This window comes from Gavia stellata, chromosome 6 (genome assembly GCF_030936135.1).
Source record: "Gavia stellata isolate bGavSte3 chromosome 6, bGavSte3.hap2, whole genome shotgun sequence".
NCBI classification, from domain to species: domain Eukaryota; kingdom Metazoa; phylum Chordata; class Aves; order Gaviiformes; family Gaviidae; genus Gavia; species Gavia stellata.
In genome coordinates this window covers 17,829,678-17,951,573 of record NC_082599.1, presented here as the reverse complement: position 1 = coordinate 17,951,573, position 121,896 = coordinate 17,829,678, and the positions used below count along the sequence as shown (strand labels likewise).

Sequence of the window (121,896 nt, the reverse complement as noted above, 5' to 3'; positions counted from 1 at the left end):
TGCCACAGAAGGCCTCAATGGAATACCTTATTAAAAAACCAAAAAAACCAAAAAGCCAAAAAGTACATTCCAAATTGAACAAGCAACACTTGTTGCAAATCATCTAAACTACTAAGGGGAGCCACAAAACTTGCAATTTGACTAAAGCATTAAGACAACATTTGACCAGGAACTTGGTGTACTACACAGTGAATACAAACCACTTACAGCCTTGCGGGCTTCAGTGGAACTTGGGCATGTGTTTTTCCCCTTGGCCACAGGTTTTTGAACAACTTGAATCTAAAGCAAGAATGCTTTAGGCTTCAGAGAAAAGCCCCTAAAGGGAACAGGACTTTAAACAAATATCCTTCTCACAGAGTCATATCTAAGGTTGCACGTCAATAAAGACAGTTAGAATTCCCTGAGTTTCAAGAACAGAAACAGGTTACACTTTTCTAGCAAGTCCATTGACAGGAGTGCACAAGATTTTCTAAGCCTGTCTGCATGGTCAATTGCTTTTTGGCAGGGCAAATTAACCCTTGCTGAGGCCAGTACTGCAGCAGCTACACTGCTTCCAGCTGTACCTGAGCTCCTGCATTTAAAGCTAACATGATTGCTATCAGGTATCACATTCCTTGTGACTGACAGCATGGACTGGGTTTTACTCTTTTTCAGCTTGCAAAAGTAAACTATGACCATTACAACCACTTGGTTTGAATTGTCTCACAACCCTTTACCATGACCCACACTGACTCTCCTCTTTTCCACAGGTGGGTGGTCTCTACTGAAAACGCAGCTCCTCTTTTGCTCCATGCTCCCCCCGGATGAAGTATCCATTCTTTTCATGCTAGCAACAATTCTTGAGGAGGACCCTTATTTAATGAAAAGTACCTTGGGTTTGTCAATTACAGCAAGTAATCCCACTTCCTATAGCACAGTGAGGAGCACAAATCTCTAGCAGGATTTCTGTTATTGAACAACTGCATAAGCATATGAAGAATTATTGCTAGGTTTTTTGTTTTCAAACACCTGACAGAATATGATTTAGCCCTGAATACTAACTATATTTAAAAAATGCGTCACAGGAATCTGTCATGCTGATTTTCAATTCAAAGTGTTCTTACTGCATAAGGAAAAAGAGGCTTTAAAAAAAATAAATCTTGCAGAATATGAAAAGGATTTTGTCTCTAGAACTGAGAGACATGCCCAATCAGAATGGGTCTCTAAGTTGTATCAACTTGTTAATAACCTTATAACAACAAAAAGAGAATACTACAAATAATAATTTGATCTAATTCTGAATACAGATAGGGAGATTTGAAAGCATTTAGGAAAGAAATTTGCTATTTTTTTACTACGTTCAACTAAATCAACTATATGAAGTGGTTTAAAAAAACGTAAGTTACAGATCTGTCATAGACTATGATGGAAATAGTTTTTTAAAAGTGTTCCCATATACTACATACCAATGGAAAACCTCAAGCTCATTACAAGAGCTCTTACTGGAGCATGAGAACCTATGCGCAAGCAGCTCAAAAAATAACACCTATGAAGACTTAACTTTAAAATGCTTCATGACCAGTCTATTCAGTATCATACTTTGAAAAATGTTTAAGTGTTAAAAATTGTTCCGCTGCAGGAAGCTGTGTGTCTGCCTCTAAAAAGATAATAAATGAGAACACTCAACACCATTATAAATCCTTCAGAGCCAAGTACATATATCCTATAAAACACAAGTGGTGGTAAGCAGAGAGGAGTCATCATGTGGGGGATGACTCCTATGACTTCATATGCCCTGAAGTGAGGTGTGAGTAAAATGGAAACATCACAGTCCGTGGAATCATGATCAATCCCACCTCCAGAGAGAGACTGATACGACTTTTCTCAAACGCCTTTTCTTGAATGTGATCTGCCTACAGGTGCCCGTTTTCCTCCAATACAGACAAATCCTATTCCAAGAGTAACATTTTCCCATTTATGACGCTCAAATCAGGCATACTTACAAATATAAACAGCTTTGAATGATGTAGCAAGCAATAGGCTTGCTACAATTAAAATGCAAAGATTTTACACCATTATTTTCAATGCTGCTAACACGTTTTGTGTTCAAAAAACGTGTAGATGTGGCACTGCGGGACATGGTTTAGTGGGCATGGTGGTGTTGGGTTAATGGTTGGACTTGACCTTATACGTCTTTTCCAACCTCAATGATTCCGTGCTTCTGTGTAGATAAGATATCCAAGTTTGTACCAAAATTTGCTAATTTACTGTAGTGGTTACTACAGCATATCTATAGTCTAGTCTTGCACAAATAGACAAAAAAAAAAAGCAGATTGTTCCACCCCACAAGATCTTGTGAAACTACTTTTGAAACCACTACAAAATAAAAGTGTCTTATGAGCCCCACTTCGTCTAACATATTTTCGTAAAATCCAACTACAACAGTGAACTACTTTTCACACAAATCCCATAAGCTAAAGCTATGAATAACCAAATAATATATAGCTCACTTTTCTGCAAGCCTGAATCTCTCCATCATGTTTTATTAACAGCTGCCATGCAAGTAAGTTGTGTCACCTGCACACATCTGGTTTTTTACAGCTAGATACTGAACGAAATTTCATCCGAAAACCAATTGAGGAAGACAATAGTAAAGGACTACCCTGGGCAACTAAAATTAAAGACAGATTTATAAAGGAGTAAGGGGCAAAGAACAAAAAAACCCATTCCCAGCTTAAAACAAGGCATAGAACACTCCACAGTGCCTGACTCCTCCAGCTCCCCTGCCCACAGTAACGCAACAGCAACTGACAAAGCAATTGGTGCACAAACTAAACCCAAGGCTAATCTGTCCTTCCAACAGAGAAAAAAAAATGTTTGTATCTATAGCTAAAAACACACACACACATTAAAAACAAAGCTAAATGAGCGCTCTGATTTTAGGAAGGCTTGTCTATCCATCCATTAAAAAAGACCCAACACACACAAACAAATCAGTATTAAAGCATCTATTGATACTTTTTCACTTACTACTAAAAAGAAGGAAAAAAAAAGCTTCATAAAAAAAATGAACTGTTTTATCTACTTCTTACATAAAACCTCAAGAGCTCAGGATCTACTCAAAGTTAAGGATAATTTCAGCAACTGCCACGAGCTACATCTTCTAACCCAAATTGCTCCTAACAAGCAAAATCATCCAAGAAGTAATAGATACTGGTCTTCTGCACAGGACTCATCTACACGACAAATTAACTGTAGACATTTGATCCTTTTGCTAACTATCTTCTGAATATTTTTGTTCCAGAATTAGAGTACCTTGTTCCAATTTAGCTTAGTCCACTTAATCCATTTGGAGTGAGACACACTTGTACCACAAGAGCTAGATGGAATTGAGATACTTAATTCTGAAATTGCAGTCCAAGACCCAGTCATCTGGTTTTAGATTATAGCTTGCTTCGTTGTATGAATGGACAACTCTTTGGGTGTTTGAAGATGCCTGGTCTTCCTAGTCTGAAGACTTCCTAGTCTGAGGCAACAAATCTCTTGCATTCATCAAGTTAAGAGTCAAAAAATTGCCATCCCTCTTCCTTAATTATCCAAAGTCAATCTGACACAAATGCAGAGTGCATCTATTACACTGACAGTTCTTTATAAAACCCAAGTAGTTCACTGATTACTGTTCACAGGAGAGCTACCAGGGTAGGAAACAACAGCAACGCATCCTGCACAAGCCTGGCAGTACCCTTACCCAGCAAATGGGAGGCTCGGATTCCACAGCCTCCTGCTGGAACTGGCCACTGTGTAGCCGAGCATGCCAGTTTGTGTGGCCAGAAAGAGGAAGCAAAACCGTAGGTTGCCTTTGTAGCTTACTTGCCAGTGGACTAAAAGGAGGCGGGGCGAAAGTCCAGACTTCTGGTGAACCTCAGATGATTCCTAAAATTTGATTTATTGGGTAGCAGGAACTGTAAGCAGTAGCTCAGTACAAGCACACTTAAAGCAGACAGAAATTAAGAGGTAGTCCACCTCTCTTTCTATCACACCCCCTCATGCTCCAGTCTTCCCAAACCACACCCGTATTTTCTCTTTTCTTCACCCCAAAAATTAGGACCCATCCCAATCCACTCACCTCCGTTCCTGTAAGGTGATTAGCAGAAACTGCATGTGGGAAGGTACCTGAACTGAAGGGTAAGCATCTCTGCAGAGACAGATATGGATTGTGAGTGACTGCTTGTATACGGGACTTTACCCAGCGGTTCGTATAACCACCTCCACACAGAAAACTACTTTCAACATACCACCCACAAGCAGTTTCTTTGATAACCACCAAACTGTCATACATAATAAACTTAGTTTACTTGGCAGAGTCAACACTCAAATGTTTTGAAAAACCTGTTGATCACTAGAGGTGTATGTGCTAGGTACGTATTTAAGAAGTATTGCTGTAAAAGCTGGGAATCATCATCTCTCTTCCAGTTATGTACTGTTATTTGGAAAACAGATGGAGGTGCCACTACATAAATTCAGGAAATTAAACCAGTGCTCTAGATGCATTTCACTGGAGCTTTGAATCATGCACAGGTAGGAATTTCAAAAACTGTGTCACCTCACATACCAAATAAGCTACCACACACCCAACACAGCACTTTAGATTAGGCACTACAATTCGGTAACCCAAACTTTTGTCATTAAGGCTCCTAGATTGTAAGCACTCAAGTAAATTACTGGATCAAACCCAGAGAGTCATATAAAATCAATATGAAAATTAAGTCAGGAATAAGTATGATGCGTTTAAGTTTATAACCTGTCTTATTGCAGGCAAATTTTCCGCTGCAGGCTAGCCCTCTAGAGCTGCTGTAATCTGCAAATTATAATTTCTGTTCTGGCAATACTGTGTATTAATTTAGCTTGTATGTCTTCTATTCTAAACAAACTGAAGCTGTTTAAGAAAAGCTATTTATGTCAAGATATATACTCCCTGAAAAAGCAGTGAAAAAGGTTTACCACTTCAATAAAAGAACACAGTAAGTTCATTTGGGTCAATACAGAATATAATGGTAAGAGCTATTTTTGAGTAACAACTCTGCAGGTGCACTTATTTCACAATGACTGCCACACCTGGGAGTTATTCTACAAATAGGCAAGACCTAGAGATATGATATTTTTGTTTGCCATCTGCAAATCTGAATTTAAACAGATTGGGATCACTGAATGGAAATCTAACATTTCAACTTTTTATTAGAAAGTTGAGAGGCCCCAGTGCGTGTAAATAGTGGCCAACAGTTAAATTTTCCCTTAGTTTTGTAACTTAAAAAAATTAAACATCTTCAGTATTTTAGTTTTGACACTGTAATAGCTACACTTAGATGTAATAATGGTTGCAAAGTAGGCTTCTTTAGTTTTACAAGGCATCTTTTAAAATTTTAGTTTTAGCAGCCTAAGTAGAGCAAGAAAAGGCATTATTTATAATATATGATTATTCTAAGGCAAAAAACCTGTAATTATTGTCTGAGACAGATAATACAAAAAATTAACTGTACTGTTCTCTATGAATGAGCTTTCCATGATATATTTTTTTTCCACGCAATTTCAAGTTCCTTTTCAGATAATAAGAAGCAGCAGTTTACATATGCAACTCTAAAAAGTCCTTGCTCTTTAGCTAATACCTTTTCCTGAGTCTTCCTATTTTGATGTTATTAGTTACTACTACCAGACTAAGGGAAGAGTGAATGCCAAGAAACATCCAGTCAAATAAATCACTTTTTTGCTACTAAAAAAAAAGCAACATTTTCGTGCTTCACTTCACATAAATAAGGTGGTCCCGAATACTGCGGTACAACAGCAGTACCCCTGAGATTATCTAATTTTATCGCCTCAGCATTACTCAGGGAAGTCAATGGAAATGCTATACAAGTAAATTGTTGACTAGCTCAGTCACACAAATCCCTGATGTAGCATGGCAACCAGAAGAACGTAAAATTTCCTTCCTATTATTGGTGAAGAGCTATTACTGAAACCATTCACATCTACCTACCCTTTATACTTGCACCTGAGAGACACACAGTTATCAAGGAGATTACAATTGCACTTCTTTCAATGTAGTTAATTGGTATAGAATGAAGATTTGACTACAAGATACAGCTTAAAAATAAAGTTACTGGTGTAACACATTAATGAGCAAGACAAAATGCATGCATATGTACACACACACAGAGGTTTAGTAACTAATAGAGAGAGAAAACAGGATTAAATTGAGATTTCTGCCATGCTGCTACCTCCTCCCTGATCTCTGAACTATGTTCCATTTTAACCTCATCTGTAAGAATGCCTGACAGCTGCAAACTACTTCTAATATTCTTTACAATCTTATTACAATTATTTAATAGATTAGTATGGAGCTAAAGCGCACTAAAAATAAGCTTTCCTGAAGTTCTATTACTGGCTTTTAGCTAAGATTATCTTCTTTGGCCTTGTATTTAACTCTTAGTATTTTTGATGCAACCCCGATAGTTTTTTCAGGACTTCAGACACTATTGAAATACAGTCATCTTTTCCTTATCCTTAAGTGAATTAGTTGGTCCGAGCTTACATGGTGCAGCTGCCTGCAGCACTATGCCCTGCATGTGGGAGGCATGCACTTGCACCAAAACCTGTCTTTCACTATACTGTGCTCCTTTCTAAACAAGGCTTTTGAGTATAGCTTCAGAAGATGCATGAACCAGATATATTCTTACAGTTTAAGCCTACATGCCCTTCATTAGTCATGTTTTCTCACCTTATCCCTCCATTATTCCAGGTAAGTAAAAGATGATTGTAAACAGAGTCTTTGTGCATGCATCAGACAGAACTCCAAACTCCTAGAGGAAGCTAAATAGTTGGTTTCTATTTGGTCCCTAACAGTAAAGCCTAAGCATTTGTAAAGTCAAAAGAAGTAGTATCTGATCTACTTGCATCCACTAGTTTTCAGTCAAACAGGAATTCACTGGTAGCCATCCGAAGCTGACCAATAAAACATTAATTTTTTTCCTGTCTTCAGAATAGCCTTGAAGCATCACCACTTCAAAACTGACAGCCTCACGGTGTTTAAGTAATTAGATTTTTCTTAAAACAGCAACTTTATTTCATCTATTTTCTAGTGCATTTTAAAATAATAATAAAACATACAGAAAGGTTGGAAGAAAATCCCTCTCTGCGTATACTGCCGTTGTAAGGTTCTGTAGCTAACCACATTTCTCACCTAGTGGAATTTTAGCACTGTGGAGTCCAAACATTTGACTGTTTCACGTTACATTGGTTTTCAGCTCTGGCATATGCTTTAGGCTTCCCACTTCCTTCTTCAGGACATTAAGCAAAGTTCTAGAACTATCCAAAATCTTCATGTAAGCAGCTTCAGTTTCGGCAAGAATTTTATCAAGCTCATTCCGTGACGCTACCTTTTGGGCCAGGTTTTCACATACACACTCCAGTTGTTCACTCAGAACTTGGATTTCATGCTGGAGTTTATTTTTTTCCTCTTCTGCTTGCTGGATTTGTTTGTTCAGCTCTTCTTTTTGCATACACAAGTCTTCAATGCATTTCACGAGCTCGTTATTGTAACCCTGAAGAACAGCTCCCTGCTGAGTCATCCTTCACTCCCCTTCCTGAGCTCTGCCACTGCTCCCTGAAGTCTCCTCTCAGCAGCAGCCTTCTGCACTCTAAAAAAAAAAGACAACAAAAACCAGAAAGAATTCTGTAAGAGAGTTATCATGAATAATGCTACGCTAGCACAGACGGAGCCACAGGGAAAGATGCTCTGTTTAAGGTTAACATGCTAGTTCCAAGTTGTGCCACATCTCTTCCCTTTTCAGGAAGGGGGCAGGACAAAATTCCACATATACACTACACCTTTACTGAAAACTGGTCTCTCCTACGATACCCTCATAGCAATTCTTAACTCTGGTATCAAAAAACTTCTATTATATTTTATAATACCTTAATATTACTCTGAATATATGCTTTGTACCTCAGACTTCGAGGGTTTGGTCACAAATAACCAAATGACCCTCTCCCAGGAGAAAGCTCAGCAGTCACCACCAGCAGCGGCGGCGGCGGCATCCACTCGGCCTCTGATGAAGGAGACCGTCCTCGCAAACTGAGCGCCTGGCATCCACTTCAGAGAGCCTGGGGCCACCTGAAGCAAACCGATCTGGTGCTGTTGGCTACTCACGTGCGCCGCGTGACAATTTTACGCGTGTGCCGAGACGTGGATGAACCGCTTGCTCGACGGGTGCGGCCGTTAGCGCCCCTCACCCGCCGCCCCCGCCGCAAACCCCCCCTCCCGGGCCGTTCTGCCGCCAGCACCTGGCTCCCTCAGCGGCCGGGGCTGCGGCAGCCTGGCGGCGTTTCTTCAGGGGCCGGGAACAGAGCCCCACCACCGCGGGTCGGGAGAAAACCGGCGCCGCCGCAGGAGCCGGGCGGCAGGACAGGGCAGGCCCCAACCCGCGCGGCTGCCGCCACCGCCTCCCCAGGGACATTTTAACAACCTCTTCACCGCTGAGCGCTTCCTCGCAGAAGACCAGCCGTACACAAAATGGCTCCTGCCTGTACATCGAGTCCCCGGGCGGAAGGGGAGGAGGGGGTAGGTAAGAGGAGACCTTCCCTTTCCTATCTCGCGGCCGGGCGCCGCTCCCCCCACCCCACCGCTTCTCTCGCAATTGTCCCTATTGCCCCCACCTGCCTGGCGTTCCCGCCCTGCCGGCTCCCAGCGAGAAAGCCGGCTGCCCTGCCGCGGCTCGGCTCCTTCTCGGCCCGGCCCGGCCCACCCCACCCGCGCGGGGAAGCGAGACGCGGCGCTGCCGCCAGCGCGGCCCCCCGAGCGGCGGGGGCTCCCCTCGGCCAATCAGCCGGGCGCGCCCGGCCAACGGCTGCTCTGACAGGCAGTGCCTCGGAGCCGTCGGGTGAGGGGTCACGGAAATACCCGAGCGGTTCCGAACGCGGCGCCACCCTGACGGTAGCGTAAAAACATCTCTACGGAAATAACCGATGTTTTCCGAAGACAGGTAGCGTTCGGGAGAGGAGGACGAGGCGGGCCGGCCGGTGGGAGGAGGAGGGAGGAAGAGGGAGGGAGGAGAGTTACGGAACGAGCCGATGTTTGCCGAAGGGAGAGATTGAAGGGCGTTGGGCTCGGCGAAGGCAGCCGATGTTTCCCGAAGGCAGAGTCGCCCGAGAGCAAAGGGGACAGAGGGGACGGAGCGTGTCGGAAAGAGCCGAAAAGAGCCGACGTTAACCGAGCGCGGCGTCGCCCGAGTTTCCCGGATGTAGTTGGAGGAGCGGCGGCGGCGGCGGAGGGCGCAGCGGGGGGAGGAGGCGGCCGCGGCGGCAGCAGCGGCGGTGGCGGCGACGGCGGCGGAGTCCGTGCTCCCGGAGTGTCTCAGCGCGCGCGGGGCCGAGTTGCTGGCGTCTCCCCTCTCGCTGTGCGCGGAGGAGATGGGCCCGTGAGCGCTGCTCCCAGCCGAGCTGCCTGAGCCGCCCCCTCCCTCCCTTCCCCCCTCCCTGCCCCCGGTCGGCGGCGAGGCGGAGCGCTGCCTCCCCCTCCTCCCCCCTCGGCGCCTGTGGCCCGGCCGCGGCCGTCCCCTCCTGGTCCCCTCACACTCACACACACAGGCCGGGCATTGATGGTAATGTATGCGAGGAAACAGCAGAGACTCAGTGATGGGTAAATCCCTTCCTCCTCCTCTGGCCCCTGCCCCCGCGGGGTCTCCCCCTCCCCTCCGCCATGTTTGGGCCCCCTTCCCCGGCGGCCGGTAACGGTTGTTCGCTAACGTCTCTCTCTTTCTCTCGCTTTCTCTTTAGCTGTCACGACCGCAGGGGGGACTCGCAGCCCTACCAGGTACCTCAAGCGCCGGCCGCTAGGCCCAGGAGGAGGAGCAGGGGAGAAGCGGGGGGGGAGCTACTCCAGCGGAGGCTTCGGCCGCCGCCGCAGGCCGCGGTGCAACAGACGCCTCGGTCCCGTCCCTCGGCGCCGTTTCAGGCCCGGGGGGAGCAGGGGGGGGGGGGCGGCGGCGGCCGCGCGAGGGGGGAGCGGGGCTCCGGCGCTCTTCTTAGGCCTGCGGGGCCGGGGCGAGGAGGAGAGGCCTAGTGCGACCCATGTAGGGCTTGGGCCTAGGAGTCGGGGAGGGTACAGTACGAGGGGCAGGAGAGCGAGCCGGGGTCACTTGCTGTGGAGTGGAGACCCAGGGGGAGGTGAGTGTTTTCCTTTTAAAAACAAAAGGCATTTTGTTCTTCCCCCACCCCCCTCCCCAAGTCCTTTCTTCTCCCCAAAACTGCTGCTGTGGGCTGTAACCCGAGCAGGGCATGGTTTCAGACCCTGAATAACTGGGGTTGCCAGTAAGGCTTAATTTCTGCAGTTGCCAGCTGCTAGGCATATTCAGAAACCATCAAATCCTTAACCTGCTGACAATAACCTCAATTTCTGTAAGGTGGAGACTATTCCTCTGCTGGGTCTACTGAAAAAAAAACCAGTTCTCAGAATGTGAATCTGGGGAATGCCATGTATTGTGATATTGCTCTCCTTAGGGCACAGAATTGAACTGTTTTATTGCATTTCTGTGTATTTATATCATTGTGAAGTGTAATCTGACAGTCCAAGGCAGCTGTCAGTGACAGTTCATGCAAATGTAAACATTTGCCACTCAGAAGCTCACACTGCAAAATCAAGGCGATCAAAAGTGAGGCAGAACATGTAAGTTTTGGTAAATACTTCAAAATGAATTGTCACATTACATGTTTTGGACCCCCAGAGTTCTAGGGTTTTTTATTACACCTGTTACAGCGTTGCTAATAGTGAAAAAACCTTGTAGAAGTTCAAGGTAGTGGTGAAACTGAGTGGCCTTGACTATGGTATGGAGGACATACTCGAAGTTTACACTGATTCATTGTAACTTTCTGTTTATATTCTTAATACCAACTGGAGACTTGTGCTTCTCCCAAAAGTGCAGAAGCATTGTGGCCCATTTACTGCTGAAAGTGTGTAGTCCATCAGTGAAAAGACAGAGAAATTAGGTTTTTCTTAACAGCAACTGTTATGTTGGATGTAATAGTGGGAGAAAAATGGTTTGAGTTCTAATTACAGAACTTGTTGCTTTAATGTAGGTAATTAAAATTAGAAAGGCTAATGCTGATTGTTTAAATAGGAAATGAAAATTAATTAACTTTAAAAAGTGTTTTGGAAAGAGATCTAAAATTTAGAAATAATATTTTAACATCAGTTCTGTGACTTCATATCTAATGTAAATGCCTGTTCTCTTGTGATCTGTTACAGGCTCTTAAGTACTCATCCAAGAGTCACCCCGGTGGTGGTGATCACCGTCATGACAAGATGCGAGACACCACAGATCCTTCACCACCAAATAAAATGTTGCGGCGCTCTGATAGCCCTGAAAACAAATATGGTGACAACACAGGGCACAGTAAAGCAAAAAGTGTGCATACTCACAGAGTTAGAGAGAGGGATGGTGGTGAGTTATCTTTAATTAACCTTTATTTAAGCAGTTACTAATTTCTCATAAATATTAAAATTTAGCCATTCTCACTCAGGTGATGAGAGTTTTACACTAAATATGCCTTGTACTGTGCTCAGAAGACTGCAGTGAAACCAAAGTGCAAGTTTAATTGGAAGCAATCATTTAGGCATTGTAACACCTATTAATTTTCTTATTCTTACAGGTATGGTAGTTTTTCTTATAACCACAAAGATTAAATAAACTTTTTTTTTTAAATTGGTATGTCTCATTTACTTTAGACATACTGCAACATTTGATAACATGAAATAGTATTCTGGATTTTTCACTAACAATAAACATTAGCTTTTTAGAGACTTTTTTTTAATAACTTTGTGTTATTGTGATGCTATACTGTGTAGTTACATGCTTCATAGACTAAACCCTATAAGAAATTAAAAAAAGCTTCTTCATATTTAGCTACTGTGTACAACTCTTAACAATCAGAAAATGATAATCAAAAGTAGCACTTCCTAGAGTCTGTCTTGGCAGGAGCTTAGAGAAGAAGTTCACAGTCAAGTCAGCCTCCTGTGTTTTTACAGGATATTATAGACAGGAGTAATATCCCCAATATTTTTTAAGTGATGTTAATTTCAATCCCTACTTCCTAGAAAAAGGAAAGAATAGGATTTTCCTTTTGCTAAAAATGGTAACAGTTGCAGTTTAGAAAACCCTGGTTACTGACTGAATTTGGAAGCGTGTTTTCTGTTTTGTAAGTACTGTATTTGGTCCCTGTATCGAGTTATAAAGTGAAGTATTCAAGTAGAGAACTTAGAGCTTTAAATCAGTGCTTCTTTGTTCTATATGAAGTTAACAACTTGTGATGTACAGATATATTTATTGCTGCACTATTGTTACCTGTTATAATAGTTAAAGTAAAATAAAGAAAATATCTGTAAGTACCTTTTAGGAAATACTAGTTCCACACTACAAATGTGTTTATGGTATGCAGGCATTACAATTCCTATATGTTTTTGCTTCTTTGGATTAATACAGAGGCTCTGTAGACCACTAGTAATCTGGTATTATTGTGTAGAAGGATCATAAAAACAAATATCTCTTGTTAGTGCACTGATTTTCATTATATCTTATTATACTTGAAAGTATAGTAATCTCAGAATTAAATGCATGTGCAAGGCCAGTAGGCTGCTATTCTGTGCTACTTTTCAGGACACAGAGGTGTCATCTCTTATTTCCTGTTCACCTGTCCAAACATACTTGTCCTACATACTCTTGCAATTCTGCTTAGTTTTGCTACAATCAGTAATTCTTTCTGCTTCAGTGGAGCTACATTTAGTGGAGTTAGGCATGTATGAAAACATGTGGAGGGCAAGGCTCTATATGGGGAGTGTCTTTGCTTATTTGTGTGTTGGAATTGTTTTTAAGATAGGAAAGACATTCTGAAGTCCTCACTGAGTCCAGCTGGATTTAATAGTTGGGGAATGACCTGAAGCATGGATGTATACAGTAATGATGAAGGAAAATTAATTATTTGTGGTTTTGTAAGTGGAAGGAACACTATCCCATTGTACCTTCTCCTTCCCCAGGCTGTTAACACAGCGGAAAATTTCTTTTATTCTGATCTGAAAGTGGTCCTTGGCACATCACATGTTAATAGACTGGGAGAAGGAAGTAGTCCTCAACAGTCTGAGGGAAATTACTAATTTTAAAAGATGAGTATTTGTACTATTTAATGGAAAGAAGTGATTTTTTTTTTTTTTGGTGGTGTTAGTAAGGTTAGTTTGGTTCCAGTTTCAGCTTTTTAAAATATATTCAAAAAAACTGAGGTTGTGTTAAATCCTGTGTATCGCATGTAGTAAACCAAAGCTGAGCAGATGTGAGCAGGAGGATATCGACTTTGTCTTTGATTTAGTAAAACTTTCTGGCAGTATGAGTTGAAGGTAGGTGTTAGAATATAGGTGAAATGCTCTGGTATTACAGACATTTGAATATTGCTAATACGCAAAAGACGGAATCTATAATTTACCATGTTCTCTGTCTATTGGATTACACTGAGGTACTGTTACTGATAGAGTATTGCCTTAGTTTTGCAATTACAGATGTACAGTGGAAAAAATAATAAAAAAAAAATTAAAAATTGCTGAAATTTTTCATTGAAGTCCTAATATGACTGAAGAGTATTCATTGGCTTTGATGCTACTGTAGTTTTCTAGCTTGTTTTCTTTTCTTTTTACACTCTTCTGAGGGAAAAAAAAAGTTTGGTTTTTTTTTGTAATTGCTGTGCATTTCATTATTTTAAAATCAGTGGTGCTTGATTTGGAACTACTACGAAGGTGTTATTGCTGAACTTAACAAAAAAAATCTAATTGAAAAATCTCCAATATTTATTTCCCCAAACTGCATTAAAGTCCCAAACAAACAATCTCTTTTTCTCTCATCCCTTAGAAGACCAAACTGAACAAAAATCTGGAGTATTACTACTGAGCATAAAGCCGAATTAACCTAATCTCTCCCTTTCAAGTCAATGTTTAAAAAGTCACTCCTATATATCTCTTAGTGATTTTTGCTCTGAAGTGAAACAGGAAGATTCACTGGTGCAGCATGCTGATACTTGGGACTCATTTAGTCATGACTGGTTCACTTTTTTTGTGGTGAAGACAAGTGGCTAAATGTCATTTAAAGGTTTAAGCGTACATGTATAAAATGTAAAAGCTATAATTAAATTGATTGGAAATTAATAAAAATGGTATAACTTCCCCCTGCGAGTAACTTTGCTACCTGTATAAAGGTATTTGTTGTTAGAGCTTATTTTTGCAATACTCATGGCAGAATCTTTTCTGTTTGTAGAACTGTAATCCATGGTAAGAAATTCAATTGGTTTCAGTTAAGGTTTTAAAACGTGTTATGGGTAAGCCCTCCATACTGATACAGTGCAAACAAAGCATTTTTCAAAGCTGCTTACTCTATGGTTTCTGTGGAAAGAGACTACATACAGAGACAATTGTTTCTCTGGGGAGAGACTTCCAAGTTTACCTTGGACTAAACATGGTAGAGTACTTGCAAGTTTTTGTTACATCCCTGGTTTCCAAAGAGTACTTGTACATCCAGCATATCAAAAAACTGCAGTAACTTTGTTCTTGCTTTCAGGTCCTTGTGCATGGGGACATTGTCTCTGTGTGCAAGTGTTTAAAACATAATGAACAGCTACCCCCCTCAGTGCATCTCTTATTTATAGGTCAGCTGCTATAGGCAAGTGTGGAGTTTGAAGAGATTAGGGGGTCTTAGGAGACCAACTCAAGTGTAAAGTTCCTTAACAGTAACAAATAGGGACTTAAAGCTAGCATTGTTTACAGGGAATTGAACTACCAAGGGCCCTGTAGGTGTGGAAGAGTGTTTCCATTAAAGAAAAAAGGGAAGTAAAAAGTACAAAGATTTGAGGGTTCTCATGCTTGAGGATGGACAGACTGAGAGCATAGATGATCCTTGTAGGTCTTTTTAAATGCATAAATGAAGTGATATTGGTGTACAGGAAAGAAAACAAAGAGGTCAGGTAAGTAGGGTAGCTTTGGGAATGCTGTAAGGGAGATTATATATATTACTTATGAGTAAAAATTGCAAGATGCAATCCTTGGTAAAAAGGGGAAAATGATGTTTCTTTCTATTTCAGTGTATGGGGCAGAATAACCAACTAAGATACATAGTAGAACTTTGTGCAAAAAAAGTTAGTTCAGTTAAGCCCCATGTACTGGAGAGTTGTTTCTTATTGTGAAGAAGATACTGTTTTGCTACTTTTATGTCTAAGAGACTGAAAAATCTGTGTTTGCTTCATGTCATGATCTTACTGAATTGTTTAAAATAACACATGGAGAGCATTAATATACACAGCATGAAATCTTTTGCTGGATTGTGTGCTACGTAGGCTATTTTAATGACATTTGATTATTACTTCTGATATTTAAATTCCAAAATATAACTGAACTTTTGTGAGTATGTTTCTTTTGCATGGTTTTTTAGTTGGCAATTAAGAATACTGTCAATGACCACTGTTATTGACTGTAATACAGTTCTAAAATTGAAAATCCTACTGCTGTTAGAGACTGAATTGAATATTTTATCTCATGAGTTTGCAGTTCTGTTGAAGTAGTGGTGGGAGCTTCTGTCATGAAGTGTTGGCTTGCTTTGTTTCCAGTGGTTCCTGAAGGAGTTCAGAGTCCTCATAGCAAAGGGACAGTGAACAGCTGGAAACAGAGAGCTAGCTTTTCTTTTCTGTCTTGTCCTCCTCTACTGCAAGGGTTGCTAAGAGGCTAACTGCTGATTAAATTAGCGTGATCATTGACCAGCAGTCAAAAATAAACAGGGTGTTAGGGCAGGTACAAGAGAGTGGAAGCTGCCTGGCCAATGTGCATTGCAAAGAGGAAATTGCAGGGTAGGTGGAAAGAGGGAAGTTGAGAGTAATGAAGCATGGCAAGGAAGAAGCTGGAATAGATTCTATCTAGTTAGTTAGTATTAACTGCTGTTAATGTTAAAGTAATTATTCATTACTATGAAAACTGTTTCCTCACTGTAACTGTATGGTCAAAGCTGGGATGAGAGAAGTCTGTGATCACTAATGAGAGTACGCTCTCCATGAAACATGCTTTGAACACCACCCCCAACATCCAAGTGTTAAGAGGTGATTCACTCCCCTAGTTCCTTGAATATTGGCTGTGTGGATGTCTCTAAAGGAAGCAGGGTTTGGTGGTTGGTTTGTTTTTAAGATAAATACAATTGCTTCCAGGACCATTCATCTCTTAGAAGCTTTTCTCTGGATTAAAAAAAAAAAAAAGATGAAAAAAGTAGATTTCTGTGGTTTTCTAATTTTTAGAAAAGCTTTCTTCCAAGTCTCACTAGTACTACTAGTACCTTCAGTTGAGGGGGGGGTTAATTTTAAGTTTGCTTTAAAATTTTAGAAGTTTTAGATGGAAAGTAGCTTTACATTTACTCAGTATATTTGGTGATGTTTCTGAAGTGAGTTTTTGCTGGATCAGCTGTATAACCATTTTTTTTGTTTGTCACTCTGCTGTGAGGATCTCTAATAGAAAAGAAATCGGAAAGTATGTGATCACAGAATCATAGTAAAGGAATTAACTTGTGTATGTACTTTTTAAATTTTGAGGTTTACAATATTAATGTTCAAAATTGCTTTTGAAGAATGGCTGCAAATCTTGCTTTTAAAAAGCACAGGATGGAAGATACAAAAATCTAATTTTATATTCTTAATATTAGGAAAGAATTGTGATCTTAATATGATGGTATTAAATGCTAAGTCTTTATCCATTTAGGTGGGTGGAGTCCTCTGCGTTTCTTTTCATGAAGTTCAAGTATCTGTTGTGAGAGTAAAGATGTATTAATAGGAGACTTCATCTGAAGTGGAAGCTGCAGCAAATGGCAATAAGCAATGCTGTTCGTTTGTAACTTATTGCTGCAGCCACTTCCCAAAATCCATTGCTTTTAGGACTTTGACATTGGGAACTTCCAATTTCACTTACTATTCTTACTTTCTTCTACTTGCTAGTATATAAAATACAGATCTGTAAATAGGTCCCCTGAAGGTTTCCCTTTATGGTTGGTCTGTTTAAGGAAATACGTATCTTCAAGTGTTTTAAGAACTCATAAACTTAGTTTTTGGATTGTAAGTGCAATTTGTTCAAGTCAGTCTAATAGCTAGACCTGGTAAGCTTTTGCATGTAAGCTTATTCCATGTTCTGGAAAAGGGAAAATAATATCTATATACAAGATTTGTTAAATTTGCTTATCTTTGGTATATGAGCTAATCATAAGCAAATTATTTTTACTTAGCATCATGTTTTCTTAATGTATGCTTCTAGCCTCTAACTTTGCGGAAATGGAATGTACCAGCCTATTAAACTTGTACTTTTGCATTGCTTTTCTGAAGGCGAAAAAAAGCAATGAAAACTGTTAGTTTCTGATGAGCTGCCTGCTAGCAGGCTGTAGTAAAGATAGCAATTTGTAAATTATGTAGCTTTTTTTACTGGGATTACTCTGTGTTCTCTAACAGCCCCCAATTAAAGTTAGTTCCTTAACCACTGTTTGGGACACGGCTGCTTTCTAAGAAGAGAAATATTGGTTATTGACAGTTCATATTTGTTTTCCCTGCAGTTTCTACCTATTCTTTATGAAGTATTGAGTAAGCCAAGTATCATTAAAACTACGCAGAACTTGGAAGAGAAAGCTCTGCCTCTGTTTTGGCTGAGAGGAGGTGATGCTGTAATAACTTTGCTGTGGAAAATAGCAATTCAATGGCACCCAACTTAATGTTAACTACATTTGTTTATGGGGTCAGGCTTTCATATAATTTCATAGGCACTTCCACTGAAAAACCTCTCAATGTACAGAGAAATTGTTCCTTATATAGTTCTTCAGTAAGGAAGAAAACTGTACTGGCAATGAAAGGCAGTTCTCAACACTGATGCTTCTAGGCTTATGCTTTGTCAGTAGTTTGTTGTAGTGTAAAAATGAATCCTTTCTGGACTTAAACGTAGCTCTTGAAAAGAGAGAAACATTTCTTTATATTAAGATTGTTATCCTTTTAATGTTTTCTCTCAAATTATGAAGGGGTCACCAAACTTTGTTGTACTTGACTGCAGGTGTTCTCTGCCGTAACTTCAATATTAGAAGATTCTGTTTCCTTTCTTGAAGACCTTTTACAGACTTCCTAGCTTTTAACAATAAAACTACCCTAGAAAAAACATGTAAGTTCATTAGCTGCTCCTTTATCCCAATAACATTTTGCTAGTAGTAAAAGAATGCTGTTTAGTTCTGAGCTTCTTTTGGTTGTTTTACACATTTTGTGCAGGTTTGCTTTTTTACTAAAGTAGTGTATTTTTCCATTTGAAAGCACTAGTCTAATACAGGGAATTCATGTCTAGATTTTGACATGAACCTGTATCCCTTCAGTACTTTTGCCTATTAAAAAAATCCTAACTGCTATTGTGGCTTACCAAATTTTTGCTGAATATTTTATCCCTTTTCTGAAATCAGAAATTTCTGCCTGCAGTTGTATGCACAGGGAGTTACCGTAGGCTAACATTTTTATTTACTGAAATTTTTTTGGAAGTGTTGCTTTGTGAAACAGTATTTTGAAAACCATTCATCTGTAGTAAGTGGAAAGTCTGTGGTAATGAATATGTAAGGAACAAAATTGCATCAATTTCTGAAGTGTAAGCTTCTAAAATAAATTGCTGATCCTGCAAATTTTAAACACTTCCTACATTATGCCAAGACATCTCTTGAATCTGATACTCAACTATTTTCCCGCTGCAGAAAGTTTTTTCTCAGACTTTCAACAGCAAAAAAAAAAAACAAACCTAAACCAGCGAAATAGCCTGGAATTCTCCTACATCCACTTTTGCATCACTCTTTTCCTCTTAGGCAGTGTTTAATTTTTCTCCCTACTTTCAAGCTTGTGAAGCGAGATACATGTTTTAAGGCACAAATTGTACTTGCCTACTGACTAGAAGTAGACTCCTGGAACAGTATTCAAGAATAATGTCCAGTTGGAAAGTCTGCTTTCCAAGTTACTGGAAAGGGAGATAAATTTTTGAGCAGATGACTGACAAGAGACCACACTATGCACTCTTCTTATCAGATGGGTTAAGAGACATCTGGTAAGCTTTTGTGGCCTTGACTTATGTTTCCATGCATGCAGCAATATTATATTGTGTTTGAAATTAATGGCAAATAAGAAGCCTAAAGGCCTTTGTTGATTAGGCCGCATGTTACTTTGGGATAATCATTCAGTTCCTTACTGTGATGACTGTAATGAGAAGAGTTGCAAAGGAACGATATGGCAAAGTTTAATGGTGTAATTTTTTCTGCCCCAATTTTAAAACATAACTAACTTTGTTTCTGCAGCAGAGGTATGATAAAAATTTTAACATCCTGCTTTTGTCATCACTCAAAAAAAGAGATGTAATGCAGTATTGAAGTGCTTCATGACAAGGGCAAGGCAGTCAGAAATATGAACAATTAGTTTCCAGAGCTAAATTCCCAGTGTCTGAAGGGCAGCAGGAATCTTCAAGAGTCTTCTTTTTGTCTAAACTTCTGTCATTAATTTTCTGATACATGTCAACTAACTTCTCTGACCTGCTATCTTGGGTAGACATGAAATAGGCAATTCTTAGCCACTGAGGAAAATATTTTGAGATCTTTAAGAAAACATTGTTTACATTGTATGTTTTATAGATCAAAACCTGGCAACTGATATATCCCAAAACTATAAAACTTGTGATCATCAAATTTTTATTTTTTTTTTTTTAAATGTGCATAGGTTTGCTCTTGGACTTCAGTAATAACATTTTTTTTCTATCTACAAGGAAGAAATGGTAGGATCATTTATACACTATCAGTAATTTGATACTGAATGGCAAATAATAAAAACTGCTCACTAGTACAGAGCTAGCTAAGTTATGCAAAAGTGAAAATTCTGATTAATCTACAGGAATATGTAAAAATGGTCCACTGTGTAAAAAGTTACAGGAAGGAGATTATAGGAAGGAGAGTAAGACTTTACAGAAAGTAGATACTGTGCAGAGAGATGACTCTTAAAACAGACATGAAACTCATACACAATTAAGAGCATAAATATTGAGTGCAGTATTAGCCAGAAGGGTTATATGATCTGAGGAATATCAAGTAGGACTAGAGAGATTACCTTTTAGTGCTAATGTGACAGCTGCTGGAATATGGTCTCTGTTTTGATTCTCACCGTTCAGAAAGTATGCAAAACTGCAGATTTTCAGAGAAGAGCCAAGAAAATGACTGCAATTGAAACTCATGCATTAGGAGAGACTTGAAGAGCTCTTGGTATAGTTACAAAGGAAACATTAAGGGTTTGTTTGATTAATAATTACAGGGGAAAAAAATGGCATACTTACGAGTTCTTGAATGTAGCAAACAAAGGTGAAAGATCCAGTTAGCTTAACATAAATATTCAGAAAACAGAAATTTGGCACAATTTTCAGTGTTGTTAGTGACAATTGGAGTGACGTATTGTGATGAATTTTGCAGGGGTGGAAGTTTTGAAACTGGATGACTTAAAGACAATTTCTAAGGTTTGTTTCATGCAGAAAGTTCAACTAGTTGATTAGAGGTCTGCTGATAGATAAAACAGTAATGTGAATATTTCTAGTTTAAATGTTGTAGATTAGTGGACTTCAAATTGAAAGGGATTAAAAGTTGTTAATTAACTTTGTAAGTAGCATTTCTGTGATAACTTCCCCCCCCCCCAATGGTTGATCTTGTCTCACAGCATGTGAGGATTATGAACCTATGAATGTGTTTCATATTGCTTTGTAGGATTTTCGGTCATTGAGATTATGTTGTTTTGAGTGCCGTTGTGGGGTCAGGTGGAGCTATGATGGATGTATTGGCAGTAGAATTCAGTATTTGCCTGCTGCACTGGTACAGTCTTAAGTTCTTGTTTTCTTTGCCAGAAGAACTTGTTACAGAAAGGTTGACGTGCTTATCTCACATGCTTTTTAGAGTGATCTATAAGGCCTTTCTCTTCCCCCCTCACCATCTCCCAGCATACATTTGATTTCAAAGTTAAATTTGTGAATATGAAAGTTGGAGAGTAATTGATAGCTTCTTTAGATAAAGATTTCTCCTTGGGATAGAGAAATGCTGTACTCCTTAAACGTGTTGTGTGTAGATCATGTTTATGCAGGATAATGTGAAGTGAATTTAGAGAATAATGAAACTAAAATCCTCTTTTTTTTTTTTCTCCCCCAAAAGTATGGGATTACATTTAAAAGCTGGTTTAGGTTTATCAAATTCTGTAGTTTCTGTTTCCACATCTTTTCTTCTTATTTACTACAGTTAAGGTTTTAGTTTAAATGTACTGAGAATTAAAACAGATTTAGAATCTATTTTCTTCTGAATTCTGATACAGAAGTTTTCACTCAACAGAAATTATTACTGTGTCTTGCAGAACTTCTTGAAGAGGCATGTTATAGGCAGAAAGAACTCGTAACATGTATTAAATAAAGCTTTCCTTTAAACAGTCAACAGTCTTTGCCAGGACAGCTTTCAAATATTTAAGATAATAAAGTCAAGATACACAATGAATTAACCAAATGAAACTGTAGTCAGTGTTTTTTTTTTTCTTGCTTCCATATGAAGTCTACTGACCTATCTAGATATTTTTCTTGTAATTCATTGTGACCATAAAGGAAGGCGAGAGGCTAATTGGACATAGGACGAGGGCTTGACAGTGACATCTGGTTCCTTGCTACCCATTTTTCTTATTCCTGTCCTTAGCTTTAACTTTGGCTGTGAATGTGAGAAACAGATCTGGGTTTAGAGACTACGATGGCTACAGGGTGAGATGAGAAGCAGGATAAACTAGGTTACTTCTGCTTATATAAAGATTAAACCAGTTTTATTTAAATCTTAAATAAGCCAATATTGAATGGAAATCAGTCACAGATCCTTTTTGGAGTAATTTTACTAACATTTTGAAAAATAATAATAATAATAAAGCCTGATCATGGTTGAACTAGTACAGGGTCTTACTGGGGAGAAAATATAAAGGAATTCTAAAGAAATTGGTAAAATTACATTTTCCTATTTTTTTAGTATTTGTGATACTTGTTTTTTAAAAATGCAGAAAAAGCTGTACGCTATGAAAGCATTGTGTCATTTCATATGTTTATGTATTTGGTTAGAAAATGTTAGCTGCATGTGTTTGATCAGTTCATATCTTCTCTGGTTTTAGGAGGCAGTGGTTGAAGGCATATGATTTTTGTGGCTCAGGAAATTCCTACTATAAAATCAGTGTGGGTTGTTGTTTTTTGTTTGGGTTTTTGGGGTTTTTTTTGTGTGGGTCCATTCGATAACATGAAATTCCTTGTTACCATTTTCTTACTTTTAGACAGTTAACATAGCTACTGAAAGTGTAATCGAAAATGGCTCATCTATGCCTCCTCAGGGGCAGGTGATTAAAACCCCGAATGCTGCCATGTTTATGTGGGGAGGCCTGACTCCTTTTGCATGTGTATAGAGCTCAGCTAATAGAATAGAAGTTCCCACCTAGTGGTTCCTGAAAGGGGAATGATGTTGGATCACTTCGATAAATTAAGAGGAAGAAAATTTATTTAGCTGTGTCATCTTTGGATGTGTTTTTTAATCCCAAATACCATACATCTTGAATTTACTACTGCTTGCTGTTTTCCCTTGAAGAGTGTACTTCAAAACTGTCACTGTCATTACTCCGTACAGTTGTTTTGTCTGAGAACCTGCCTACCAGAGAAAAGCTTGTGAAAAGATAAACTGTGAACGTGGTCTTTAATTTCTGCAGAAAAAAAATGCAATCAGCTAATACTTAGAAATGTTTGTTAATATATAATTTTTTTTAGTAAAATCTGGAGTAATTTCTGGCCTGTTTTAGTGAAGTGAGAGCTTCAAATTTATTCTCTAACTGCCCCTAAAGATTTGAGATTTCAGTGATTTTGGTTTTGACAGTGGTGTTCTTTAATCTGCTTATTCCAAGAATCTGAAGATCAGCCTTTTTATTAAAAGAAGACATAATTTGAAAAAATATCCATAGTAATGAACATGTTAATATTAGACTTTACTAGATTCAAGCTAAGTTATTGTGTTAAATTGCCAGCATTGGCGCTTGCTTATGGAAGAGATCTCAGCATAGTTAAACTTCTAAAAAAATCCCTCCTGCCCCTTTTTCAAACCTGTTACATCTGTTCCTGTAAGAATTTCAGTATCCTTAGTAAGATTAAATTATTTTTTTTTTAAAGCTTTTTTTTTGAAAGAGAAACTGTCTATATTTCACCATAATATCATAGAAAACTGATATATTTAGGCATGTTGGGCTTTCTGAAAATATTTTGAAGCAGCAGTACTTATACTCCATCCCAGTTAAACAGATGAGTTCCTTTCCCTTGTTTTCCTGGATTTCTTAAATATCATGCTGTTTTATGTCTTCCAAAGCAATGATCTTCAGTGCTTTCCTAGGTAGATTTGTTACTGAGTTTGTTAGAGTAGCAGAGTTACAAATTATTCATGTCTTATCAGTAGCAAAAGCAGAGAAAGGAGATTATGATCTGCCCTGCTCATCTCATCTGTTATCTTTCAAACATACCTATTCACTCCCAAATGTGTAAAAAAACCCAAAGAATACTTTTTTGTTAAGGCATATAATTATAACTAATGCACATTTGTACATAAACTCTTCTGTACAAATTAGGCAATGCACTTTACCGATTTTTTTTCTACTGTATTTATTTCACGTAATTATGTTTTTCTGGATGATGGTGTGTTCGTGTCGGGTATCCCCCTTGAATAACATCAGCGGGAGTTCAGATCTCTTCTAGTTAAGTAGTTTGAGTAGTGTGCTCATTCAGACATCTGCACCTGACAGGTTAACACAGACTTAATTTTTAAAACAGCTCATTTCTTTTGAAAGAATACTATTTCTACTTGACTTAATAAAAGAAATAATATGATCCTCTTCCAATTCCAGTAGTGTAAATTTCACCTCTTTCACTGTCAAAACATGGCCTATACTAATGATTGCAGTCTCTGTATAGTCCTTTTGAAAGTGTTTGCTTAACTAGGGAAATAAAATGAAACACTTAGGCAACCAGACAGTCTTAAAACAGATTTTCAGTTTGTAGACATAACTTTAGCTTTTGTGGAGACACACATTTTCTGCTAGTAAGGAAACTCCAGGAAAGAACAGTTGAATTTTAAGTATATGTTTAAGAATTATTTAATGGGAAGAGGGAGGAATTGTCTTGTCAGCTACTGTGCTTTAGATATTTGAAAACCCTATTGCACCATACCTTTATTAAGCCATGCTAAACATCCAGTCTGAAACTAATGGTTGGACTTGATGATCTTGTAGGTCTTTTCCAACTGTAATGATTGTGTGATTCTGTAAAGCTGTGAATCCATCGTATTAAACCCACAGCACTATATATATTAATTCTTAGGTGGATCCTTGCATGCTGCATCCCTCCCACCCCAAGCCCTGGGCCAGCATTCCTTTTTTTAATGAAGAACTTCTGTGTGGCAGAAATTGATTTGACTTGTTTTTTCAGAATGTTATTAGCATCTCTTGTTTTCAAAACCAATTCCCAGTTGAAGAATAAATAAGCATAAAATTAAAATCTTTATACTTGTTGCATATTTATACTGCAATAAATACATATGTGGTATAGCATGTCCTGAACTGAGAGTACTTTGTCTAAGCCTAATCATTTCACAAGTTATCACGTAAAAGTTTATTGAGCAACTGCTGTTTCTAACACTAAATATTTTCAAGTTAGCTTGCTTATTTATGATGAGTTACTAAAAATTTCACAGACATTGCTGTAGTATTAGAAGAGAAGTAAAGTTCTCTTCAACTGGCAAATATATTAATATCACTTAAGCAGTGACCTTGTATTGAAGTGGAGTTTGGTTCTTGTCAGATATGGTTATTAAGTAACTGGAGGATGAATAAGGCTTTCTTGTGTTAACCTACAAAACAAAAATTAAATAGAACTCAATGAGGCAAAATTCTGCATGCCTTTGGAGAGTAGTAAAATTTGATGTATCTTGAGATATGAATTCGAGATAATGCAACTTACAGTTAATATTTTTAAGACACATTTAAGAAAGGAGATATACAGCGTCTTTTTTTGTTCTTGCCTTTTTTTAATGTGGTTAGGTATTGATTCTGCTACAGCATTTTTATTAAGGATTAAGTGTGATAGTTGTGTCTGTGACTAATGTTTTTGCAGGATTGCAGTAGTGTTTTGTAAAAGACACTCCTTTTTTAATCTTTCTACAACACCATGTGTTTGTAGAGTTGCTGATTCTGAATGGTGCATGCTCAATTGAAATGAAAGGAACTTTTAAGATGGGATTAAGGTTGCAAGCATTTGTCACTGCATAGCACTATCTATGTTCAGAAGAAGCTGCAACTTCATCTTCCTTATTTTAAACCGAGTAATGGAAACTTTCCTGCAAGTTAATTTATAAGTAATATTGCGTTCACAGAATCGTCTGCTTAAAGTTCTTTGTTCTCAAGAAACTATCCCCAAAACGTTAAAAGAAAATTGAGAGTTGCTAAACAACATGGCCTTTAATCTTATTTTTGCTCAGAGGATTTTGTCAGGGAGATTTAAGTTGTCGTACCTTGCTTAATTGGTTGGAGCTTCTGAGTGGGAGTACTAATTTGGTGCTGTTGATACATAGAAAATGGAGGAGTAGTCTTAGAGCTGTATTCTTGCCACTGCTTTTTTTTTCTTCTTCTTTGTAAGCAGGAATTGTTTTGCATGACCTCTAACTTTATTCAAACTTCTGTCAGTGATGACCAGTGTATGGTGTATCACTCTTTCATAGTATTACTGTGCTGTTTGCAATCTTAAAGCATTGGAAAACCCAGTTTTTAGGTGTCTGCACTTAAGCAATTTCCATCTTATGTCACTGAGGTGTATGTTGTTAAACATTGGTGTTTCTTCCAATGCATTTGTTCTATGTTCTTTGGGAAGCTCCTTGAATGAAAAGTAAAAATTGTGACACACCCCGCCCCCCCCTACACAATGTTAAGGCATTTGTTTATCTAGTTTTAGTAACCTTTAAGCCTAATTTTCAGAAAGCATTTGAGCATGTGCCTACTGGTAATAATTTAAAAATACCCCAGATGACTAATATATTTTTTTAGAAATGCCTTGAGTTCTCTAGTTTTTCTTTCTTGGGTTTTGAGACAAAAACTTTGCGAAATTGGAATTATCTACTGACATTTAATGTGTATTAGTGATTGCAGAAATATTCAGGGGATCTGACAGAAGTGGAATAATTTTGGTTTTTTGTGACATGCATGAATATACTTTTATGCACACTCTTTTCTACTAAGTGAACAGTTTCTCCATCTTTGTGGTAACTGCTTATTATCAGGTGCTTAGCCATAAAGTTAGTTTCTACTTATGACCCAGATTAAAAACCTTGGTATACTTTATTTGACATAACCTGAAATCCTGTTCACACCTTTCTCGCTGTATTTATGTAGTGGAGTTTTTATCGTTTGAGGACGATGGGATTGGACCAATCTGAGGCACGAACTGGTGGCAGTCAGTCTTCTGCTTACTCTGAGTTAATCACAATTGTGGAAGTAGTGTTGCCTGAGTTAGGGTGGTGCATTGTTGCAGTGCTGTTGGACTTCCATTACTGAACTTGCATCTCTTAGTACTGTATTACAGTATGTTCATGCGAGGGCTGATCATTTGAGTTTCATGGTGTGTTTCTGGGTAGGGCTTGGAAGGGGGAAATTCAGTCTATTGCCCATATGCTGTGCTGATCCATGCTGGAGTTAAGATAACATCATTATTAGTTCCTGGTAAGGATTCTGGCTGTCAGTTTAACGCTTCCCATTTTGCGTGTCATAATAATTAAAAAGCCCCTTTCTGTATGAAGCTCTCATTTGAGGACAGAAGAACTTCTCTTGTGCACTCTCTTACACTGTGTTAGGGATGTGAATGTTTTCTGAGCTACAGTCAAGTATGAAAGCATAGTTTGGCTTTATTCTCAGCTACCTCTAGTTTCTTTTTAGAGGAATGTCCTACTACACTTAATACAAATGTGATAATGTTAATATGTGTGGCAAGATTAAAAAGACTTTTTAAAATTGACTGCCATCAGTGATGGTGTAGCAGGGAGTTCGTTTTTTGTTTAATACATTGAGATCTTTTGGGGTCATGAGCTAGAGAGTTAGGAATATGACTGTGTTGCTGAAGTTCAGAGTACTTTTTCATGTTTTCCATGGGTAAAATTGCTTAAGCTGCTCTTTCAAGTTGATGGTTCTCAAATAAAGTAGGTGCCTTAGACATGTTAAGCAGTGTTGAGGATGTTGCTAGCACTTTTATTTTTTTATTAGGTGACCTGAACCCAAAGGGAGGAAATAGCAAATGTAAATCTGAAGAATTTGTTGTCCACTTAGAGTTCTGATTTTCACATAAAATCAACTTGTAGATTTCAATTTGTTTAAAAGTATCTACTTTAGTAACCTTTGGGTCTTTCTAAGGTGTCCTTATCAGAAAGGTTTAGAAGCTGGTTGGAACTTACAGGCAAATTCTTTCAAATTATACTGCTTAATGCACTTACAAACACTTACAGTGATGGTAAAATTATTTGTCCAGTCTTTTGCTTATTTTTGTTTTAATGATTGAGATATCAAGAAAACTGCTATTATACTAGTTTTTTTGAAGAAGAAAGTTGGTAGGGATTTGTCTAGACTGCGGTGGAAATGCATGTGTCATCCCTTTGGCTTTTTTGAAGGCTATGACTTGGGGCATCTGAGTATTGGATCTTCCAGAAACTTAATGGATTCAGTGGACTTAGAAAATGATCAGATTCACTGAAACAAGTTATGTATAAGTTGAATAGTGATTTGTCACTGCTACCGGGAGGTGGGCTGAGGGGAGGAAGAAAACAACCCCAAAATTAATTAAATAATTTTGCTGTAGCTGTAACAAGGAAAGGAGCAGACTAGAAGGGGATGGTTAGACAAAACTAAGTTTATATCTGTTCTACCAGTGAGGACAACCCAAGCTGTTACATCCATTTAGACTGAAGTACAACCCTAGGAAAACAGTCTGTCTGTTAGCTGCTGGAGTAGTAAATCACCGAATTGTTACGTGAGAACTCAGAAGTTTGAATTTAATTTGAGCCATTTGATTACTGCCTTTTGCTTTTCTTTTTGATGGCCAGATAACTGGTTTTCTTTCTAGAGCAGTTTTACTGTTTGCCCTAAAACTTTAGTTTCTGAAATAAATTGGGCAGATCTAATAAAAAATAAAAAAATGTAAGCAGAAGACAGCAAAATAGCAAACTACTGTTATGTTATGCAATGTGTAAGATAAAATTTGAAGCTAGTCTTTTTCATTTTAATAATCAGTAATATCTTGGCATTCTTTGAGTATTTAATTAGTAAAACAATACGAGTCCTTGACGTCCATTGATTTACTTCTCCTGACTTTTCCTTCTTGAGGTGTCATTTTCTTACTATCATTTTAGAATAAAAACTATTATGAAGAAAACTGTATGCTTACAGTACCATTTTCATCCCTTACTGGTCATTTGTCCCACTCCATGTATGTAGAACTCTTGGTCTGTTTATACTAACATTTTGGAATAACTTCCATGAAATTTTGTATGTATGGTAACTTGGGAGAAAAAAGTGAAAACTTCTTTACATTGAGACGATTATCCTGTGAATAAAACATTACAAAACAGCACAGACTTTGCTGTTCTGGATAGGAGATACAGTAGGAGAGGAGGGCAGGGGACGAAATAAGGCTTTGTAAGCTCTTTTGGTCATAGAGCTACTTGTTGACTGGTATAAAACATTGATTTTGGGGGGCATAATGAGTATGTAATTGGGCAGTTGGGCAGTACAGTGATCAGGCTAGATTTTCTTTCTTTTGGCAGAGCAACTGTGCATTCAACTTAGTATGTTACGAATTTCTGGAAAATGTTATTGCACAGTTGGTGTATTCTCCACAGTTGGTGTATTGCTCTGCTAGAAAAATTGCAAGTTTTTATGCTTTTAGTTGCCTGTGGAAGGCAGCCATATTTTATTTCAATACAGCAGGCCACATAAAAATGCAGCGAAGAAAAATTGTGTTTTGTCTTATTACTTTTACATGTGGCAAATAAAAATGGCCATGATAGGCTGTTCAGTTACTGCTGAGATGTTGGGTATTGTGTTTCTATTGTGTTACTTTTCCCCCCCCCATATGCAGAACTTTAGAAAGTGTTCTGCATAAAGATTTGCACTGAAGTAACAAAGATGTTAGTTGAAATACACTTTAGACATTTAATTTAGGCTTATCCTAGATAAATTTCAATCATTTTCACTGTTTAAACAAGTCTTAATTAGTTATCCCCATAAAATATCATTGCAATAAACTATCTTGCTGTTAAGTTTTCTCTGTTAACAGATAATTAGTGTCTGTCAGTTGGGCAGTATTTGTTCTGTTGAGGACATTCAAGTTCTAATATTGTCTCTAGTTTAATGAATTTGAGTGCATATTAGCTAAGAGGTGGAACATGGAGTCATAGAACAGTATGTATGGAGTTGAAACAAGTGGAATGAACTTCCTTGATTTTTCTGCTGCTCAGTGTTTCCTTCCATGCCTGGTTTCTGGGCACAGAAAAGAAGACTCTCCTAGAGCCCTTTGTGAATCCCTGTTCCCTCTGCAGGGAGTGAAGGGGAGGACTGCCTTTTAGTTCCAGTTACAGCTCTTGTACTCCTTACAGCTAGGGAGCATTTTTCATGCTTCTTGCCCAGCTGATGAGCATTTGTAAACTTTCCTTTGTATTATCTGCACTGACACTTTTTATTATGGACAGAGGGATAGTTAGGATATTAACAAGTTATTTGTCTGACTGAAAAGGAAACATAAATGCTCTATCTATGTTGGACTATATAAATATAGTGCAACACTATACTGTACTACTGCAACTACTATTTGTGCCTGGCTAAAATCTTGGGTGTGAGTGGAGGCATGTGAACTTGTTTACTGTCTAATTTCTCAGTGTACATTTGTTTGAAGAGGATGAAAAATAGCATTTTTGTTTTTACTGCTTGCTGATCTGGATCGTAGGTTATCTTTTGAAGATAACTAATGTGTCTCAGTGTTCTGACTTGTGCATTTCAGTTGGAGATTTTATATTTATGATACTGTATAATGTTATGAGCTAAAAAGAGTTTTAATTAGGATAAGACACTTGGATGCCACAGGACGGTACGGAATGGCACGGTGATGTATTTGACTCTTCTAATCAAGCAGCAAGAAAAATTATTTTATCTGGTTATAAATGGATGCTGTAGATGCTAGTATAGGTGTATAGGTTTTGGAAAGGAAAGAGTTTAAGCTTGTTCTTGAAAGATGGCAGGGGAGAATGGAGAGAAATCAGTTGCTTCATTAGAGCAGTCTGATCCTTAGCTAACTCAGAATTTCAACTTCATTTCACAGACTTGAAGTGGTGTTAATGGAGACATTAATTAAATGTGATAATTACTAGAGAAAGTTGACTATGTTGCAAAATGGAATATTTTTATTTCACCCTATGTTATGTCTGTTTTCCAAGTCCAGCGTAGTGTTAAAGCCTCATTGCAGGTCAAACTGTCTGGGATTCAGCAGTTTGGAACTGGAAACTAGTTATGAAAATGTTGTTAAAGTGAGTCTTGGCGTGGCAGAACCTCAATTCTGTAGTAGGCATTAAGTCTCAGCCTGGTTTTTGAATTGGTTCCCAGAACCATGCTTTTTGTGCTTTCTGCTGATTTTCATGCATTAATGAGGAAGATGTGATTTTTTCATTTGAAAGGCTTGAAGATGGTTATGATAATTTAACCTTGATTCTGACCTACTGTATGACCTGTTCATCACTAGAGATAGCGCTAGTGAAGGCTTGCTCATATGGCTGCACCACTACAGTTTTATGTAACTGTAGTGCTGATGCCCTTCTTGGCCATCTTCCAGTTAGGAATAGCTCTTTACAGATTTAACTGCTTCCAAAATAATGATTAAGCTGAGGAAAGTCACAGTCATGGTGCAGTAAACGTTTCCACAGGGAGTTCTGTAACTGAATTGGAGGATTTATAACACAATATGAATTTCCCTATGGTGCATCAAACGTGTATTTGCAATTGCTGAATCTTAAGGTATGCTAATAAGCATTTTAAAGACAAGTCTTTTTATCCCTCTTTCTTGAAGAAAGTGGGACTAGTAAGGAAGGTCTAACTGTAAGAGGAAAGGGCAAGGAGTGCTATAAGGGAACGTCTTGCAGCACAGTAAAGTGCTGTCTACCTTGTCAGGCCTTATCTGGGGTATGGACTAATCTTAGTGATCCTGTTCTCATTATCTGCTTTGCCAGGCATGCAGCTGGGAGACACAGAGCTGATTGCAAGTCACAGCCACCTTAAAATGGTTCAGGGTTAGGCATTGCTAGTGGTGAAAGCTAGCATACAAGTAAACGGGAACACCCCTTCTTTTCAGAGGTAGACCTTGTGAATTGCTCTCTGCATACTATTTTAACTTGGTGGCCTTTTAAAGATCTTGAGCAACTTTCCCTGGCAACCTGAGCTGGCAGTGCTTGTTTGGCTGGGTTGCCAGAATTCTTAGGTGACTACTATGCAGGTACATACCTTTTTATACTGAGGCAGCAAGGTTTTCCTATGTGGTAAATTTGGTGATATGGTTTTGGTGTTTACATATGATTTTTAGGCCCTTAACTTGTATGAAGTGCCTAAAACTCTTCTCCAGAACATTGTCTGCTTCTGTCTTGGAAGCTTCCGAACAGCAAACATCAGTGTGGCAGACCTTTCATATGCTCATTCCCTTGAAGTTTGGGTACTGATCCAAACGTAAAGTGGTATTATGCATAAAATAAAATGGAGGTATGGAGTGAACCTGCACCTGTAATTACACTGTGTAATTGTCCTAGACACCATCAGGTATGTATTTGTGGTTGGCCTTTGTAAAAGCCCATGTAGCTTGTCCTGGCAACCCAAGGCAATCGGTATTGCTGGAGCAGCCATGGCCGGTTTTTATGCAGCTGAGGCCAGCTCAGGTGGGGCAGGACTCCTGATTCAGGGCAAGTCCATGGGTGTGCAGCCTGAGAGTTCTGCTAGGAGGACTGCAGCTCAGCGCAGAGGCCCAGGAGCTCCTTACGAAGAAACTGCCGCATAGTAGGCGTTTCTACTTTTGGGGCTGGCTGTAGGTGGTGTGACTGCTGCAGCCACTCTGATACTCTTTCTGAGGTGTTCTGTGACTCAGTGCTGGGGCTGGGAACCAGGGCGGCAGGGAGCAATGTGAAATGGTGAGGGGATGCTGCTGAGCTGCCAGACCACATGGGGGCTGAAAGTCTGCTCAGTGAGTTTGGGGGGTTTGTTTATGGGCTGGATGGAATTGGCTTTAAAGGATTTTATGGATTTAATATGTATGTTGTTGGCTTGTATTCATGTTTAGAAAAATGCATGTTAGATTAGATTCACTGTGGCAGTGCGTTTAGACCACTACAGTATTTAAAAATCACCAACTATATCTTGAGTACGCTGAACAAAGTGTAGTGCTACTGCATCCATGGTACGGGGTTACAGTAAATTAACTTCATTGGTGTTTTCTGAAGTGACTAACATCAAACTGTTCAAACCAGCCATAGCATAAATTTTCATCTTGTTTTTTTCTTTAAAAAGGGAGATGATTTTACCTCATAGTAGGAATGAACTAATATGTCTGCATTAAGCAACCTGCAGAAATACATGAAGAAATTTGATTGTTTAATCTCAGTAGAGTTTGGGAAGGGAATAGTAAATAAATAAAGACTTAACAGAATGATTAATGTGAAAATATTAAATAGCTATCTCACTCCATAATCAGTGTCTAAAAAAAAAATAAAGACTGTTGGTGTGACTGATTGAGGAGTACAGTTTTGTAATTACAATATGCTTTTTGCATACATTTAGGGGAACTAAATGTGTCTGTTTTTATAACTGTATATTAAAATGTAAATTTTGGAATTTTCTAATGTACATAACATGTAAAGTCGTATAATTCAGTAGAAGCTCAATTTTTTTGTTGTTATTCGCATGCATCACAAGCATGTGATGTGAGTGTTGCTTTGACAAGCTTAAGTTACCCCCATGGTAAGTCATTCCACCTGGCTCTGAGCGTGCAAGGTACTTTTGGTATAGGACTAATTGTCTTGCTTTTGGAAGGCTGTATTGAGGACAAGGCTTTTCCCCGCCCCCCCCCCCTTTTTTTTTTTAACCCCTAGATCTTTAAAGACAATGACATACGGGGTTTAGCCAAAATAGTGTAGGAAAAGGTTCAGAGTTACTGATGGTTCACATTGCAGTAACTCATGTGTGTGCAAATCAGCCTTTAACTTTTGTAGGGTACCTAACAGGTTAGTCATGGTGTACCTCTTTGCTTTTGTGATGGACTGTTTTTCTAACCTGCAGGGTTAAAGGTGGGGAGGACGAAATTTGAAATAGTGATTTTTGTCAATGCTTGTGTAGTCAGAAGGCTCAAAAGATAGAATTTGCATTTTAATCTCTCCCATTCTGCATCATGATATATCATTTAGTCATCTTCTGAGTGTGTGACTGTCAGAAGACTTAAAAAAAAAAAAAAAATTTGTTTTAATGGCTCCATTCACTCCCACCTATCGGTTCACTATGAGCGGACTGTTCTTTGTTGTAGTTGCCCATAAGATACAGCCTTTGTCATGTGCAGAGCTCTTTGACTTTGACTTCGTATTTAGATTGCTGTTGAGTATGTGAAGCTAATGGTACCTAATGTAGTATCCCTGGGTATTTAGAAACTTCTCAGTAGGCAGAGGAAAAATAAAGGCAAAGAGAGTGTTGTATCTGGAATATCTAGGTTTTTCCCTGAACTGTGTAAGAAAATTATTTTTCTTAGTTTGATGTGATTTACATGAACATTTAAAACTTAGGAAGAGGAAATAATATAAAGAAGAATGGAAGAGTTTTTACTTGCTTAGAAATTTTTGAGGAATGGAAGGCCTTAAAAACAGGGCGTTTAAAACAAGATTGCAAAGGGTTTAATAGATGGCTTTGTTTAATTGTAATTAGAACTGTACAGGTGTAATTAGTGACTTGAGCTTAGGCACAAATGTAGATTAAAAGGTGTTGAGAATTATCTGCCTTCTCATTTCCCAGCTGTTCTTTTGTGTTGAAGTATTTTCATGGCGAGGAAGAAAACTGGGTTACCTTAAGAAGCAGTTGTTAGGGAGGCCGGAAGCAGGTAGCGGTTTGGGAAATGCTGCTTTTGGTATCTAGATGTCGATACCTGTACTGTAGAGACTGAGGTACAGGGAAACTAATTTAATCTATATGCATAAACAGAAATAGTTACCTAGAACCAGGTACAAGTAGTCTCAAAAGTGTTAAGAAAACAGCATTGCTCCAGTGAACTTGAAACCTGATTTTGTGTATCTATCTGTGTAGGCTGTTGATAAACCCATTTAAACTTTCTGACTTAATGTTGAGGGGAAAATGTCTCTTAATTTCCGAATTGACATGTTAGGACTCCTCCAACTATCAAAAAATATAAAGGCTGCTTGTTTGTTTTTAGAGGAATGAAGTTTGAGTAAGACTAGTGAAGGGACATACCACATTATTGTAACTAGAGGGCAAAGTGAGCTTTACGCTGTGTGAAAAAGAAGCATGTGTATGGTCTCCTGAAGTAATTCTGCATCTGAACTATGCTGTGGTCCAAGATGTGGACAACTTGCCTTCTCCCCTCCCCTCTCCTTTCCCTTTCCACCTCCTTAGAATGCAGATGATTGATTTCTTTGAAAACACACATAGTGACCAGTCTTTCTTTTTTCCTTTAGGGACCAGTTACTCTCCACAAGAAAATTCACATAACCACAGTGCTCTTCATAGTTCAAACTCACATTCTTCTAATCCCAGCAATAATCCAAGCAAAACTTCTGATGCAGTGAGTATTTGTGATTGGTATTCATCCCTGTGTCACCCCATTCATACACACTATATTTTCATCATTTTGCCTCAAACAGGCGGCATGTACATTACGTGCTTCATTGAGTTTTCCAGCATCAGTCTTTATTTTATAAACACTCTGTAAACCCAGGCTGCAGTTGCTATATGTTGTAAAACTATTCTAATTGATAATCATTAGAGCTTTGAGGTACCTGTTTTGAATTTTAAAATACTAGATTATCGAAATGAGGTAGATATCGAGAGAAACATTTTCCATGAACTTGGGGAAAAAGTAAAAAAATTTTACCATTCCCCATGGTAAATCTAGAGAAGACAGTATGATTTTACTTATTTAAGATGCATTACACATTGTGAATTTTAGTCACTTTTATGATCCAAGTTTTAGTAGTTAGGGTGATGTTTGTTAAAAATTGCACTGAAAACAGAATAGATAGATAAATTTGTGCAGTATAGAAAAATTTTGAAAAGATAATGATTTTTGAGGAAGTTTTAAGGTGCGGAAAACTAATGTTATCAATATTGATATTACTGTATCCCACTAAACGTACCATTAGATTTTGTTTCAGCGTTGATGGAATAAAACAGAGGAAACTATTGCAGAATGCAACACAAGCGTAGTGGTTGCATCTTTAAATTATCAAAGTGAAACAGGCATTTAGAGATGGTATAAATGGAAAGCCATGATATGGGTGCATATGAGGATGCCATGTAGTTTTAAAAATGGTGGAAGCTTTTAAATTTGTGTATTACAGCTCTCAAGTAGTCCTTTGTCCAACACTGTTTGTGTTTTAAAGGCTTACGATTCTGCAGATGATTGGTCTGAACACATCAGCTCTTCAGGCAAAAAATACTACTATAACTGCCGAACAGAAGTTTCACAATGGGAAAAACCAAAAGAGTGGCTGGAAAGGTATATGTGTGTGTTTGTTTTCATTGTAATAGGAAGAAATAATCTTAAAGCTCATTTAAAAGCAGTTGAGCTTATCGAATAGTTTACTGCTATAAAAGATTGTCATCCAAGTCTACTGTGTTCCTACCCTTATCATGACCTCTGGAACCTATTTTATCCCGTGATGATCCAGAGTGGGAGGGGGAGGTGTGGTCGGTTTGGGGTTTTTTTGTTTGTTTTGGTTTTGTGGGGTGTGTTTTTTGGTTGTTTATTTGGGGGGGGGGGGGGGGGGCTGTTTTTGGTTTGGTTTTTTATTGGTTTTGTGGTTTGGGTTGGTTTTTTGTGCAATGTTAGTGACCTGAACTGGTATACTGGGGGCTTCCTTACACACTGGTGTAAGGAAGCAATGGTTGGAGTTTGCCTACCCTATCTGTAGCAGCAAGCTCTTAGGGTAGTCTAATTCATCTCATGTAACCTCACCCATAGAAAGTGTTATATTATTAGATGATGTAAGCTCTTACTTAACTTGTGTTTTCTTTTCTTCAGAGAGCAGAGACAAAAAGAAGCAAGCAAAATGTCAGTTAACAGTTTTCCAAAAGATAGGGATTACAGAAGAGAGGTGATGCAGGCTACAGCTGCCAGTGGGTTTGCCAGTGGAAGTATGTGGTCTTCTTACAGTAATATATTCTTGCCTTGTTTGCATTACTGTTTTCTTTTCCAAACTTTAAAAAAAAAAAAAAAAATCTCTTTCTTTAGCAGTTTTTCTCACCTTTTTGCATAAAAAGGCCGAAGCAGATAGCACAGACAGCTCTCCCAAATGTTGTTTCTTAAAATAACTTTGAGCCTTTACTAGTACAACACTTGCTTAATGCTTTTCATGGTACTCTTCCTTTTTGCAGCTTTTTACTGCCTAATTTAATTATCTTTATTGGTAGTTACTGAAACAACTTGCACAGTTTATGGTATAGTTGGACTGTCGTGATCATTGAGACCTGTCAATGTCATATTCTGAGCTTAAAAGTAGAGATGCAGAGGTGTCTTCTAAAACCTTGATTTCACATCTGAAAATAATAAGCTAATTTAATGGATTATGATATCGGAGTTTTCAGAGCCTTGTGTACTTCATTGAAAGCATATTTTTACCATGCCAATACTCTTACCAAAGCCTTTCCTGGACTATTAATTTCTGTTACTTGGAATTTCTTTTCCTGATACCTAGCTTTAATCTTTGTCAATTTTTCTGGGAAATGGTTGTACTGTGAGATTCTTTCTGTATGCTGATGTATTTTGGGTAAATTAGTAGCATAGTTCTCAGGGTGGTTTAAAAGTAGAAGCCAAACTATTAATCTCCCCCCCCCCCCCCCCCCCCCGCCCCGCTCCCACTTGGGACTTGACAAGGTAGAGGTGTATAAAGGGCTGTTTTTCTGTGTATGCTGAAACATGCTGCATATGCTAAAGCATACTGTATGCTACAAACAGATAGCAGAAATGCATATTGCAGTAACTTTGTTTTGTGACAGGAATCAATAAAAATCAATAAAAATAATTACTCTATGTTTGCTTGGTATGTTCCCTGTGTAGCATATTTGAAAGTCTGTGATTGTGTGACAGATGCAGATTAGTCACTCACTGAATAGATAGTCTTGAATTAATTCAACTGAAAGTAAATTCTTTGTAGTAGTACTCAAGTGACATGAAGTAGAATTCTTTGAAGGCTAGAATTTGAAACTATTAAATTATACTTGATGTTCAGGATTTTCAACAAACAAAAGAAAAATGGCACATATTATTTCTTCACATTAACTATAAGATGGAAATAATAGATTTTGATTTAGATTTTTTAGGAGACTTCAAAAGTTAACTTGACTGTAAACTCGTTATAAAGCAGCCTTTCATCAAAACGGTGCTTAACCGGAACTCTAAATCAAGGAAGGGTCAGAGAAAATACATTTTGTCAGTGAGTAAAATTAAATTTTGCCTTTTTTGATGCTGATCTACTTGAGGCTTTTTTTAATAAGAGGTTGATCTAGTTGATGTGCGGCTCTATTAATCAAAGTAACTGCAATCTTAGACAAGTTTCTAATTTAATCTTTTTCTCTTATTGCATCGTTACTTGGGGAATCCTGAAAAAAGTGGAAGAGAAGCATTCCAGTGACGCCAGTAGTATGCTCCCACAGAATATTTTATCTCAAACAAGCAGGCACAATGACAGAGACTACAGACTGCCAAGAGCAGAGACTCACAGTAGTTCTACTCCAGTACAGCATCCCATCAAACCAGTGGTTCATCCAACTGCTACCCCAAGCACTGTTCCTCCTAGTCCTTTTTCTCTACAATCTGATCACCAGCCAAAGAAATCCTTTGATGCTAATGGAGCATCTACTTTATCAAAACTGCCTACATCCACATCTTCCATCCCTGCACAGAAAACAGAGAGAAAAGGTATGTCTAATGAAATTCCTTCTAGTATTTAAGATGATGCATTGCATTTGTGTTGCTTGTTCAAAGTATGTTAGTTCTAGAATGTAAAGTTATTTTTCCTGTTGATTGTGTGCCTAGAACCCCACTACTATTTTGATGTGTTCCCTTAAACCATGTTTGCTCTATCTTACACAACTGCAAATTGACACTGCAATATTTGCTGTTGACTGGCTTATTCTGTAAATTATAATTTCAAGTGATAATTTGAAAGACATATTGTAGTAGGACATATTTTAATTTTTGTCCTCCCTCATATTTTGGATCTTTGCCATTATTTGAGTTCTGAACATAAATGTAGTTACACCATTTGAAAGTAATTTTGGACCATTATATTTTATGAAGTGCTGTTACTGTTTGCAATGCCAGTGTCAAACTTTTCAATAAACACAAGTGCAATTCTTACAGAAAGCAACACAGTTTTCTACTTTTCTGTAACAGCTGCTCTTCTGTTCTGATCTGTGTTCTGTGATATACTGGATCGTCAGTTCTAAAGCTGCTGAAAGTTTGTATTTCTGCATAATACGTGCCAAAAACATCTAGAGTCATCAAGCAAAGATCAGGACTTTACTGTGTGTTGTTTGTGATCTTTCAAAAGTCTCTATTTTAATTGGATTTACTTCATTATTAGGAAAGAAGAGCTCAAGAAGATTGAGAGAATGGAGATGTGTGTTATTAGTGATAGTGTGATACTTTGGTATAGTCCAGCCCTTAGAGAGTAACATTGTGTAAGCAAATTCTATTCTGGGGGCTTTGGAAGGGGGAAAAAGTAATTTTTGATAAACAAGTCTGGTTTTAATTTAAAATATTGCTTAATTAGTATCATACAGAATTCTTTTTTGAAAGATGGCTTGTTGCGCTGTTGATATTTGCAAGTCCGTCTAGTTACAGAAGAATAGTGCAGTGCTAAAAAGACCAAAAAGCCTCGAGTCTGACGTTGGTCTTGTACTCTGCGTTTACTTTCCTGCCTTCCAGTTTTCTTTACTAAAGAATTCCAGTTTTTGCACAGAGGTAGGTGCACTTGGCCATCCAAAATATCCAAACAATACCATACATTGGCAAATACTGCAGTGTAAGAAAGTTGTGCGTGTAAAGAAATTTTGTATGTTTTTCTTGAGACTTTATTCAATTTTTACATGACCTAGTACGTGAATGTTGACTATAACCTACAGAGGAACAGAAGATTTTTGGCAAGCCTTTTTCTATTCAACACAGTAAAGCAAGAAGTAAGGTATACTAGTTTGTGCATGGGTCTTGTACTGAATAGCTTAATTACCTGCTTCAGTTCAGCCTCCATGTTTTGATTGCAGCTTGATGCACTTTTAAACACATCAGTGCAAAACATCCATGTCAAGTGTTCTCTCCTTTAGCATATCCTCTCTATTTTCATTACTATATTTAAAATATACTTAAAGAAAACCCTTATTATTAGCCAATTCTAGCATGTACTTGATTCCTGTTTGGTGTGTGATCAGACTTCAAACAGGATATATTCTTTCCCTGCTTTACTGCCTACCTTTATTAGTTGCTTCCACTTAAATTGAGCATCTGAATCTTACTATAATAGCAGGAATTTCCCATTGTGACAACTGCTACAAATGTTGACAGGGAATTCTAGTGTTTCTTGCATATGACATTCATTTGAGAACATACAATTGGGTATGAATAGTGAAAATGATCGCACAGGGTGGTCTTGACACTATAAATCTAACTTTAGAATCCATGTTACCATGGATGGTTCCATGTTAAATAATCACTTAATTTCTGTATTCCTATGTAGCTTTCTTAAGTTTATATGGGTTAAATGGATAGATTCTCTGTAATACTCTTGCCTTGTTGATGTAAGTGTTTCATGGCACTTCACTGTGAGCAAATATAATACTTCCTGAGCTTCAGACAGGGTGGATTACAGAAAGTTAGTAATTGAAGAACTAGAATAGATGAATGTTAGGCTTGAAATACTTATTTCAGAAAATGTGAGTTTTCACATGTTCCTTGAATACCTCTCTTCTTACAGAAACAGAAAAATTCAGTGCCGCTTATATTATGATATGAGATAATTCAAAGAGTATATTCAATAGTCTTGCCTTTTTTCTTTTTTTGTGAATGTTGGACTTTTTTTTTTCTTTTTTAATAAGAAATTTGACCAGTGTAATTTCTGTAGCATGTTATGTATTTAAATTTAAAAGAAGGGAGGGAGCAGTGCTGTACATGGGGATGTTTTTGGATAGTTTGCTTCTTGTACTAATTTTCCCAGAAGTGACTGTGAACCTGTAGTACTATAAGTATGCAGTATTTAAAATTATTTGTTTGTAGCTGTTATACAAAATTAAACAAAAAAATGGCCTGAGACACTCGGTTCAAACAATCTTCTGAAAGTATCTTTGGGAAATTGGAAAATAGTTTGAGGGGTTTATTTTTACACTAGTAAAGCAGACAGCCTTTGATCATTTTCTTTTCGCTAGCTGTGCCATCCCTCTCTCTTTCTAAAAAGAGGTAAAGCTGTATTTTTTGCTTACAAAAATAGCTTGGTCCAAATGACTGATTAGTATGTGCAGTAGTCCTTGCCTGAATGAGTTCTTACTACTTGTCAATGTGTTGCTGGCAGCCTTGTGCCAGCATATATGTACCACTGTTTTAATAGTTCTGTTCTTAGTGTGTGTTTTTTAATGCGGTAATAGTTGTGAAAAACAAAACAACAAAAAACCACAAAAACCGACAACAACGCTTTTTCAGCTCAATCTCTTTTGCTGCAGGGGTATGTTGTAGTCCCACAAGGAGATTGAATAAAATCCCTGGCTGAACTATAGCTCAGCTGTTAGCGGTAGTCCTCTGCCCTCAATGGCTGGCAGTAGTGGAGAGTTCCTGGGGAACTATTTGACCTCTACCCTTTGGTTTGAATGTTCCAGTCAGAATCTGCTGCTTCTGTTTGTGCTCACTGTGAGTGCTTTATGCAGGTAAAGTGTGGGGTTGCTTTTCCTACTTTTTGGCTGCTTTATCTGTAGGGAACATCACATTTTCTAATTTAGTTACTGAATCAAATGTTGTATTGTCTGTATCTTAACAGTGTGTGTGTCTGTAGGATACTTCTTCTCACACCTTTCCTCCAAGTCCCATCAGGCAGCACTTTTGTTTCTAGTGCAGCAATACTCTGAAATTTTTCGGAGAGAACTCAGCAAGCTGGCTAGTGCACTGCAGTGTGGGTTGTGACCCTGATGCTGACAGATCAAAGTGGTTGGTCAGCGACAGCTGAGCTTCTTCCTCATCCTTTTCTCACCCCTGTGGTTTTCTTTCTTGTAACAGTTGCTAGTCTTTAGCAGTCAGTTATTAACATTGCCCCTGGTATCACTGCATCTTCTTTGGCTGAGTTTTGCAGTTCTAAGTATATTACTCAATTCATACAGTGGTTAGAAAAAATTACACTAGCAAGACTGTTAGAGGTTTCTTCCAGTACGTTATACTTTACTTGTTTGCTGAGCATTGCTCTTAGATTTAGTTTGGCAGCAGAGATAAAATACAAAAATTCAGTTTTAAGATTGGAGTAATCAAAGTGAGAAAAATACGGAATTTCTTGTATTTTAGAGAATTTGAGCGTATTTGAGAATCCAGTTACTGTTGTTCCCGTAGTTTCATTTGGCCAAGTGTGTTTACAAAACGCATTGCTTTTAAATGTTTATGTATTTTGTTGTGGCTTCATGTCCTTAGTAGATCAGAACTGAACTGTGTAAAAAAAGCTATATGTGACTGTAATGGCTCACAGGACTTAGTTGGTGGACTATACACTTAAGGTACTTCAGCACGGATGAATGTGTTATGATTCTTAATCATTAGCAGTAAATCAACCAGTTCAGTTAGCTGTTCTAGGTGGTAGTTGTTTAATCAGTATAGCAGAGGTGAGGTTTATGGGGCAATAAAGCATTGGATTTCTGAAAATTTTGTAATGCAGTTTTCCTCCCACAGAGAGCACGCTGTGAGAGCACACATGCATGACTGTTGCTAGCAGAGCAAAGTTACAGCTCAAGCTCACAACAGAATTATTGGGTAATATTGTAGTGTTGAATTTGAAGGACTTCGAATGCGTTGGTTTTGGTTTTAATAGCATAAAAAAATTACATTGGTAGTAAAAGCTATTGGAACACTCAAGGGGTCACACTGATAATTTGGGAATTATCCAGTCAACAGTAAGTGGGTAATTTCCATGTAATTAAAAAAAAAATCTTTGTTGAAATAAGTCATCTGTCCATACATTCAGCAGAATAAAAGCAAGTTATATATAGCAGTATTTTGAAGCTACTCTTCGTATAGGGAGTACCGATATGTTGTCAGAAGGAGGAGTGTGAAGGAAGTTACTGCACGAAAAATGCATTTCCACTTTTTGTTTCTTTTTTCCCCACTCACTTATCTGTAACACTAACATGCTTGAATAACTTGGCACACCGTGGGTGAGAAGGGAGCGAGCAAGTACTAGGAACAGGTACTTAAAGGACTCCAGCCAGTAGAACGGGGTGACTGAGACACAACAGAGGAGTTGGGAGTGTTGGCGTCAAGAGCTTTTTGTTGAAACAGAGTAGCTGAAGAGTCAAAAGACTTAGTTTTTCATCCCTCTGCATTAAACCTAGTCTGAATAACTTCATTTTAACTTTAACATACTAGGCTGAGAATTGCCTTTCGGAATGAGATTCAGTAGTGGATCAGGCTGTTTGTTTAGGAGCAAAGGTTTGTGTCATTAGAGACAGAGATTGGTAACAGCAAGATTCAGCAGCATTTTAATATACTGCCTCAAACTCTGAGAAGCTAAGCGTTTGCTTTCTTCTATGTAGGTTGTAATTGAAGAGCATTGTGGCACAACTACTGAAAATGATCTGTGGTATTTTTTCTGAAAGGGTTACTTGACCTTGTTGTTAAAAAATCCACACTGCTTGGAAATATGCAGTGTAATGTTTCCATTCTGACTTGACATGATGTTTGTGGAGCAAGCAACAGCCTCCAGTTTACTTCAGTTCAGATACCTCTTTGTGAAACCTGCAGCAAAGACGCACCTTTTTCATACAGGTTCTTGTCATACTGCCTGATAACGCAGACTTTTCTCCTTTTTGTCCAAAAGATGTGATGGCAGGTCACATTCCAGCAGAGTAGGTTATGAATAGAAAGCTCTTTCCTAATCATTGTGGTCTACAAAATTTATTTTCATTATTAAAGGGTTTTTTCCTGTTCCATTTTAATGTAAACCCAATTAATAGTTCTTCACATTAAGTTAATCTCCACATCTAGTTGTTTTTGTTTACCATCTGATTACTTTGTTTTCCTCCTTTTTTTTTTTGGATGGATTTATTTCTTGCTCATTTTTTTCCCTATCGTTAAAGTTGATGGTCCAGAAACCTGTTTAGTTCGATATTGTAGTTCTATATGTACACAGCATCTAATTAGCTTGTTCACATAATTGTCAGAAAGCATACTGTATTTTCGTATTGCTGCAACAATGTGAATTGTTTTTTTAGATGTTTTCTTAAAAGCTCCAGAAATTGAAAATTTAATGTGCTTAGTTTATCATGGAAAAATGGGTGCAAAGTCATATTTTTAAAACAAAAAATAATTTTAAAAAATCTAATTTTTAATTTTTTCTTTATTCAGAGGAAGAGCTAAAACATAAATTTTAATTAACAAAGTTTTCAACAGTTCAAAAGATCACAGTGGGCTATGTTCTGCATTTTGTCTTAAATTTTATTATTATTATTGTTTGAAAAGTTTTCCTTGGTACTTTCACGATAATAGCTGAAATTTTATGGGAGGTTGAAGAGTCATTTGCATAGCATTTGTATGGCAATTGGTGTTGGCAATAAAGAGGCTGCAGAGTTGCCCTGTCCAATAGCAGGCAACTTCAGTCATAGTCGAAGACTTTTGCAGGCCTTGCAGCATGGTTCGTCTTTTCTTTAAGAATATTCTTTTGCATAAGACGCAGACCAAATTTGCATTTTCAGTTTGTAAAATTTCAGTTGTAGTTTCAAAATTAGTCTGATTGACATATTAATGGTTCAAATTAGGTTTATGAATTAACTGCTGTGTAATCAAAAGCCTTATTTTGCAGTAATACTGTAGATGGCTTGTTAATGAACATGAAGTTATGTTGACACAGGTGTAGAGACCAGTGTATCAGAGTTGCAAAAGTAAAGGACTTAGATTTGTAAAGATATTTAACTTTTCTCAGTATGCTGTGTTCATTTTGACTGTGTTTCATGATGGTTGAGGCTTCATATGCATTTAAGAATTGCAGGACTGTATAGTTCTAAGCATATTTTTAAAATCCTAGTAAATGTTTTAGGAACTAGGCAATAGTGTTTAAATGTTGAAAAGTAAACTCAACTGTGTGGCAAAACATACAATGAAACAGTCTCTCAAAGCAGAGCAGAAAAGGGGAATTGGAGAGGAAAAGGAGGGAGCAAGAAGTTTCTGCTTCTGTTTGTGGAAAAAGCAGGGGAAATGCACACACCCCAGTGAGTGGTATCTGAGGATTTTTGTGAAATTCATCTTGAGTTTTGACTAGTTGTGTTAACTTCAAAGGCAAAACTTGCAAGTTCTGATAGTATCATAAATTAAACCAGTTTTAAACCTTTGTATTTATATTATAAAAAAAATGGATGTGTAACTATTTAGAGGCTTTGTTTATCGGCAGTATTTCTTGGATTTATTTCTGTGAAATCAAGCATCCAGTTTGGAAGCCATGGAGTAAGATAGGTTGGTTTAAATTAAGGTAATGAAAGTTGTGATTATACAGAACTGATCTGTAGTCTATATTTTTTTAGCATGTTTGTTTTCATCACAAAGGAGTTTCCCTTTGTAGAGAAGAAAATAGACATTCAGGCTACTTAATACAAACAAGAAATACTTGTTTTTCCACAGTACTTGTATTTCCACAAATATTTTTTACATTTTTTTTTTTTGGGCAGAAACAGGTTTATACCCTTTATTTCACTATGAATAACTTAAATTACTTAATTTATGAAGTGCAGTGATGCTCTGAGCATTCATTGTACTCTGCATCCCCTATGATGTTAAATGTTGTAATACAATGTATATGTAGATAGTCATGATCATAGAGATGTGTTCTTCCATAACATTTGGACTGTTAATTTTGTAATGTTAACCATCTCAAAATATCGGAATGTTAGCATTAGACACCATCATTTTTTCACATCATTTTCTCTAGATGTTAAATCTGGGTGATCGTACAAAAAAATATCTTTCACAGATATATTTTAACACATACTTAAAATACCTGCAGTAATACAACTACGGCATAGTGTTTCCATATTGTCTAAAAGAATTAACTGGACTGTGTTTTTTTGATGTAATTCAGTTTGCATTTTTATAGCAGAGAAGCTCACCCAAACTAAAGTACTTTTACAGACCTCTTGGAATTCAGTGGTTTTGTATTACATATTTTGAGTCCTTTTTTTCAAGAAATGAGTAAATACCCAGAACTGGTCTTAAGGTTTGTTTTTACTGTGTTGTTAGCTTGAGTTGGCTTTTGATTCAGTTTATTTTGTGTTCAAAACTGCAGCATGGGTGAAAAAGACTTCCAGCTGTTTGGTATGATGGTGTGGTTTGAAGCTCAGGTCTTGCTTAGGTGAACTAATAATATAGTAGTGAGTTGTTTCTTTACTTAAAATAACTCAATCTAACTGTGAAGACAAGCCTAACTACATTAAATATGTTTTGAAATTTAGTGCTGGCAGTTGTCTAGTATTTTTTTCCTGTTTTGTTTGTTTTTAAATGAGGGTGTTCTGTTGGTTGGTTTTGTAAGGTTCTCAAAACTGTAGGGTAGGAGACTTGTACATATAAGTATTAACATGCCCCATTGTGCTTAATTCCCTTGCTTTTGTCTGCCAGTGTATCTCGTTGTCCTTACTTGGACTACAACAGATCCAAGTTCAATTTAAACTTCACATGTTTCTGTTTAGTAGGATAAGATTCTTGTTTGCTTGATGGGTCTTGACTTGCAGTTGTCTTAATGTTTACTTTGAACACCATAATGTAAGATTTTGTTATGTATTATTTCTGTAACAGGGACTTTTACTAATGACTTACTGTTTTAAGGGGGCACTAATACCTAATCAGCTGTCCTAGTCACATGTTACTGAAAACCATATAAAAATTTTGTTAATGGCTTTTTTTCCTTTTCAGTGTTTGTAACATTTGTCCTTTTGTAAGGTCGTCTTATGAAAGCTCCTGGCCAAATGACCAGGTTCCTTTGCAGATACATTGAAAACCAACCTGTTGTCCTGAGGAGCTTGTAACTAGATAAGGCCTCCTCTTTTTTTAGAAGTTTGCCTGAAACATCAAAATACGTCTGTGTGCACTGGCTGTTGCATCCTTGCAAGCTGTCAGTTTTGGATTCTTCAGTGGTTTTTTTTCTGGTTTAGACTTGACTGGGAAAGGGTTTGGGGTGGTTTGGGGTTTGTTTTTTTTGGGGGGTATTTGTGACCTGTTGTGAACTATTTCTACTGTAACTGTATGGAAGTAGAAGTCCCCTTTCTTTTCACTGAGATTTCTAATCGCATTTGATTTACGTACTAATACTCCAGTCACTTTTTATTTTTATTTTTTTAGGGTTCTTCTCCAAATTAGTCTCAAAAGTTGCAATTAAGGCTGTCAGAAAACAAAAGCTTTTGAAATTTTCTAACATTTTATTCTTATGTAGTAAAACAAAACAGATGCCTCTTACCTTGACCATCTCTCCAAAGAAAAAAAAAACGCACATTCAGAGTAAAAGAGTTTCCCAGACAGTTATTTTAGCTTTCATTTGGATTTTTGCTTGAAATGTGGAATATCCAGGTTGACATTCTCTGCCCAGTTTGAGGTGGGTTTAAAATCCAGGTTTTCAATATTACGGGCAAGCATCCTGGGTGAGATTCTTGGATCCATATCCATCTTTCCACTCTTCATCCAATCTGTTTGGTGCTATAGACGCATTAGTCTTAACTGAATTTAGGGGCAGAGGTCTCTCATGGGTTTAATGGGGATGAGAGGATGGGAAGCTAAAACTGAAATATAGTGCTCCAGGCTTCTTAAAGGAAGGATATTTGAAGTGACTTGTGGTACATCTATAGTAAGTGGAAATACTTTTAGTGCAGGAATTTCTCACAGTACTGGAATGGAGGAGAAACTTTCGTGTTAACTGGACGTCAAACTTAAAATTAATTTAGTAACTCACATTAATTAGAACAAATTGCTGTACAGTGTAATTGACTTCAAGTACTAAGCATTTCTGGGGATAATTGTTGATATTTGCTAAAATGAGATTAAAAAAATAAAGGATATAGGTCTTGATGCTTTGGGAGAGGCTGACAAGTTTGAAATTAATTATGGACAGATATATTTTTAGATGTTTTTGCACTCTGCTGTGGGGATGTTAACACCTCTTGTTTTATGTTTCTAGTACCGCTCATTATCCTGTCTGAATCCTGAGCAATGTAGCTGGATTGTGTATGATAGACTTGGTCTTTATTTTGTAGCTTCTTGCAGTCCGGTCTCTGAATAAATGAAGTATGGCTTACACTGTCCCCTCAAATTTGACATACTAGCCTATCTGTAAAGTCCGTGGACTGTAAGGTTTTTGTTCATTTTCCAAAGAAAGATTGGAATCATGGGTAAAAACATAGAATATGAGTATATGCACAGTAAAAGAAAAAAATCACTGAGGAATTTTTGGCCCAGGTTTGTCCTAAAAATTAGGGGGAAAAAATTCCTGTTTGTTATACAGGCAGCTCTCAGTCCAATACCTTGAAGTGGAAAGATTTTTTGTGTGTGTGTGTGTTCCTAATAAATATTAGGTTCAATAGCCTAAATTACACTAGTTATCAAATATCTTCAATTTTTGTTATATCCGTGGGGTTTTGGTTTTGGGGGTTTTTTTTGTAATTTTGTAATGATATTTAAGCATTTGATCTTCTGAATTTAATATGAATATTGAACTAGTGAGAAGTTGTCGGGTTATATTGGGGAAAATGAAAATTACTGTCTTGTCTTCTGTTCAGAGTCTACATCTGTGGACAAGTCTGTATCCCATTCTTGCACAACTCCTTCTACATCTTCTGCTTCTGGACTGAATCCAACTTCTGCGCCTGCTTCATCTGCTCCTACAGTTCCTGTCTCACCTGTCCCACAATCACCAATTCCTCCGTTACTTCAGGACCCAAATCTCCTTCGACAGCTGCTGCCTGCTCTGCAAGCCACCTTGCAGCTTAATAATTCTAGCGTAGATATATCCAAAATCAATGAAGGTAAGGATTCTTTAAAGTTGATGTAATCTCTTATTTACACACACTGGTATATTATTGGATACTAAGCTGTAGTAAATGCAAGCCTTACTTTAAATGAAAAGTGAATAAATGAATCCCTAGATAAAGTGGGGGTTGTTTTTATTTGGCTTTTTTTTTCCTGTTAATCCTTTTTAAATTAGCCAAGTAACGTTTAAGGTTGTTAAGCTAATAAATGCTGGTGTATGTGAACAGTCTAATTGAGACCGGTGACTTAATTGCTGAATCAGCATTCATCTGTTGCACAAAATTCAGAGCTTTTTGTTCTTTTGTTTTGTGCAATGTTCTTTGTTTTCTATAGTTTGTGCTGCTATTCTAATAATGTGTTTGCAAATACTGAAACTTCTAGGGATTCTTAAATCTTGTTGCGATCAACTTTTTTTCTTTAACAGAATATGCTAGCCTCTCTGAATAAAGACAGCGTATCAGTAATTCTGCTAGCAAGTTAAATTTTGTGCATGTAATTGGTGTATCCCTTAGATTTTTGTCACGTTGGCCTAGTTTATTAGAATAAAGTTTAGAACTCGCTGTAGTGACTTTCGCTGCAAGAGAAGGTAGAGTTAATGCATTTTGAATGTAATTTTAGGTAATGTGGTGTCTGCATGTAGCAGGTTACTGATGAAGAAAGTGGTGTGGAATTTTTTGTTTGCTTCTTTGAACTTCTTGTGCACTGATCACTGATTTAAATAGGAAACAAAACATTTACACATAGTGTCCAGAGTTAATTAACTTTTTAAAAAGTGCAAATCATGAAAGTCAAAATGGTAAAATTTTCTTAAAATTTTACTATTCTGTACATTACAATTATTTATAAGGAAAAGCTGTCAATCGACTTCCTTTTAATTAGCAGATATTATGGCTTCATTCAGTACTAACAGGTGAGTTGGTTATTGTTTTTTCCTGTGCAGAAGAAGAGAAGCTTTTAAACTAGTGCACTAGGTTGGACTAAAAAAGTAGGAGTATCAGGGTTGTTTGTGTTAACGAATGAAGGGTCCAATCGAGACTCCTATTGTATTTTATTAGAGAGCTGCCACTTTTAAGTTCCTAGTCATTTTCTCTTGCCATGTCTGAGCAGCAGCTGTGTCTGTTTTGGAACAAGAGTGTTTAGCATCGTTCTGATGGCATGAGGGCCTGGCTGGCAGGTCCACATGGGCAGAGTGACTTCACCTTGCGCAGCAGGACTGCCCTTACTGTGTACATGATGCAAAGTTATTCTGTGTTTGTGCTGGTGAGTCAGTTTTTTCAGACTTGTGCATGGGTAGTGTATGTTCAGGAAGTATCCCACAGAGCCTGTAGACCTTTTTGAAAAGCTTAGTTCAGAAGCTGGGTCTCATTGGCTCATACTGTAAGATGTTCTTCCTGTGCAGTGCAGTTTTAAAACAGTTGGTTGAAAACAATTTTTTTACTGGGGGGGACAGGACACGACAGCTAAACCCAAAACAAATAAGTTTGGTTGTTGGGGTTTTTTTTTGTTTGGTTGGGTTTTTTTGGTTTGTGTGTGTGTTTTTTGTTTTGGTTTGGTTTTTGTTTTTAATGAAGAAAACACCGAGTGTTCTGGATTTTTAACTTGAAAGGTCTTTTCTTTTTCCTTGAACAGGAAGTCTTCCCCCCTGCCCCCATCTCTTTTAGTGAGTTACTGATACTGCTTTTTTGCCTTTTTTTTTTATTATTGTAGTTTAAAAAATCCCCACACATTCTGCTTACTACATTAACAAATTGAAAAAATGTTCTTTTTATGTTTCCAAGAATTATTATTGATCCATAAGATCAAGCTGAAGAGTTAGTTTCTAAAAGAATTTTTTTAGTGTATGTCTCAAAGATAAAACTACTAAATAAAGGACTTGGTTAGACATGCTAAGCATTCACAAATTGAATTCAAGTCACTGAAAAATAGTTCAGGTGGCTCTTTGGTCTGTTGTGGCTATGGGAACAAAACCAGAAAGAAAATGCAGCTTAAATGTATTTAGCCAGTTTGAACAGTTTAAAGTGATGTTCTAGAATTGCCAGTAAAATAGACTGTTTGTTTTTAGTTTTAACAGCAGCTGTGACACAAGCCTCTCTGCAGTCTATACTCCATAAAATTCTTACTGCTGGACCATCTGCTTTCAATATCACTTCCCTAATTTCTCAGGCTGCACAACTGTCTACGCAAGGTATTCAGAGTCGTCTTTTCACTTACGTAAAATTGTTATGCTGCATTTTATAAAGACTAATAGAATTGAAACTTGCAGAAGCTGTCTCTTGTCGTATCTTTGGCCATCTGGTCTGGAGGATGTCGAATGACTTCTTTTTCCAAAGATACAATAAGAAATTGTTACTTGGAGAGCAGGAAGCTGACACGCAACTAAATAAATGTGCTTCTCTGTCTCGCCTTTTGGGATTTTCTTTGTATGTTAACTAACTCTATAAGAGTAATGTGAAACATGTGCGAGACCCTCTCAATTTATTCTGAATCTTAATGAGACATTATTTAATGTTCAATATAAAACACAACTCTTCCTTGGTTTAACACCCTTTCTGTTAACGCTGTGCAACTGGAACTCTTGGGGGAGGCCTTAAATTCTCAAAAGAAAGTTTATTTTCTGGTGGGCTTTTTTTTTGTAGTCTTCTGTAAATAGAATTTTTCAGCTTCCAGGCAAGATATTCCTTCAGGTATCTTCAATACATTCTGGTTTATAACTTAATAAAGCTAGAAACTTAAACCAAAACAGTAAATGCAGTCATGTTATTGAATAGGTAAGCAGTATTATGCTAATGCTAATTTTTAACCAGTAATTAAAACATGGACAGGGGACTGTTCGTAGATGCCTAGAATGGGTGAACAGGTTTCTAGATAAACTGTTCATGCATTCTTTTGGTTAAATTGAGTTGAGCACTCTAAAACAGGAATCACAAATGAAACTAGCTTTAGTCTTTTCATGTGTAAAAAGCATTGCATAATAGCTTTTCTTTCCCCCTCCCCTCAAGTTTTAAGAGTGGAGGGTTTGGGGAAAATCCAACTTATTAGTTAGGATTGTTGTTGAACATTTGATTATTCCCTAACTGTCTCAATGTGAGTATGTTTGTATATTACCTAATACATACTGCAAAGTACCAAAAGAAAATCTAATTTACATGTAAGATAGGATATGCTTTTATTAAAAACAATCTTTCTTTTTTTTTCTTTACAGCTCAGCCATCTAATCAGTCTCCAATGTCTTTAACATCTGATGCCTCATCACCAAGATCATATGTATCTCCAAGAATAAGCACGCCTCAGACTAACACCGTTCCACTTAAACCTTTGATGACTACGCCACCGGTGTCATCACAGCAGAAGGTAAGTTCCTTTTTATTTTTAGTGTAGTAAGAAACCATTATAGGTAATATTAAATATTGCTGCTATATATCCATGTGCTAGCAGTTATATATAGGATGATAAAATATGTATGTTACCTTTCCCAATAGAAACAGAAACAACTGGAAGCAACTGCTTGGCTGTGGTTTGCAGTACAACTCTAGCATGGAATTCTAGTACATTTCTCTGTTGAAGAAAATCTTGTGCTGGCTTCAGATGCTGTTCTCAAATTTGCTTTAGAAATGTTCTAGGTGTTTACAAGGTCAATAACATTATGTCCCTTTCCTTTCCCGCCCCCTCACCCCCATTCATTCAGAATTCCTTAATTGGATCAGTGACTAGCAAACATCTATTGAAGATAACAAACAAGCTCCTAAGGTTCTTCCTAAGGATGAAGTAGAAAACATAGTTGTCTTTTTTACTTTTTTTTTTGTGTGTGATCCCTCTAGTGGGTCACTCTTCAGAGGAAAAATGTCTTTTGCAGAATCTGAGCTCAGTATTCCGTATCCTACAAGTGGCGATACCAAGGAATAAATACGGTTGAAGCTGAGATTATTTATAATAGTAGTTGTAATTAGAGGCACTCAAGATGAACTTCCCCTTTAGGGTTTGTCTTTTTCCTTGTTTAAAGACTTGTGATTCGTATTATAGGGCAAGGGTGGGAAGAGGTACTGGGTTAAAGGACCTGTTTTGCAGGAGGATTTTGTAACTAAAGGGGACTGAAGGCAGAGCTATTGATTTGCACCCTCTGGTGGAAAGTAACCTTTTACATTCAAGATAGTTTTGTAGTGATAGGTAGAGCTGCAGGTCATAACACTTGTGACTTTTAGGCAAGTTTAAAAAAGGCAAAACAAAAATTTAGCAGTTTACAGTGGTGTTATGGCTGTGAAAAATGGAAGTCCGTTGAGGAAGATTTGGACCCCTACTAGAGGTTTTCTGTTTTCATGCAATGGGAGCTTGTCCTGTCTCTTCATTGTACAGATCTTTCAACAGTAAGACCCTCAGATTTTAACCCAGTCTATCAGTGTGTTGCTCAGTGTATGTAGTATTTTACCAGCATTAGAAGCATGACTCTGGGGTGAGACCAGTGTTGTTTGAATTGTTTTTTATTTACTGAAAACCCTGTTCCACACACACACACACACCCCCACCTCCCACTTATCTAAGACATCTTTCTTTCAATTTTCTGCTTGGAAGAGAACCTCTTCTGTCTTGAAGGCCTTTAAGAAATACTTTTATCTTCAGGAGGACAGGTTGCATTCCTCATTTTAGTGTAAATGCCTCATTTTCTTACATTTTGAATTTTTTCACGGGTACAAAGAAAACCAAGTGATTCTCCCAGTTTGTTGTGACTGACAATGGTACAAGGAATTGTGAAAGCCTCGTGTGCGTGCTAATCCTGCCTGTTGGCTTTGTTTCTGCCCTTGGAGTGCATCCTGAATCTATGTGGTCACATACCATAGCTAGGTGACAAGTAATGAAAGTATCAAATAGCAGACTGGAAACAAAAAAGAGAGACGTCTGGCACTTTCAAATCATGGGATATGAAAAAGAATCTTAAGTTGTTTACTGTCAGTAACTGGAAGTTGATCTCTTCTGGTCTCTACAACCCAGAGATCTGGATCTACTTTATTTATAAAGTTCTGATTATCAGCTACATTATAAACATGGCAAAAGCTTTATCCTTTGGGATCTTCTTTACTTACAGTGTTTTCTGAAGGAAAACTTGAAGGAAGGACAGCTCAGCAGGATTTTTTTTTCCTCCCAAGACATTTATCATTGTTTTATAAACTTAACTGCTTTAATATTTATCATCCTGCTACAGATGTTTTCCTAGAACTTGCAGACAAGCTTGAACACACTGCCTTTCACCCAGTACAAAGGCCAGCATTATACATGTGAATTAGGTGGTGTGGTAGTAAACTATGCCTTAAGAGAAAGTGAAGGCAAGCCAAGTGTTCTAAGTAGGACCAATCTGTCTTGGTAGACCAACTGTATAATTGAATATGCTTTTGGACACACAAGCCTTCCCTCTGGTTTTCAGTAGAAGCAAAAAAACTTCAAGGCTAAATGCAGGTTTAAAAAGAGTTGGTCTGAGTTTAGTGTAAGTCGTAACTACAGCAAGGCTGCCACTCCTCAAAAAACAACAAAAAAAGTGTTGGTTATTTATGCTTTGTTTGAGACGAGAATCTCCACACATATCCAGGGCTCTGTGACTGCCTGTAGTTAGTGACTTAGCATGCAGGATTTCACCTCTGGTATTTTCAAAGGAGGGTATTGTATGTTTTATTGATGCGTATGGTGGTAATGTCTATATTTTGATAAGCATACTGTGACACATTTTGAAATTACTTTATTTTAATCCATCCTTCCTTAAAACTGCACCACAGTGAGGTGAGATTGCACATCTGGTTTATTTTTGAAAAACATATAATGTGGTTGCAATCAAAGTGTTAAGTGTAGTAAATTTCTGAGTTATTCTAAGCTATAATGTCTTTGCTTCAGAATGCCATTAATCCTGATGGACTGTTTGTTGTGTGTTGTTATATACATTGGCAAGTTTTCACTCCCATACCTCTGTGAGGAAGTTATAACTCTTAGTATACTGGGATATCATAGCCATAAAAGCTTTCTATTTCCTAGGTATCTCGAGTAGCTTCACAGATCAGCTAAACAGAATTAGTAGTAACGCTTGACAGCAGGAGCTTTTCTTGGTTTTTGTGTTCCTCAAATCTGGTGCTAACAAAAGAACTGTTGAAATTATTAACATGAATTGTTTGTGTGTTAGTCCCGGAAGTAACAGTTTCTGGTTCAGCAGCAGATACTTTTACGGTTCAGTAGGGAAAGAACTTTCTTGATAGTTCTTGTATTCACATAATTCAATTCCATAGGATGGGATTGAGATGAGGATTTAGGTAGTAATAGCTCCAGTGTAAGCACGTCTGTTTTAGTAGTCCTTTGGATATGTCAGTCAAGTTAGCTTATCCAGTTCTAAGAGTTTGAGGTAAATTATGCATAATTGAGATGTGGTGCTGTGCCAGGACACACTTGGTTTCAGAGCACAAGCTCATTGGTTTAGGATGCTTCTATGCAGCAGGTGTAGACAAAGCTGAACTGGCACCGTGCAAGCAGAGCCCAGTGCCAGGTGCTCACATACTTGTGCTGGCTCTGGGAACAGTGTAGTGCCATTTGCACAGTAGGGCTTGTTACTTAGGACTGCCTGAACACGTCTGTACTGCTTGTAAGCTCAGCTCAAGCTGATATGTCTGCCTGGATGTGTGCTGTATGCACACGGCAGCTCAGGTGTCACAGATGCCAGGATCCTAGGCATCGCATTTTGCTATTTAGCTGTGCCTGTAATGTATGGTTAGAAAATGTTCTGAATTTCTGCGAAATAACTGTGTAAACATATGTTACGCCAGCCTGTCAAGCTCAGTGAGGATGTTGCGTATGGAAGTTTTTGGGTTTTTTTTATTTAGCCCTCATTATTTTTCTGTTCCTGGTACACTTACTTACAGTCTTTGAAACATTTGGAAAACAGGGAATAGTTAAGAGATTTTGTGTCTCATTTATCTCACAAATCCCAGTTTTTCTTTACAATCCATTTTTATTTTTATCTTTACCAGCCAAGAAGCTGGTTAGTTTTCCAGTTTGGATCTGCAAGGTGATTGTGTTATCTCTGATGGACTTACCTTTTGAAATTCTTCCTTCTGTTCAAACAGCCTCTTGTTATGTCTGCTCACAGGGTGAGCAAAATTCAGGCACTGGTAACAAAGTTCTTTATGTCATACATTTCATAAAGTTACTTGGGTAGTCTTTTTACATAAATCAATTTATGAACTGCTACTATTTTGCCCCCCTCAACTGTGTAATTCTGTTGATTTCATCACGCTGAGTGATCTTAAAATGATCTTGCTTTATCTTTCCAGAACAATGACATTTTCATGTGCTATTCAGAATTTTTTTGGCTTTTGATGATAATTTTAAAAGGTGGCCTTTCCTCTTAGACATAAAAGTAGGTTTGAGATTACATTAAGATTTCCTGTATATTTAAATAAATCAACTTATGTTTTGAGTTTACGTTAGCAGATACTGTCTGAATTGCCGTCTGTGGTTTGTTTCACAGGAGTCTGTTTCTGAAACGGAGAGACTTTCTGGAGGTTCAGATGACCTAGTTAGTAATTTACACCAGCTTGATGTCAGCAAATGCCAGACAGTCTGCCTGATCTATGTTTTTTGTCTTTATGAATCCCTGAAACGCATTTTTCTTCCCTCCCTCTTTCTTACAATTGTTAGCTTGATTTTTCTGCCATGAGGGATAAATTTTGGAGCTGCTTCCTCTCTTGTACCTACTTTAAAAGGGACAGGGGTATGCAGAGTATGGGGCAAAAAAAAAATCTTGAACTCTTGAATTTACTGTAACTTAGGCACTAGTATATTCCCAAACGTTTCACCCTGTTGTAGTTCAGGAATTCACAGAAAAAAGACCATATCTCACTGCTGATGTCTTACTATCTTAAATGTGAATGTGTACTACAAATGAAAAGCAAAAAGCTACTGGTGACTTTTTTAATCATTCATTAGTTTAGAACTGACAGTTAAAAAGGGGGGGAGTAGCAGACTGATAAATATGCTTTAGATTTTTTTTTTTCCATTTCTGATACAGATGTTAATAATACCCTTATGACCTAGTTCTGCTTTTGACTGTGCGATGTATTTTCAAGTAGGTAACTTTTAACTTTTTAGGTGAAAATTTTTATTTGGATAATGAACAAAATCTTCTGAGGCTGAAACTGAGCTTGGTGCTCATGTGGAAGATATGGTCAAAAATGAAATTGGGTTGAACTATTTTACCTAATAAACTAGCAATATTTTGACAAGTCAAATGGATCTAAATTTGCTTCTGTTATGTCTGTTAAATACTTTTTCTATTTTAGTAAAAAAAGCTATCTGTCACAGCTGTGGAACTAGAGAGGATTTTTTTAAAAAAATTCTGCCAACAAAAGACCTTGTATCAAAAAATCCCACTGGTCTTGTAACTTGTAATTTCCGTGTTTTCCTCTGGTTCTTACACTTCATATTTACTGTGGAGGAAATCTAATGAAGTTTTGAACTTTCCAGGTTGCTACTCCAGGTGTTAAACAAGGACCAGCTTCGCAGGCAGCACCTCAGCAGCCGGTAATAGCTGACAAGCAGGCAGGTCATGAACCTGCCTCTCCACGAAGTCTTCAACGCTCAAGGTATATTGAAATACTTCTCTGTGCTGTTCTCTGTGCTGTCCTCTGTTTTTGCTCTGTATCCAATGTATGCTGTTTGAGTTGCAATTTGTGAATTCTTCTTTGGCCTATTTATTGAACATTTGATTTAACTCTGCTACTGAAAGGATGTAGCTAAATATCTCTGTTAGAGCTAATGTGGTAGATTCTCCATTTTTAGGACCACCACTAGACTTCCATTCACAGAAGCAAAATAGAATTAAGATTTCTGCCCTGTCACTCTGGAGTCACTTTTACAAGTGATTCCTTGTATTGTGCTTTCTGAATTTGGAGGTTTTGTTTCTTTCCGTGCAGTTACGGGATTAAATGCTTTAACTCTATGTGAATTGCTTAGTGTTAGATGTTTGTGGTGTCTTGCTGTAGTTTAATTTGATTTTTAAATTTAGTAAGAACATTTGTCTATTAGGTGATTTTGCTGCTTTAATGAAAAACATTAAAAAATGAAGTAAGTTTCACAAATGCTTTTCCTTGGCCAGACTTTTTTTTTTTCCCCAACATTGCAGCCTGTTCAGTTGTTGCATGATAGGAACATTTAGCCCCGAATTTACAAGGTGTATCTTGTCTGAAATTTTTCTTTTGGGAAGATGGGCTTTTCATTGTGTAGGATGCTGTGCACTTCATGTTGGTTCCAGGGACTGTAACCGAAGATTTTTTATAAGATACTTCTGTGATGGAGTCATGGTCTAGAACTGTGGCAGGAAGAGATTGCAAGTTGACTTTTTAAAAAATGTGTCATTGCAATGGATTCCTGTAAATCTACAAGGTGTTGCATTTCTTAAAAGCTAAATTTTTGGAGTGGTTGAATAAGGTGTGTGGTATGGTATTAAAAAGGGAAAAAAAAACCCCACACCCCAAAATGAAAAAAACACCAAAAACAAACAAAAAAAACCCCAAATACCAACACTCTTTCCTTGTAGTTTCAGGTATGCTGACGTGGTGGTGCTTTCCAGATTATAAAATAGTGAGGTCTTTTTATCTGCCATTCTGGGACTAATAATAAAGGGGACCTTCAATTACATGTCATCGATGCGCTAACTTATTGTTAGATTTTCAAATCCATGTTGGTTTTTGTTGTTTTTGTGGAGAGAAGGGGGCTGGTTTGTGTTTGGTTTTTTTGGGGGGTGGGTTTCTTGTTCGTTTGCTTGGTGGTCCTGTTCCAGTGACTGGCTTTACTGGAGACGCTGTGATATTGGTCAGTTTGAGGGTACAAGCAGAAGCAAGTCAGAAGTTTTTGAGTCTTTAATGTTGGCTATCTTACAGACACTTGATTCTAATCTTTGGCAGATGTCTAATCTACAACTCATTTTCCTCTATGGGTAGAATAAAGACATAGTGTACCAGCTCCAGTCTCTAGGAATTACGGATGGTGCTGTTTAAATCTTTCTGAATTCCAGTACCAAAAATAAAATTATACTTGGCAACCAGCTAAACCTTTTTAGTAAGGGGACTAGACCTTTTTATAAGGAGCGGTGAGGTTTTGGGGAATAGCTGTCAGTCACAGACCCTTTTATCTTTTGCTGATCATCCTTTCCCCATAGGAAATCTTGCTAAGGAAGATAGTCTTATTCTTGGAAGCATTCACTATGGGCTGGAGGCTGTGTGAAGTGCTACTGGTGGGCATTTGGCCTTCTGATCCATACACCATACCGTGTGTGGGGGGGTGTGTCCCCTTTTGGGTTATAGGACTTCCTACTCTGGCATAACCCTTACCCACATCAAGTTCCCTTTAGGGATCTACTGGCCCTCTGCAAACCATTGCTCCACTTGGCATCAGCATTTTGCTGGAGAAGGGAAGCTGAGCTTGTCCCAGCCACTGTACTGCTGAAGCAGAAGGGTCATGCAGGTAGCACTGTCTTGTATTTGAGGAGGAGGCAGCACAGGAGGCAGTGCACAAATGGAGGAGAGTGTGCAGCCTAGTATCAAAGGTATTGTGACAATATTAGTATTGTTCAGTATCCTCTGTCTCTCAAATTGTTACACGTTTGTGGCAGTGGTATATTGTGCATCATGAGTTCATGCGTTTCTTTCGGAAGTGTCTCATTTGCAAAAAATGGAAGATTAAGGAACAGGTGATTTGGAAAAACCTGTGCGACTGGTATTTTCTTCTGTTCAGTGCCATGGAGTTCAATGAAAATGGACCAGTTCAGATGTAGATTTACTCATCCACAAAAGATTTCCTGTGTCTGGGCGGTATTTCTGAATTCTTTGTAGGTGGAAGGAGTCAGTTGGATTGGGGTCTGCTCTTGGGTCTAACTCCCTTTACTTTTTTATAGGAATGAACAGCAACTTAACAATCTGAACTGTGGACAGGTGGTCCAAAAAGAGGCTCTATGAATTAAGGTTGCATTTTTCTACAGCTTAAATATAGATTCATTGTGCAGAGGTTAATCACAACTATATTTCCTTTGCTTTTACTATTACTAAAAGTTTTAAGTGAGTGGAGCTAAAATTATTTTTAACTTGTCTGGGAGGAAGCACTGCCTAAGAACATATGAGTAGCTATTGATAACTTTAAAGTTGGGAACACTTCAGTCATGTAAGTTAGGAAATTAATGCAGTGTAGGCATACAGTGAGTCTTTTTGTAAGAGATGATTCCAAAGACATGCCATGAATTATGTCTGCTTTAAAAATGGAACTAAACTGAGTGCTTCCATAATTAATAGTTTCATCAGGTTGCTAGTTTCCCTTTATTTCCAGAAAGGACTGGGAATATTTCTCCTTTGACTTAGAACATGCAAAACTGCTGGAGGGGGAGGTGTTTCCTCCCATTTTTTTGTAGGTTGTAAGATTTTGTCATTTTTAGTAGTGTATTTCCAAACCATCCTGTTTTCATACTCTTGTTACAGATGTTTTTGCCTCTCTGGAAGCATTCCGTTACCTGTGGCATAGTCAGTCTTTAACTCATCCAGCAGCTAGGGCAGGTATCTGGCTTTATTGGAGCATTTAAAAGTATAGCGGTAGTTTGGAATGTCTATCATTGCTGCATTCATAGCTCCCCCTGCTGCTAACATAGCTGTGCTAGGTTACTGTGTGACAGTACATTTTATTCATAATTAAGATACAACTTTATTTTTGAGAAACCCACAGATTTTATTTATTTTCCTGAAATGTTTCTGATGTGTGACTGATTTTCATTGATGAAGTAGGAGTCAGAGAAGCCAGGTTGATAAATGGAGAGGAGTCCATTCATAGGGGAACTTTGATCCTGTTAGAACTAAGGAGTAAATAAGCATTGAACATGATGCCTCAATTCTACTTGGTTAATAAATCTAGCCTATCTCTGTACCATCAGTATGCTGATGCTCTATGAATACATAGAAACAAAGAATAATTTAGGTTGGAAGGGACTTCCAGTTGTTGTGATCTAGTCCATGTCCCAACTCACAATAGGACTAGCAAGTTTGAATTGCTAAGGGCATTGTTTAGGTAACTTTTTTAATATCTCTGAGCATCTTCTTCTAAAGCATCTTCTTTGATCATTATGGTGAAATGTTTTTTCCTTATGTCTAATTAGAATTTCCCTTGTTGCAACTGGTGTCTCTGCCTCTTGTCTTATCACTGTGCATCTCTGAGAAGAGTCTGACTGTCTGCTCTCCTTATAGGTAGTTAAAAACAGTAAGAAGATCCTTCAATCCCATTCCCTCAGCCTTCTCTTTTCCAGACTGAATAAATCCAGTTCTTTTAGCCTCTCTTGATACAGCATGTGCCTCATTCGCTTAGTCATCTGTGTGGTCCTCTGCTGGATTCCTTTGGTGTGGCAGTTTAATTCTTGTCCAGTTTTGGGCTCCCCACTACACAGTGCTCCAGGTACTGTGGATCTCATGAGCTCTGAAGAGAGGGGAGGAATTGCTTTCTTCACCCACGGTCTTGCTAATACAGCCCAGCATGTGCTTGGCCTGCTTTGCCACAGGCATACATTGCTGACTCGCATTCAACTTGTCCACCAGGATCCTCAGGTCCTTTTCTGCAAAGCTGCTTTCTGCCCAGTCAGCCTGTGCTGTTCCATGGGGTTGTTCCAGTACTGTGGCACCGGGTTATTCCACCCCAGGTGCAGGACTTGGCGTTTGCCTTTTTTGAACTTGGTTCCTGTCTGCCCATCCAGGTCCTTCTGAATAACAACCTACCCTGCAGCGTTTTGACTGCTCCTCCTAAGTAGGTGTCATCCACAAACTCACTGAAGGTGTGCTGTGTGCCACCATCTAGGTTATGAATAAAAACATTAAACAGTATTGGCCCCGGTATTAATCAGTGAAGGACAGCACTAGTCACTGGCTTTCGATTGGTCTTCATACTGCTGACTGCAACATTTGAGCCCAGCAGTTCATTCAGTTTTCCACTCACCTTACACATGAAATATGGACTGAACAGTTTGGCTATAACAATACTATGTGAGATGATGTCACAGGCCTTGCTGCACTCAAGGTAAACAACATCGCTGCTTTTCCCTTATCCTCTGAGCCAGTCATGTCATCATAGAAGTCAGTGAGGTTGGTCAGGCATAATTTCCCCTTGGTAAACCTATGCTGGCTTTTTTTTTTTTTTTTGCCTTTTAGTCTTTCATGTAACTGGAACCCCTTCCAGGAAGACTTGCTCCATAACTTTCCCAGAGTGTAAGGTCAACTGGGCTGTAGTTCCCCAGGTTGTTGTCCTTGTGCTTCCTGAAGATGTTTGCTTTTTTTCCCCAGTGTCAGGAAACTTGCCTGTTCCCCATGCTGTTTCAAGATGATGCAGCATCTGAGTTACACTGGCCAGCTCCCTGATTACCCTTCGGTGCATACCATCTGGTTGCATGGACATATGTCCAGTTGGCTTAACTGCTCCTTAATTTCTTCCTCTGCTGTAGGTAATACTTTACTCACACTGACTCTGCTGATGTGCTTGGGCATGTGGGATACCTGAGGGCAGACCATAGCTGTAAAAACCCAAGCAAAAAAAAGTTGCTGACTCTCCTGGCTTTTTTCATGTCCTTTGTCTCTAGGTCCCCTTGCCTTCTAGAGGGACAACCCACCTGTTCCTTAACCTTTCATTTGCCCCTGATGTACAGCCCTTGTTGCCCTTCGTGTTCTTGGCTAGTTTCAGCTTCTGCTTCAAAATCTAAATGCCATTTTTTTCCTAATCAACTGAACATTTCCACAGTTAAGTGTTTGCACTTGTAAGTGGTTTTGAAGTAGTTGAGCCAATTACTGAAGAGAACACAAAACCCAAAGAATACTTTCTCCCCCCCACCCCCCTGGTTACATCATATATTCCCTTTTGCAACTTCTGCTGCCTGAAATCAAGGGAAGTTTAAGTATACAACTCTAACAAAGCTGCCTGCCAAAATCTTTCTGTGTATTTTTTTTTTTTTATATTCTAAGCTTTTAAACAAGTTCAGGGGTACTGAAAGGAATGAGGTTAAAGTCTTTGATGCTGCAGAGCAGTGTGCTGTACCTAATTTGTTGGCTGTTTGTTTGGAAACCTGCTGTAATTCTTTGCAAGTGTGAGTGATTAGGATAAGTGGCTGGGCTTTGGACTGTAAAGACAGTTGCATTATGCTTGGATGTTTTCAGTCATCAAGGGCGTAGGTTAGGTGATGAATTAAGATTCCTCTCAAAATTGTTTTTTCTTCATACTACTTTATATCACTTGCAGGTAAGTAGTAAGAAAGTTTTTAGAACTAGACTGGAATTATGGCCTGTGTTGAAAAGCTGCTGCCAGTGGGAGAGTGATTGTAAACATAATCTTACTAGTAATGGCTAGGTACTTCCACAATTAGTACTACTATTTCTCAGTATATGTAGTGCCAAAGAACATCATAACTGTGAGGTACCATCACTGTTACGGTGCTAGCAATGTTCTTTTGTCCTGCTTGAGATCATTGCTTCCTTTGGCTTCCCTTACAAGCGTGGAGAGGGCAGAGTAGACAGTTTTCATCCTGACCTGTCCTTGTCCATGTTCACATGGGTAACTAGTGCTGCTCCTGCCTCTTCTTAGCAAAATAGAAGAACAGAGCCCCTCTCTGTGGGGGAGGGGGGGATGGGAGCAATTGAACGAATGCTGGAAAGGGAAGTAAGAGTGTAGAGGCCTTGTTTTTGCAAGGGATGGGGGAGTAGAAAAGGGCATGTGCTGAAACAACAACTTCCAGGCATCCCCACCATGGGTTATATACCCCTCCCAGCACAAGTTCTGGTTTCCTAGAAGATCAGATCACCTGGACAGCAGTGCTTGCAAGGAGGAGACAAACCCCCACATTCTGGTCCTTCGTTTGATAACCATGATACACCAAATAGCAGTTTTGATGCTGGTGAAAGTTGCAGTGGAGTTTTCTATTGCTGATAATATGGAAGTTGAAGAACAGGGATGAACTGTTACATGTAGCAGAACTGTATAGCTGCAGCTCTGGCAGTTGTGTCAGACGTGGGTGGAACCATATGATATCAGCATGTCGTGTTCATGCTGGCCCTGATACCTGGGCTTCTGGACACATGGAAAGTAAATTTAAGTATCAGTGATTTTTACATATTTTGGGGGAACTTCTGTAGCTTGTTGGGCTTAATGTTAGGTGTTCAGGTTGTATATCATAGCTTTATTAAGAGAAGTGATATAAGTGAAACAAAAACCCCTACTTCTTTACCTAGAGAGCTTACCATCCAAGTGTAACGTGGAGGGTGAGTATTTGCAAATTGGGAGTACAAGAGTCCTTGTGGATTAGTCAGTCATATCAGTTTACCAAAGATTTACCTAAGCAGTACCCACCTTTTTTAGTCATTGCAGCAGGAATAAGCTTTTATAAGGAGATGGGAAGGCCATCTCCCATACTTGAGGAGCATCATGAGGTAGAGATGAAAAATGTAAAGTGGAGTGAGAGGATAATTATGAGAGGAATGCAGTTTTAAAAAAAAAATATAAAACAACATTTCTTTAGAGCAATGGCTAGAATACTTTGTAGATAACATAATCTTGAGCACTGTGCATAGCAAAAGACTGCTACATCAAGATCAACGTGAGAGTTTTTTAGTAAAAACTAGAAAGTTTTTGACCAAGAATTATAGTTGCAAAGTAGAATTGGAAAAGCTATGTATTGGTGTAGTGTTCGGATAATGTAAATGTTGTGTTTGCTTGTGTATGAAGAGGACAGTCAAAGGCTTTGTCCAAGGCACAGAGTTTTTCATTTGTCTTACAGTACACATACCAGCTGAACGTGTCTCCATGTATCTGTTCTCCAGCAACAGGTTAACACACCAACCAGAAAAACGACTGCTTTACTAGAACATACTCATGCTGCCAAGTTGGTAGCTACAAACATACTGCTCCCATGATACTTTTGATCTCTTGAGCACTTTAAGTGAGGATGTACAGTATCACAAAGTCACCTAGGTGTTTGTGTTTTGGCACTAGTAAACAGTTACACTCCTCACAACTTTTATGGCTATATTTTTAGATCAGGACATCACACTTTGTACTTAATGATTATTGTGACACTTGCCAATATTCTGTTGAATAAACCTGCTTGACTCCATCTAATACATTATTATTGAAAATTTTAGGTTTGCAGCTGTTTGAAGGAAGAACATATATGTATATATTCTCTATCCAACACTAAAATGTAGGCACAGCTTACATCTCGAGTGGCTATCGAAATTTAAAAAAAAAAACAAAAACCACAAAACACCCTCAACTGAACAAAAAACCCCCACCCTGTCATATTGTAAAAAAAAGCCTGTTATATTGTAGCACTCAAACAGTTCCCATGCAAGTAGGAGGTTTGTGGAAAAGTGGCACTGGTTTGGTCTACCAGGAGTATTTATTTGTGGTTTAAATGCTTTATGTATTTTTGTGGCTGGAAGCAATGAACTTTAAGTGTTTATTTCTCTATAGGTTTACATATGTTTTTAAATGCTCACTTTTTTAAAAAAATTCTTTCTTCTAGTAGTCAAAGAAGCCCATCACCAGGTCCAAATCATACCTCTAGCACTAGCGCATCAAATTCAACACCTGCACCACAAAATACATCTGTACGACCTACTTGTTCATTAACACCTACGCTAGCAGCACACTTCAATGAAAATCTTATAAAGCATGTTCAAGGCTGGCCTGCAGATCACGCAGAAAAGCAGGTGAGTACACTTGTGCTCTGTTCCCTGTGAGAGTGAAAAATGTATAGCTTAAAATCTGGTTTTCTTACACAGGTTGCTTTTTCTAGGAATTAAAAGTATTTAAAAAAGCCCTGATGTGTGGTCTTAGCCAGAAAGGAGGAGAGGGGAGAGAGATTAGGCCAGACCTAGAGGTTTTACATGTGATTGTCATTTAGCAGTTGAGTATTTTCAGTCTCGCTTAAAGTACCAGTGCTTTTGAAATTCTCTCAGATGAATAGCTATCCTCATAACTATTTTCTTACTGCCAAAGTTCTGTTGAAATTTACAAAGAACGTAAATTTCAACAGATTTTTATAATAACGATATTTTTGTTATGTGGAAAATGTTATGAATTAAGTGACAGAGTTAAACTATTTGAGACTGCTCCACAGTTTGAGTCACTGAGTTGTTAGCTCTGCACAGTGAAAAAGGAACTCTGCCGTGTTTGTTGTACCCAGTTTTTAAGATGACGTAGAGGGCTCAGACTGAATTTGTGCTATTTTTACATAATGGGAAATCCAGTAGAATTGCCATCCATAATTTATAAATAACTGCATGAAACCTATCCTGTTGTGGTAATACAGGGAAACTGGATGCGTGTCAGCTGCTTGGAATGTATTACTCAAAGGAACCGTATTGGTTGAGTCTAGTTAAAGTCCTTTCACAGGCAACTCTGTCTGACACAGTCTGTATGGGATATTAATCTTACCTAGCCCAGCTTACTTGGGTCTTTTGAAGGGTGGTTGCATGCTGGCTGAAGCTTACACTGGAGGCTTTTGGGTAGTAACAAAGTGCAGTCTAGACTGATACCCCATTTGGACTCTGTTTGGGGTTCTTGTTTCTTTTTGTTTTTTAAAATTCAATTTTAAGACATTACCAACCTGTACTGAGTCAAATGACTGAGCTATTGCTGCAGAATGTGCGTTTAAGGAAATGGTGGGGCACAGCCACTTCTCTCTGTGGCCTTGGCCCATAGTTTTGATAGTGTTATTTTCACTGGGTACTAGACTGACATATATCTTAATGCAGAAAATATAGATTTATACAGTTCATAGGTAATTTTTTCCCCACTGTCAGTAATAAAGAGATCAAAAAAACCAGCTAATGCTAGGCGGTCATGTACTCAATTGGATACTTTTACCGTTGTGCCAAGTGTTATATGCTGTATTGTCCTGTCTGCTATTTCGGATGTTTTCACATGACAGTGTTGTTTATAGACTGGTTTTGAATAGTAACACTTGCGGGACTTAAGTCAGATATTTGCTATAAAAGAAGTGAATGAAAGTATAGGTGCAATAAATAGTGAAGAATGTAAGAGAGATGAAAGTGGAGAGGCTAAAATATACAATGCCTTGGTTTCTTCAGATTTCTAACCAGATGCATAGCTTAAATTTAAATTGGGGCATAAAAGCGTGTGCCAGAGTAAGCTGAAAAATAAGTAAGTAAATAAGTTAGGTGAGCCAGGACAGGTATGTGTTAAAGCAGTCAGACTTTAAGAAACGTACTGTGCAGTAATTAGTAAACTAAAACAATTATTTAACCACTAGCAGTTATCTTGCAGAATTCATAAGAAACAGTTAATGTGGAAAACTGGAAAACAATCCAGTAATGTCGTTAATTGGAAAATAATCAACATAGCTGTCTAAACTTTAAGGAATGTGAGAAATGGAATTGTTTGTAGGGGGTCTCAACTCAGTAATTGTAGAGGTACTTTGAGTATTGAACAGTATCTTAAGTAAAAAAAAAATTATGAATTTACCTTTTTACAAACACTTGACAAGAAAACCATGACAATAGTCAGCATGGACCTTTTAGAAAGAAATTATGTCAGCTTTGGGGTTTTTTTCTTTTGATAAAGTATCAGGATTTGGTAATACAGGAGAGCAATGCATGTTATATCCTGATTTGCAGCAAGACTGTTAATACCTTTTAACAAGACTCTTCTATACAAAAATGATCTTAAGGCCTTTTAAATGAGATTATTTTAAGATGGGTGACTGGCCAGCTTGAAAGAAGTATTTTGAAAGTTGTTATTGATAGTTTGCTATCAGTCTCAAGGCTTTGAAGTTGTATAGGGAGAACATGCAAAATGATGTCCTACTGGAGACGAGGGTACTCCTGGATGTCAACATGCTCCAGAACAGAAAACTTTTAATGCAGGGAATTAGAACACAAAGTGCTGCTTTGAAATGGAGAAATGCCAGAAATTGATGAAGACCTGTGCTAAATACCATTATTTTTGGGAAGGAAGAATCAAGTATACATGTACTTAAGCAGATGTTGTGGATTAACCCCAGTAGGCAGCTAAGCACCACAGAGCCGCTCACTCACTCAGAGGATCGGGGAGAGAATCCGAAGGGCAGAAGTGAGAAAACTCGTGGGCTGAGATAAAGACAGCTTAATAAGTAAAAGGTGGGGTGGGGGGAAGTGGTGCAAAAGCAGTCGCTTACCACCAGCTGATGGATGCCCAGCCAGTCCCTGAGCAACAGCAACTCCTGGAAAACTGCCCCCCAGTTTTATTGCTGATCATGATGTTGTATGATATGGAATATCCCTGTGGTCAGTTACACAGATGCTGTGTAAGCACTGCTCACCAATAGCTAAAACATCGGTGTGTTATCAACACTGTTTTGGTCACAGATCTGAAAGGTAGCACCCTATGGGCTGTTACGAAGAAAATTAACTGCATCCCAGCCAGGCCCAGTACAGCAGAGAATAACATTGCTAAACAGTAATACTGCAGGGAAGGATCTATTTGAAACAATTTTTATTTTTTCAGCGTGCCACATGCAAGAAGTCCTCTTTCCTTATTGCAGCGGGATACACAGGTTTTCAGAGTAATTATACTAGTCTCCTTGGTGCTGTTGAGGAGTTCTCTGGAGTCATATATCCAGTTCAGTGACAAGACTTTATGAAATGCACAAATTGGGGATAGGTCATGCCTTCTAAATTTACGCTTCTGCTTGTGTCCACCTGACTAAGTGGGGATATTAAAATAATGGAGTTTGTCTGGAAGAGAACACCTGAAAAGGGTTGCAAAGTTGTTTGGTTTTTTTCCTGTATAAGGTAGCTGGAAAGAAGGTGGCATTCAACTATTTTTGTCACTGAGGCTTAGTTTAGATGGGAAATTTAAGTCTGCCATTGAAATAGTGGACAGAGACTTTTAACTACTTGAATGAATTACTTTGGAAACTCTGAGCCCTGTCATGTACTATCTTTCAAGATGATTGAGCAAACATTTGTTAGGATCAAGGAAATCTAAACCATCCCTGCCTTAGCATGGGCCTGGGTTAGACAATCTCTTGGCAGCTAGTGTTGTTCATTTCTGATTCTGAACGGGCTTTTGTAGAGAATTTAACATGCTTCTGATTTAATGTTCCCTTTTGAAGTTAGAGTGCTTTGCCGTTTCAAGACACACTCATCCAGCAATCCTCTGGCTACAGCCAGTTGTTTCCAATGCATGATTCAAAATCCTAACCTTTATGTGTAACCATTACAGGCATCAAGATTACGTGAGGAAGCCCATAACATGGGAAGTGTCCATATGTCAGAAATCTGTACTGAATTAAAGAATTTAAGGTCTTTAGTTCGAGTATGTGAAATTCAAGCAACTTTGCGTGAGCAAAGGTAAGCGTGAGCTCTGTGTTTATTTTCAAAATGGTCGCTTTCAAGGTGATATTAGAATTCCCATTCTGGCATTGTTTTGCATGAGCTATATTTACTGATGACTTTATGTTAATACTTACCAGGTTTGCAAGCTGTGTTCCGTGTGTACGTTCTACCTGTTTCCCGCACATATACCTCTTAGTCTCCAATGAATAGAACCAGATATGCACTTCTGTATGTATTTTCACTTAGAAAAGAAGTATCTTTCCAGATACATTAGTGCATTAGGAAAAACTGATTAACTCACACCAGTTCAGCATACTTCTGAAATATCTGTCCATACATGATGCATAGATCACATAAGTACATATCTGCATGGTTTATACTGGTCTTAAACACTACAGTTTGCATGAGACATTTGTTAGGTCTAAAGCCAGAGCAAATTTGAACAGGTGTCGTTGATATCACAAGCTAAGGAAAAATTAATGTCTGTTACTTAGGTAGGAGGCATCTGAGAAGACCTTGGGGTTCTTTAGTGAGATGTTGATTATAGCAAATTAGACTTCTGCTTCTTAAGTCAGCAGTAGTGGGTGTCTTGTGTATCACTGAAGCAATACGCAACCACGTTGTTGAAGACTTATGCAAGATTGAAAAGTTTAGTCTTACAATACATGCTGAAACCTTCCAGCAGTAGCCATGATCTTGAATCTACTTTCATATTCAGTTTCCCTTTTGAATGATGTTATCCCATCTATTAAGTCACACTACAGTTTGAATACAGTGGTTCTGATTTACTATTTTAAGCCGTTTTAATAGCGTTGCATGCTATTTAAATAGCTAGTTTTATCCTAGAAACTCTTGCTTTTTGGCAGTTAGTAAAACAATCCTTTAGACAGAAGTAGGCTATAATATATTTGTAAATCTTTACTTACGAAGAATCAAAAATATCAATTCTTTCTGAAATCTTATTTCATAACTTCATTACATAAATTACAATTTTTGTAGTATATTTTATGAACTGCTTGGTTTCTTACAGGTTTCATTTCCTAAGGCTTCATTTCTGTGCACATTTGATCTGAAACAACATGTCAAATGTCATTGTTCAGCTCACTAAATAGCACCTTATTTCTTGTACACTGTGTATCCTTAAGCTATCAATGGATAATTATTATTATGACTTTGAATCTGTGATAACATGTATCTTTTATTCTTGCTGCAATCCCAAAGATGTGGAATACATGGCATAAGTAACAAGTTGGCAGGGGGAGGCTTTTGCAAAGGATGGGATTATCAAAGGCAATACGTTTGAATGATGATACTATTTCTATACTTTTGCACAGAAGAGAAGTATGTAAATTTGTTCTGAGAGGGAACTTTATCTCTAGGCAAAACGAGTATATTGTTTTAACCATAACTGACAGTATGTGAAAAGGCACTTTTCATTGACTGTTATATTTTACATGCCCACGCCTTCTAAGTTTAATGTTTTTTTCAGTGTGTCTAAATTGTTTTTCACCTACTTTTCAGTAGAAAACTCATTTTTACTGAACTGGGCATATATTTGAAAAGTGTTCTACAAAAGTGTGTTGAAGTGGATGCTTTTTCTGCATCAATTAAAGTTGCTTTGGACTTTATAGAATATTTTTATGAAACATCAACTTTCCCTGAATATTTTCTTAATTCATTCACATGCTTGCATTACACTTCAGCATCATGAAAAGTTGTTTCAAAATAGTCATTAAAAATTCTGGGAAACAGTTAATGTAAACCAAATGTTCATTAATCACAATAATTGTTTATGTTGGTTCAGTAGGAAAAATGTATAAGGGAATTACTAGCAATATAATTTATTTCTAAGCCAGGTGTAGTTACAGCTTTTTTTCCTTAGATGTCTTTTAATGATGAAATATTTTGAGATTGGAGCTTACCATAACTAGAGACTACCACTAGCCACAAAGCCAAACACTAGCCACAAAGCCAAATACTAGAAAAGAAGTGTTGCACCTAGAAGAAACCTTGCTTGTTTAAAAAAAATTTATGAGCACTTTGGGTTGTTGTACAGTCTGGAAAACTGCATGACACAGGCATAATACCATTCTTCAGAATATTCAGTTACTCAGGGTACTCTTCCAGTGTCCCGCTTTTCTGGGAGTTAAATTCAAATGAAGAGCAGGCTTAAACATAACTGTGTATCAGTCATAATGAAATACAGCAACTTAATTTTCTGAACTAAGGTATAAAACATGGCAGGTCTCTGTGATCTGCATACAGTGTTTCTAGGTGATTGAACAGATTGGAAATTAATTTAAAAATATCTGAATTTTATTAATAGAGCTAAGGAGCTTGGTATCTTTCACTGAAATTGTAGAAGTACTTGTGTTGATACTTACTTATTTGCATTATATAAAAGTACTGTTTATACTAATTTATTTCTTTTCTCTTGCAGGATACTATTTTTGAGGCAACAAATTAAAGAACTTGAAAAGCTAAAGAATCAGAATTCCTTCATGGTGTGAAAAGTTGTAAACAATTGCACATGGTTTTGAGTACAGGAACTATTAAACTGATGCCCAGTCTTAACACTTTTGAGCTGCATTTGAGTAGACTTTGGACCGTTGAGCTGGGCAGAAAAAAAGTTGACATGGGGAAGGGGACAGGAGGGAGTCAAATTCAGGGGAAAGATACAAGAATGATTTGTAAAACCCTTGAAATGTAGATTTCTTGTAGATGTATTCTTCACGTTGTAAATATGTTTTGTAGAGTGAAGCCATGGGAAGCCATGTGTATCAGAGCTTAGACATCCAAAACTAATCAATGCTGAGGTGGCTAAATACCTAGCCTTTTACATGTAAACCTGTCTGCAAAATTAGCTTTCTTTTTTTTTTTTTTTTTAGTTAATTTATCATTCAGAAATCTTGCATTTCCTAAAATTCAATGCAAGCGCCAGGCGATCTGTGTCTAAGGCTGCAACAACTTGGGTAATGTACAAAGTATCATGAAACAACTGTTTCCACACTTGCACCGAATCGAGAGCAGTGCTTCTCCATTTCTGTTTTACAGAGAAATGTTTTTCATTTTCTGTGTTCCATTTCCCCGTGAAATCCTAAATCTGATTTTATCAGTTTTTTAATGCTTCTAATTTTCTCTTTTCTTAAGGCACTGTTGCTATGGCACTTTTTCTATAATCTTTTCATTCCTGTGTACAGTAGCTTAAAATTGCAGTGATTGAGCATAACCCACTTGTTTGTATAAATTATTGAAACGTATTTCCATTTGCACCCTGTAAGAATGGACTTAATAGTACTGCTGGGCATGTGTGCTGAAAGTACATTACTTGCTCAAATATAAGGAAATAGCCCAATGAACATGTTAACATGGTTGTGGGAGGGGAAAGAGGAAAAAAAAAAAAGCTAGTCAGATGTGAATTGTATCTGTTGTAATAAACATGTTAAAACAAAGAAACACTGGTTTTCATTTCCTTTGGTCAACACATTAAAATTTCGTCTGTTTGGGGACTCTTTATTAGAACTGTTCTTGTTGAACATTTTTGTACTTAAATAATTCCTCAAGGGAGGTTTTGTTTAAAACTTGTAAACAGGAAAATGTGTATAAAATATTTAATGAAATATAAAATTCAACAAGAATGATTTAAGACACCTCCCCAACAGTTGTCATATGTTAACTCCTGGTTTACCTGTCTTGATATTATGACATTTCATTTCGAAGGATGTTTGTGTTGTAGCTAACTGTTTAAGTCTGGTGCTGACTGCTGTTCTTAACCATCACAAAACGCTGAATTTGTGTAATTGGAGCAACCCACCATTTGAAAATGGTGGCAAAGCTCAGCTTTGTATATTGTTTCCTAAAGTATATTAAAAATAAAAAAGAAACTATTGCTACTACGAAATAAACGTGACTTTTTCTTTGCTTAAAAACAATGAAAAAAATAGTGATGGCAGTACTAGTTTAATATTTGCAGACGTGTTAGTTACAGTAGTCCGTTAAGTAAGAAAGATTGTAGGTGATGGATTAAAAAAAACCTTAATGGTAAAGGTGTTGACATGTGATGCTACATGTTTTGTTCCAACAAACTACTGCCTTTCAGCACCAGAAACATTACTTGATTTTTACTTTGCCTTGTCTCTTGTTGAGTGGGCTCAGACTGATTTTTGAAATCAGTTTTTCATCAGTGGAAGCTGAATGCTCTGTTGTAACAAGACATTGCAAATGGAGCACGTTGAAATACCTTAACTAACAACACCACATGAGAAATCAGGATAGATTAATGTGTAATTGTTTCTCACTTTTTAACCCAGTATGTGCTGTTGTGTTTCATATCATGCAAATGTTTGGTTTTGCTCAGAAAATGGGAATAGAATAATCTTGAATGAATTAATTTTAACATACATTGTTTCTGCATTTATAGAGACCCAAGGCCAAGTGACAGAAGGCTTCCTGAAACTCTCGTACTTGCCTAACGTCCTATTTCTTAAATGCTCATTGTCTTGAGGTTGCCCTAGGGTAGGGAAATGCATGTGAAATGGATGAACGTATAGAGGATCTTTCACCAGTGGTTGTCCTTAGTTCTGGTATTTTGCTGATTAGTTACTTTCTGAGACAAAGGTTGCTTCTGTCTTAATAGATATGCTGGGCCTATTTTCCACAAGCTTATTTTGTTTCCTTTTGATTCATTTATTGCGCTCTGTAACATCCTGTCTCAATAAGCTTCACAAGTTAATTTTGTTTTGTAGAAAATTACTTTGGATTTTTTTTTTTAAACCTCTGGTTTGAATGGATTTTCTTACATGCTTAGCTGCTGCCTCTTGATCTTATTATTCACTGTTTTACAGAAGAGTCTCTCTTCCAGCCTAGAGAGTACTAGTCTGTTTTATCACAAGAAAACTTTCATAATGTACGAATGGTCACAGATAACTTGGGAGTAACACGGATTAACATGATACTTTAACCCCTTAAAAAAACATGCATACACACATATACATCACACAGAGACACACGCTCTCTCTTCAGGTGATACCCTTCATAAGTAATGCAATAAAGGCTACTTCTTTGTCAGCATCAAATGGCATACTGAAAGCTTGTTGGCTTCTGTGTTTGCTCACCATGCAATAGCTTTCCTCGCCATCCTCCTCACCCTTCCAAAGCCTGGAGCTGTTGTTGGCTGAGGAGTGACAGCTTGCCAAACTTTCACTAGCATTAGACAAGTTGGGGAAGAGGATGGCAGGCACTGCTTTAAAGTAGACACTAACCAAATGGCAGGGTCTGGGTTTATGTCCTTGAAAATGGCTTCACTAACATACAAATGCAATTTTGGCTTTACTGTGCGATCTGGAGACCCTCTTCAGAGACATGCAGCAGCTGGCCCTCTGTATATTGCGTGGGGGTGGAAAACCCAGACTTTTCTCCCTCCTATCAAATCTCTAGCTGAAGCTGGACAACAAAGAAATGGGTAGGTGCACTGAGACCTGTTACTAGATTACTGGTTTATCATTTATTATCCATCCTGAAGCTGATGCTAGTCTTTCAAATGTAGTTGACATTGTTTAATGAAAGGGGCTTTATTGGATAGTTCTACACCTGCAAGTGAAATCAAGTGAATTTCCCCTGGGGCAAATCTTGTTTTCTTCCTAGGCAGGTGTTCAGAAAGTGTTTATTGGAGTTGTGGGATGTGTTTTCTATATTAATTACTTGACATGGGTGGTCAAGGAATAGTGATGAGAAACTGATGAAAGAACTTGTTGCATATGTTGCTTTTGGTTTTCCTGTTAGCGCGTTTGCTAAGCAGCCATTTAGTATAATAGAGAAACAGGCTTTAGAATTACTTAGGAGATTGACTGAGCCTGTGCAATCATACTGCAAGCAGTGCAACTGGGGTAGTATTTTGTCATCTGTGGTGGCATGCTGAAGAACTCCAGCAGAAGAAGGGGCTTAATGTAATTATAAAACCACATGGCTGATCCAAGGGACTCCCATGTTTGATGCTTTTACAATTGCACCATCTTTTTTTTTTATTATTTTTTATTATTATTAAGGCCCTCTGATATCTTTGAAGGTCTGTGTATTTTTTGTTTTTTCCCTGGCCTTGATCCTAAGATGCTGTGGCCAACTGCTCAACTTTGGTCAACTTTTCCTGCTTGCAGGGATGTAGTGTCTCCTTTTCAGACTCATTTTATTAATTGTATCTCCTTTGGTAGGAGTGTCTTATCTTTTTGTGGACACCAGTGCTGTCTTTACAGCAGTTAAAAACATACTCAGAAAAGGTACATAATTGAGGCCGGAGACAGTTAAAAACATTTCCGTTCCTTTTTGGAACAGCCTCATTGCAGGAGTGTCCCCAAAGATACGTGAGAAAGTCTGCAGGTCAAAGATGACCACATCTTACTGTCATCCTTTCATTCTAGTGTCACCCTGCCTATGATGACATCCTGAGGACTTACCAAAGCAGAATCCTTTGTTGCTGTGAGTTTGGCTGCAGTGGCCAATATTGCATATTCTGCTGCAAGGAAGAAGTGATGCATCCTAGGCATCATGGTGCCTTGGGGGTGCTCATGAGTCAGCTGGGTGTAAAGGGGAGTCACTTACTCTAACCCTAAATTAACATTTGACTACTGTATATATAGTTAAATTTCAAGTCCAGTCTTGGAATTAAGAGCTGAACGTTTTTGTGAATACACCATCCCTATTGCTGTTCCTAGAATAATACTCTGTCCTCACAAAAACACAATCTCATTTACAGATGTAAGATGATAATGAGGCAATTCCGGATGTTTGAAAAATACTGCCTTGACTTTTGAAAGTTTCCTGCAGAGGAGTATTCTGAGCTAAAGTGCCATCTCATTGACATTAGCACTGCTCTTCTGCCCATAATTACTAATTAATGATATGTGGGGGGTTCTTTTGGGTTTTGTTTTGGTTTTCTTATTTATTTTGTATTATTTCATAAGAATCGGAGCTTTTGATGTAGGAGGAATTTGTTTCTTTGCCTAGCCTAACTTCTTCTTTGGCAGTTGTTTTCTTTTGCAGTTAGTCAAGCAAAAACTTTCATTTGCGACTGAGATCCGTACATATATGTTGACTTCTTTTGCAAAGAAAATTGTTTTCAGCTGTGGTACAGTTTCGGATTTTCTTCCATCTCCTACAACAGGCGTTTGGAAAGATTCAGTCTTTCATAGGTGTAGGCGCCAGCTCTATTCTTCTAACCTTCCTGGATGCTTGTGTTGCTGCTGCTGTACTAATTTGGCTGGAATTGTTCCTAGAAGATGCTCCTTGCTATGCATTTCTGTGTTTCCCAACCACAGCTTTTCGTTTGAAGATTCTATCTGAGGGGAAGGACTGATGTAGACTTTCTACCAATTAGGGCTCCAGCTAGCTGAGGATCTGGAAATCATGAAGCACTTTTTTCATCCCTAATGAAGACACTAACCCATCTGATCTAGGACTTTCTAGAGAATGAACTGTCAGGTTTTGTCTCCCATGGGAACTAGTAACATCCTGGCAAGGCTTGTTTCACCCTGGACAGGTCCGGCCAGGAGCTGCTGGGTCATATGGCAGCTGTACTACATGGCTCCTTATACCAGACTTTGCACACCAGGTTTGCAAACACAGCTTGAACAACCTTACCTTTCCAGCATTTATTCAATACATGTGACAGTATTTTGTCACCTTCTGTTAGTCACACGTGCCAGAGACCGTTTGCAAAGGGATGCCGTTCTACTTCTGCATACAGCGCCATGCTCAAAGATGAGTCCCTTCGCTCGGGTTTGAAATCTCAGAATTCGGACTGAGTGAAAAGTGTGCGTTTGATATAGTGAAGCTCAGAATGGTTGTTTATGCTCATCTTCCCTTTCACTGTATGTTACAAGAAAATTAATCCAATTAATTATGGGTAATACTGTCACAGTCATTTGCACCAGTAGCTAGAATGGTGCAAGTCACTTAAATTGATTCTCTCCCTCTCTTCCTCCCAAATTTCTAAAGTTGGCACATGGAGGTCTGTTAGCATGTTGCCTTTCAGAGCTCTGAACAGCTTCCTTCTGCCTGGCCAGGCAGATTTGCTGTCAAGACCTTATATGCTTCTCTGTCCAAAAATCTGTGATTGGATCTCTTTTCAGTGTAATTGGGATGCTGTCAGAGTTTGACTGGGGTTCCTGTTCTTCTGCTAGATGTGTCCTCATTAGCAGCAGAAAGCTTGTGTACTGGGAAGAGTTATTTGGCAAAGTGACCGAAGCCCGTGGCAGATGGTGCTACAGAAGGTGAACGGGTTGTCAGCAAGGCTGGATTACTTGATGGTGCCAAGGGGCTCTGATGTCCGTCAGCTCCATCAAGGTTCCTTTAGCTGCTGCTCTGCATCCTCAGAGTAAAGGATTTTTCTTTCTTCCGCATTTTGATTGAACTTTTTCTTCTTGTTGGGGATTCAATTCCACAGTAAGTCTTCTATCTTTTTTTAAATGGAAAAGCTATTAAACCACTGACAGCATGTCCCCATCTTCACTTGCTAAATAAAACTGCCTTTCTGCTTGCAATAATATTGCCAGTAGAAGCATGGGTAACTGTACTTCTTGATACTGTTATTTTTTTAGGATAAAAATTCTCAGAGTTCACTTTGACCTAGGGTGGTATCCAAATTTCACTTAATTAAAAAAAAAATTAATTCGTTGTATATTTTGTTCTCATGTCGCCTGGCATCTCTTCACCTGAACAATTAGAGACATGGCAAGGGGGGGTGGGCGTGCGCAGAGTGCATACATGTAACACATAGTGGTAGGACAAGACCTTGAAGGACTCTTGTTTGCTTCATAGGTGGTTTCATTGAAAGAATTGCTTGGTGAGGATGAGGCTTCACACAGTGGGAGAGCTTATCTGACATCCAGCTCCCTGCAAAAAGAATAGACCCTTATTGCTTCTCCACTCCTGCTGATGTGCTCCTGCTGAGTCCTTTTTCCCAGCCCTGAAGCAGTTCAGGGAGCAAAGCCCCAGCAGAAACCTGCCCTGTAAATGTGTCTGCTGACTTCACAGGCTGAAGAGGCTCACACCAAGGGTAAAAGCAAGGGCAGGGCTGGCACCTTCTGGTGATGAAGGGCAGGTCAGAGTAACTCTTCAGGCAGCAGGAAGCTCAAATGGCAAAGACCACCTGCTCTTAAAATTCTGAGGCACGTGTGCGGAGAGGAGGTTTGGGGGCATGGAGACTGCTCCAAGTTAGGCATGTTTATCTGAGGTTTGGATGCATGTATGCTTTTGTCTGAAAATTTCACCTCTATGAATGTTTACCCGCTGTGCACCTGAACAAAATCCTAACGTAACAACCGAACTGCCCTATTAACTGCTACATGAATTTTCAACTAAGCATGAGTAAAGGTGTAATTATCAACCATGCTCTCAGTAATATATTTAAAACAAAACAGTTTTGTTTCAAATTTATATGTTTATATGTTAAATTTATATGTTTATGTTTTATATTTAAAACAAACAGTGCATCTTAATAGGTCTGGAGGAGTGTCTCCAAGGAGATGCTATTCCTCTTCAACTGTTATTCCCTGTTAAACTAACACGGAGCCACTATTGTCGCCCTGGATGATTTCTTTAGATACCAAACCTCTCAAGAATGAGGAAAAATCAGCTCGGCTGTCCTCATCTGCCATCTGAGGAGTTTGGAGTTTTTTTTTTTTTTTTTTTTTTTTTTTTTTTCAGTTTTCCTGAACTCCTTAGTTGTTCCGTGAGGATTTTGCAGGCTCCCCGGTGAGCAAGCATGTGTCCTCGCTGCGGATCCCGAGCAGCCTGGCAGGCTGGGGATCTCCCACCGTTCGTGGGCCAGCTCAGGTGCTTGGCAGACCTCTGCCTTGTGCCAGTACACGGAGAGATGCAGCTCTTTCTCTGTGTGTGCTCTCGCACGCTTGCTCGCTCTCGCGCTCTCTCTCTCTCCAGACAATCTGCCTCACTTCTGTGGCAGCTGAAGCTGTGTTTGGTGCCTGCTCAGGGGGAGAATGCAGTATCTGAGCTGGTCCAGCACTGCCCCTGGCTCAGCAGAGACAGACTAGTGCATGGCCTGGTAAAAGGTCTCTGCTTCAGCTGGCACTTCTTTACTCAATGTGAGTTTTTAGTGCTGTAGTAGCTGAGGAAGCTCCAAGGTGCAGGAATCTCTCTGGCACCCACAAGGGATCCAACCCTGGAGGGTCGGAGCAAGAGAACCACCGAAATGATGGTTCAGGAAAGCACATCAGGGTGTCAGTACTCACCTGAACCGCATCGAGCACTGTTATTATGGCCAACTCAGATCTAATTTTGGCAATGCTAGGCCAGACCCCTGTTCCTCTGGAAACTGGGTTCCTTTGGCTTAAAAATCAATGTTACCAATTTTGGAGCTTTGATATCCCACCTAGAATAATCTTCGGTATAAGCCCCTAAATCTCTGTATTTTTCTCCTAGCTAATATGCATGGCTTTCTTAATTGTTAACATATTTGAACTTGTTTGTTAGGCTGGATACTAGGAAAAATTTCTTTAGTGAGACACGGTGAAGCATTGGAACAGGCTGCCCGGGGAAGTGGTGGAGTCACCATCACTGGAGCTGTTCAAGGAACATGTGGACGTGGCACTGTGGGACATGGTTTAGTGGGCATGGTGGTGTTGGGTTGATGGTTGGACTTGATGATCTTACAGGTCTTTTCCAACCTTAATGATTCTGTGATTGTTTAATTCTCTAGTGCCCAGTTTCAGTACTGATAATCCTTGACCAACATAAGATTAAGCGGAGTTTATATGTTTGGTGTAGATTTCCGATTGATTTTTTTATCTGAAATGGTAGCAGTTTTTCCAAGCTACTTGGGATTAGAGGTATAATTTGGAATAGTTTATTGAATAGAAAGCAACATTTTGGTAGCTGGTTCATGGGAATTTGCTACGTGCTTTTGCAGTTTCACATGACTGATCTTTATGGTATTGGTAAAGTGTAATGGTCATCTGAGTTTCACAAAAACCTGTCTTGTGCAATGGAGAATGGGATGATAAACATTATCCCTGGATAGTACTTAGTAAGAGACTTTGCTTCAGGCATGCTATAGATTGATTATTCAGCATTTTGTAGTCTGAAAACCGGTTTCCGTTATCATGCATTGACACAAATAGCTGCTACTATTTTTAGGTGAGCTATTCATGTCACACGAGTAACTTCGGCTCACATGCAGTGTGCCCAGCCATGGGCACTAGATTTTGGTGGATCTAGTATGAAAACATCAGGATGTAGAGAGGCTTAAACCTACTTCAGGCTTGTTCAGTTATACATAGTTTTAGACGAGGACCAACTAAAAGAAACCTGCCATTAACTTCTTAAATAGTCATTTAAAAAAACCTCATATTTTTAATGATGTTCTACTCTTTTTTTACTGCCTTGTTCAACCCCAGTGGGATTTGGATTATTACAAGAGTTTACACAAGGGAAATTTTGTTAGGCACATTTTTTCAGCAATGGCTTCCCTGTCTGACAAGTAGAAATATATTAATATAACCTCATATTTTGTACCTCTTCATAGTAGAGGTTATGAGATTTTTCTCTTTAGAGATCTCTTTAGGGATTAATTCACTTAGAGTTATTCAAGAGAGAGAATTTCTCCCTGGGAATCTAATGTAGTTGTGATGTACTTTTGTAATGCCTTGATCTTTTTTTGTGTGCATCAAGCAAAGCGTATGTAAATGAGAAATGTCTTAATAAACAGTGTATCCTAAAAACCCTAAATTCAGAAAAAGCTGTGAGAAACTATAACTTTCCTGAGGAGAGGAAAAAGTTAAAAATTAAATCAAATTTGCCTGTTCATTTTGTTACAGACTTCAATTCTGCACAGGCTTGAGGTTTTCAGTGAAGTTGGATTCAATTTCATTAAATACCATCTTTTCTGTGTGCTTTTCCATTTTATGGAATTTCCTGGGATGAGTGACAGGACACTGCTGAATTACGGGGAATAGCTTTAACTGAATCTGCTTTTCAATACTAATCTAAAACTCAGAGGTTCTTCATGCATTTTAATCAATGCAGAAGTAGGCTGCAGTGGCTTTAAAGAGACTTCCCTGAACTGAGAACCCAATCTGCTAATTTTGTCCTTTTTGAACCATCCAGGCCATTTTATTTGAAATGTTACTCTTCCTTTTTAATATTTGAGGGTTGTTTTTCTTCCCACCCCTACTTTTTACATCTCTTAAGATCCTTACTGCACCCTGTCGTAGTGAATCTTCATCTTTGGTCGCGGACCTTGTCCCCTCTTCAAGCCATGTAATAGCCTGTGCCAGAAGTGTCTTGCTGTGATATTTCGGTCATGCAATTTCTCTTCTTCCAGGTACGATTTTATCATCCGCTGCAGTCTTACCATCTTCATAGAATAGTTTAGGTTGGGAAAGACTTTTAAGATCATCAAGTCCAGCCGTAAACCTAACTCTGCTAAGTCCACCACTAAGCCATGTCCCTAAGTGCCTCATCCACACGTCTTTTAAATACCTCCAGGGATGGTGACTCCACCACCTCCCTGGGCAGCCCCTTCCAATGCCTGACAACCCTTACAGTGAAGAAGTTTTTCCTAACATCCAACCTAAACCTCCCCTGGCGCAACTTGAGGCCATTTCCTCTTGTCCTATCACTTGTCACTTGGGAGAAGAGACCAACACCCACCTCTCTGCAACCTCCTTTCAGGGAGTTGTAGAGTTTGGGCTGTCATGGCCTCATTTTCCTCTGCCTAATTTTGTTTCCCTGCTGCCCTTTGCCTCCTTTGGTCAGTGTCTCTCAAAACCCAAGGTCCTTCTGTTGCCTAGGGGCAATCCCCTTACCGCCCCCCCGGTTCAGTCTCTCGCTGAGTGCTCAGCGGACAGCACCTACCTTGGTCTCTAAGGGAGGATCCTCCTCCCCTTCGTGGCTGTCAGCCCTTACACCGGCAGCTCTCGGTCAGAAACCAGCCCGCGCTGCCCGGCACCCGCGGCGCCTCCGGCAGCGCCCCAAACGCCCCCCGCCAGGCGGCAGCCGGCGGGTGCCGCTAGGTGTCAGTGCTCGGCCGCCGAGCGGCGGCGCTGCCCGGCCACCGGCCCGGCCGGGGCCCGCTCGGCGGGGGGGCAGCGGCTCTCCCGCTGCGCCCCGTCCCTCTCGCCCCACCTGCCCCCTCCGTCGCGCTCTCCTGCGCCCGGCGGCCCCGCCACCTGCGCGCGATCAGCGGGTCGGGCTGCGGCGCGGCGAGAGGCGGCGCGTGGGGCCGGGGCCTGGGGCTCCCGCTGGCCTCGCGCGCGGACGGGGCTCGCTCGGGACGGGCTCCGTCTCTTCCAGCGTTTCTCTCCGAGGCAGCAGCAGAGGGGTTGTGCTGTCTCAAAGCCTCAGCCACCGTCCTCTCTGGGGCGGTAATCCCCTGCACAGCTCTTGGTTGGGGCATCACAGCGGGTTGTTTTCTGGGCTGAGGTGAGGTTTCCCCTTCTCCTCACCACCCACACCCTAACCGTATTTCCACGGTATTTCCCAGCAGGGAGCACGCAGCGGCTCGTTTTGAGGCCAATTGTTTGAACTTCTGCAGTTCTTCACCAGGCACAATCCCCACCAGCTCCCTCTGGAAACGCTCTTCCAGTCTTCGTCCAGTGCTACCGCTGGTTTCCAACCCCCAGGGAAACCAAACTTCTTCCTGATTAAAGCTGAAATGAAGACATAAGGCTGGGTGAAAAACTGAATGTCTTTCATAATTTATTTTTTTTTTTGTGCTACTTGCGCTTCTTACTGTTACCTGAGCTGCCATCGTACCCTTTCTGCTAAAGATGTTTTGGGGAATAGGATTTCTAAAGGGTGCTTCTTAAAAATAAAAAAAAAACAAATTAAAGTCAGTATTTGGTGTGTGTGAGTGTTGCAGATACATCTATACCTCAGAATTTCCTCTGTGCACAAGGGCTTGCAGCAGCTGGAGGGAAAAGTGATGCTCTGCCTGCCGTTGGTGTTCAGCCTCATTTTTCCTCCTCACAGTGCTCATCCAAACCTGCCCCTGGAGACCCTGGCCTCAGCTACTGTAAAATAATGGCAAGCAAAAGCCTGTTAGGAAGGAGCAGGGCTTTGGGTACTCCTGTATCGTCCTGGAAAAGATGCTTGATTTTAAAGCCTGTCTTTGAATTGGTTTTGCAGGTTAGTGCACTTTTTTTCCCCCCCTTTGAGTCCCTCCTTTCTTAGCTGAAATAAACAGAGTTTTAATATAAAATATAATAGAAATATAATAACATAGCATTTGCTAAAACAATAAAAGGGTCCAGCCATGTAGGCTTTATTCTTGCCTACAATTATCTGGAGTGGATTACGCCATTTTGCAATGACTGCTGATTTCACCAGGGCTGCTCCGGCGGTGCTGTTCAGCCCTCTGTCTGGTCTGTCTGGATGCTTTTTCTTTCAAGAATTTGGTATACTTGAGGATACAGCTGGGAAATTACTGGGGAAAACATTGTTTTCATGTTGGTTGTTTTTACTCTAAGTGTTGACACATTCTGTCCCTCCAAATCTCGGTGATTAAATGAGGAGGCTTTTGACCCTGGAGATGACAAATAAATTCACTTGGTTTGCCAAGCTAGAAATGGAGTGTCTTGTGATGAGAGAATGGTGATGAATTTTTTCTGCCTCCCCTACCCTTGTTCTCCCCCTTCGCATCCATCCTGCTTCCCCACTTCCGTACATGGCAGAGCCGCTTTGTTCCCTTGATCGGTGGCCTTGCATTTCGACATACAGGAGTGCTGCGCCTGGGTTTGCATACCCAGCCCTAAACCCCAGTGAGCCTGGAGGTTGCCGTGTGGTTTTAAGACTTGCTCCTACCTGGAGGGACAGGGTTTGAACTTGCTTCTCTTTTCACTCCACCGTCTTGGGAGTCTCCAGCATCAAGCCCAGAGAAGGGAAACCATCAGCTTGTTTCTCCCACACTACCAAACAGAAGACATTCACTCAGTGTCACCACTGATGAAAGGCAGATCTGAGCAGCTCTGAAATGGCAAGGTCCTTTGGTACCCGCTCCCCTCTCTTCATGAACCCTTCTGGTCTGTTCGCTCTCCTGTAGTGGGAGTAAGGCAGAACCCCCTCCAGGCGCAATGGTTGCCCTCCAGAAACCCCGGAGGATGAGGTAAAAGGACAGGAACTGGTCACCCGGGACTGGCCTGCCCTCCTCCCAGAGAAATGCAGCTTGACTTCCAGCTGACCTTCAGGCTTTTACAAGCTTAAAGAGAGAGAGTTACAGAATTGTTAACAGCTATTTTATTACACTTACAGATTGTGTGAGTTGCGTTTTATTGGAACGCAGCACTTGGCAGGTTCTGCGTTTGGCTGCAAGGGGAAGTTGAAAGGCTGTGGTTCCTCTGACATGTTAACCCCCTGCTTCCAGCATCTCCCGCTGTGCTAAGCTAAGCCAAATGCTTGGGCACAGCTGCAACCTGTTTCATTACAGAGGTGCCATGCTGAAAAACAGTGATGTGAAGCCAGTAGTTTCTGACCACAAGAGAATATGCCATGGGGTTGAAGGTATTTGGGGACAGAGGAATACTTTTTGATCAGAGTGCCATATACTAATGCTATGGGTTATTGCTCAGCTTTGAGGAGATGTGATGCTGTTTGGGACCTTGCAGGGTCAGGCTCCAAAGCTACTTTCTTCCAAATGTTTTTTGAACAAGAGGTCTACTCAGAGCAACACCACCTTTAGAAAGAAAACCTCTCCTTCCTTTTTCTTCTGTAGGCTTCATTCTGCAATCTGATTTATTTCATTTTTTAAACGGATGCTTGCAGTGATAATTCACATAATAATGCCTTAAACAGCAGTAAAAGGCCTGTGCCAAAGGCATTCTGTGGAGTAAGAATTCGAAGTCTTGGTGGAAGAGCGGCAGTGCTCAGCCTCTACTGGGGTGGGACCCTGGCTCCTGCTGGCAATTGCTGGAGGTGCTTTCACCGTGCAAAGCTGGTAAGAAATGGGGACTGCAGGCTGAGTGACTCCCAGAAAGACATTTTCACAAGGTGCTTCGATTCATGGAGGAGAGCAGTTATGTGGGGATCCCTCGTTTCTTGAAGAAAGGTTAATATGTGCTTTTGAAAGTGTTTTTGATTAATATCCATAGTGGGTATGAAGTGGGACTGTCCCCTTGGACCTTGCCAGTCAGCTTTGTTTTCCTGAATGTTTCTTCTCATTTAGCATAGCTTGTTGCTCTATGACACCAGCTCTCCTCTGCAGTTCTGTCTAAGCGTCTCGCGCTCCTTACAGGGCTGCATAAGTTCATTTTATTTCAGGGCTTAGCAATTTGGGAGGCAGAAAATTTGGACGAGAGGATGGGAATGCTGTGACTGACCGTTCTCTTTGCTCTGCTTTCTGCCCTGATTTTGCATCTATCTGTCTTCACGAAGGAAGGAGCCCTGGCAGCTCCCACAAGAGGTGGGATGTTGTAGCCTGTAGTCCCAGTGTATATTGGAGGAAAAGAAAATCTGTTGACCAGCCTAGCTTGGGAGCACAACCAGAATGTTGCAATGAGATGGTTAAGAAGTCTAATTGATCGATTTTAACGTGACAACTGAGACTTGGCTCCTGTATGTTTGGCTTCCCAAGTCTGCTTGGACACAGGCTGGTCTCTCTGCCAAAATACCTCCTCTGTACCATAAACCCATGTCTAGCATTAAGAAAACATTTTCCTGGGTGTGACCTGGGTGGAGATCCTGTTTGTTAGCTGTTCATTCATGGGTCAAACGTAGTCATGCAACAGCAGCTGGAAGGGTCATGAGGGTCTTCTTGTGGCTTTGGGTTGTGCCAACAGTTGATCAGTGCTCAGGCTGAGTAAAAACTCACCTAGACCTGGAATTATGGGAATGGTCCTCATAATTTTAGTTGAGAATAGGAAATAGTGGCTTCTGAGTCCCAAAAAGATTTGGGGCATTTCAGAAAGTAGGAAACAACCCTCACTCTGCACAGCCCAGTCCGTTACAAATCAAGATGCACTGACAGCCACTAAAAGTACTGGGAAAGGAAGGAGGAAGCTACTGTGATAAGCAGGTATCTTAGCTTGATTATTTTTCCGTTTGAGCCTCTACCTGCAACAACTTAGTGTATTAGATGAATTAGCTTTTCTAAAATTCCCTTGGTCCTCCAAGGGAACAGCAGGAGCATGCATCCAAGTCATGAATTTTGGGGTAGATTTCCTAATCTAAGTATGCTGAACCCACATGCCTGTGTAGCTTTATCTAAGTTACCCATCAGTGACATCCCTACAAACTCCCTTCACTTTCCTGTCCCATCACCATCCCCCAGCAATCCCTTGCTCTGAGAGCTCAGCACTTCTGAGGTCCCAGGTCCTGCAGCGGAGGTACCAAAACAGCAGCATTGGGTACCATGGAGAAGTGCAGATGCCCATTACAAAATATTTTCAGTGGTATGTTCAAATTAAAACAAAAAAAAAAAAAAAAAAAAAGAGTTTTTGGAGATGTCAAAAAATGTGGAGACTTGACAGAAATCTCTTAACTTAAATATGCAGGAATGTTTCTTCCAAAGATAAGATGACATTGAGACACAAACTTGAGTCATTTATTCCTGTTTCTTTGGCAATGATTTTAAAGCATCAACTGTTTCCAAACACAGTATCAGAAACAGTGTGGCCAGTAGGACTAGGGAAGTGATTGTATTCGGCACTGGTGAGGCTGCACCTCGAATGCTGTGTTCAGTTTTGGGCCCCTCACTACAAGAAAGACATTGAGGCGCTGGAGCATGTCCAATGAAGGGCAATGAAGCTGGTGAAGGGTCTAGAGCATAAGTCTTATGATGAGCGTTTCAGAGAACCGGGGTTGTTTAGCCTGGAGAAGGGGAGGCTGAGGGGAGACCTTACCGCTCTCTACAATTGCCTGAAAGGAGGTTGTAGAGAGGTGGGTGTTGGTCTCTTCTCCCAAGTAACAAGTCATAGGACGAGAGGAAACAGCCTCAAGTTGCGCCAGGGGAGGTTTAGGTCGGATATTAGGAAAAATTTCTTCACTGGAAGGGTTGTCAGGCATTGGAAAGGGCTGCCCAGGGAGGTGGTGGAGTCACCATCCCTGGAGGTATTTAAAAGACGTGTGGATGAGACGCTTAGGGACATGGTTTAGTGGTGGACTTAGCGGTGTTAGGTTTACGGTTGGACTTGATGATCTTAAAGGTCTTTTGAACCTAAACGCTTCTATGATTCTATGGCCCTGTTTTGGTAAGCTTGACACTTGGCCACCTGTCCACATTTGGGCTAGGGAGGTATAACCTTGATCTTAACCCAGTCCTTCTGAGATTGGAGAAATCTGGTGCCCTCAAGTAGGTCAAAACATGAACTGTGTGAAGAACTGACTGTAAAGAAACAGGGGTACATAGTTACCATCTTTTTCATAATGTTCAACACGGGAAGAACCAACCTCATTATGTTTTCAGAGATACTGAAAATAGACAATATGTGTTCAACCAGATAAGAAAAATAGCTAAAATAACACAGATGAAAGCTTTTACCTGCCTCCTTTTGAATGTTAGTGTTTTTAATGCCTAACACACATACTAACAGCTAACAAAACCAATGGTGTGCATGCTGAGGAAAAAGATGTGTGTCTGAAATGTTGGGCTTCTCTTACCCATATGCAGGTGCCTACTTAAAGGAGAGACCAACTCCCCTAGGTGAATCTCAGCTCTGTTTCTGATAAGACAATCTTGTGAAAAGAGCTGATCTCTAGAACTGGTGCAGTTAGCCCAATTTCTGTTGTTGTGAGACAAGCTGCACTGGCAGCCAGAAGCGATATCCTTGTTCAGAAACAGATGAAGGGGGTTTGTTGTGGCTCTGGTGCTCCTCCTCTTCACCTGCTTTAAGACTCTTTCTCATTTATTCTTTCCAGATCATGAGAAAACTGGTCTGACTGAGCTGAGTTTATAGGGTATCCCAGCACAGCCATATAATCCCTCCCGCCAGAGCCATCTGCTGCTGCTTCTCCAGCTGCATCAGTTTAATGAGAGGTAGCATCTCTGCCCTCTTTTTGCAACCTAATAAGAGGGCAGGACGCAGCCGGGCTGGGAGAGGGTCTGTGAACCCTCAGCCCCAGCAACTGTGAGTGAATAAGGGTCAACAAGGGGGAGTTTCACACGGCTAACAGCTGGGGCTGGGTCGCAGTCTGCAAGGCAGGAATGATGAAACACAGTGCTGCTGGAGCTGAGACCTTCCTTGACCTGCAGCCGTGAGGGCCAGGCCCACATGGTCACCACAAACATGCCATGCTTCAGCCTGGATCCTGGCCTGGATTACCAAGGTCTGAACTCCACACTTCTCTGCTGGTGAGGAGAACCACATCCTCCAGTGTGGAGGGTAGTGCTAGGGAAATTTCTGTAGAAGCAGACTGCAAGAGCTGGGCAAGAAAAGGTCAGATGGAGACAGGCCCTTCAACCCAAAGACCCAGATAGGGTGGATGTAGAGGCCTCCAAAGGCAAAAGCTAGGAAGTTGGAGGTTTGCAGCAACATCACTAATGAGAGAGGAAACGCTGCTCTGCAAAGAGAAAGCAGTTGCTGGTTTGGCGGTTGTACCTGCTTCTTAGTAGGGAAGATTGACTAGGTTGTTGCCCGAACACGAAGTGAGGACCGAACGTCATTGGTGCAGAAGGAAACACCACACACCTTAACCTCTGTGCAATTTCTGGCTATTACACTGAAGAAGAATCAAGGGATGGGACCCCCTCCACCGCTTTCACAGGGATTGCTGGCTCTATCAGTGATGACAAAAGGGGGAAAGAAGGAGTGCTACAGCTGTACGTGTTTCTGCAGGCTGCCATACCAGGAAAATCAAGTGGACCAGGTTGCCTTTCAGCAGGTAGCAATGTATCCAAAGCACAGAGCATGATGGTCACGGGGAGCTATAATCATCCGCACGTCTGCTGGGAAAGGATGAGTGGGATGAAGAGTGGCGAGAAATTCCAGCGCTTGTTGCCATAATGAGTTTCACACATACATGGATATATTTCTACCTATATGAATGAGATGGAAAATGAATTTTTTCCACCTTCTTTATATATATAAAGAAGTAATCAAAAAAGAAATTCTAGGTTTGAGTCTAACCAGTAGAACAAACCAGGTTGACTGTGAAGATAAAAGGTAATGTAGGTACTGTTCAGGAATACAAAGTGAGAGAAGAGCAAACTAAAGACAGCAGTCTTGAGTAAAATCAGAATTAGTAGGTAATTTTAGGGAGGAAGCCTAAAGGAAAAAGTGGTTAAGCAGAACTGGTAATTCCTTTACATAATAATAAATTAAAAAAAAAAAAAAGTGCTAAGAATACCAAAAGAAGTGGTTTCAGCATGGACAAACAAAAGAAAAAGCAGCAAGAGCCGATACTGGCTAAAAGGTGATCTCTTCTTTCACAAGGTAAGAGTGTATGGAAAGTGAAAAGTGGGTTTCTGGAAAACCGTGGGATGAAACTCATCAGTGAAAAGAACAAATGTGCACGTTCAGTCGGGAAAGCCCACTGCAGGGACACAGCTGGGGAACAGCTGCTGGGGGAGCAGCCTGCAGAAAGTACATTGCAGGTTGACTGAGAGTCCATCCTGTGTATTACGAGCTGAATGTGGTCACTGGTAGTGTATCTGCCAAAGATGGCTTGCCTAGTGATGCCGGTCTTCCCAAACTCCCTCTAGCCAGTGGAGTCTCCTCCTACAAAGAAATTTGGACTGCCTTAGCTAGACAACTATTCAGGAACATCCTCTGGAGTAGCCTCTAGGTTTGCAACAGGGAGATTAGCTTCTTTGTTATGAAGAGATTTTCAGGATGTGTCCCAGTGTGTTGCTGTTGCAGAAAAGCAGCAAATTCAGAGGTATAAACCATGTTTCAGTCTGCAAGATACACCACATCAGGCAAGGAGGGCCTGAGGTGTAGTGTGATGTCTGTATTTGTAGACTATACTTTGGAAAGAGTCTGGAGAACAAGGACCATGATCTCCAAAACATGACCTTCCAGAGAGGCCTGAAAAAACAGGGGTAGCTTAGCCTGGGGAAGCCTAAGGGGGAGAGAGGGGAACATGCAATATGCAAATCTTCAAATATAGAGAGGGCTTTTGTGCGAAGAAAAATGTGTTCTGTGTCCTTGGCAGGTAGTACAAGGAATACGCGGTTTAGGCTGCACCAAGGAAGACTTGGGTTGCTGTTTATAATAAGACACAGTAACTAAAGAGCTGGGAAGAGCTGCCCTGGAAAGCTGTGGGGCCCCTGCGTTGGACGCCGGTGAAAAGCATGTGGAACAAGTATCTGCTGTAGGGAGACATGATCCCGCTCTGGACAAGGAGAATGGCCTTGATGACCTTTTAAGGTCTTTCCTAGCCCCATTTCTCTATGGTTGTTTTTTTAAATCAACCATTACTTTTATTTTTTCTTGGTTCTGAAGTGATAATGTATGCCAGGATACTTCATTGCTCTTTCCTTGTCATTTCTTGATGATTATAAATGAACTTCCAACATCTGTAGAACTTGATCACTTCAATTTTAGATGCTGAACAAGTCTTGCACGTTATTTTATGTACTGGAGCAGGAATCCAGTGCGGGGTAGGGCAGCACTTTGTATAACTGAATGCTTTCTGAAGCTGGATTGAGAAATATGGTTCATTTCTGTTCCTTTCCTCTATTCTTAAGGGGTCAAATAAGATGGTATCAGATGGTTTCCACAGGGATATGCCTAGTATTTCCTAACGCTTTTCTGTTAAGGCACCGTTCAAGAGAAAACCAGGAGAAGAGGAGATCTTGTGTATTGAGGTCTACTGGACTCCTGCAGTATAACACTCTGTCCACAGTATACTGCCTTCTGCAGAGGGAAAACAGCCTGTTGAAGTAAGTGTGATTTTTTTCCAATGGGGACACTTTCATCAATGTTACTGCCAGACGTGCAAATTCACCGACTCATTCTAGCTGTAGGTGCTGCACGGCTTTTACCGACGACTTGCTCTGCTTCCCACTTCTGCCACATTCAGACCTGGTTTGTAACTATCGCTCTTTGGTAATGTATAAGAGCGTTTCTGTGGCAAACGAGCTTAGCGCCATTAAATTCCCCTGAAGAATCCCAGTCTTAATTGTTAAGGTTGCTAGAAACGAGAAGCTCGTGAACGAGTTATTGTGCTTTCTGAATCAGCTGTAGGATTGTTCTTGGTAATGGTCCAGTGAAGTTTAATATTGTGATAAGAGCCATGGGGGCTGGTGGCAGAATTACGTGTTTCACAATTTATGGAGAATCAGTTGTCATTTATTTCACTTCCTTCAGAGTTGGCATGTGCGTTTCTATTCAGGATTGTCACCCGCACCACAGCTGAGAAGGCACAGGTCTTTTAATCAAATATCATGAGAATGAATCATTTTGGCTGTTTTTTTGTACTGGGCTTTGGGGATCTTCTGGAAGAAACATGCTTTATAAGCCGAGGGTATCTCCTGACATATTATCTGCCAATCCCTGCTGGTTGTTGGTGGGAAGTCATTGCATACCACCACGTTTTTAAGCAATCTGTGCTGAGAGAGTCTGAGGCAGCTGTGTAGTTTTAAGGATTAAGGTAGGACCCTGGCACAGTTTCCATTTCGATTTCTGACAACCCCTTCTTTCAACACAAATGAAGTAAATCTCTGACACAAACGTAGTGTGGAGGACTGCTCCAGATGTGCCAGCAAAGAGGGAAGGAGCATGGTTTCTGAAAAAGCCATGTCATTTGTGCTTTCCTAATTATGTCATTGAAATCAGAAAGGGAAAAACTCAATCAGCCACAGTGAGATATTCCTCATCCAAAAGTGTTCCAGTAGGATGGTCAGGGATGGAGTAGGCCATGGGGAGACTTGTTTTCTGGGCACAGTGAAAAATCCTGAGCTTGGCATGCTGGAAATAATGATCTGTTTCTGGAGCAAGGTACCAGGTTTTAGGAATGAAAGTATGAGTGCTGTTGCAGAATTGCCAAGAAGGACGCAGAGGGCCCCTTTCAGCAGAGAGAGGGATCCTGACCACGCTGTCCTGCACAGAGGGTGTCCCTGAAGGCTCCTGCCCTTCTGCCAAGCATCTGCTCCTCAGACTTCAGGTGCACCTCAGCCTCTTTGTGCTCTGTCTGCACCTACCCCTCACCCCCAGTTCTTCCCAGCACCCCCACAGTGCCAGTTGGGCTTGTCAGCTGGTCAAGCTGCAAACCAGCAGAGCGGACAGTGAGGACAATTTTTCACATGTAGGTGTTTGGCGGTGCCAGTGCCTGTCAGTCAGCGTGTCCTTAGCCTTCATTACCGCATCTCTTTTTCCTGGCACGTCACACCTTGTTCCTTCAGCACGGTGCCGGGGCCAGCTTTTCTCACTGCGGGGTTTGCGCTCGGATCCACTCACTGCTTTTCACTCTGGTGGCTCATTTCTCGTCTTTCCCCCCTGCTAGCTTTTTGGGCTCCTCTCCATTTTGGCCTGTTTTCACACCGCTTTGCCTTGTTCAACAGCTTAGTACATCTTGCCGTTGCTACTTTCTAGCCTCATGTGTAAATACAGCGAAAAATAGTGTGAGCGAGGGAGGCAAAGGTGAGTTCAGGTTTTTGGGAAGAGGTGTGAGAAGCACGATGGTAGGGATGATCTTGATCTCCTTTGGTGCTGACCATACATGAAGAGCAGAGATTTACATGGGAGCACAGGGAACGGGGTGAGTAGTTATTCTCAGCTCCTCGCCATTTGCCATGACTGCAATATTTTCACCACTTTCCCCAGCCCCTCTGCTGAGGATGGGGAGAATAACCCAGCCTCACCCCAAGCACAAGGCTGGCACTGAGCAAAGAGCAGCCCCGGAGCCATGCGAAGCCCTGCAGCCCTGCTGCTGCCCAGCGTGCCCATGGTGGCCATCGTGTCTCGCAGCCCTCGTGTGACAGGGAAGCAACCTGAAACGGTATCACAGGCAGCTTTACGTGGCACAGCTTCACAGCTGGCACAAGAGTCCCAGTATACATTTTCAATATATTTCTCCAGAGATGGAGAATGAGGTGGGGGGGAAGGTGTGAAGGCCAGGGGAGAAGGAGTAGTTGCACAGTAAATCACTTAACGTAAGGGATGAAATGTGGATTGGTCTGCTAACTCCCCGGGAGTGGCAGAAGGAGGAGGAGGTGTGCAGTGCTCCGGAGGAAGGCTCGCCTGGCAGGACCCCCAGCCTCCTGTCCACAGCCCCTGAGCATCTTCAGCTGGTGCTGGTGGTGTTCTCGTTTTCATGAGTGACCTTCCCTTCTCCTTCTCCCCTGTTTCTGCCTCTTCTTCTCTCTCCTGCTGAGCTCCCCTTTTGCTTTAATGGTACAAAAATGTCGTCTAGTGCTTGCAAGGCGACTCTGGGCACTTGAGTGCCATCTCTACCGTGGCAAGGGGGACTGGCAGAGAAATCCTGTGCCAGGCTCCTCGGGGCTGAAATCGAGCAGCAGCTCCTGCTACTGGAAATAGAAGTGTTTCAGTCAGCATTTGCATCATGAATTAGCCGATGTTGTTTTATCCTGAGCGTTTCGGGAAGGGCAAAGAGATTGGGTCAAATGAAACGGTGCTGGCCGGACGTGGCACAGGGGGCAGGGCTGGTGCCAGTGCTCCCCTCTGCTGCCCCTGCTTTGAAAACAGCAGCTCACAGGGTCCTCCTTCCCTTGGCACAGATCTTGAGTCCAGCTTTATTTATGAGAATGCAATTCAGATGACTATAACATGTATTTATTTAGAAATGCAAGTATCTAGGGCTAACACCAGGGATACTAATTAATGCAGATTGTTGTGCCTGATTTTTGTCACACTAATACGCAGTCGCTAAGTGTTCAGCAGCAGTTTCCCTCAATTGGGCTTCCAATACCAGCCCTTCTGTTACTCCCACGGTTAGAACAAGATGAGTTTAAAATCTGCACTTGGGAGGGAAAAGGACATTCCTCTGTGCGTTATCAGTCTTCCTGCCAGGCTCTCTAAGCAGAACTAAAGAGGCACACTTAATATCGTGCTGAATGTGTCTTTAAAGAGACTGATACAGTTTTGTTTCATTAGGACTCTGGTAGTGAAGATAAAAGTGAGAACTAGATTATGATTGAATTGATTGAAAAAGGAGGCGGTCATAGATGTGCCACTTGGAGGACATGGTCCTGTCTGCCGGGGTAGGGGTGTGCGGCAGGCAGGGCTGCAGCAGGCGCAGGCAGCACACTGCTACCTACCATCGGTAGCAAAGGCAAAGAAGATAAGACAAAGCAGTTGGCTGGCATGTTCACCGTCTATGGCAGGCTGGTATATTTGCTGAAGGCCATAATTCAGCCTCTTCGTTGCTTTTGGTAGGTAGGAGCTTCATCCTCACAGCCCAGCTCACTTTGGCTCTCAGACTGCAACAAAGCCGCTCTCACTACCTCCTTTTTATAACTTTGTTGTGTCTATAAACAAAAAGGAGGAATAATAAGTGAAAGAAAACTGTTCCCTCCCTAAATGTGTGACAGCAGTGAACACAAAAAAGTGGAAGAGCAGCACGTTGGAGGTACGGCAGAGGAAGGCGATGGCAGCCTGCAGGAAGCAAGCACCAGTCGTGTTCTGCAACAGAGATGTGAAGCTGGAGGCTGCAGGCAAGGCTTGGTGGTGGCTGCCTGGCAGCACTGGCTCTGGGGCTCTGGGCAGCACTTTCCCACTCCCCACCTCCAGCATGTTTAACTCTCATGTTTCACTACTGCCTTGCAAGCGTTTTCCTGTGGGGAGGACCTCAGTTTAATGTCCTGCTCTGCTATATAATACTCTGCATTATAAAGGACGCTCTGAGAACAATCAGGACTGCTTTCTTACTCTGGGACTTCTTAATTTTGGTTTTAGTCCCGTGTAACTCTCAGTGTCTTGCACTCTTCCCTTTAGTGCTTATGAAAACAGGAGCCACACTTCTTCCAGGGGGGGTTATCAGCTCTCTCAAGTCATCTCCCCAGCCCCCTCTCTGCCTCTCGGCCCTGGACTGTGAGGAATTTGAGTTTCTGTTCCACTTGGTATCACTTGCTGCCAACACTCTGCTTCCCTCCACCCATCCTTTCCTCTGCCTGATCTGCCTTTGATCTCGCAGTGCTCCTACAGATGAACCCCTGTGGCATCTCAAGAAGTTACTGGCAAGAGCTGTGTATCCTTCCCCTCTGCCTGAGATTATCCTCTCCGTCAGAGGGTGACAGGGCAGTGCTCAAACCTGTTCCTTGGGTGCTTCAGTCCGGGTCTGTGAATGGCAGGGATGGGCAACCCCTCTTACAGTCCCTGCTGCAAGAGCGGGATTCCCTCAGGGAGAGCTGGCAGAAAGCTGAGGATATGACCACCCTCACCCTCCCGGGTTAAACCCACCAGAGATGGTGGGTTTGGGTCATCAGATGCTGCCCTGCCCAGCAGCTGGGGCGTTCAATGCCTCCAGCCTGTTGCATATCTGCCAAAGCTCGCTGCAGCTCCTTTTGCCCTGTTATTTCCCCTTTTTAGAGTTTTTCTGTTATCAGAATTACAAGCTGTCTCTGATGTAGTTACTGCCCTAGAGCCAGAGGAGGGAAGCCTCCATGCTCTCCCTTCGTGGCCTCCCCGGCCAGCCCAGAGCACATCACCACATGCTGCTAGAATTTAAGCTAGTCCATAGCCTTTACTGACTCACGGCTCCTCACATCCCCTGTCTCAAAAATACTCTTATCCCTTCTTCTTTTCATAGTAAAGTGAGAATTAAGGTTTTATTCTTATTGCACATCTGTGCTTAGATGCCCTGCTGACTTCTTTTTCAAACAGCAGCTTTCTGGGGCTGAATTATTAAGGTCTTACTAAGATACCTATCCATCTTCTTGAAGCTGCTGGTCCTTGCTCCGAGACCTAGCTCTGCCTTTGGCCTTTTCTATTGCATTTGCAAATGCCTGTCAGAACTGGAACTTGGTGTAAACTGGCAGAGTGCTGCCTACTTAAGTAGCTGAGACTCCAGTCTATTATAATGTGTATAGGCTTTCCCAGCTTGCATTGACTGCCTTGTCTCTGGCATTTGGCTCTGAAATATGCGGCTCAGAAAATAGAGGTTGAGCAATAAATATTGACTAATACTGAGTAACATCTCACTGGAGAGTTTCTTTATTTGCCTCAAAAGCTTTTAGAGTGGCCGTTGTGGAGGTGCTGCTGACAAAAGTTATTTGTGAGAGCAGAGAACAGCCTGCGTAGCCCCCAGCCCCTGCAGAGCAGCCCCTGCAAAGCATCCCGCACTTTGACTGCTGGCCTCCGAGTCCTCCAAGGAGCTGACATCTGTGATGAGACCTCATGGACAGTCTGTATGGCATGTGCAAATATGAGCCTGAGATGCTTCCTTAGAAAGGCGATAGGCTCTTTTTCTCAAAGGAGGCTGTGCTTTGACTGGCCAACATGGTGTCACTAGATGTCCCATATCCAAACTAGAGCCTTCTGCAATAAATGTTACTTGAACTGTATGTTCTGTCCTGTTACAGTGATATTCAATTTGCAGGTTTTTTTGGCTGTGTTGTGACTCCAGCGCTACCTCTCCTCTCCCACACGCATGCTATGCTGTGTCAGGACATAACTAATGGTTTCTCGTGCTTGGGATCTAAAGTGAATTCCTAATATTTGCCATACCTTATCTCTAGACACCTGATAACTCAGATCTGATAGGTGGTGCTTGACTTTCTAAGTACAGTTTATGAATTCTGACATGTAACACCTTTATGTGGATGTTTCACAAGGTGATGGCTGAATCCTGGACGTCAACCCCTGCCTGCAGGACGCGGCGGGGGGTAGGGGCTGATGTGAGCCCCGGTGTACCGCCGGGGCCTGCACCGCTCTAGGAGCTCTGGCAATGGGCTTGCCTATTGCTCTGCCCGCAGGCAGCTGCATCCTCCTGTTCAAAAAGCAGCTGTAGCGCTATCTAGCACCTTTCAGCCCTGCATTTGCCCGGGACAATCGCTGGGCTGGCTGTACGAGAGGGCTCCGGCAGCTCCTGCAAGGGCTGGCTCTGCCAGCAGAGGGCAAGACGTGCCCGCGCTGAGCCCGGAGCCGCCGGCCCGCGGAGCGGGGCCCCGCCGGCGCTCCTGCTGCCCCACCGGCTTTCCGACCCCGGTGCCACCGCTTCGGCCCCGGCTGCGTTAATCTACAGAAGGGTTCAACAGGCCCGTCACGGTGCCAGCGGCTTACTGACCGCCCGTCCCCGGCTACTGAAGCTGCGCGGGGGCCTCTGTGCATGAGGAATCAAAGGCGAAAATGCAGTTCCGCCTCCTTTAAAGACCCTGCAAAAGCTGGTGTGGCTTTGCTCCAATGTCAGCGAATGTGCAGGCCAGGTACAGAGTTAGAGATACAGAAACACCTGTACCGTGCCCAGGCAGAGCGACAGGGGAAAGCCACAGGGCAGCAGGAGCCCCGCTGCAGCACCCCTCTCTCCCCCCCAGCTGGGCGTGCTCCCCCACCTCTCCCTGCCCACCGGGGAAGCTGCGGAGGAGGGGGCCGGGATGGCAGGAAGGGGGGTGTGCAGAGGAGGGATGAAGGTTAAGGGGCCGGGGCTGAATTCGTTGCCCTGCCGTGGAACAGGACATTTGTCCTTGGCCGAGTGATTTGGCGCTCAGCGTGTGACTTCCAGTGCACAGTAAGGATAAAGACGCTGAAGATGCTACAGACACAGGGGGTCTCCTGTGGAAGGAAAGGGAGGACTCCCTGACCCCGAGACCAGTCAGATCTAGAGTGACTCTCCCAAATGCATCAACTCCAGCGCTGCTGAGCTATCAGCACCGGAGACAGACCCGTCTCGGGAGCATCCGTGCTGAAGCAGGCGGGGGGCTGTGGCCGAGGAGCCTGCACTCGGGAGATAAGGCTTGGCTGTGGCTGCGGCGAAGGGCAGGGCTGGATGTGGGCTGCAGGCAGGGAGCCGGGCAGGGCTGCGGCGGGGCAAGCCGGGCTCAGGCTGTCTCCTTCATGTGTGTCTCACTTTGTATTGAATGATGTTAAGCAGAGCTGGAGCTGGCGCCTCGGCCTCATTACCTTCAATTACAATAATTGTTGCCTCTCTCCAGTGTTTTGCATTTCTCCCTGGGGGAATCTCTCTGCTGCTTCTTTTCCAGCCTTGCTCCGGCTTCCACCTATCGATTGGATCGCTCTGGCCCGGGTCCTAGGAGCGATGCCTCCAGGAGGATAAATGTAAATCGTCCTATTGATTCGGAGGAGTAGGAGTGCAGCTCGTTTGGGGGAGGGAGGATTAGTTTTAAATGAAAAAAAGTGAACTGATGAGCATGGCAGGAAATGCTTCACTTTCTGGGCTCCTTAAAAAGTGTCTCTTTGTCATGCCCTGTATCTGGGGGCGATGCAGATTGGTGCCACCTGGATGATACACCACATGCGCACGGAGAGGTGGATGCTGCTAAGCAGACTCCAGCCTTGGTTCTTATTTATTTTATGTGAACAGGTATCACCGAGCATCTCTGGAACACAGCTCCCCTCCTCCGGTTTGCAGGTAACTGAGTTTCACTGGGGACACGCTAATTGCTGCTGAAAGTGAGCAGGCGTGTAGCGTGGAGGCCTCCATCCACCCCTTTGAACTGCCCCAGTGACGGGGGATAAAGCTCCCCAGGAGTTATTCACCTGTGGGAACCTGCTCGGCCGCCTGTCTATCACAGGGGAGCGGCTGGGGAAGGAGCCAGGCTTTGGGCTCTGCCTAGTCATAGCTTCTGAAATGGCTACTTGATTCAATACATCCGTGGCCAGCCCCAGAAGTGGGAAGCTAAAGAAATTGCATAGAGTCATATTATGTTCCCTGCCCCTTGGGCTTTATGTTGGGCACGGCTATGCTAGCTTAAGCCTTAATTATTTTTTAAAGGCAATAATCATCATAAATAAAGGTAATTCAATGGAATTAGCTTGTGTGTATCATAACCAAAATGCTAGCAAAATAACTGGGAAAAGAAAGTTGTTTGTTGGCTAGTGTTGAGCAGTTAACAAAAAATACTACTTTGATTAATATTGTTTCAAAGATGCTTTAAACAGTCCCAAGGCTTTTTACTTCATACCATTTCCAAATGAGAAATTCCCAGCTGAAGCATAATTGCAAGGTGCAAAAAAGAATGGATATGGTGCACGAACATTGCTTTTGACACCAATTTGAAACGACTGCAGTGTAGCACTACTAACCTTTCCTTGCTAGTGAAATCAGCATCTTCTGTGGCAGTACTGGCAAATGCCAGCACGCACATGCAAATCCAGCAGTATGCAAATCCTCAGCTCCCCAAGGAATGTGGGTTTCCCCAGGACAGGGCTGCTGTGATGCCCTGACTGTAGAGGTGAACTTGGATGGATTTCCAACCTGCAGTTGTTATCCAGTTCTTTTGCCTAAATTTTTTTGATGGGGGAGGAGGTTGGTGGAAGGGTTCAAACAGGCAGAAAATACTGTGTTAACATGGCTGTTGTTAGAGGTAGACTGAAGGGTTACATCCAAACATTTGGGGGAAGTGGTGGCCAGTTGCCAGCATGCCAGGCAAGTTTATAGAAGGGTGAGGAATTTGTGATAATGTTCAAAGCTACCAGATGAAGGAATTACTTTTCACTGCAAACTGTTTTTCTAGGGCTAGTCACTTAAACCAGAGGCACCTGCAGGCTGAGTTTTCAACTCCATTTAGTTAGTTTTGCAGGCACACTGCTGCTGATGGCACATACATGGTAGGCAGGAGCAGCAGGGACAGGCGTTGATGCCAATTCACGTGAAAGAAGAGAAGGGGAATGTATGAAAGAAGCAGTACAAAGGGAAGGGGTTGATTTTTTTTTTTCCCCCCAGAGTCAGAAAGGCTTTTCTCTCATTCAAAGTAATATACTCAGAAAGTGCTGCCAGGTTGGCTTCTGTCTTGGCTTGTCTTATTTTCCTCCTTGATCTAGGAAAGACCTAAACCCCTCATGCCAGTCATTGTCTTGTGCCTGTGCCGGGACTCTCAAGCACATGGAGCATCTGGAGAAGATGGTGGATGTGGTTTGGGATTTCATTGGAGGGATTTCACCAGCTGACATTAGGGGGGAGACTCTTGCATGGCTGCACTGCTCACATGCTCCTGGTGGAAAACAGAGGGTCTTTTCTTGAATGTGATTGTAGGGGAAAGCAGGCCCTGTGCTGAGCAGTTGCTTGCCTGATAGGAGAAGCCCCGGTCTGGAATAGTTCAGGACCTTGGATGCTCATTTGAATTGGTCTTTTAGAAGGACTCATCGGTTCTTAAGTCCTCCTGGCAGAAACTTGGCACTGCAACTACTAGCTTGTGAAATGAAGTAAAAGATCCAAACCAGCATTTGAGTGGCCTGCAAAGCCTCTTTGGACAGATCTCTTCTTTTGGTTGGGAATTTCATCTTCCTAAAGATAAAATTTTGCATTTGTTACACAATCTGGAGCTGATGCAGAGGGGAACATGCTCCTGTGAGATGCTTCCCAAAGCAGTCCCTTTCCCTGAGGTGCCCAGAGGCTGATTTTGCAACCAGGTCCTTTGTCCGTGTTGGTTTCAAAGGGCTTCGCTGTATCTGGTGGGAGGGAGCAGCCCTGTGCTCTGTGGGGCTGTGCAGCCCATACCAGTGGAGGCTCCAGGCTGCTCTCCCATGGCTGCTGGAGACACGTCATGCGGCCTCGGGCTCCTGATGCTTTCCTTGGTGGTTCCTTGTAGTCATTATCCCACATTCCTTCTGGTTGCAGAATATGTTGTTGTTATTGCTTTGTGCTGGGTCTGTCTCCTGTCCCTTTTATACAGGCCAATCTGGCTCTGTTTGCTCTTGCCTCTAAAACAAAAGCAAATTAACGCTGCAGAAGCTGCATTATTTTGTTTACATTATGGCCTGTCAGAGGACCCCACGCAATCCTTGCATAGCTCCCTGAGCAGAGTACCAGTGAGTGAGGAGGCGCAGTATGTCAGTCAAACCCTCCTGACACCCTGGCTTGATCCACAGGTTCCCAAAAGGGTCTTTAAATTAGTTGCTTTTGGGGGGAACCAAAGCTGGGGAGTGATCCCTGCAGCCCCTCCGTCACTTGTGCCACTTCAAGCACGCCTGTAGCATACGGAATTAGCAATTTTTTACAGTAAATTGTAGCTCACAATTCAAACTTGACAGCTGCCAATGAAATTTGCTTCTCAAAACTGATCTCGAGCACATTGCCTTCTGGTTAGTCTGTCCATGCTCCCTTGGCCAGGATGTTTATAATATTCAGGGAGTCTCTCATGTTACTTAGTGCAGTAATGTGGCTCCACGAATAAAAGCCATTTCCAGTCTGTCGGTATCGCATGTAACAAATGAGATCTGCTAAATGCGCTTGTCACCAGTGGTAGGAACAGAAGAAACAGAATCACACATGTTGCTGTAGTGATTCTAAGTTATAATGAATGATATTTTTGTATGTTTGCAAATGAGTGTCTGATAGCTGGTGCCAGAGTGGGAGATATGGCTTGGCTGATCTCGCTGTTTTTGTAATTTCTAAACAGAAACAAGAATTAGAAAATTACTTTGTGGTGGAGTGCAAATATGTATAACATAAGTGTAAAGACTGCGGTGCAGCACACGTGTATCTATCTTATACATATGCAAATCGCAAGACTCGCAGTAAAACCATTATAACGTGTGATGGCATCAGCACTAATTAGCTCGAGATCCAGTCTGTTCCTCTCTGCCAAAGTAAACCGGGGTTATCTCAGTCTCAGATTTCATATTTCCTCCTTTCTCATTCAGGGGAGGAATGTCTCTGTCACAAGGTATTATGTCCTGAATTGAAAACGTCTTTAAAGACTCACAAAACATTTCAAATTAAAATTCTGAAGTCATTTTTGCTATTAACTTATTATCTACACATCATCCAATGGCTTTAATACTAGCTGCGGACCCAAATATTTAAAGCATTTCATCCATAAATGGGAAACAGTCGGTGTGCAAATGCTGTAGAAATCAAAGCTTATAAAATGTAATGAGAACAGAAGGGAGAAAACTAAGTTAGCAAAGAAATTTTAACTATGGGCACTTTGTTTTCAGGACCAACACGCGAAGGAAAACTGTCCAAGCTAAACACGACCCACGGGAGCTGTGTCAGAGCCCGGTGGTGGAACATCACCTTGTGCTTCCCTCCCCAACAGCTGTTTTTCGAAAGGAAACGTTGGAAGGAGAGTCGAGTTACCGCGGGGTGTATTTGCCGATGGCTCTGACCCACGGGCCTGCCGTTGCTGCGTGGACGTGACAGCAGCATGGAAGACCCCGGGGGGCAGCGTGGGAGGCGCAGAAGCCCCCCGGCCGCATGCTGCACCCCAGGCCGCGAGGGTGGTGCGGGCTGGGCGGTTGTTGACCGCCGCCGCACCCCGGTTTCAGCCGAGCTGCGGTGACCTCCACGCCGCATCAAGCCCAAACGCAGGTTTCTCACAGCCTCGGGAAGAACGCCGGCTGCAGGGAAGCTGCTGGCACCCCGGGTGTTGCAACGCTTTCGCATCCCCGGGTAGCCCTGAGTGTCGGGAGTGGGAAAGCCGGGGAAGGGCTGGCGGCATGTCCCCGCTGAAGGCCCGGTGGCAGCGCCGCGAGCGCGGGGCAGCGCGCGCAGACGGGGCGGGTTCAGCCCGGTTCCGTTTGGGCTCTGCCGGCCCCCGTGGGGCGAGGGGTCTGCGGTGCTCTTCAGTCGTTACACGCGGCTCTGCCAAGCCTGCGGCCAGAGCCGTTACATCTGCTTATGAATCCCGGCGTGGCTGCCTCCGTAGGGGGATTATTTCGAGGGATCTCCGCGGAGCGCACCCTCCCGGCCCCGGCGAGCCCCGAAACTAATGCAGCGAGCGAGGGCGCTCCGTGCCGCCAGCGATCGCTATCTCGGCAGAGCCCCGGGGAGTCCGGGGACGTGCACTTAGTGCCCATTATTGAATTAAGCGGGGTTAATAGCCCGCGCAGCCGGCCCGCCCGGAGCCGGAGCCGAAGCCGCCGCCGCCGCCCGGGGGCGCCGCGGGCGGGAGCGCACGTCGCGCCGCGGGGCCGAGCCCGCCGCCGGGGGGGCGGGGCGGGGCGGCCCTGTCCGCAGCGCGCCCCGTCCGCCCCCGAGCGGCGCAGCCAATGGGGCGGGGCGGGGCGGTGCAGGGGGCGGGGCGCCGCGGCCCGCCCCGCGCCCGGCGCCGGCGGTATTTACGGGGCGGGAGGCGCCGCTGCGGTGTCAGTGAGGCAGCGCCCGCCGGGCCGGAGTGTGCTCGCCGCCGCGGCTGCTGCTCTTCCTGGGGCCGGGGCCTCCGCCGCCGTCGCGGCGGAGGAGGAGGAGGAGGGAGGGGAAGGCAAGGTAGAGAGCTGCGGCCGTTCCTCCTTCCCGCCGCAGTGGTGGCCGTGCAACGGCTCTGCCCGCGGGCGAGCGGCTCCTCGGTGCTCCGGCGGGGCAGGGGCGGGCGGCGGCTCGGCCGTGCCTGCGCTGCGGGCTGTGGCGAGCGGCGCGGCGCCGCGGGTCGGGCGGGCGGGTAAATGGATCGCCATTCCAGCTACATCTTCATCTGGCTGCAACTGGAGCTGTGCGCCATGGCCGTCCTGCTCACCAGAGGTGAGGCCGCGGCGGCGGACCTGGGGCCGGGGGAGCCTGAGGGGACTTGGGGTCTGCAGGGACCCGGCGCCTGAGGGGAGCCGCGCCTGAGGAAGCGGGGCGCCTGAGGAAAGCAGGGCGTGGGGGACCCGAGGGAGCCGGGCCCGGGGGAGCCCTTCAGGCGGCGGCGGTGTCAGCGCGGCGGCGCCGGTGCCGCGGCCGCCCCCCAGGCGAGGCCGGCGGGAGCGGGTCGCGGCGGGGCCCGCGCTGTTGCGGGAGCCCCTCGCCGACCCTCTGTGGGCGGGCGGTGGCGAGGAGTCGCCGGGGCTGCGCCGTCCCGACCCTCCCACCTGGCCGCCGTCGGTCAGTCCGAGCGCGGGGGCCCGCGGTTGTCGGCGCGGGAGCGGCGCCCCGGCCCCGGGCGAGCCCGCGGCGCCGAGGGGCGGCCGCGCCCTGCCCTGTCAGCCGCCCGCCGCGGGGCTGGGGGCTGGCCGCCCGGGGAGCGCCCTCCCGGGGCAGGGGCGACCCTCTGGCTGCCTGTAGTCGCCGTGCTGCGGGGAGGGGGTTGCAGGATAAGTTAGCGCGGTGATGCTGTGCGACGGTATTTATTTATTTTGGAAGGAAGGCTGTAATTAACCCTAAATAACAGCCCTTGCAGCGTGCAGGGGGGAGCCTGCTGGCCCCATCAAAGCGGGCAGAACAGGGAGTGACTGAGTGATGTGAAGTCGCAGATACTGAAACTATGTGCCTGATAATGATATAATTAGGGGATCACAGACTTCTGGCTGCTGTTGACTTCAAAAGCTTCAAGAGAAGCCTGCAGTCTCTCCTGTAGCCATCTTGACTAAAAGCAGACATTTTTCTTTAATAGCTACATACAGTAACAAGAAAGAGGAGGGAACAGAAGGGCATTGTTCACTGTTTCAAAATACTAAATACCCTTTCTGGCCTTTTGCATAGCACAGGAAGAAACTTTATGAATTGACAGAAATACAGTTTTAATACAGTAATACAAAGTCCATTCTGTTTCACCAAAAACGTGGCTTTAATTAAAAAGCAGTTGCATTAACCTGATGACTAGCCTGTCAGATTTTGTTTGTAAGATTATCTTGGGTCAATAAAATGTAGAATTTTAAGTGTGATTATCTAACAGTTAAAATGGAGGTATGTGTGTTATTTCACTTTCTTCCCATGCTGAGACTCATGAAAGGACTGTCAGCTCTGGAGCGCTTCCTTGTTTGCATTTTTTTTTTTAACTCTCATACAGTGAGAAAATGATAAAAATTATTTTTTCTGGGGGAGCAGGGGGAAGACCTCACATAGAATGCTTAGAAGTCTTTTTCCCATAGCATGCAGGATGGCAGTGTGTGTGAATTAATGAAAAATTAGGTTACTTGGTCTAAAAGCCCAAGGGAATTGGACTGGAGACAGTGAGACACTCCATCATTTGGCTTTTATTAAGCGGAGTTATTAAAGACCAGCGGGAACTTCAAGGACTGGAGCCTGCAGTAGCATTTTGGGGAAAGTATTAAGGTTGGCTGAAGAGGGGAAGTTAACTTAGGATGATTTTTAACATCTTTCAGAATACTTCTTTGGTATGGGGTGGTAGGAAGCATCATAGGAAGGGGTGGCAGAAGGGAAGCCTGTAGATTGATTTTTTTTTTTTTTTTGAAGTGCAGATTGTAGGAGGAAGACAGCTGACAATTCAGTTGACTTTGAAAGCCTTGGTGCCACTAAGATGGCAAGTACATCAGGCACATTAGAAGTAGTTTTAAGTCCACTCTTCTAAGGATGGCTCAAAAATCTGGCTTCCTCCTAAAGCTTGGATCGATGGCACATTGAATTAAGTTTGAGTTGCAACTTGCCTAGAAAGAGTAAGTTTTCCCTACAGCACAGGACATGTATAATTCGTACCAGAGCAGTTTGGAGAGCCCAAAATGAAGAGTTTTATGAAGGGAAATTTTTTATCACTTCCTTCAGAAATTTTTGAGGTTTCCTGAGAGATTTTTCATAGAGCCAGTAGAGGATTTTCAGTCTAAGTGTTTCCCCTTTTGACTGTGTGTTGGATTGCATGTAAAATTGGGGAGGGGTGAGGGGGAGCTTTTAGCCTTGCAATTTCACCCCATTTAATAACTTTACATTTGAGTTGAGAGACATTGACTCTGAACAGATTAATTATAAACGGCACTGTTTCTAGTTTATAATACTGATAAAAAAGCCTTTTTTTGCATGAATGGCTACTTAAAGAATTTCTTTCTGGAGAGATTACAAATAGTTGCCCAGTTTCACACAGTAAAAACCTTCCTGACTGGGAGACTTAGATGGTAATGCTTCTAGCTAATAGCTTTATAAGGTGTTAGTTAAACCTTTTAAACTTTGGCACAGTATTGAGAGGTAATAAATAATTGAGCAGTTCCGATTTTTTCATTTGTCATACGAATATTTAAAACCTAGTATTTTTGTTATGTGCTTATGCCCAGTTAAAAGAAGTGTTACCTTTATAAAAATAGAATGCTGTTCCTGTAATTGTGCTTTAAAATGTAGATGTGACTTCCTTATAGGACTGAAGGTGTGTATTGCTTTTGAAACTGGGATATCATTTTAAATGTTGTTTAATGCAACTGCTGACAGCAAGTGGAAGTAGCTATAAAATGGTCTTGTTAGTTACTTACCTTGGGGGGGGGGAAAGCCACTGTGACCTTCCTCCCCCCCTGCCCTCCCCCAATCCCTGTTTTAGTGAAATGTTCCTGCTTTAATTCAAAGGACTATAGTACTAGTAATTAAAACAAGTGCCCCAAGGCATTTGCAGGATTTAAGGTTACAGCGAGGTAGGCACTGTACAGTGATGGGAAGGAAACAACCCCTGCTCTCATGGATTTGCAGTCTAGAGGAGTACCCCAAAACTGGCACAGAGATCTGTTGTACGATGCTTGTGGCTAATAAGAGTACCTGGTGAGGTGTCCTTAAAGGACCAAATTCTTACTTTTCTTGCACAATTTTTATTTTTTAGGTGAAATCAGATGCTACTGTGATGCTGCACACTGTGTTGCAACTGGCTATATGTGCAAATCTGAGCTTAGCGCCTGCTTCTCCAGACTGCTTGATCCGCAGAATACACATTCCCCACTTACTCATGGCTGCTTGGACTCTATCGCAAGCACAGCTGATGTCTGCCAAGCCAAACACACACAAAACCACTCTGGCACCACCACCATGTCCACATTGGAATGCTGTCATGAAGATATGTGCAATTACAGAGGACTACATGATGTTTTGTCTCCTTCCAGGGGCGATACTTCAGGTAGGGCAAGGAAGCTTCAGTGAAATCTCTCTTCTGGCCATCAGGCTGGTGACCATCAAAACCTTGTATGTCTGCTATTGATTTAGTTGTTAATGTAAGTAGAGACACCAGAGGGAGAAGTGGGTGGCTGGATGCAGGGGAGCATCTCAGCTGAGTAGCTTTTTTTTGTCTGCATTAGTATTAGAGGTCTGTCTTGCCAACTTGACATCGCTTCTAAGAAGCAGTGGCGTTGCTAGTTAAATCGCTATCAGGGTAAGAAATTCCACTTTACAAACAGACGTAGGAAGTCATCTTTTTCTTTATAGGGAGTATTTTCTGTAGATACTACAGAGTGTGCAACTGTGGCTCCTTAAAATTGTCAGCGTGGTGTTTAAGGGAGTTGCTTATATATAAACCAGTTGTTGATTCTGAAGTAAGCTTCACATCTTTCCCCTTTGCAGGACAAGGGAGCAGATATCAACATGACAGCAGGAATCTTATCACCAAGGTGCAGGAATTGACCTCTTCGAAAGAGTTATGGTTCAGGGCAGCTGTAATTGCTGTTCCTATAGCTGGTGGGCTAATCTTGGTGCTCCTTATCATGCTGGCCTTGCGGATGCTCAGGAGTGAAAATAAGAGACTGCAAGATCAACGACAGCAAATGCTCTCCCGTTTGCACTATAGTTTTCATGGACATCATTCAAAAAAAGGGCAGGTGGCAAAATTGGACTTGGAATGCATGGTGCCTGTGACGGGTCACGAGAACTGCTGCATGACCTGTGATAAAATGAGACATTCAGACCTCAGCAATGATAAAATTCTTTCGCTAGTCCACTGGGGAATGTACAGCGGACACGGGAAGCTGGAATTTGTATGACCAATTATTTTTTTTAATCTGAGCTAAACTTAACTCTCTGAACTCTTGAAGGCCTTTGGGTTCTGCTGGACAGGAGCACTTTATCTTAAAACAAAAACTCTCATAAATCATCTTTGAGAAACAAAGGACCTCTGCAAACAGAATCTTGGATATTTCTTCTGAAGGATTCCAAAAGTTGTTTTATTTGCACAGAGTAAAATACACTCAAATGTATTGTTTGCTTTAAAGTTATGAAAGCAAAAATTAGAAGTTGTAAACACTGTCACCAGGGTTATCTGAACTGTAGGGAGCTGATAACTGAGTTATTATAATAAACTGTATGCAAGCTCCTATGTTTCCTGACTTATTGTAAAGATTTTTTAAATATATATATTTTGTCTGAAACTTGCTTGTGACTCTTTTGTTCTGGAAAACAATTTTTTTTTGGGGGGTAGCAGGAAACAAATTGGGGTGGTATGCATGGTAATGCTGTACATAGCAGATCCTGAAAACAAGAGTCTATTTTCCTACTCTGGAAATTAGATAGTTATTCCAGAACAAGGGTGGCAGCTTTATTGTTTAATACTTCAAGTAGCAGTGAACCCACATCCTCAATTCTTGGCTATTGCATTTTACTCATAACCTGGGTGAATTCTTCTGCAGCTTTGTGTCATAACTGTTTCTTCCTCTCTGTTAATGAAGAAGTGCTTCCTCTCTCTGTGCAAGACATGTCAGAAAGTGGCTCCTAATTCTTTATAGCTGTTTTTCCTCCCTTGTCTCACAATTCTTGTTTTCTGCGATACGTTTTCCTTTTGTACCTTTTACTCCCAAATTTTTTTTTGGGGGGGAAGGAAGCCCCAAAACCACAAGGACTGTTCTGCTATGTATTTTATTTTTTTTCTGCTGATAACCCCTCTGGGCACAGTGGAAAACATCTGCCTTGCTCTTCTATAGTGTAACTCCGTATCATGTGCTGCTACTTTTGTGTGGGTCTGAAGAATCAACAGTGTACTCACTTTAATCTCTGGCTCCTCCTTTATGCTAGTCTTGCATAGGTGGCTTTTCTTCTCTGCTGGTGTTTGTGCACTTAGTTGTTTCTTACTCCTTCAACCAGTTGGCTTCACTTGATCATTTCATTTATTCAATGCCTAGTTGCTTAAAAAAAACCCGAAACCCCTGGATTATCCCAGGAGCTTATTGTATTTATTTTTCTTGCTTTATTAGACTTTGCAGTAACTAAAGTAGACTTGCTTAAAAGGCAGATGCCACATCATGGTGAAAGAAGGATCCAAAACGCTCCTGCAGGAGGTAAAACTTGGCAAGAGTCTAGTATTCATCTACATTTTTAAATAGCTTTAGAAATGCTTCTGCCTCCTTCTGTTCTGGTTGTAAAGTTGAGCCTGTGGTGCTGCCAGTAGTGAAAAAAGGGGATGGCACAAACAGGGTTACAACCAGCTTGCAGCAATGATCTGATCTTATATGCTGCTTACTATGGTAGAGTGCTTTGGGATATGCAGCCTGAAATGCAAAGGGAGGTAAGGAAGGGAAACCTGCCCCTCTAAGTCACGAGCTGGTGTTCCTGAAAGGACACTGAACTATGTGGCAGGCTTGTTGGAGATAGGTTGGTCACTTGGCTGTACAAGCAGAGGTATTGCTATTGCAAACTTACCCACACAGTTAAACACTCATACCAAGCTTTGGGAATGCCAAGGTCCCACCATGCCCATGTTTGTGATGTTAAAGTGTAGTTTAGAAGGATTAGTTTCATCTATGTACTTCTAGCTGCTCACTCTTACTTCCTTGAAGTGCCTGCAGAGTTGCTTTTAATGCAGAGAACTATGTTCTCTGATTTCTACCTTTTTCTGCTGCTAAAGTTTAAGAAATTGCGTGGCTGCAACTGCTATTTGGAATCTGGCCTGTGGTCTTCTGGCTGACCTGTCAAAGCGCTGCTTTCCTATAAGAGCTCTGCCCTTCCTTTGCACTGATCTGTAAGTCTGGGGCAGTTGTCTGCTCTGCTGAGTGTATTATTTTTGGGAAAGACTGGCTGGGAACCTGGTGCTGAAAGAGACAAACCTGAAATACTGTCTGTCAGGCGTAGCTGCACTAGTAGTTACTACGACTAGACAAGTTAAAAGATCTGATGGCTAAACCTTTCAAGCGCTTTCTCCAGAAATCTGAGGGAGCATGTTGTATAGTCGTTTAACATCCTGTGACCTTCACCACTTCATTGCTGCTGATTTGAATACGTAAGGGCCTATTTATGCTTGCCATTAAAAGGCTAGTAAGAGCAGGATACTCTAATTGGCCCCTTGCTGTGGAGATGTTTTAAAGAAGAAAAGAGATTGTTTGCCTTCCCCTGCAGCCCTGGGAGCAGGGCCACGGAGTCGCTGGGGATGGTACTCGGGTTAGCAGCTGCTGTCTCCTGTGGCTGTTCTGTTACCTGGTGCGGTATGTATCGTTTAGCTGTGGTAGCTGATATGGCCTAGAAGTTTCTGGGCTCTGAGTCTTCTAAGGATGAAATCTGGATTTCCATTTTATTTTAAAGCCCATATATGCAGGAATCTATGTTATGAGCTCTGGTGTCTGGCAGCAGCTGTGGGAGTTACGGAACGAGCCCCAAATCTTTTCACTGAAACTACTGCCTGCAGAGTCCGAAGGGTGTCGGGGCAAGCAGTAGCCATCTGCATCACTAAGTAAGTATTTCTGTAGTAGCTGCTTGTATTACCTGCAGACTTCAGCAACACCAGCTGTCCATTACATTTTTCAGAAAACCTGTATTCCTGTGACAAAGAGGGACCTTAGTGATGTTCCATGGGCTTCCTGGCTGCTGGGTGCTGTACCGGCGTGGAACAAGGCAGTCCCAGACACCCACTACGTGTGACCTAGCGAGGCAGGGAACAAACATTAATAGCTGAAGAGCCTGGCCAGAGGCTGGAGGCCGAAGAGGTGAGACAGTAAGCGATGGCTATCCTTCAAAAATGCATTTGACTTAGGAGCCTGTATTTGTCATTGTGCTATGTACTCTCGGATTTCCCCTGCAGACAATAACAAACACTCCTTTCTTTGAAACCACTGCAAGCCCTGGAGTGTAAGAAGGACAACCCTCTCTATTTTTAACTGAAAAAGTCTCTCGGATCGGAATAAATGAAATCAAACGTCCAAGATGTAACTTAGCTTCCCCCGTGCCTCTCTCTTTCCCTGATTCTTTCCTCAAAACAATAATGGTTGTGGCTTTTCTTAATGTCTCTGCTTCTCCCAACTTTCAGAGCCGCTGGGTTGGTATGTCTCCTCTTAACTCCTGCTGAACTGATTCTATTAAAACCCCCTTACTCCACAGGGGGCTTGACCTTTTTCTGAAATACCAAATGTGTCTGCTTTGGAAATCACAAACTTCTCCTCCTCTAAAGAGCTTGTAAATCTGGTTTCAATATTGGGTGATTACAGGCTGTGCGGAGAGCTTGAAAGTAAGCAGCCACTTCTGGTAGCAGAGCGCTGGAGCTGGGCTGCCTGAGCTGAGCTGCGACTCTCATTTTTCACCCCAGTGTGTGTTTAGCGTAAAGCCCCTGACGCCAGCAGATTCACCCCGGATTAGTGGTCGGGTGAGTGGCTAGGCTCTGGTGGCAGGATGGCTTACCTTCTCTTATCAGGACCCTGGAATCCAGTTTTTGTTGTCGTACAACCATTTGCTCTGTTGTAAATCCAGCGATGTCACTGCAAGTGGATGCTGCCCTGGAGGGCAAACACCCAGAAAAGGCTGGGGAAAGAGCGAGGTTTTTCCTTAAGTGTAATGGATGTATCTGCACCTTCGCCTGCTGCTGTCGTGGTCGTTAAAACAAGGTATGAACAGGGAAAATGTATCACCAGGCTGCCCATGTGGGATGGGATGTGCCTGTTAGCTACCGGTCAGTGGGGTTCCACAGCAAATAAATGAAAGCAAAATTTGGCCTTCTCATTGAAAAGGAAGGGGATAAGAAGATTATCTCCCAAGGAAAAAAGATCTATCGTCAAAAAAAGACCTCCGTAATAAGGCACAAGTTGAGTGAATAAAAGAAGACGGTCTCTGAAGGAGGCAAAGTTGTCTTTATTTCTTTTTTCAGATGCTTTCCCACGTGGAGATCAATGGAAGCATGTTTGCTTTGTTCCAGTGGCTGGTCACTTTGCAGGAAAAAACTCTTTCTTGTTTTGGTTCTAGGAGTTACTCGGGGAAATGGTATTTTGGATCCATCACTGTATTTTATTTCTGGAAAAAAAAAAGCTGTAGAGAGGTGCTGTAAAATTACGGTTATCTCTTGGGAGGGGCCCAGTGTCTCCAACATTACGAATTCTGTCTCCCTCTAAATAAACAACCAACCTCGTTTTCTTTGTTTCACCTCTAACCCTCGTCCGCAGCCTTTACAATCCCAGGGGGTAAATCCTGAAGTAAAACAAACTGCAAGGGAAGGAAGCCGGGAGGGAGCTGCAGTGCCTGCAGATGAGCAGAGCCTTCTGCTCTCCAGCCAACCTTGACAAAAGGATTCAGTCCTCAACTGACCTTCAGGGAAAAAGCAAAACAAAACCACCTTGACTTGAACTTTCAAGACTGTAGGAGTTTAATGCTTGGTTTGATATCTCCTAAAGGGAGCTGGGAGTTAGAAATGCCAAACACCTGTCTCGCAAACCCAAATCCTAACAGGTTACCAGGAAATCGGAGCCCCAAAGCAAATGGCTTTGAAAAATTCAGGATTTGCTCATCACTGTTTCCAACTCATCCATTGTTGCTAAAAGGGCCTAAAAATGTGCTTTTTCTTCCCCAGTGTGATTCTCTAGGCAAATATATAACATCCAGTTAAGCAAATAGTGAGTTCTGTTGAAACATCAATATTTAGATGCAAATTTTCACTGAATATTTCCGCCTGGAAGCAGGTCCTGCCCCACAGCCCAGCCCTGCTCTCTTCCCTGTAGGCAGGAGGGAAGTGAACAAGTCACCCCGACTTTGTAAAAAAAGACACTGGCATGAATTTAGGGTGAGACTTTCTTTTTTTAAGAAGTTTTTATTAAAACTGGAATGTTAAACTATTTTTCTCTTTCTAGTTATCACACTATTATAATACATCAACAGCTGTGCAGTTGGGAAAAGCTAGTGAAATGTATTATTTCCCTCATCTTGGCTATCAGCTGTATTTAAGAAATACTGACTTGAGACAGCTTGTTAAAAACGGTGCCTCTTCTTTAATTGCTTTTTCACCTATTGGATTAAACTTCCACAATAGTGTCCATGGAGCAGCGGGGAGATGAGCGCTTGCCTTTCTTTTAATTACCTTTCCATTTTTAAAAGCAGGGCAACCAAAAAAGGTAAAACCTGCATCGTGATGAACTTCCAGTGTCTGTCTGCGACAGGGGCTCCGGATGCAGGGAACCATCAGCCGGGCAGTGCCGGTGGGAGTAGCCAGCGTGGCCGCCGCGCCCGGGGCTGGCCTCTGTTTTCGGGATCGTTTCACCCTGACGGCCTGTGGGTTGCAGAGGTAAATCCCCTTGCTGTCACTCGGGAGGAAAGTATTGGTGCAGTAAATCTCCTCTCGGCACTCGGCTGTGACAGCGGGGAGGGACGAACAGAGTGGGCTCAGGGTCCTGCCCAGGCTGGGCGGTGGGGATGCTCCTATTGGTGTGCAAATCAGAGCTTGTGTCACGCAGGTTGCTTTGAAATGCTCAATTTGTTTAGTTCTGGCTGTGAAGTAGCTATTTCATCTGTGGAAGAAGATTTATTAACCAATTTTTTATGGCTATCAACAATGGCTTAGCTCCAGCAGGGTCCCTAGGATTTTTATGAAGTGCAGTGGGTTCCAGAGGCAGAGGTGTTTTATATTGTTCTGGTATTTTAACCCAGTGAACTAAGGCCTCTATCCTGCAAATACTTAAGGATGTTCATAATTCACTCCGGTCCCAGGGGGGTGTTTTGTCAGGGCGGCTGGCGGGGTTTTGCTGAGCTCCGCGCTGGGCACCTGCAGTCGCAGTGGGCCTGTTGCTGGGGGGGCCACAGCAGGCTCTCGGGGGGTCCCTCCTGCCATGGCGTTTGCTTTGTCAAAGCCTGGTGGGGAGGGTTGAGAGTTAATGCTGCAAAGCCAGCGTTCAGTCACGCTACTGGTGGCCATCAGGTTGGTGTTTCCCCACAGTGGTGGCCCGACTGCCCTGGCTGAGGGTGGCGATGGGGGAGCGAAGGCCCACGCTGCACACAATTCGGGGTGCAAATTAGCATGGATGCATGTTTGTCAGGGTCAGCCTCTCACCCGGCTCAGGAGCCTTGTCCTGGGCTGCAGCCGGTTCTTCCCGCAGGCGGTGTGGGGAGGAGCACCCCGACAGCGCGAAGGAAAGCAGGGCTGTGCTCATGGGGTGCTGGGCTGGCTCTGCTGCACGGTGAGACTGTGCTCAGGAGGGGGCACGTTTTAAAGGTTTGGAAGGCATATCTGGTTTATCTTCCCAAACCCAAAGCAATGTCCCCTGGCAAATCCACACCATCCCTGCCCTGTGCTTATGGGCACCTCACTGGCACGTGAGCCCCCGGCCAAGCCGCAGCTTTACGTGACTGATTTCCAGCCGTGGGATGATGCATTTCCATCCTCCCACCCCGCCAGGCAGGAGCCCTGTGCTCTCGCCCGAAAGCCCACATGGTGCGAGCGAGAGCAGCATAGAGCAGCAAGTGCAGAAGCACGGAAGCTTCTGCAGCAAACTCGCTGCTGGTGGGATTGCTCTTTTCCATTTCTCGCTGCCAGAAGTTTCCATCCCCTACGGCCTTTTATTTTTTTGTGCACAAGAAATCACAACACGATCGCTAAGCCTGCAGAAGACCATCTCTCAAAGGCTACCAAGTGCCCAAAGCTGCGTGTTCAGCCATAATTCCCCTCCTTCGCACACATGCACGAAGACAAAATTTTTAATTGCATGAACGCATGCAGTGGTTTTCCCACAAAACCTCCTCCTCAAATCTCACTCCCTGACCACCTGGGCCCCTGGTCTGGCTGGCTGCAATCTCTCCTCAGCTCCTCATCTAGCAGCGGTGCTCCTCTCCTCTCCGACTCCCTCCCTCCCCTGGATGCCTTTCCCCGACCTCTCCCCGCAGGGCCGGAGGCGCAGGGGGCCCTGCCTGCGCCGGAGCAAACTCTCCCTGGCAACAGGTACCGTTCCCAGCCTCCCTAGCTGTTATCAGTCTGCAATAACCTTTCCCTTATTTGATTTTTTTTTCCCTAGGGGGACTGTAAGGGACAGCTACAACTGTGTTTCTTCAAACCCAATTCCATCTGCCTGCTCGCCAGTGGGAGGGCGGACAGGAGCGTGGTCCCCCCACGACGGGCTCCCGGGTGGGCGAGCGGAGCTGGCCTCTGCCAGCCTCCACCGACAAGCAGCCTCACCTCGGGACGGGACAGGACCAAGCGCCGAGGTCTTCCTTTTCATAAATGAGAAGTATAAAACCAACTCCCTTGGAAGTGATCTTTCATGTAGCTTTTATATCAGAAGCTGACCACACTTTTTCTGCATCAACAGATGACAGAAATAAATTCTTCTTTTTGTTTGTAAGAAATGCACCAAATTTGGGACCTTTTTTTTATTTATCATAATGAAACTTGCCATAAGTTTCTTTTTTTAGAAACATCCTATCCCAAAGCATTAAATTTCTAATTATGTTTATAGGCTAGTGTTAAAACTGCTTTACAGCACCTTTTTGCTGCAGGATGGATTGGTTGTGGGGTTCTGTAATCTCTGCCTTCATTATACGCTCTGTTATCTGTGTCCTGATTACTGCTGTGCTTTACTGACTGCGGGACGGTTTTGTCTGTAGAAAGGTTGTCACCCTTTACCTCTTTGAAACGAACTTCGTTCCCTTGTATCTGCTGGTGGCAATCAACACTCCTGTCTTTCTCGTGCAAGAGAGAGGGGTCCCCCTCAGCCCTGGGGACTTCTGCGGCCCCAAGCGGCTCTGACCCGTTCCTCAGTCCCCCCCCTTGCTGTCCCCACTGGGTGAAGTGAAATGCTGGTGATTCTGCTGGCATCTTGCAGCTTCCAGGAGAGCTGCCTCCAGGAGGCATTTTATGGCAAGCACCTTATCGTAGATTATGGCTGAACGTACACAAGCACTCCTGCTGACCAGTGTAATCCACTCTTTACTAGCATAATTTGACTTTATTTTCTATTTACACAGGCAGGCTTGGGTGGAGTGTTATGTACATGGTATCAGAAAAACAGTCTGCTCCACCTTGGGGCTGCATGTGTGCTGGAGCCAGCACACCCGCCGCCCCGAGGGCTTCAGGAGCTCTTTGTCCTCGCAGAGTGTCTTCTCGCATGCGGGAGGCATTCAACTTTCTCCTATCAGCGTCTTAGCAAGCAGATTATAATGGCCCAGTAATTTTCAATACATGGCCAAATATTCAATGACATTTCCTGTTTTTAAATGGCAATCGATGAGCCTGACGTAACAGTCCTGAGTACAGCACCGAGCGGGTGCCCGTTGAGCATGGCTAATCTCTTACCGAAACAGTGGATCTCTTCTGATACTGCACCCTATCTACATATTAATATATGATCATTCATGAACAATTTGCAAATTTGTAATAAGTAGTGAAATACCCTGGGAACTGTTTGCTTGCAAATAGTTTCCAGAGTATTTCATTACATACGACAATTTTGTAAGTAAGTAGTTGCCAGTATTGGGATTCCTGAGTCGTCTGCTCTTGAGGAAAGCGCTGCTGCAGGACAGATGGCCTGGTGTCTGCTTAATCACAGCTGGGAATGCTTTCAGTGGATTTTTGTCCCAGCACCATTTGATAGAAACATCCAACAACAAGATTACAGGGATCTGCTACCTATACAATTCAGCGAAAATGAATCAGAAATACAATACACAGGTGTAGTTTCCAGTCTTTACTTAAGTATCTTATCCCACTGACTTCCTCCACAACCAGCCATTTTCCTCCTTTGAGTAAAAGTTGCCCACCTGGACTTACAGATACTAAACACATCTTTTCTTGTCATCATCACTGCTGTTGCTGTCACTAAAGAGTCCTCTGGGTTTTGCATAAGTGAAAGAGTTGCCAAAGGTCTCCCGTCTCTCAGGAAAGCATCTTACTTGCTGAGCTTTGGGATATACATATTCTAAAATACATAAAAATATGTGTTTATAAAACATATAAATAAAATCATCTGAGTCTTCTGGCTGAGGCTGGAATTATGTAATTAATTTCTATATCGGTACTATATAATTTATTTTATAATTGTGTGATGTTTTTATACAATTTATGTGATGTTTTATACAATTAATAACATATTCAACAAAACCTGAGTTATCTGAGTGCCCCGTCCAGTTGACCGCACACATCTGTTGCTCTTCGCCCTGCTTCCTCTGGCCAATCTGTTCTTCAGGTATGGAGAAGACTTAATCTCTCAAGGACTTTTCAGGTCCATTCCAGACATGAGCTGCAGATCCCCACTAAATATATCTACATGCATTGATACCTGCATATGTACAAGTGTGTGCAAGGGACGATAGGTATGTGGGTACCTACAAACATAAGTGCTTCCCAGGCAAGGACGTGTAACAGCAGCTGGTTCTCCAGACCAGCCTTCGAGATGCTTGATGTTCCTGCCAGGAGACCTGTTTCCAAGGGTGCTGTGTTTCTGGGCCATGTCCTTAGATATGTCAACCTTACAGCTGATCTTTCCAGAGCCTATGGAGACTTCGCCAGGGCACCGGGAAGCAATCTGCTTTGCGTTGTGGCAATGCTTGCTGCCCAGAGCGGACCATCCCTCTTCTGTAGACAGGTTACAGAAACTTTTTGCCAGAGACTGGACCAAATCAGAAATGACTGCTTGGAGTTTCCTTCCTTCTTTTCCCACCAGCCAAGAAATGTTCACACTATTTCTTAAGAATAAGAAAAAAGACTTAAAATGCTGCTCTAAAACTATGTGTGTGGGGGAAAACCCCTACTTGGCCAAAGGAGGAAACAGTAGAGACATAGCAACAATTACTGCTAAGCCTGTTTATGTTTGTTCTCCCCAAAACACGAAGAATGGGAGTAAATACAGTTACTCACCAGCCACTGGTGGGGGAGTGGAGGCTGATGAGTCACGGCCACACTCAGCTCTGTCCCGGGAAAGGTCAGTGCCAGCGCCTGGGGCAGGGGCCAGACCGCAGCGGCTCCTGCACCCCTTCTTCTTGGGGACAGTGACCCCAGGATTGGGGTGCTGCAGGGGACCAGGTGGTGGTCCTACCACCCTTCCTGCCCCGGCTGTGCTATGGGATGCTCACCCATATGAGAGGATGTGATTGCTCCTCCGCAGGACCTCTCTCCTCCCTCCGGGCGATGCTGCGCAGGTGTTTCAGTTTGTGATTCAGCTGCGTGGAGGATCAGGCCACTTCCTCACTCCTGTCCGAAAAATTGTAGCTGCAGATGGCACAGGTCTAGAGAGGCAATCAGGCACTCCAGAGGAAGGGACCTGAAGGAATCTTTCCAGCCTGCTGTCCATAAAGTGAATTTTTAAGAACCTGTTCCAGTTGGTGACTGGGATGACTCCCAAGCAGATATGTCTTACCTGAGACTTTCCTGCCTAGTGAGTGTGCATTGTTATCACGCGAGCATCTTTTGAAACCTCTCTCTGATTTCTGTGCTTTGCCCCCTCAAGGCAAACAGATGGAAGTTTAATCCTCTCCCCTTAGTGTCTCTGGATTGCAAAGCTTTTGTCAAAATGGAGCCTGAGATCTTAAAACCTAATGCTTTTTCCTAGATATTGAGATAATTGCTATGGGCCGGACGCAAGGAGAATAAAGAAGCCAGGCTAGGCAAACGGGAAATGGCAGAAAGTGAGAACGAGATAATGGAAAAAGTAATTCAAAATTATTTTCTTCATGTTTTCCTGTACCGATACATTGCTAGGACAAATGGAAATGAGCTTAATGGATTCTTCTCTGCTCTGAAGGTTTGAGACCAGGTGAATTGAATTTCTGCCAAATTAGGGAAGAGTCTGGGCATCTCCTATCCAACAAGATGAGAGAAAAGGGAAACAAAAGAAATAAGGAGTCTTTCCCTATTCCAGATTTCTAATAGGTTAGGAAGCAATGCAGGCGGACATGGCAAAAACTGGTGTGATTCTCTTCCAGCTTGCTTCTTACTGAAAATCAGGCCAGGTGTAAGATACACACAGCCAGGTACAGAGAGGAAGCAAAGCTTAATTGCTTTGGGTTGGGTCGTCCTTGGCTAGGTGATGCCGTGGCTGGCCTGGCCTGGTGTTAGTGATGGCCTTTTCTGCAGGGGGATGCTGAAGGAGCTGACATCCCTTCCAGCCACACTCCAAGGGTGCTGAGGTCCTTCTGCAATGGCTCTCCTGCTGGGGATGGCTTTTCACCTCAGAGACTGGAAAGCAGAGGCTCTTCACAGTGTACCTCTGTCAGTGTGTGCTCATGCCTATGTGGGTGTATGGAAGCCAGAAAAAAAAATAAAAGCTGTGCAAGGGATTTTACTTTCGAGGCCAATTTGCTGTACAGATTTTATTATTGTAGATCTATTATTTGTGTAGCTCTTGCTATCTGAAAAAAATGGATGACTGTAGGTGGACGTAAACTGATGCTTTCTCCCGAACAGGAAGAACAGCAGTCCTGGAGATGCTTGGTCAGATATCTGTTGCTACAAACCAGCTTTGTGGCGTTGACTTCAGCAAGGCAACACCGATCTCTGCATCTCAGGCTTTATGAGTGGGCATTTCCTTATGCGTCATGGCTGTGGTTTTATTTAATCCTCACTGTACATAGTCAATAACAGGAAGACTCTTGTGACATTTTTAATTGGCAGCAAGAGATCACACGCTTGCAGAAAATGTCCTGTGTAAAACCACCTCTTGAGAGCAGTGAATGTGCAGAGGGACAGCAAGGGGAAGGTCCTTTCGTCTCTGGGTCCCTAGACACAAGCCGCATGCCACCCGCCCTTTGGTTTGGTGATAGAAACTTTCCTCAGCAAGAACCTCAGGATTTGGCTGCCTATCCCCATCAAGAAAACATGAGAGAAGTGGGAGCACCTAATTCAAGTGTTTGGTGGTAATATTAGCAGGGAGGGTATTTTTGTTAGATGGAAAATGTATGGTTGTCCCTTTTAAATTGGATGTACAGTGTAAAGTATTGTGGTGTGTCACATGAACAGCTTATGTACAGCTCCCAGGTAGATCAGTCCAAACAGTGTAAAGGCAGAGATCAAACCTAACTTTTCCTGTATTGACATAATGCACATTGCAGTTTCAGTCAACCATAGCACACAAAAAAATTAGAAGGCAAACTACACGAATGATCAATGATGCTAATTACAGTTTTCAATGAGGGAGATAATAGCAATGCAAGAGAAAGTAAATACTTATTAGCTCTAAGGAGCATCCTGTTATCTGTATGAAAAATAAACACATTTATCTAGGCATCACCTTAATGGCTCAGGCTATGAAGAGGCGGTGTGCTTACTTCACCCAGATGTTGGCATGATTTATCATGTCTGGTGGAAAACAGAAGTAGCTCCACTGATGCTAATGAATGTAAAACTGGTCTGAATGGCCAACTGGACCTTAATATTCACCTCAGCTGGTGCTGGGACACCAGCCTGTTGCCTTACAACTACACCAGGTGTTAAGTATTACTTAGCAATATGCTATGCATTATATATGTAACATGGTACATTATACAACCCCCCTCCCTCCCAGCCATCTGTAACCCTTTTGAAGATCTCATTAGCCCTAATGCAAAGTCAATGGACATTTAGTTTAAAGGTAGGTAGGACGTGCTGAGGGCCTCTGGAGCCAAGATGGCATGGGATTTAAGTCTCTTCTTTGAGATCCACACGACAGTTTTGCTGAAAGCTGTTGTGGTTTCATGTTTGGAGGTGCTAAAAGTCCCAGTGGTTACAGGGTGGGTGGCAAGTGCTCAACACCTCTGGATGTCAGGCCAGGCATGTCCTCACTGGCCACCTCTCTTCAACCATCTCCAAACGATTCCCCAGTTTATTGCCACTAAATTATTGCTTCAGCCCTGTCTCAGAGGCTCTCCATTAATGGCATAATGAACTGATAAAATGCTAAGTCAAAGGATTCAGAGCTAGTGTGCAGTAAACATAAACATATGTTTAGCATTGGGTTATAAACTACTGTAGCCAAAGTGGGCAAGTGTTATAAACTTCAAACACGAAACAGATGCAAGTTAATTAGAGGCATGAAAGTGATGACAATAGAAGTGAGCTGTAGCAAGGAAATGAAATGTTAGTTTAGGCAGAAGTTGCTGCAGCTCTGCTTTACGCTGAAAATGCCTTCGGTCTCTGCTGAAGATGGGAAGGCATAGACATATTTTATCGGGACAGCCAGGCACATTGCCCTAATTCCAGAAATCTAAGTCACTGCTACGAGTGAATGCTCAAAGGAAACTCAATCTGGCAGACTTTTGAAAGCTGGGAATTAGCTTGCCATGAGGTTGGCTGTGGCTGAAGCTGGACAACAACATGTGTGAAGGTCCCGTGCCCTGTGCCAGTACATACAATGCCCAGTGTAGCCACGGGGAAGCAGGTGTCCTACCTGCGTGAGCATCCCCTGGGAGAGGGGGACTGGGCTTCCCGGGCAGCACCATGAGGTTGCAGCCCTCCTGCCCCTCAAGGGCTCAGGTCTGCCCTTTCCCTTCAACTTCCCAGCCCTTGCTTCCAGCCAGGAGAGACCTCCAGCCCTGCCCAGGGGATGTTAGGTGCCCAGCTGATGGCATGAGCCCTGGTAAGGAGGCAGAGGTGCTTCACCAAGACTAGGCAACCCCTGAGACTGCAGGGCTGTCCCTGGTCCCAGGGGATGCAGTCTGCCCCTGCCTTGCTCTTGGCTTTCCTCCTCCCTGTCACTGTAGACAACAGATTTAGTGACTCTCTTCTTGCCAATAACTCAATAACTCTTCTCCCTAGATGCTTATACTCTGCCCATCTGTCTAACATCTGAGTAGCCCTAAAAGCAGTGGTTTGGAGCAGTTAGTGCTGTTTTATTAGGGTCTTGTGAGCCGGTGTCCTCCAGGGCCATGCAGTTTTCCGTGGCTTGCATGGAGATTGTGCAGTAAGAGGTGTGTCTGGTGTTGGAGGACAAAGAGAAATCCCCAATAAAAGCATAAAAACCAGGAGCTCTGAGGTAGCTACAGAAGCCTTGGATATGTTTGTACCCTTAGTCTCAGACGAGCAAGTGTGAGTGTGCCTCTTAGTCCTGTGAAAGGCTGTGCTCTGGCACAGAC

General features: G+C 41.6%; 3 protein-coding genes across 6 annotated transcripts; 2 read left to right on the top strand and 1 right to left on the bottom strand.

Annotated features, from left to right (window-relative positions):
• Positions 1–7,077: 7,077 nt before the first annotated feature.
• Positions 7,078–8,744, bottom strand: LOC104255103 (microtubule nucleation factor SSNA1). 2 transcript variants are annotated; one of them, XM_059818962.1, is made up of 2 exons: positions 8,689–8,744; positions 7,078–7,670 (listed from the first exon to the last, which is right to left on the bottom strand). In XM_059818962.1, the coding sequence occupies exon 2, from the start codon at positions 7,599–7,601 to the stop codon at positions 7,257–7,259; it is 345 nt and encodes a 114-aa protein (XP_059674945.1). In that variant the 5' UTR covers positions 7,602–7,670; positions 8,689–8,744; the 3' UTR covers positions 7,078–7,256. The 2 variants fall into 2 exon arrangements, with proteins under 2 accessions (XP_059674945.1, XP_059674946.1); XM_059818963.1 differs by lacking the exon at positions 8,689–8,744 and adding an exon at positions 7,979–8,046.
• Positions 8,745–9,562: 818 nt separating this feature from the next.
• Positions 9,563–71,933, top strand: WAC (WW domain containing adaptor with coiled-coil). Of its 3 annotated transcripts, none has more exons than XM_059818455.1 (14): positions 9,563–9,670; positions 9,808–9,844; positions 11,276–11,471; positions 34,902–35,008; positions 35,826–35,941; positions 36,467–36,579; positions 38,054–38,362; positions 48,433–48,678; positions 50,745–50,867; positions 51,885–52,033; positions 57,173–57,291; positions 65,241–65,424; positions 68,942–69,069; positions 71,495–71,933. In XM_059818455.1, exons 1-14 carry the CDS (start codon positions 9,630–9,632, stop codon positions 71,562–71,564), a joined length of 1,938 nt encoding a protein of 645 aa, XP_059674438.1. In that variant the 5' UTR covers positions 9,563–9,629; the 3' UTR covers positions 71,565–71,933. The 3 variants fall into 3 exon arrangements, with proteins under 3 accessions (XP_059674438.1, XP_059674437.1, XP_059674439.1); XM_059818454.1 differs by having other exon boundaries at positions 65,238–65,424; XM_059818456.1 differs by lacking the exon at positions 38,054–38,362 and having other exon boundaries at positions 65,238–65,424.
• Positions 71,934–103,460: 31,527 nt separating this feature from the next.
• BAMBI (BMP and activin membrane bound inhibitor) lies at positions 103,461–108,026 on the top strand. The gene is made up of 3 exons (XM_059818948.1): positions 103,461–103,536; positions 106,526–106,816; positions 107,257–108,026. The coding sequence occupies exons 1-3, from the start codon at positions 103,461–103,463 to the stop codon at positions 107,670–107,672; spliced, it is 783 nt and encodes a 260-aa protein (XP_059674931.1). The 3' UTR covers positions 107,673–108,026.
• The last annotated feature ends 13,870 nt before the right edge of the window (positions 108,027–121,896 follow it).

Coding starts and splice junctions, on each gene's coding strand:
- LOC104255103 (XM_059818962.1), bottom strand. CDS start 7,601: ATGACTCAGCAGGGAGCTGTTCTTCAGGGTTACAATAACGAGCTCGTG.
- WAC (XM_059818454.1), top strand. CDS start 9,630: ATGGTAATGTATGCGAGGAAACAGCAGAGACTCAGTGATGG. Junction 35,009..35,825: donor CAAGCAAAACTTCTGATGCA/GTGAGTATTTGT, acceptor TGTGTTTTAAAG/GCTTACGATTCTGCAGATGA. Junction 65,425..68,941: donor CAGATCACGCAGAAAAGCAG/GTGAGTACACTT, acceptor TAACCATTACAG/GCATCAAGATTACGTGAGGA.
- BAMBI (XM_059818948.1), top strand. CDS start 103,461: ATGGATCGCCATTCCAGCTACATCTTCATCTGGCTGCAACTGGAGCTG. Junction 103,537..106,525: donor GGCCGTCCTGCTCACCAGAG/GTGAGGCCGCGG, acceptor TTTATTTTTTAG/GTGAAATCAGATGCTACTGT. Junction 106,817..107,256: donor TTCCAGGGGCGATACTTCAG/GTAGGGCAAGGA, acceptor TCCCCTTTGCAG/GACAAGGGAGCAGATATCAA.